This window comes from Trachemys scripta, chromosome 1 (assembly GCF_013100865.1).
Source record: "Trachemys scripta elegans isolate TJP31775 chromosome 1, CAS_Tse_1.0, whole genome shotgun sequence".
Classification (NCBI taxonomy): domain Eukaryota; kingdom Metazoa; phylum Chordata; order Testudines; family Emydidae; genus Trachemys; species Trachemys scripta.
The window spans coordinates 230852608-230978322 of NC_048298.1; the positions used below are offsets into that span (position 1 = coordinate 230852608).

General features: G+C 41.4%; 1 protein-coding gene across 1 annotated transcript; it reads right to left on the minus strand.

The window, feature by feature from the left end:
• Positions 1 to 27836: 27836 nt before the first annotated feature.
• LOC117879270 (AF4/FMR2 family member 3-like) lies at positions 27837 to 119103 on the minus strand. The gene is made up of 4 exons (XM_034774375.1): positions 118885 to 119103; positions 52249 to 52369; positions 44144 to 44947; positions 27837 to 27938 (listed from the first exon to the last, which is right to left on the minus strand). The coding sequence occupies exons 1-4, from the start codon at positions 118935 to 118937 to the stop codon at positions 27837 to 27839; spliced, it is 1080 nt and encodes a 359-aa protein (XP_034630266.1). The 5' UTR covers positions 118938 to 119103.
• Between the last annotated feature and the right edge of the window lie 6612 nt (positions 119104 to 125715).

The following is a 125715-nucleotide window of genomic DNA, read 5'->3' on the forward strand; positions in this document are numbered from 1 at the left end:
GGGACAATGCTACAGTGGAGGAGGCAACTGGAAAAGTACAGAAAATACTAAGGGGTAAGAGTGAGTGTAAATAATAGGGTATGAGGACTAACTGCTGATATTGGAGACATTTTGGAGTGCTATGGATCACCCTTCAAATCTCTGTTCATTCACCTCATGTTGACCTCCTGATGCCCTGAACACTTCTTTTGCATATTGCCAAAATGCACTATTTGCACCATCCCCACCACCCCACCTCTGACCTGCTCTTCAGTCTTCTTATATTCTAATTACACTGAGAAGTTTCATTCTAGTTTGCATACAAGAAGAGGACATAATGTGGAATTCTTTGGAAAAAAAATAAAAACAAATGGCACAGAAAAGAAGTTCTTGCTCTTGATTCCACTCCTAACCAGGGAGAGAAGATGCTTGTGAGAGAAAACCCCACCCTCTCTTCTTCCATGGAGAGGAGTTCTAACACCTCTTATGTGGCACTAATAAAATAATTATAGGCAGCAGAAGAGGTAGAGAAGAAGAAGAGCAGCTTTATGTAAATCTGTTTCTTTGCTGCATGCATACCCAGGGGAATACAACAGAACAACATCAAGGCTTGAGAACCTGTTCCATTCTTCATGGGATAACAGTTTGAGGAAAAGAGCCACTTGACAAAATTACATTGCGTTATGTTGCAGGACCAATAAAGAATCTGGCAAACTATTTGTGCAGATCTGATGGTGGTGCAATTATATTATGACATCAAGATATACCTTTGGACTGCAATATCATGATGCATTGAGCTTGTCCTACAAGACAAACTGTTAAAGAGAGCAGGGAGCAGTCAGCTGAGATGATGAAGCAATTACATTAACATCTGTAGACTCAGATTACATTAACATTAGGAAACCAGACAATCGCTACGCTCTTGAACGAACTCACACAGGAAAATGATAAAAGACAAAAACACCATATCACCTGTGGGCGAACATTTTTTACAAAACTATCATTCTATATCTGACCTCTCAGGCTCCATTCTCAAAGGAATTCTGCATAACACCTTCAAAAGGCAAGCCTAGGAGCTTAAATTCATAACTTTGCTGGACTTCAAAAATCACAGACTGAATAGACACACCAGATTTATGGCTCATTACAAAAACCTATAACCCACTAACACCTCCTCCAGCTGCCTTGTTTTTCTCTCCCTTCCTTTCCTGCCTATGACTGGAGGAATGTTAATGGGCAACTTCACCTTGAAATATATGTTAAGTACTTATGCTAAACAAACAATCTGTTCTATCTTGTATTTAGCTGTGACACTGAGTACATTTCCCAGACCTGAAGAAGAGCTCTTTGTAGATCGAAAGCTTGTCTTTCTCACCAACAGAAGACAAGTCTAATAAAAGAAACCACCTCACCCATCTTGTCTCATTAACATTAGAACATCAGCTACGCTCAGCTGATGCGGCAACTCATGGTGTCAGACGCCATCAGGTGGTCGAGGGCCATCTATATAGAACACATCACTGGACATTGGTAATACCAGAAGGGATGAGCTGAAGTGATGCTGAGAGGTACAGTGGGGAAAGTAACTGAAATACTTTCCTGATGGATCGTATTTTCTAAATAGACAACCTACCCTAAATTCTCAATTACTGAGGGACAATTTTCACTTATTGATACATGTGCTTTCTACAACCAACTCTCTGTATAACATCCAAATACTTGGATGCTAATATCTAAACTGTATTGTTAAATTTATTCATCTAAATTTGGGTTATTGCTGGTTTTGCACTATATGTATTTTATGATTTTTAAAACAAACTTTGTATTTGTGGATAATTTAAGCACTATACCCAGATGTACAGACACTCTTCTCTTAACCTGTATATTATATAATTTTTTCAACATTAGCTTTAATAACATTTTTAAATCATGTATCCACTCACCAGCCCTGAATCCACCAACACTGTTCATTCATTCAAAGAAAAATGTTTCGAAGTGTCAGCACCATGACTGGCAGAAGAGGCTAGTGGGTAATGTTTTTGCATGCCCTCTGTTGGCCTCAGTGCTAAATATAAAAAACTATATATTTGCATTAGAATGACAAGAAAGTAGAAAGAACATCCTTTTATTTGAAATGTTCTTCTGGAATTCTTCTATGGCATTCCTACACATGCTAGCCATGCCGCAGTTTGAGTAACTATGTAAGCAATAAATGTCTTTTACACAAGTAAAGTAATTACCCAACTGATTATGTACAAAGATTAATTACTTCTTTTTGATATAATATTGTTAAGCATGCTTCTTGAGTTTTGTTTCTTTTAAGGGAGGAGACTTCCTGATTTTGCTATGAGTACCATGAAAAGGTGCAGCTCTTCCCTTCCCCTGCAGGTAGAGTTGTGAAATGATGCTCACACATCAATCAAGGCTGCTGTGGCAAATCACATTGATCACAATCCACTCTCTCTCTCTCATCTTTCACTTCAAAAAGAAATTTTGGTTGTGAAGATAAACACCATAGTATTTGAAGCTATTGTCTTTTTGATTCTTCAAAGACTGAAATGTCACTCCTAACAGTAGTGTAAACATTGTCTGGTATATAGCCTATAACCATTTAAATGGCAGCAATGTGCTGTGCTTTATTTTTTTGGGAATGTAGCTCAACGCTGCAATGTGTTGAGCACTCTGGCCTTAACCTAGTGAAGAATTTAGGCATATGTTTTACTTTAAGCATGTGAAATCCTATTAAAGTTAATGGGACTTAAGCATGTGCTTAAAGTTAAGCTTATGGTTTAAGTGTTTTGCTGAATTAGGGTAAAAGTACTGATCATGTTGCAGGACTGAATTCCCTATGTACTGGCAAAGTGGAACAGCATGGTCTGCAACAGTGCAGCTTCAACACAATACCCAGCCAGTGTGCCTCAGTGCCTACTTAGAATGACGATATCTACAGATGAGAGAAATTCAGGTTTCTTGCCTGCTGCAGTCCTTGGCTACCACCCGTAAAAATTATGATAAATGGTATGTTTGTTGGTGTCAGCAAATAAAAAGTGTTGGACTTCAGGGGTGTAGCTTGTGAGATTTTATTTGTTTTCTATACAACTTGATCCAGTAACAATGAAAGCAGTTCAGTTTATGGGGGGTGGGGAAGGGAATGTGTACAATATTTTGTCATGACTCCAAGCAGGTTTTTATACTGTCTTTATTCTACTAGAACTAGTGGGGGAAGGGGGTGAACTGGTGGGAGAGGCAATTCCCACAGAAAATGTGGACTGTCTAGAATACCAAATTTGATAATTTTTGGTCAAAAACGTGTGTGTGTGGGGGGGGAAGGCAGGGAGTTTTGGGGGGTTTGGCTTGCTGATAAAGAAGAAAAAAATTCTAAGAAAAATGATACTTTCCATACAAAAAATTGTTTTAGAAGAAAAACCTTTTTTGATATAAAATTAGGTTAATAGACAATTTTCGACCAGACCTAGTTGCTACCGTTGGTGGTACTAATCCTAACTTCCCTCTCAATCCAGAATAATCTCTTTTGAAATTAAAATAATTTTAAAAAGTAAGTTTTAAAATAACAAGAGGACGTTATAAATATAAATTACATTAAAAAAATCTACTTTAAGTTGGACATTAAGGTTGCAAAGTCAAGCACTCAAAGTAAGGTTGCTAGGGAGGGGAAGTCAGCCTGAGGTGGACACTCAGCATGGAAAATTTCAGCCAGAATGGTGTAAGACTGGCAACAGTTCAAGCACCTGAAAACAAAGTCTTATAAATGGAGTGTCAGACAAGCATCCTTATGAGCACTGTTACCTGTTACCGGAGTGGTCGCCCCGATTCGCCGTACCCAAGAGACGGCTGTCTGTGACTCTGAGTTCTACTGGTTCTTCTCTTACTTCTGTAATTGCTCCTTCAGCATGTCCTTTGGAGGATCCTCCTCATCTGTCCTCCAACTTTCTGCAGGGATTCTACAAGGCTCTGTCCCAGGAGTGGCTGACCTATGGCTCCGGAGCCACATGCGGCTCTTCAGAAGTTAGTATGCGGCTCCTTGTATAGGCACCAACTCCGGGGCTAGAGCGACAGGCACTAACTTTCCAATGTGCTGGGGGGTGCTCACTGCTCATCCCCTGGCTCTGCCACAGGCCCTGCCCGCACTCAACCCCTTCCCGCCCCCTCGCCTGAGCCTGCCGTGCCCTTGCTCCTCCCCTCTTCCCCCTCCCCCCCAGAGCCTCCTGCATGCCACAAAACAGCTGATCGGGAGGTGTGGGGCTGCCAGTGGGTGGGAGGCGCTGGGAGCAGGAGTGGGGGAGCTGATGGGGGTGATGCTGATGTATTACTGTGGCTCTTTGGCAATGCACATTGGTAAATTCTGGCTCCTTCTCAGGCTCAGGTTGGCCACCCCTGCTCTATCCTTTGTCCCCTTCTCATCTCCCTCTACACTTTGTCTTTGGGTAATCTCATCTGCAAAACACAAATTCACCCATCACCTCTATGCTGACACTCACGGAAGTACCTCTCTAGTCCTTCTGTCCAAACTAAAATGTCAGCCTGTCTCTCTGACATCTCCTCATGAATGTCTAGCCATCAGCTGAAGCTCAACAGGGCTAAAACACAGCTCTTAATCCTCCTCCTCTAACCTTTCCCTGCTACCTTCTGTCTTGATCACTGTGGACAACACCACCATCCTGCCTGTCACTCAGGCCCATAACCTGGGTGTCACATTTTACTCAGAGCTCCTTCTAGGTCCTCACATACAGGCTGTATCTAAATATTACTGATTCTTTCTTCATAACATCTCCAACATAAAAGCCTTTTTTATCCACTGAAACAGCTAAAACTCCCCCATCCCAACGATCATCATCTTGAGTCTCAATTACTGCAACATCCTTTTCTCTTCTTCCTTTGGCAAATGCATTCTTGCCCCACTGATATCCATTCAGAATGCTACTACAAAAATCATTTTCCTATCCTGTCACTTTGAGCATGTGTGACAGAATATGCCCGTATTCACACTTTACATACTACTGTAATAATTTTTGTACAGAATATGCCTGGTGAGGTACCATTTGAAAACTCATAATTTGTGGCTCATTATTGTCCTGGTAAAATATGTGTGGCAACATTGTATGTAAAGTTATAAGATTCCACTGTTTGGTGTTATTAACACGTGTTCCAAACTGAGGTCTGTCTTAAACAAAGGAATGGATGCTCTGCTTAATTTTCATTTAAGCAGTAAATAGAGTCATCAAGCAGAAATGGAAACAAAGGAAAATCAAACAGGTGAGAAAAAAGAAGCAGGGAACATCCTTCCACATAGACTTTTTGTCTCCTGGTACCCCGCTGAAAATGTTTTTTAAGAGGGAGACAAACTACAGAAAGGAGGGACAAACATTTCAAAGGACCCCTCTCTTGCTCTGCCCATTGATTCACTGCACCTGAAGGGATAAAGGAAGCTTCGCTGGACTCTGGGAGAAGGGGTTCTAACCTAAAAAGTTTGGTCAGTAAGACTGCTGAAAGCATGTGGTGAGAATGCTTTGCTTTGAATTTAAGATAGTTTGTTAAGTTTGGTACCAGTTGTGTTTTCTCTTTATTTTTCTTGTAACCATTTCTGACTTTATGCCTCATTACTTGTACTCACTTAAAATCTCTTTGTAGTTAACAAACTTGTTTTATCTAATCCAGTGTTTTTAAATTCAAGTGTCTGTGACATACCAGACCAATAAGCTGCTGTGGCATCCTCGCACTGTAACCTTGGGTGCCTTATGATTAAGGCTACATTTTAGTCACGTGTATTTTTGGTAGAAGTCATGGACAGTAAACAAAAATTCACAGCCTCTGACCAGTCCATGACTTGTACTATATAACCCTGAATAAATCTGGGGGAGGGAGGCGGCTTGGGGGTGCTGGGATGGGGGCAGCCCAGGGGACCCCAGAGGTGTTCAGGGTGGCCTGGGGGGGAGCAGCCCGAGACCCCTCTCCTGCTAGGGAGGGAATGGCAGCGCGTGGCCTGGGACCCCCGCTGGTGCTGGGGGTGTTGGTGGGGCTGGTAGGCTCCCTACCTGGCTCCGTGCGCTGCCTCTGCCCCAAACGCCGGATTCACAGCTCCCATTGGCTAGGAACCGAGGCCAGTGGGAGCTGCAGGAGTGGTGCCTGCAGGTGGAGGCAGCATGTGAAGCCATCTGCTAGAAGCTGAGGGATGGGGATGTCGCCGATTCCGGGGAGCCCCCCGAGGTAAGCGCCACCCAGAGCCCTCACCCTCTCTCGCGCCCCAACCCCCTGCCCTGTGCCCCCTCCCACAAACACCCAAACTCCTGCTGCTGCTGGGGGAGGGAGGTGCGGTGGCCCGACTGCCCCAGCTACTCAGGTGGCCCCCGGGCCAGCCGCACTGACCACTGCAGAAGTCCCGGAGGTCCCAGAAAGTCTGTAACTTCCATGACCTCTGTGACAAACTCATAGCCTTACTTATGATGCCTTGTTGAAGGAGCTCACACCCGGGCCACTCACAAACAGCCTTTTAGCATGCAAGCCATACCCTGAGTATCTGTGTGCACTGCAGCCTCCCAGTCACGCTTGGGTTATACTCTGGCTCTCACCAGCCTTGGTTATACTGCAGGTTGGTCCCCAACACACTCCCAATCTTACATTTTCCTCAAGAAATGTAAGTCCTGTACTGTCAAGTCCTCTCCTGGACAATACAAGTTATATAAAATCTGTTATTTCTTTAATAGAAATAATATGCACACAATTGCCACCCCAAATGGAGTTTCCTCAAAAGTCTCCTTTGCAATGATGCTACAGAACTTGATATCAGATAGGCTGCTAGTATGCTGATACCACAGTTTATCATGCTGACCAATATTGTCTGATTGTTTACTTGTACTCCCACATCTGTCGGTATCTATCTCTTGTCTTATACTGAGAATGTAAGTTCTTTGGAACAGGGACTGTCTTTTTACTCTGTATTTGTACAGTGCCTAGCACAATGGGGTCCTGATCCATGAATAAGGCCCCTAGGCACTAATACAATAAATAAATAAATAAATACACTGCCATTGTGATGGGTTCCCCCCAGGGTGCCGCCTGGAACTGGGGTTCCACTGAGCCTTCTGACTCACCAGCCTGACTCACACTGTGCTGCTGTGACAAACTGTAGACTGCTCCCAGTCCTACACTTTCACCAGCATTGCACAGGTAGGGACACACCCAGCTGCAGTTGCATGCAGGCTGACCAGCCATTGCATGAAGCAACAATAGAGAGGCTACAGCCAAGATAACTCCCAGCTCCCTAGGCAGGCACCTACCACCAGAGTATAAATCCAAAATTATACAGTCTTGCACTGCAGAGGGATCTGTACAATGTAAGTTAATAAATAGTTTGCCCCTCCCTCAATGTGGAGAGGAATATGCAACAAGCATGTGTTAAACCAAGCTGAGATATTCCCCAGACACATCAGTCAAAGGCACACTGGTTTAGATAAAGCAAAAAAAAAAAAAAAACGTTTATTAACTACAAAAGATAGAGTTTAATTGATTACAAGTGATAGCAAACAGATCAAAGCAGATTACCTAGCAAATAAACAAAACTGCAAACTAAGTCGAAAATACTAGATAGATTGCTAATTCATTTCCAATCTCTCACCCTGGCTGATGATATAAGCAGTTCACCACGTTTCGATACATAGGCTAGAAATCCTTTTAGCCTGGGACCAGCATTCCCCCCAGTTCAGTCTTTGTTTCTCAAATGTTTTCAGGAGTGTCATGTGTGGGGAGTGAGGCCCCTCGATGATGTCATACCCCACCTTATACAGCTTTACCATATGGCAGGAATCCTTTGTTCCAAAAACAAAACAGTTCCCAGCCCAGTTTGTGGAAAAATACAGGTACCCAAAATGGAGATCAGTGTCATGTGGTCTGGTCACATGCTCTTGCATGCCCTGCTGAGTCATAGCAGCCATTACTTACAGGCTGTCTGGAGCGTTCTCAGGAAAGCTCACCAGGTGGGAGAGAAGCTTCTCCTAAGGCCTATTGTTTCCCCTAATGGCCCATTACCTTGAATAGGCACTTCCCAAACAGCTGTCTAGACTAGAAGCATTTTGCCTAGTGGGTGTCACCCAGGTGTAACCACATTTGAAATAGATACATAGTCAATATTCATAACTTCAGATCCAAAAAAGATACATGCATACAAATAGGATAATAATATTCAGCAAATCATAACTTTTCCAATGACACCTCACATGACCAATCTTGTACAAAAAGCACCATAATTATATCATAATCATACAGCTATGAAAAATATGGGGTATAGTGTCACAGCCATATCATGCTTTGACAAAGACAATGTAAATATATAAACTTAGTCCTATAACAAGACTACTCTCGTGAATAAAGTTATGCGCCTACTTAAGTGTTTACAGAATCTGGTGGTTAAATTAAAAATCAAACCAAAATCAACTTTACCTATGGATAACATCTACTCATTGGTGGATATTCAAATATATCCAGAACAATATAGCAATTTGTAATTTTTTAATTTAGTTTGGTTTCCATTTTAAGACTTATATAAAGTTTTGAGTAAAGAACTCTTGCCATTAAAATCCTGGATTCAATTCTGGAATGACAGTGAATGTGTTATAGTGATTAATTCAATGAGCAAGTCTCAGATTAAGTGAAAGTTCTTTCCTTCCTGAATGTCCAGTTAACATATGCTCTTCGCTCTTTTATTACACCCATTCACCAACAACCAAATGGATAGTATCTCACTACTTTTAGTTATGCGTAAAACTGGATTTAAGTACAGACAATAAAATAGCCTGTTATATTGCAAATTTTGAAAAATATAATGCTTTATGATTATTAGGAACAATAATATTTTTTCTTCTTAGCGAGCAATACAATTGCTCTGTCAACCATAGGACAGTGTTTGCAAAGCAGTACTCTACCAAAGTTTGAAGTTTTACAGGATCAAATGGGTCATGTTAGGTTAGAGTACCCTTCATATAAAGCAAGACTTGGAAACCACTGGCTGCCAAGATTTGCTGAAGATAAAGACTGCACATTATCATTTTCAGGGGAAATCTCTCTCAGGATCTAGGAAGTTCTTGTTGTGTCTGATGTGTTTTCTACATCACATGCAGAGGAGATGAGTCAACCTTTGAAAAAGAGAGCAGTCTGCACAGTGTACAAGGAGGGAAGCAATGGTGCATTTTGATAGCCCTGTCAAAACCAGAATTTCCCTGCTAATACAAATCCTATCTGGCAGCCCTGGCATATATGCCCTCCCCTCACATCCTGTCACAACAAACAGAGGATGCATCTCAAAGATTAACGTGCCAGGCTATATGCATTATTGTAATTAACGTTATGGGAAAACCCAACAATCAGAAAGTCTCTGCCATCTCAGTAACTGTTTTTATGCTTTTCATAAATAATTGTGACACAAATATCATTTTCAGCTGTGTAAAACCATCTCAAGGCTGTGAGGGAATTCCACAGAGAGCTAGTGAGATGTTTTAAAAATGCAAATAGAACAGGCTAAAGCAATAAAGGAGAAGGGAGAAGGTTTTTTTAAGGGGGGTAACTGAAACTTACCTTTTTTCCTGTCTAAACCTAATAAATTTATAAAAATTAATTTATTTGAATAATTTCTCTCTTTGAATGCTCTCTTTTAAAATAGCTATGGATCTTTCTTAGTAGCAATGAGCTATACTGATTGTTATCCTCTCTATACTTATTTAATATAACTGCAATGAAATATATTTTAAAAATATTTTCCATGAAAACATGCACACACCCTGCAGTGTTAAAAAGCTCCTGCAAATGACAGTCTTGCCAAATTTAAAACCTGCTTAACCCAAGTCTTTGTATTCAAAATGCACACAATTAAAGAGGTAGTTCATCTTTAATAGACTTCCAAAATTAAATAGAAAATTATATCATCAATGACAATTTAGATGACATTTCTGCTTCAGTAAAACTAGAGCTGAGACTACTGCATGTTAAATTGTTCCAGTGTAGAAAAAGTAATGTCAAGAATCAAGAAAAATATACCTTCATCACATTCATTTAATGGATAAAACATGAAGTGAGCAGCAGTGGAGATAAGCACCCTGGAGGCTGTTTGGTTTGTCACAACATACACACAGTAATCCCTGACAGTCCTCAGTTAGGAGGGTTTTTTTCTCTTCTTTTTGCTAATGCAAAGCAAAGCTACAGTGATAGCTGCTTAGTAATACAGCAGATTTTAACAGTTTAAACATGAAGGCAATAATTCACAGAACACAACCTGAAAGACACAACAGACGTGCAAAGTAAATTTGAGATACAGCATACCCAGAAACAGAATTCTTTCACCTTAACTTCCAATATAAATGTGAACTCTGATGATCAAATTCTGCACCCAAGCAGCCCTCATTGACTTGTGGGAATGGGTCACATGGGTATAACTGAGAGGAGAATTTGACCCAGAGCTTCATATTTGGGTTTGCTAAGGGCCCTGTTATACCCCTTGATCTTTATGCAAAACTCCCATGATGCTTCGTCTTTGGAGCTAGGAGAGAGATAACAATCTAAGCTACTATGAAAGTTGCTGGTGGGGGGACTCAGCATTTTCTCTACTTGATTAGAGAATAATCTTCATGTTTTGACTGTAAGCTCTTTGGGGGCCAGTGATCTTGTCTTGTAGCTTATCTATACACATTTATTACTTCTATTTTATTTATTTATTTCTGGTAGTTCCTGCAATATGCTAGGTGCTTCCCAAATGAAAAAAAAGATACAGTCCTTGTTCTGAGGTGCTCAGAGCCTAAGGATATACAGACAGCAGGTAGGGGGTAAGGGATATAGAACATAAATAAGCTGTTTTTATAAATAGGCTATATAAACTATTGCCATTACCAGCCAGTTAGTTTCCCAATGCCAATCATGCTATATAAACAACAAAAAACAGATGAATGCAATGTGCTTGTGTAGCTGTTTCAGCCTGAAAAAATGAATCTTTACCATTCATTAATTGGCTCTTCTTCGTTCAGGAAATATTCCTGATGCCTGCCTTAGCATGGACCTTTTCAGCAGGACATACTTCAATCAGTAAAGGTGAAACAGTGTTTCTATATGATGATAATGTTTGAAAACACTTTCATCAAGGAAAAGAGAGTGGTGGCCTTGGATTTTCACATGGGGAAGTACTAGGAGAAAAGACTTTTCCCAACCATGTTTTATAAAAACCAAGCAATTTTAAAGCTGTATCAGATAGATCAAAGTACACACAAATATTTTGTCATATATAGTTAACAAAAAACATAGTGTTGTTTCTTCAAAAGAGATAACTGGAATGAAACCCCCCCAGAAATTTGAATGAGCAAATTGGCACAACCAGTTCAGCCAGCGTATCTAGCAGCCATTTCCTGAAAGTTTTTGTTTGTGGGACTCTTCCAAAATTTCTAGCATGTAATAATAATCCTTAGCTATTTCCCAGCACTTTTCATCAGTAGATCTGAAAGTGCTTTACAAAGGAGATAAGAATTACTATCCCTATTTTACAAAGGAGGAAACTGAGGCACAGAGAGGGGAAAGGACTTGCCCAAGGTCACCCAGTAGGTCTATTGCAGTGCTGGCAACTTTGGTGGGATTTTCAAAAGCCCTCAGCATTGATGTAATTCTGCTCCCATTAAAGTGAGTGTTAGTTTTATCATAGGTTTCAATGTCAGCATGTTTAGGCCAATGTTGAACCCTTTTAAAAATCCTATCCTTTATTTATACTATTTATTTATTTATATTAATTTTCTATTACAGTTTTACATCTACCAATATAAGTTATACAACATATGCTTTCCCCCCCTTTCCCAGCAGTCAAGGGTAAAATGTTTGCTTCTTTCTTCATTACGTAAGCATTGGTATGTTATTTACTGTTTTTCCACCATTTGTGGGGGAGAAAGGTGGAGAAACTAAGTTGTAGCCTCAATACAGCAAGCACGGAACATTTTGGAAAAACCAAACAAGAAAAGAAATAGATCATGTCAAGGATGCGGATCAGCCTTTGGCCTTCCTGTAATATGTGACATTTCTGGAAAATGTTATCTGGGATAATACACAGCGGAACATTCATTCAAATTATCTCCTTTGACCTTGGACATCTAATACAAACATAAATGTGTTTCAGATAATGTTAGTTCAGTTAGGAGGATAATGTTACATGTAAATTCATATTAGATAATAACTATGGAGCCAGTCTTGTGTTTGGCAGCTGGAACAAGGCATCTTGAATCAACAGTGCACATTTATAGGTGTAACTATGGGGCTAATTGCTAATTGAATACTGGCTATGTTTTTGAGCAGTGCATCTTGCCCACAACCAGATATGCACTGCAGATAGGAAGTGTCTTCATTGATTTTTGCTGCCCTATTCATGAGTAAAGATCCATGAACCTTCAAGATATCCTGACAATAGAGTTAAGACATTCTTATTTAAAAGGCTAATCAAGCCAAAACAGATGTGGTAAACAGAATAAGCATTACAGTGTAAGATATCTGTATATGAATATAATATGCGCAGTACATCTGTATCTACAATCACTATACTTGCCAATATTTGTTCATAAGTAGTTGTGCAGGCCATTTTTGGCCTTCATACTATTATCAGACCATAGCCTTGTAAATATATTGTGAGAAAACAGCAGCAGCTACACAATCTGACCAGCAACTCACCTAAAGAAAGGCTTTACAGTGTGCAGCCTCAAGTTTCTCTTGACATACCTTATATACCTTTCAAACACTCTGGATTCTTTTGACCTTTAGAGGTTGTATATTGATAGCTCACTAAAGTTTAAGCTGCTCCTTCAGCCTTCTCTAGTAGTGCTTATTTCTGACAGAACTTCAATCATTCCTTGTCATCAGCCATACCAATGAGACTTGAACGTACGGTATCCCTTTCCTGCCATCATTTTATAAAATACTTCTACATCAGTGTAAACGATTCATGGTTGCGGTTACTATGTTCATTTAAGGAAATGTGTATCAGGGTGTTGATCAGTCTTTTCCTCTTTTTTTTTTGGTAATATAGAACATTTTTTTGGAAGACATTATCTGGATAATACACTCAGGAACAAAACATATACATTCTCTCAAGTTCTTTTAATTTTAACAAAAGTTTGATCTGGTATTTTGTAGAGGAGGGATTTTAAAAAAAATTAAAAACAGCATTTTGTTCCATAAAACAGCTTTGACAAGATTCTCATGCCTTTATTTTAAACCGGATTCTTCTTTTGCTTTCTATTTATGAATTCTTTTACAGAAAATTACTACTTCACATGTGGATCTTCAGTGGCATTTATGACTTCCACATATATTATTTAATGAGGTTGCTTGGTTCCTTCTAATTTTTAAATCACTGTGACATGGACCTTGTTTTGTGATCTGCTGAATGGGAGAGGATGTGTGCTGAGGATTTTTCCCCTTCTAGAAGTAGTACATTAATGAGACATTTTCTTAATAAAAGCCTTGCATCAAATCTGTAATCAGAGCACTAGAGATACCCAAACCAGCACAAACATTCATTAATTCCAGAAGCTGCCATTCCTGATCTGAATTTAAACATTACTCCTCAAGGAATTTAACCTCAGCAATGATTTGGGGTAAAAAGGCTGTTTACCTATTACAGTAATAGATGCATTAGTCAAACTTGTATTGTCATACAGAAGTTATGTTTCATATCTAAATACCTAGTCTTACTTTTAAAAAAAAGTCAGTGGCACACTGGAATAAGGAAGCAGTTTTGAACATGACTTCAAAATTGCTACCTGATTAGTCTTCACTTTACCCAATCCTAGACTGCAGAATTAATTGGTGCTTGACTTAAAATTAGAATGATTTCAATCTATTGTATAACACCTTTGAGCTCATCATTAAGCGTTCCCAAACAAGAGAAGTGTGCTGTTCAACAATTTTTACACATCAGTGCAGTACAACTACAGGATCTCCCTGAGAACTCTCTAGGAAGAGAAACCTAAAAACATTCATTAAAATAAAGCCAATACATGGACCTACAGTCATCACATCACCTGTTAGAAAACAAAATCCATCTGTACACAGACCTCCACAGAGAGGGAGAGATTCAAGCCACGTCTCGTTAATCCAAATTTTTTATTTCTATATTCCATTAACAGATCAGATTAACGTCTGATATATTTCATATCAAACTAAAATCATGCCCAGAAGAAACAGTTCAGAAATGTATACTTGCCTTTTTTTTATATCTAAATGCCAGTGCCTGCAATAGACGACTTGTACAAGAAAAGAAAGATGTTTCACTGGTATTAGAGAGAGACTATTAATGGGCTGAGTTGAGACATTTATACAAATAATCCTGTACTTTAGAAACTTTATTTATTTATTTATATAATAAAGGTCACTCTGGGTACAATGAGAAAGTCACTTTTACAGTAACAATGGAATCCAACGAATTTGCCCATTACGTCATAAATGAGAGAAAATTGTTAACATTTCTTCACTCAGTATTATAGTGGGCACTTTCTAGTCCCAACACAGTTAATTTTGCAAAATAGTTTTCATTATAACCTCCTGTTTTTGCAAGCTCATAACTTTCCAAAATATTTACCTTTTGGGCTGAAATGTTTCATGTTTGTTCTCCACCTGAATTTGTTTGAATATTTCAGCTAAATCCCTTCAGACATATTTTAAGTTACCACGGGGGTGGGGAGGAATACACTTTTCCCATTGTAATAAACATATGTTTGAACAAGGATACAGCAAAAACAGTTTAACTTTTGACTCGACAGTGCAGTTAGTATAACCACAGGATCCACATATGGTGGATATAGTTCTCATTGAGGACTAGTGCTTTTGGTTTGAAAAAACAAAGATATGACCATTTTAAAATTGCATACTGAGTAGTCATAGTAGAAGATTTCCTTATGTGTACATACATGTACTATCCCTGTGTGCTGGTAGTAAGGGTGGAGCCAGTTAAGTACACAGATAGGAATGTGCAAATTTGCTGATTAAAAGAACTTCGAAGATCTACAGGCAAAGCTGAACAAATTAAATAGCTGCAGAGCAAGGAATTGCGTTCTGCAAAGCAAACAGAGAATGTGATCGCTTCTCTATGGTGACTAAGATTCATTGGAACTATGTGATTTGTGCACTGGGCATTATAGTTCAGACCTGTCAGTGGTACAGGGAATCCTTTATTTTTCCTTACAGAATAAAATATCTATGAAAATTACCTGCCCACTTCCCAAATTTTGTATATGCTTTTGAAAATAATGAGTCTCATTTACACAAAGGTTCCTTCACGCTGTAATGGCAGTGTAAAAGGGCCTTAAAGTGAATGTAATTACATTCATATTTCTGATACATTATTTGGGAATTTTTCTGTTGGTTTCATCCACCTCACTATGTCTGCTGCCCCTACTATAAACCTGTTAAGTGCACTGATGGTGGATAGAAGCTTGTGTAAGCAAGACACTAGGACTTGATTTACTGAGTTTATTCCTAATGAAGACACCAGTCCCAAGGACACTGGTGACTGTACAGGTTATATTTTGATTTTGTCTTGACAGTTTTATTTGAAGTTTTCTTGTTAAAAACTGAAATAATAGTGTTTTTTAAAGAACGTTAAACAGTGTGGGACTTAAGTAGCTTAACATAGGCAGGCTGAAGTGTGATCAAATGTGTGGAGTTCGGCATTGTAGCTTGTGGCCCTCTTCTCTTTAATATAGAGGCCCAGCCCGTGGTGACTACAGGTCCCAAGAAGTGATATTCCATCTTGAACTGAGAGGAAGACTGCTCCGAAAAAAATGTGGAATAGTATACTGAGACTTGTTTCTAGAGATCTTATCTCCATATTAAAGAAAATGGCAATTACCATCCACTCCATTTAATGTAAATTAGGTGCAGTCCTGAGCCTCCTGGCAAGTTAACAATATGGTTCCCTGGGGCAAAGTTGGAACCCTTTGTATTAGCATGTTCAGTAAAATAAACAACTAAATTCCGTGCTTACTGCAATGCTATGTCTGCAAACACTCAAGAAATAAACTGCTTTCAAACTTTGTTGTTAATTATTCATTATTTACCATCACATTTTCTTTAGGAAAAATGGATTAATTAAATAAAGGAATATTTTATCAAATATATGCAATAGTAAATTCAAACACACAGACTCTTATGAGTCAGAAAGAACAGAGATGAGAAATAGTCAAGGAAGAGCTTAACATAGTGACAATAATACAAAATTTAATTCTATAAGATATCCTAGATTTCTGATGGGAATACTAGACAAATGAAAAACACTTTTCAATTTAAATTAAATTAAATTTCCAATTAAGTCACAGAGAGCTGTACTCCAGCAGGAAAACCTACTAAAATCACATATTTCTTGGTCATGAATTAAACATTTAGAGTAGCTCAATGTACGATGACCCAACATGTGGAGAACAATACATATCCTCTGCCTTTTTTTTAAATCAACACTGCATATAATAAAGCACTGTCTTATACTGCCAGTACTGATACTCCTTATATCCACTACCTAAAGCAGGGGTGGAATTTAGCTGGTTACGTAGTTGTGAAAAGTGACTTATTCACAAAATGATCTTAGTAATTATAACAATGCTTTCTGTATTGCACATAGTCTATGCCTGTTAAGTCTTTCACAAAACAAATTTTATATTCTAGTTACCTGTGTCCTGGAGTTTTTTGAGTTTATAAGTACTGAACATATTTTAAATAACATACAGAATGAAATACAGATAGAGTAAGGTACAATCTAGGCTAAAGTATCCATTAGCAATGAGCCAGAACAGAACAAAAACCCTGATTATGACTAGTCTAAATTTTGAGAAAGTTCACTGAAGTCAATGGGAGTTTTGCCATTGACTTCAATGGGGCCAGGATTTCACCTCATGTCTTGATGTGAATATTAGAGACCTTTATTTCTATAATTAATTGAACCAAAATACCATATTCAAACAGCTCTGAATTTTGGGATTGTCTATGATTTGGACTTTATAGCCCAGGTACATCTTTCTGACCCATTGGTTTCTGAACCAAGGCTGTGGAAGTCATGTAGCTCTGAAGAGACAAGATGGGTAGGATAATATCTTTTATCGGACCAACTTCTGAGAGACAAGCTTTCAAACTTACACAGAACTCTTCTTCTTGAGTACATTTCCCAGACCCGAAGAAAAGTTTTGAATAAGCTCAAAAGCTTGTCTGTCTCACCAACAGAAGCTGGTCCAATAAAAGATATTACCTCACCCACCTTGTCTCACTAATATCCTGTGACCAACATGGCTCCATAACACTGCATGTAGCTCTGAAGCCAGATATCCCATTCAGGAGAAGTTATGCAACCTAAGCCTGAAAATCCCCTCAAAAATCTCTCAAAAAGCTCTGGAGAGTAGCGCTTACAAGTCAATGAAAGCTAATAAGATGACAGGAAGATGTGTAGTCACAGGAGTAAGTAACATATACCCCAGTGATAAGGTAAATCCTGCATGCATGCACCCCATCATATGGGGACCTAGATCTTTTTTCTGCAGAGGGAAGAAGTTGTTGTTTTTATAAACAAAAAACTTGGTGTCCATTAGATAAAGTGTTTGTTATCCCAGATTATTGAGGCATGGTCAGCCGGGGATAATGTCCCATACCTTCATCACTAGCAGTGAGGGATTGCTATGGAGCTTCTGCCTTGACTGGCAGAGATAGGAGGCTATCTATCCCCCTCAGAATCAGGACTCTGAGGGGGACAGACAGTCTATTGTGAGTGCTGTTTTTGGAGAGGAGAAGAATACTCCCTTTTCCTCCTTCTTGATTGACAGGCATGAAGCTATCAGCTGAAAAGAAGTTATGTCTTTCATCTGCATGGTGTCTTTAAATGTCTTCCCTGACTAAAAGGGAAAAACACATCCTCCCCATTCTCACACTAGGCTACCTGGGGACCTGAAGTAAAATCTAAAGTGAGAAGGTCTCTACATGTGTATCCACTTGTAGGCTCAGCCCTCTATTTGTTTCTACATGGCCTATGTTACATAGGAGGTCAGGCAACATGATCACAATGGACCCTTCTGCCTTTGAATCTATATGTGAGAATAAATGCATTCCCCAACATAAAAATAAAACCCTTTTCAGATGATGCAAATAAGGCATCAAAAGCTGGAATAAGCAGAGACAATATTTTGGTGAAGTTTACTTTTTTGTATTTTGTCTTTTTAAAATGTAATAATTTTAGAGTATTATTACAGTGTGATTTTACAGGGTAATTGGTATCATATGCACTTCCTCTATTAGAGTAATCTTTGTAACAAATACTGAAGTTGTAAGCCACCATTCAACATAACCCATTTTCACTTTATTATGTCAGCAAATTCAGTGACTTGATGCAATGGTGTAACATTTCTGTATATTTATCACTGTAATCTTGATATTAACCTAGGATGAAACCATGTTAAAACTTACAGAATCTGTCAATGATTTTTCCAAACAGAAAATTATGTGAACAATATTTCACAACCAGAAGTATGTGTTCAAATGTATAGCAATTATTTACACAATACAACATGCTTGGCACTCTACAATACATAGATATAATGCTCGAGACACTTCCTGCCTCAGAGATCTTACAGTCTAGAAAATAGACACAGAAAGAAAAGAAACACTAGTCGATACAAAGCAAGTTACATTAAAAATCTATAGTTCTCTAAATTAATTCTGCACATAGATGTATACATATTTGTTAGATGATTTCTTAAATGAATCTCTTTTGCTTCCCTCATCTCTTTTTCTCATTCATGTTTACACTTTATACAAATCCAATAAAGTTTCTACATTTCAAAAATTTCAGCATTAACTCCTAGGCTTCCTGACATTATTATGAATGAGAAGTTACTTACCTGTACAGTAACTGGAGCTCTTTGAGATGTGTTATATATATTCACATTCCACCAAAGATATGCATGCACCTGCGCACTTGAGTTCGGAGTTCTTTGGCCAGAAGTGTCCGTATGGTACACCTGCACTCTGCGAGTCCTCATGCTCCGCATCAAAGGCATAAAAGAGGGGAGAGCACCAACCACCACTTAGTTTCCTTGCAATCACAGAATCCAGAAGCAAAGGACTCTGAGGTAGAGAGGGTGGAGGGGGATCATGGAATGTGCATAATGACAACACATCTCAAAGAACTCAATTACTGTACAGGTAATTTACTTTTCATTCTCCTTTGAGTGATTTTCCATGTGCACATTGCACTACAGGTGATCCCAAGTAGTAGACCAATGTAGTGTAGGTGCAAGCTTGAAATCTTAGGAGAAGATTGTAGCAGACTTGCCAAGTGTAGCATCTGATCTACAGACTTCAGTAATTGCATAATGCTCACTACACATACGAAGAGACACTCAGGTGACCGCCTAACATATATCTAAGATAGACACACTTTTCAACAAAGCTGATGAAGCTGCCTGTGCTCTGGTCCAATGAGCCTCAAGAGTGGTAGGTGGTTCTATTCTGGCTATTTCACAGCAAGTTCTCATGCAGTCAGAAATCCACTGTGAGAGTCTCTGAGTTGAGATGGCTTTGCCTTTCATCCTTTCCTCAATAACCAAAAAAAAGTTTTGGTGAAGACCTGAATGGTTTTGTTCTTTGAAGAAAGAATGACATGGAACATATGATATCTAAGATGCAGAGAGCGGCTTCTGTGTTGGAAGCATGGGGTTTAAGGAAGAATATGGGTAGGTGAATTTGCTGATTCAGGTGGAATTCCATGACCGCCATCAGCAAAAACTTCAGATGAGTTTTTAAGAAACTTGTCAGGGTAGAAGACTGTATAAAAATGTGTGTAAGGAGGGTCAGAATTCAGCTCTTGAATCTCTCCTACTCTTCTTGCTGAGATCATGCTGCTAAGAATGATGTTTTCATTGACAAGTGAAAAAAGGAACACATCATTATTGGTTTGAATGGAGGGCACATAACAACAGGTCTGATGCTGGCTTGATAGAGAGTTACTCATGAGGTAAATCTGCAGTCTGGTCTGTCTGTCTTTACAAAGTCCAGGAGCTAAATGACTTAAAGATAGCATATTTTGCCAGAATGTGCAACTCCCTTATGCAATACAGGTACTTGAGGTGTCCATTGTTTGTCGGCATGGCTACCTCATGCAAGGGACAGTATTTCAATCAAGGAGGATATCCCAATACCAGAAATCAAATTCTAGAAATTTAAGTTTCTGAAGAATACCAAAGGGGAACGATGACTACGGAGAACTTTCAACTACTGCACCAAGTCTTCATAGGTGAGTAAGAGATAAAGGGCCAAAACCTGCCAGTGAAATAGATGGGAGCTTGTGTGCAGCTTGAAGGGGAAGTGTGAAGTAGAGTAACATTGCAGTTTGTCACAAACTAAATGTGTGTGTAGACAAACCTTTTTATACTGTGGTGATAGGCAGTATTAAAAAATGTAAAGCAAGTAGGTAGGTATTTTTATGACTTCTGAATTGTTGAGAAGATTTGGTCTTAAGTGGGTTATTTTCTTTTTAGAAGAGAAATGGGTGGACTGCCTGGGGACTTTGGTGACCAGCAGTGTTGTAACTACACTGGCACAAACCACCAGTGTAGACTGGCAAGAAGCTACAATTTTCATTGCTGCAATTACTCACAATGTTCAGAACCCAAAAGGTGCATAGATGACATCTACTTAAGACCAGAACTGACTGAATTCTGAAACAAGGCACATTATACTGTGAAATAAACTACACCTCTACCCCGATATAACGTGACCCGATATAACACGAATTCGGATAGAACGGGGGGGGGGGGCTGCGCGCTCCGGCAGATCAAAGCAAGTTCAATATAACGCAGTTTCACCTATAACGCGGTAAGATTTTTTGACTCCCAAGGACAGCGTTATATCGTAGAGGTATATTTGTGAAATAAATCATTGGCCTGTCTGTGTGGGGACCACAAGTGGTTTGTAAATTGGGGACTTGGTACAAAAGTTTTACTAATTAAAACGTCTTCTTTTAACTCAGTTTTCATTTCCCAAGTCAATTTGCAGTCTATATTTCATTAAAGTGCAAAAGACACGTGATACTTTTACTGTGTTGATTTGCCACTGCTCTGCATCATAAGTAAATTATTTATGAAAATGAGAGATCCATCATTTCCAAACAAAAACTCACTTTCTTATACCACCTTTTGATAACCTTTCACACTTTCTCTCTCTCATATTCACCAGAATACTGAGTAAATACATTAAACTAACTGGAGTGTGATTAGGGCTTAGGAACTTCAGAGTTTTGGTAGCCTTGTATATGGAAACAAAATAACTGGAGAAGAAAAAGGTATAAAACTTACAAACTGTTTATCAAAATAATATGTTAATACCATATGTCCCAGATCTAGAGTGTCCAACTTTTTTCTTTGTCAGTAAGACATAGTTAATGTACATGAACTGCTGCCTAAGATGCTTGCCAGAGCACTTACTAGCTCACTCGTTTGGTAGTTTTATAGGCCTCTTGTGCTGGAGCAGAGGTACAACAGCTTGCATTGCAGGAAGGGAAAAGATAAAACTACCCTGCTGTGCAGATTTAGTCAATTTGCACTGGGCTCTCACACAGAAAACAAATTGCAACCTCTCACAAAGAGTTCTCTCTTTGCACAGGCATCCCTAACAAATGCAGATAAAAACAAGTAAATCAGGCAACTTCACATCAGGAGGAAAAAATAGCTACTACTCCAACAGCTGCTATCATAATTAAGAACAGATTTCATCACTAAACTCTTGCTGGTTATGTCTGCAGCAAAACAAATACACAGATGTGGCACATTTACATACTGAAAAATGTGTACCATGCCACTGAAACAAATTTGCATTTTCTGCTCTTAAATATTCACTTTTTAATATGAAACAATGGGGATAGTTTACATGCTAATCCTCAGCTTATGCTCATCAAAATCATTCAGTCAGTGTATGAAATATAATACAACATAAGACCACATTTCAATCCTGCACCAAAATTTACTATCCTATTCTATAAAATGCAATTTTCCGGTCACTTTCTGAACTGTAGTGCAGCTCTACTGTATGTAAATTACATTTTTAAAGAAATGTGACAAAGACTCCTTTTAATCATAAAATTCACTAAATTTATTGCTGCTTCATTTATCCACACATTTTAAAAGGTCAGATGGCATGATCTATTTAAAGGGAAATCATGTGACCTTTTTAAAGCTAAGAGGTATATCATTAAACACAGGGAAGTAAAATGAGTTTACTAATAAAAAATATAAAACCCTACAACTGGTGCATGTGCATAATATGTTCCACCCAAAATTCTGAGAGTGTTTCTGATAACATAAAGGGATGGGGGAATTTTACTCAATACCCTAGCTTCCCTTTTGCTTACTCTAAAGACTTTAACCCCAAAAGTCTAACCCCATATTTCATAGCTAAATGGGCTATTTGTTTTTTTACATAAAATCCCACAATAATATTCTAAGAGTTTGTTTCCTCTCTGGAAATCTGTGCCAATTATAGAAATAGGTTGCAAATGTAAAACACATAAGCTGACCAAATATACTGGGGGACAATTAAGTAGTTCTGTTGGTAATTTCAAGAAAGGGTTTGTTCTAAAGCAGTGTTTCTCAAACTGGGGTTGTCGCTTGTGTAGGGAAAGCCCCTGGCGGGCTGGGCCAGGCCAGTTTGTTTACCTGCCTCGTCCGCAGGTCCGGCCGATCGCGGCTCCCACTGGCCGCGGTTCACTGCTCCAGGCCAATGGGAGTTGCTGGAAGCGGCGTGGGCCGAGGGACTTGCCGGCCCGGCGCGCCAGGGGCTCTCTCTACACAAGCAGCGACCCCAGTGAAACACTGGTGTATGTTAAACCAGTCAGTATGCTATTTGATTTTTTCCTAGTGAATATGTTCATTTAATACATGTTCATGTCCAGAATTAAAGAATTTATTTTAGATGGTGGACAGAGCTCAACAATTACAGTAGAGTGAACTTTTTAAACATTATAAGTAAGGCTAAGATTTTGTCACGGATATGCTGAGTAAAAGTCAGGGACAGGTCAGGGGCAATAAAGAAAAATTCACGGAAGCTGTGACCTGTCCGTGACTTTTACTAGAAGTATCTGTAACAAAATGGGAATCTGCAGGTCCCCATACTGCCCACAGCGGAGCAGCTGCGTGGCAGCCAGGAGTTCTGGAGGCCCCCCACCGCGGGTTGGCTATCGGAGCTCCAGAGTTCCCCGCCACCCACGGCTTGGAGCACCCCTGCCGCCCGCAGCTCCAGGGGCCCCCACCATCCGCCACGAGCTCAGTCCAGGAGTTGCTAGGTGTCTTGGAGCTCTGGGGCCGCCAAAGGCAAGGGGGGTACCCTGGAGTTCCCTGATTCTGCGGGTGGCAGGGGACCCTGCAGCTCCCAACCTCCACAGGCTGAAGTCACAGAGATCACTGGAAGTCACGGATTCCGTGACTTCCGCTATCTCCGTGACTAAATCATAGCCTTAATTATAATATATATGCGCCTTATTTTCAAAGAGGATCCAAGCTGCCCTCCATTATGTGAACAGAGTTGCACAGGCAAAATCATCTGCTTGTGCACTTTTCAAGCACTAATAATTCTGCATACAGTTGATAAAATCTAACACCTGCATATGCAAGTGACGGAGTTTCACTGTGTAAGTTCTGTTACCAGCATGCACAGGCATTAGTGCTTAGCAGGTGTGTGCACAGCCAACTACATGCATAACTTTGCATGCTTGCAAAAGGCAGCTATTGCTTGAAAATCAGTCTCATATTGCATAATTTAGTGGGCATCGTTGCCATGCAAGTAATTAATGTATCATTAGTGCTATTCTGTAGTAAAGTATAATTATGTGCAAGTGGTAAATGTCAAGTTTCTAATGGGAAGCAACGTGCAAAGAATTGCACTGTGTGTACATCCAGTTATCAATTAATCCTAAATTAAATGCAGAAGCAAAGTGATAAAACTAGAGAAGCAGGGTGATACCAATGGCATATCTGGCCCACAGTGCAGGATGAGCTGGGAAGGAGGTAGTTAATATGGAATGGAGTACTCTGCATGTGCCCCTGGCTAATGTGTGCTGCTGAATGGGGGCAGCCAGAGGCATCCGCACCCCCCACCCAACACATCAATCCCCAACTGAGTTCATGGTCTAACATCCCATATGGTAGCCGATCTTCAGCGTGAGAGGAGCTATGCTGATTTCTACCCACGGAGGATCTGACCCATGGATTATTTGAATGCAGGATATTATTCATTACATTAATCTATTTGTTAGTTGTTTCATTTCTGGCAGAATTGCTAGTTGCAGAGCTGTCAGGGAGTGGGGGGTTCGTTCATGTAAATTCACCTCCCCATGAACTATTCCAGCACTCCACATGGTGGGAAGCGTTCAGAGGAGTTGTTTTCAATTTTTGCAGCAGGCTGCCTCTTCCCCTTTCCACAGCCTTCCAGGACAGGCACCACCCAGGAGACCACACATGATTTTACCATACTGATCCCTTGGTTAACATCTGTACAACAACAACAGATTAATGAATCTCTTATATTCCACAGCCAGAAGGCTTGAAAGAGTTTATTACAAGTCAAGTCCTTCACTGAAGGAGAAACAGCTGAGTTACAGACCCACAGCCTGATTCTCATTTACCTCAAGACCACGCCTGCTTTAAGGCACTTTACACTGCCAGTGTGAGGTAAAGGGAAGTCAGCATACGAATTCAGGCCCCACATCCACACAGCAACTTTTTAAACATACCTCTAATGGGCTACGGGCCTGGCTGACTAAAAGTACATAGAACACAGTTAATAACTGGTTATTAACTAGTAACTTAAACAGGTGCCTTCCCACTAGTCTGCCACACTGCTCTAGTCTTGTAACCAGCTACAAATAGGTTCTTCTGGTATGTGCAAAAGCAGCTCTTACCCATACTGCTATAACCATAAGAACAAGTCCCTCCCCCTTCACTCAGTGCTATTAGACATAAAACAGTGCACTTTGCCATGGGATGAGAGGGTGTCACTCTTATGTGCCTGGTTTCCAAGGACCCTATCTCCCAGCTGTAAGCTATCACAGAAGGCTTCTCTGGCTACATCAGCAGGAAGCCTTGGAGCAGATTAAAATGCCTGTAACTTGTGTTGCTGGACAAGGCACTCAAACAGACGAGCCACTGAAACTCAACTTGTGGACAGCAGGGAATTTGAACTGGATGAAGTGGTATTAGAAGAGAAGGAAAGCAGGAATGAGGAAATGATCTGGCAACAAGATAATTCAGTCATCATACAAAGTCTTTATGGTATACATCAGTGGTTCTCAACCTGTGGGCTGCATATGGCCCAATTAGCACACAGCTGAGGCCCAAGCTGTGTGCTAAAGGCCGCAGGGCCCACGTGGCAGGGTCTGGGCTGCCCCCCAGGGTCCTGGCTGCCCTGCCGCCTGGTGCAGCATGGTTCAGGGTCCTGGCTGCCCTGCCGCCCGGTGCAGCATGGTTCAGGGTCCTGGCTGCCCAGGGCCATCCTGCCTTGTCACGCAACAGGGTCCATGGCCACCAGGGCTGCCCTGCCTTGTCGTGCAGCAGGGTCTGCTCCTGGCCCCCTCTGTGGAGGGGTCTCTGGGAGGGGGCTGGGGTGCTGGACATCGTGGTGGGGACGAGGGGACTGCTATGGTTCTCAACCTGCAGCCCAGGTAATACATTGTGATAAATAGGTTGAGAATCACTGGTATAGCTAGATGGTAGAGGTGGCTGAGGGAACAGTCCTGTGGCTACAAGTGCATGCATGCCGCTTTTGTCATTATATTGGTGTAAATGTTCTCCTGAGGGGGTAGAAACTCTCTTCCCAGTGTTTTCACATTGCAGTGTGCCAGCCTGGAAAACATTTTCCACACCCCTGGAATCTGCTCATTCAATAAATAGTAATAAAGTGACTAATTATTGCTATTAAAGGTTGAAATATAGTAACACCCTTACTACTCCTCAGCTTACGTCTCTAGAAAATTTTGACTCAAGAGCTTGAAGGGGTGGTGAAAGCAATGTCTGGTAAAGGCAGAGCTAAGTGGAACATCCTTAAATATTGCAAGTTTATTGGCCTAGCTTCCCCACAATGGCAAGCATAATTTCCATATTTCAAAATTTAAAAAACAGAACAAAAAACAAGAAAATATTTCACAGTCAATCCTCACATCCATTTATTTAGGTGGGTGGATTGGGTGTCACAAGCATTTCACAGCCCTTCCCCCACTTATGTTTGGACCTGGGAAATCTAGCCAATGCACGAGTTCACCATAGCTTGTATCTCTCTCTGATCTCAATTAGGTATTGCAGAAATCTTTTCTGACAGCTACCAGTCTAGCTTATGCATCAGAGTCACAGGCAGTGCATATTTCTCTGCTGAACCTGCATACAACACTCATCATCTCTTAAGCATGTCTCACACAATCATTTATCATTACCCTGGATGCTCTGACAGCATAGCAGTCTCGATTCTTGGTGGTTTACTGGTAGATTAGGTCACAGACATCCAGAGGAACATTTAGTAATGACACTGTGTACATTGGATGACCTTGGAATCCAGAGTTGATAGCCTATAAAAAGCCAAAGGATTTGTCTTCCCTTTCCTGGGCCTAACACTGTTACTTTATTTGAAATCAAATGGGTCTGAGAAAAAAATTAAATGATTTATCATCATCCTGAAGCCGCAAGTGAAATAATGCCTGCTGCGCAGAGTTTATTAGCTGACTTTAGTGACAGGCACCAGAATGAACAGCACTCTAAAGACAAAAATCTTAAAATAAAGTTTATATTACAGAAAACCAAGATTGCACATCTGTCCAGGGGAACATTTCATACAGAAAGTGGCCCGATATATCCATGCTATGGAATTAACATTCTCATAGTGAATAACTCACAATCTCTCTTTGACTTTGCCACAGAAAGGCATATGAAAGAGCTGTCTAATGATGGTAGCATGCCTAGCATGTTCCAACCAGTGGCTAGCTCAAGGAAAAGGCCTGCAAAAGGTTCAGAGCTCATGGCAAATCTGAGACATAAAATAACTCTTGATTTATGCAGTCCTTCATGGATGGAGAAGATTATTGTTGACATCATCATCATCTGAGCATGGCTTCATCAGCCATGGCAACAAAGGATGGGCTCATTCTCCAGGAATCACATTTGGCACAGAAACACTGTTAATGTCCCTGCGGTGTTGGGGAAATAGTATCTCCACTGTCCCTTCCTATACAAGCTCAAATTCTTTAATACTCTGGCATCATGAACCTTGCATGACCTATGCTGGCATCCACAAAGCATCCTCATAGAATCACTACAGCCTGGATGACCACAGAGTAGTACGCAGTTACTGCAGAACTCTGTTTCACCTGATTTGGGAAGCAAGGAGCTGGAAAGTGAGCTCCATTAACAGGCCCATCACAGTTTGGGAATCCCTAGCAATGCTGAAAGCCTTCCATTATCTCAGGATCATTGGTAACCCTGCTCAGACTGGTCAGTAGCACTTGCTTTATTGCAAAGCACATGTCCATTAGAATGTCTCCCACTTTATTCTTCCACAGGCCAAAGGAACTCTGCCAGGAAGCAGTTGCTCATGTTCTTGGCCTGTTTCCTACAGCACAGGAGCTCCCGTATAGGCAACTTTTTGCTGTAAGGTGGTCATCAGCTCCACACACGCACAGTCAAAAGTGGGCTTGGTTACTTAGAGGTGTTTCAACTACTCAATATCAACCCAGACAGCCATAGTGTTGTCACACCAGTGGGAAGAGCTTGAGAGTGAGGCCAAGATGTCTGTCCTTTGCGTAGTTTGGTTCAGCAGTGCAGCTAATCACAAACCTCTTCCTCGGACTTGTTTTCAGATACCACCTCAGAGTGCTCTCTGAGTGTTGTCACCATTTTTGCTTTGCTCTTCTCAGCTTCCATAATCTGAAACATAAATTTCACAGAACTGCAAGCAGCAGCATGTAACAGGAAGTAAGGAGAGTAAACTTACCATATCTGTCTGCATGAATTTTCAGGACTAGTCTACAGTTTCCTCAATCCTTTAATTTTAAACCTACATTTCAATTATGTGTCTCAAAAACATACATGAATCAACATATTCTAATTTCTAATCTAAGCATATCATGGTTTAAATCAACATTTTTGTGTGCCTACTACTTGTTACTTAATCTGTGAAATACAGTTCAGAAAAAAAATCCAGGCTATAAAACCTGTTGGTGTAAAGATAAGCACTTTATTTAATATCCAATTAAATGTGGTCACTGGAGAAATCACAGCTTATGAAACTTTATCAGGAAAAGATTAATCTATTTCAGGCTTAACCCAAAGTGTCATAAAAGAACTCATGAATTTAGATAGGAATCCACTTATTATCCAAAGACATTTTCATATTGAGTAAGAACAGCCTAAATTGCTGACTATATTTATACTTACTTCAATCCAATTTCTATACGCCTTTGCTGTCATTGATTTTTAGGACAATTATCAAACAAAAATGATGAACAAACTAAAGGAACGTTATGGAGTCTTTTTCAATTCCACAGTAATCATTAGAAAATGCACAGTCTGCTCATTGATAATGGTTTAACAGCTTGGAGGGTGACTTCAACAAATTTAAAAGAAAGTTCACACCTGGAAGGCAGAAGGAATTTTTTTTAATAGCTTTACAATTTACCACTTTAAAGGTAATTGTATTGTGCTTTGCGTTTCAAACTACACAGGGTACTTTAAAGTTACCCTCTATATTACATGCTTAATGCCCATAACCATAACTTTAAAATAGGGAGAGAAATAGCTGGATTTATTTATTTTTTTAATTAAGTGGACCTTCTCATACATCTATGGACAAACCCTTTTACATTCTTTAACTGAATTTCCCAAAGAGCATAAGGAGGTGGATGTTAGTCCAACAGTGTTTGATTTCTCTACCTGATTTATTTAAATAAATATTTTATTTTAAAATTATTGAATAATTGTTTTATCTTATATCTTTCTAAATTAAATAGCAAGTATTCAAAAGGACGCATTTTCACAGATAGTACAAGTGAGTTACAAACAAAATAGTTTGGTCTGGAAGGCCAGTTGGTTTATGTGATGGGACCCAGAGGCTTTGAATCTAGATCACCAGGTCAAATTCAGCCACAGCATATAATGGCTGAAAATCACTGCCATCTGATGATGTTTAGTGGCCTATTTGAAACGAGTTTGGTTGTCCAGTCTCCACACAGTGCAAAAATAACCAACTGTATACACAAGTATAATTAATACAAATTACTAAAAAATTACCTGAACTGCATTTTCTCCTTTGCGTTTTGACTTCTTAATACTTTGCTTTGTAAAATATGTTGCTCTTTTGCAAAATTTGATATGGTTATGTAGTCAAAATTTGGCAAAACTATGCGATATTGTGATCTCTTATGTGGCTATTATCATATCTGGAAATTAATTACAAACACACTGTTGAGAACTAACGTGTTAGACATTCACACAAGATGACACTCAAGTCAGTTTGCTAGACTGGCGCATGGTTTGAAAGCATAAGTTCATGTGAACAAACGAAAAACAAAAACAATTAAAAACAAACAAAAAAATCCACTGCTACAAACAAAAAAATCCACTGCTCCATAAATCCAGCTGTACTTTGAATGACAAACTAGTAAAGTAGAAGTGGGAAATCTGATCAAATTTCTGAACCCACCAACCAGGACTATCCTGTGCATCTAATTTTTTTTAGGGGCAAATCCACAGTCAAGAGCCCAGCATGGGTAGCTGGACCAGTCATTGAACAGATGCGAGGGAGAGGGATCCTCCTACTCCAGGCCATGGAGCCATTCTACAGAAATAACCACAGTTCAACAAGTTCGTGGTAACCTTTGCAGTTCCTTGTGCACCTCTGCCCACTGCAGGTGGGAGGATTTGTGTAGCAGTGGATTCAATGATCCTTCCCATGCTCCAGGGAGTCATGCCGGGAATTTGCATGGAGTGGAGCTCTGTACTGGGCAAGGTTTGGCACCTCTGTGCAACCCCTGCATCTAGCCCTGTCCCACGTGGAGTGGAACTACAGGAGTTTCATTGCCATACAGGTCTCTGGGGTTACACAGGAGGCAGCTGGATTTGCTACTTAGTGAATCTTTAAAGATGTGTAGCAATAGTTTTAGTTGCACTTCCTAAGAGTCAGCTCTTCATCTCATGATCTTTACAGAACAGTCATTAGCATATCTGAGAAATCCCCTTTCAGTATATTTTACAGTCTCTTTTCTATGTATTGAGGTAGTTTTATAAGTTATGTGCAGAGATATGCCATAATTCCTAATGTATAAGTATCATGAAATCACAAATGTGGATTTATTTACTCCAGAAAACTTTAATTAAGACATACACAAGGTAATCAAGCATCTAGGATTGGTCAGAACATTCCTTTGATGCTCTAAAGACATAACTTTAAAGTAATCAGGTTAATAAAATATAGCATTTCAAATGGATTTCTGAATTCAACTGCCATTTTCAGCAATTGATCTTGATACTGTTTTACTATTTCAAATATTGAGTTTCTATCCGTAACAACCAGAATTATTACATCTTTGTTTCTGGAACAAAAAATATCAAAATAAAAAAGTTTTAAAAAATGCAGTAAGCATATTGTCTTCCCTCAAGCAATATCGTCTTGATCAAAAGAAGTTATAAAAATAACATCCATTCATGTTGGGCCCTGATCTTGCTCTCAATTAAGTCAATGGCAAAACTCCTATTAATTTAAACAGGAGCACGATCAGTGAATAACTCACATGGAAGAGGTAAACCAGGAGTGACATAACCACATGGGAACGGTCTCTGTCTCACTGACCTAAAGAGCTACTTTTATCAAGAAATATGGTTATAAGACAGACATGAATTCAAAGTGTAACATTAATTCTTTGCTTGTGCTTTTCTATAACTTTCACTTTCAAGATAAAGGCTAGGGAAGAATTTTATGTTATAATCTATTATTATATAAATCTCTGTAACGTAGAAGTTGGAGCATGAAACTGGGAGTTAACTCTGCTTGGTTTATTCCTCATTATGACACTTATGTATGACCTTGGCAAAATTAATGCCCCGATAGTGCCTAAGTTTACTTCTCGGTAAGTGGGATTAATATCACCCATTTTAGAGTTATTCAGCATTAATTAATTCTTACACAGTACTTTGAGAGCCTTGGCTAAATGGTGTTAATAATAATAATACAACTGGTATATTTTATTTTGGTTTGTACAGATATCTGGATATTATCATAGCTGGTCAAATAGCTATAATATCTAACCAGAAAAGAATTGTGTATATTTCAGATAGAAAGAAAATGTGACCAAGTACACTGCACACTCTCTTGCATACCTATGGAAGCATTAACAACATTAATGCAATCTGCCCAACAACTAAGGGACATAAAACAAGAAAGATAATTGTGCGCACAGCACTAATTTTCAAGGTCTCATGTGATAATATACAATATGTTTTAGAGAAAATCCAAACATATTTGGCATGTAACCATATAAACCTGTTTTACACCTGATTTGCTTTCAAGGAGCTTGCATCTACTTCCTATCCCCATTTTCATTCATATCATAATACAATTTATTTTGGATGACTAAATGAGAATATTGATTACACTCCCAATGCATCACAGCTGATATCACACCTTCCTTTTATTCCCTGGCAAGAGGATGATTGTCATAGTCCGACTTTTTTAATAATTGTGAGGCTATATGGATTCAGTCTATGCCAATTGCTTCTTGATTTATACAACAGCATTAAGTTATATGAAACATATACGGTATTTGCTATACAAAAAGGCAAAGAAATAGATGATTGGCACATTCTCCTTGGAATAGGATGTAAACACTGCTATTGTGTTCCAAGTCTGTAGTCTGAAAGGTAAGGAATGCTGTAAGGATTTCACTTAAAGGTAAAAATATGGCTCCTTTGCGTTTGACCCCCTTAAACCTCTTTAATGTCAACCAAAACAGTCTCTTTTTCATACACTTCTCTAGGAGCCATAGCATACTGTCCTGTGGAAAAACTCACGAAAGAGGACACATTTCTTAGAAAAAACTGCAGCTTTGAAGCTCTAGAGTTCCTCAGGTGGGATGGTAGCTGGGGGACTGGGTTATCCTGTGGCAGAGGCTAATGAGAAACAGAGGGGAGTAAAAACCTGGGGAGGCTGAGAGTAGCCTTCTGGATTCATTCTTGTGTGGAAGGGGAAAAGTGTGCTGAGAAATGTATTTCTGAAGATATCTCCAACACACAGGAGGGTCAAGGGTGGCAGGGAACTCTACAGACCAGCTCCAGAGTACCTGGAGCATCTTGCACACAGAAATCTGACTACAGCTGTGTGAATAACCAATTTTTCGGTTTGCTGTTGAATAAAATTTATATACCCATATATATTTTTTTCTGGGTTGACCCAAAAAAAAAATATTTCTGCAAACTGGAAAAGGTTTTTTTTACGCTTTTAAATAGAAAACGGAAGTAAATTCAAAATGAGAAGTCATTTTGAATTTAAAAAATCAAAATATTTCATTTTGAGAAATGAAATGTTTTGATTTTTTCTGAAGTTTTAGTTTTTTTGATATTTTAATGAAACATTAGGTGATTTTGTTAAAAAACAAATCACAAAATGTTTTAGTCAACTCAAATCTGCATTTTTTTTTACAATAAAATTTCACCCAGCTCTAATGCTTACACCACCAGCAGTAATTTAGATGGATTTCTCATGCATAATTCCATGCTGTTCTCACCATATTATCCCACATACATTTTCTTCCCCAGACAGCTCCCAGGCCCCTGTATTCTTTGCAAATTTTGCACTCCCTGCACTACAGGTTAGCCTGGTGGATTAATACTGTTGTCTATCTTGGGCCTGGTCTACACTAGGAAATTAGGTTGGTATAACTATGCCCCTTAGGGGTGTGAAAAATTCATACCCCTGAGCAACACAGCTAAACAGATATAACCCCAGTGTAGACAGTGCTAGGTTGATGGGAGAATTGGTATGGCCCCTAGAGAATTCCCCCATTAACCTAGCTTCCGCGTCTCTAAGAGGTAGATTACCTACACTGACAGGAGCACCCCTCTCATCTGTGTAGGTAGCGTCTTCCCTGAAGTGCTGCAGCTCTACTGCTGCAGTGTTTTAAGTGTAGATAATTCCATAATATTTATTTATATGGCCCCAATTACCATAGTATGAGCGCCTCATAATACCCCAGTTAGTAGGGAAGTAATATTATTCCCATTTTACAGATGGGGAATTGAGGCACAGAGAGTCTAACTGACTTGCCCAAGGCAATACAGGAAGTCTTGTCAGAGCAGTTAATTGAACCCAGGTCTCCCATTTCCAGGCTAGCTCCCAAACTAGGGAACCATCCTTCTGCCCTGCTGTGACAGCTTACAGTATGTTGGTTTTTTTTCCACCCTCTCTTTCTCCCTCCCCTCTCTCAAATTACTACCAGTTCCAGGTCCTTTTTTTCAGTGGTATGATTTGATTCTAGACTGGCACTTCTACAAGGTGAGAAATAAACTGGCAGATGTATTTCCTTGAGTCAGTCTGTCCTCTAGGATGTAATTCAACCTTCAAGAGACAAGAATATGAGTGCCAACCCGTAGTTATTCTATTTATTTTAGCCAAATCTACTTTTTTTTAATTATGGGTTTTAGTCAAGCACAGTTGCTCAATCAGAAAAACCCTTTCTCTATCTGTTCTCATGAGGTACAGTTCTATTTGCACGAAGCTGCACCAACTGAGTATCTGAATACGGTTGAGTATCTAACATGTTGGAATATATAAGTACAAAAATCAATTTTTTTTCTGGATAGATGGTATTGTAGCTATTTGAACTGTAATAATAATCATCTCCTGTATGCACAAGAAAAAAATTCAACTACAACTTAAAAAAAATTACAATACAGAGATGCGGTTTTAAAGTCTGTCACTTCTTGAACATGTGGTGGGTTACATGTGGGTGTAAACAAGATATAATCTTTTCACTGCACCAACCTCCATTACAACCATTTGCAGAAAATACAGAAGGATATGAATAGCAATTTTCACCAACAGATTGGTTCAGATAGAAAATGCTGGACCTCAACAATCTGGAATCTGTGGTTCTTCTCCACTTCCCTCATAGTTTCTACATTCATTTTCCCTCATAATGAAACCTTGCTTAAATATTTAATATCTGCTGTAAGAAATGAGAGTAACTGTAATAACTTGATCAGCAGGAATGGTGTCATATATTTCTCTCACTGAAAGAGCAATGTAGTGTAGCAGCCGATAACATTGCCTCTTTGTTACTGGGAGTGGGTTGAGAGGAGACGGTAGTATGCTATTCTAGACAATAACTTGAGCCTATAGCATCCTGCATTCTGTTTTTAACGCATGAAATAATATGGTACCATATTTCAGTACATTAAATTGTTACATATATCAAATACAATTAAGAAATTTGGAATTGTATGAATACATAATGTACATACTTCTTTACAGATGTGTTTTTCTTCAGACAGGCTGGTGCCTGCTTTAATTTGGAAGCTATCCATTTTCATAGAAAGTTAACCAAGAGTGACAGGAAATCAGATGCCTACATTATTTATCTTTTCTGAACTTTTTTTCAATAACCCCCCACCACCACACACACATTAATTGCTTTTCTGGAAAGCTATTTTGTAGCACCATAAGGATAGATCTTCTGTATTTTGAAACACTAAGGAAATGAAACTGTAAGATGTGCAAGGTGAATATGGTGTGCAAATATTGGGGATGTTTTGTTTTCATTAACAGTAATTGAATGTGTAACCAACAGTAAATGGTCTTTGACTCTGCTGGATGCATTAACCATGATTATTGGAGATCTGACCTTTTTAACTCCATTTATCAAATGGCACACATTGGTCATTTCTTTGGTTGAAATTATCAGTGCTCTGTCCAGCCCTTCACATTTTCCTTTGGTTCTCCAGCTCCTCAATCATATCTGATCCTAAGTGTCTCATAGATTCAGGGATAGCAACTTCATGTCACTCTAATTAAAGACTGGGAAAAGAAACTATAGACCAAGACAGGGAAACCTTTTTCATGGATAATTAAAAAAAATCCTAGGCCATCCTTAGGGCTTGCTCCTGCACAAACTGATGTGCATATGAGTACAAGGCAAAGTATAAGAGTGGACTGGGATTATCATTATAATTACTGGGACAGAGGAACCCAGTCCTGCATGAATACGAACACTGCTGTATCTGTCAAGTTACTTTGGCCTAGTGTCAGGAGTAAGGCCTTACAAGACAGCAAGTATCTAAGCACTTCATTGACAAGATTAAGTTTGCACCTAAACTTGTCTCCTAAAATCTGGCATGCTCCACACACATCCATCCAACCTCTTTTAAAATCCATGTTCTTAGGAGTCATAGAGCAGATACAATGGGAGCTTGAGAACCCTGCTCATTGGAGAGAACTATGCCATGTACTAAATCTTATGTGAGTCCACAAGTAGCCTTCACTTACATTGCACTAAAGAGCAGCAACTTATGGTTCCTGCTGTGTGCCCTACAGAATCACAAGATCCAGAACTTTGTGTTAAATTTTAAAGCATCCCGATGCAGTTCCAGTAATTCAAACAGTAAATGTTAACAGAGCAAATAAAAAGATATTTGAATATACAAGTAGCCTGTGAGACATATTTCATTACGAAGGTTTATTAGATTATATTTGGCAGTCAGGATTTGATTTACATCCGCCCATTATCATATGAAGCACTACAGATTGATTTAAAAAATCTACCAAATTTCTGTTTAATTAAAAAGCATTTTCAGTTCTAGAAATCTTAATTCTTTTATCAACGTTATCTTAATATGCAGAACTAAAAAAGCACTGCAATCGTGTATAACTGAACTCTATTAATGTACATGGTATTACTCTAGAGATGATTCAGAAAGCAAAAACATCCAGTTCATTTAGGGAGAAAAGGTGGAATGCACTTTTTCCTAATAAAATACAGAATTCTGACATTCATTAAGCTCTCTTCCTCATCCTAAAAGTGGCAACCTTTCCAACTGATACCTGTAGGAAAGATCAATTTTACTGACAAGTGGAGTTGAGTAAAAGAGACCCTTGTTACAATGCTCCAAATATACATCTTTTATTAAATACAAAAAACGAACTTAGGAAAAACTGGCAAGAAGATGCATAAGTTAAGGAAGTCCCTTGACAATCATAACTTATATATCCAGTTATCTGAGATTTTCCTACAATGACTATCATACTAGTCAAGATTAATGAGGAATAACAAGTAACTCACCATAGCAACCAATGTAGATTAAACACCATATGGAAAGGGATACATACAAAACATTGTGAATCAAAGCAATATAGTTCTTGATTTTTCAAAGATGTTAAATATGTTTATGTAGCATTTTTCCCCACCAAAAAATGGTTATTTGATACAAAAGGGAAATGAAACTGTTCTGCTGGGGATGGAAATAGAAAAAAGTAGAGAGCACTAAGATATATATCAAATAAAAGCTTATAAGACAAGGCCTCATTCCTGCAAACACTGTCAGATGCGTAACTTTATGCATTAGTCCCACTGAGTTCAATGAGCCTGCACTCAGGTGTAAAGTTACTATATGCATCAGTATTTGCAGGATTCTAGAAGAGGAATTCATGAAAGCCACCTTAGCTTACTTAATCAAACAACGATTACCCATACAACAGTCTTAGCACATTTGGTTCACCCTATGTTTGTTTGAGACTTTGAACACTACTCACCCATTCCTTCTTTGGAACCTGTACTATTGCATTCTCCTAAGTAAAAACACAAAGCTCTATACACCCCCCACACATGCACTAAAAGGACTTAAATAAACCTATGACTGTTTCAGATCACTGAGCAATGTTTTGTGTATGTGTTGTCGATTAATTCTTATTGAGAGAAAATAACTTTTACTTGTGAAAAGTCGTGTTTAATGTTACTCAGTCAAATTGCACTCTTGACCTGTTCCTGATGCATGTAGCTTGCTAAACTCCTTCCCATTAATATCTGGGAAAGAAAAGATTTGCAATAGCTCCTACAACTCATAAGGTTGCCAACCCTTCAGGATTGTCCTGGAGTCTCCAGGAGTTAAAGTTTAATCTTTAATTAAAGATTATGTCATGTGATGAAACCTCCAGGAATACGTCCAACTAAAATTGGCAAGCCTAACTACTCATAGTACGGTACTCAAGTTCTCTGATTGTAGAATGGCTTCCCAAACACTGCAGTACTTCAGTAAAACTGACAACTGTTTACAAGACTCTCACCACACTTAATTCCATTATATAACAGAACCAAACTTCCAACCTCTTTTGGCAAATCTTAAGTCATCTCAAAAGAATTACTGACTTATCATTAGTGTGTCCACATTAGTTGGATCCAAAAATCACCTTCAACTGCTCATCTGTTTTTTGTTCCTGCCTGTATGAGACATAATTCAACACATCAGGTTTTGGAGGAGAAAAACTTTGGTTCATTTACCAACCCTACCAGCTGTATAGTGGCACTGAAGAAGAGAGTGCTGTTCTACGGTTTCCCTGAAGTTAGCACTGACAGAGAATCAGAGCTCTTGAACGAAACTGCAGACCTTTGCCTCTCTTTGTGATGATGCAGAGTATCTTCCATTTTCTTGACTGATACGCAGTCTTTATGGTGAGAGCACAAGTATTGATTCTGACAATTTTTCCCCGTCTGCTATGTACTGGAGTTTCTACTTGTAAGAACTTGCCAGACTAGAAGCTGGGACCATGGGGGTTCTGGACCACTGACACCTCCACATCACCACAGGAGGCTTGGGCTAGGCTCGTGCGGGAGGACGCTGTGAGGCTAGGCTCAACAGGAAGTACCACGAAGCAGCACCTGAGTGGCAGCTTTTCACAGCCCACTGATTGGCTGGTGCCAGCACTTAAACCAGGAAGCCATGACAGGGAGTTGTCTGAGCAATAAAACAGACTGCCTGCCTGTCTCTGCTTGAGACCCTGCGTGTAAGAGACCCCAGACTACAGCCTCCAACTCTGCCTGTCTTCTGACACCTGACTCTTGGTTTTCCCTCTGGCCTATCTCAGACTCTGACTTCTAGTACCCAACCGGCCTGATACCCACTTTGACCACTAGGCCTGACCATCCATGTCCCAGTCATGACATTACTGTTAAATGAGATGTAGCCACGTTTAGTTTTTCACACATGAATGTCTACTGTAGCAGTTCTCAAACTTCACTGCACCGCGACTCCCTTCTGACAACAAAAATTACTACACGACCCCACGAGGGGAGACCAAAGCCTGAGCTCCACCACCCTGGGTGAAGGGGTCCAAAGTCAAAGCCCGAGCCCCACTGCCCTGGGCAGGGGAGGAGGACAAAGCCAAAGCCCAAGGTTTTCAGCCCTGGGCAGGGGGCCTGTAACCTGATACCTGCCGCCCAGGGCTGAAGCCGAAGCCTGAGCCCTGCTACACAGGGATGAAGCCCTTGGGCTTTGGTCCCAGGCAGTAGGGCTCGGGCTTCGCCCCGGGCTTCGGCCCCGGGGCCACAGCAAGTCTAACACCAGCCCTGGCAACCCCATTAAAACGGGGTTGCGACCCATTTTGGGGTCCCAACTCACAGTTTGAAAACTGCTGGTCTACTGTTTAATTTTTGGTTGTTGCTGGTTGCTGGTTGTTCCAACATCCTTGAATAAAACTGACTAAGAAAATATTGCCTCTAATGACATCCATAACTAACATGCACCCATTGCAGAATGGTGGCTAGTGCCTGCTGCCAGACACTGCTGAGAATGCAACTGGGAGATAATGGATGCTTCAGTTCACTGGCAATTCTGAAACAAATCAGAAAAAATATTGGGTTGAACTAGACATTTAATTTGACATGAAACTAAACATTGTGTTTCAATTTTGAGCATGTGTTAATGTTATTAAAAATAAAATTGAAGAAAATTTCAAAAAACAAAAAGTAATTTTGAATCAAAAAATCATAAGAACAGCCATCCTGGGTCAGTATCATGTCTTCTGACAGTGGCCAGTGCCAGGTGCTTCAGAGGGAATGAACAGAACAGATAATCATCAAGTAATCCAACCAAAATGTTTTGTTTCAAAAATGTCAAAGGAAACATTTCAATTTTTTCAGAAATTTGTTTTTGGATACAAATTTAACAAAACTGACAAATTCGTAAAATATTTTGGGGTCGATGAATTTGCATTTTTGCTGAAAAAAATTTCCAGGAAAAAAATTTCACCCAGCTCTAAATGCAGCAAGTAATTACTTTGATATGGCCAATCACAGTGAGTTTCTTACCCAAGCAAACTCCCACTGATTTCAATAGGAGTTTGCCTGAGTACGAATTGAGGAAGAATGGAATAAGGAACTCCACGTGTAGTGCAATATACATAACTTTTGCAGAAATGGTGTAAGCACCTTATGAAGTGGAATAAAAATGTGTTCCAAATATGCTCTTATCTAAATTTCACATAAATATGTTCACATATTTGACAAAAAACTGCTTTACACCATTAGACTAGTAGTCACTTCTCATTTTCAAATTCCTGGATTTTCTTGTTTCACTCTACTAAGCAAAGCAGAATTATCAAAGGACAATGCATATTTTAAACTCATGTGTTTTCAGCATAATAATAAAAACTAACATATAGACTACAATATTGTATTTAAAAATGCAATTCTAATACAAAGGCTTACTTGCCATCTCAGTTTTTATATTTCTGTTTCTAGCATAAAACATTTTTAGAAATAAGAGGCACTTGCTTTCTTGCCTTTTTTCCTCTATAATATGATATCACATTTCTCTGTACTTCTGCTTAGTACATTTGGTTTTTATCTACAGTAATGTAATTCACAAATAATTTACAGTAAAATTCAAAATGTGAAACAGAAGTACTTGAGATGAGAGACTATCATTTATGCAGAGCAATATCATAATTTTTGAAAGGACCAAGAGGTCGGGTATGGCTTCTGATTAACACTGGTGAACCGGATTCCTAAAGACTAATATCCTGAATGGAAAACTGATACCTTTATGCATGCAGTCTACCCAAGGTATTCTCATTAAAACAATTTTTTTAAATGTTATAATCTTCACTTTGTGTCAAGATATTGAAGGCTTTCCATATCTGATTAAAAATATTAAATGAGGTATTGGACTACATTAAAAATCAACCTTTTTCACATATTGAAAAGTAATGGTCTATAATTTTTATTCATGTGCTTTTATTTCCAGTTAATGATAATTGTACCACAGCCAACTTTGTGGCCTGTTCAACTGAAAACCTCCAGGGATGTACCAAAGAAGAGATTGTACAACAGAAGAGACACACTTCATATAATACCGCTTCCTATTTTGTATTTTTTTAATTTGATCCTAACTTTGACTGTTTTATCATCTGTTTATTTTTCCAGCTGATGGGTCCTATAAACTGGTAAATGTGCAAGCAAGAGCACAGTTGTTAGATTTACCCATTGACTTGGGACACAGCAGTATTGCCAAACTCAAGCATTCAAAAACCATGACTCAGACCTCAAAAATTGAGGAGATTGCTTACAGATCATGAGTGTGACGGGTTCGATCACAGAAACCCCCTTGGGAACTGCCAACTGATGTGCCAAGACTACTTCTGCCCCTGCTTTCCCTGCCAACCTGGGAATCCAGCACCCTGTCTTGTTGAGCCAGATATGCCAGTGTGCTCCAACACAGACCCAGGGTCTGAAACACGTGCCCCAAAGCTGCAGACTTAATTGAAAGCAACTTACAGAAGTGTTCCTGTCTTTAACACTCAGATGCCCAACTCCCAATGGGATTCAAACCCCAAATAAATCCATTTTACCCATTTTATACAGGGTATAAGCTTATACAGGGTAAACTCATAAATTGTTCGCCCTCTATAATACTGATAGAGAAATATGCACAGCTGTTTGCCCCCTCCCCCCCAGGTATTAATACATACTCTGGGTTTATTAATAAGGAAAAAAAGTGATTGTATAAATACAGAAAGTAGGATTTAAGTGGTTCCAAGTAGTGACAGACAGAACAAAGTGAATTACCAGGTAAAATAAAATAAAACACGCAAATCTAAGTCTAATACAGTAATAAAACTGAATACAGATAAAATCTCACCCTCAGAGATGTTTCAATAAGTTTCTTTCACAGACTGGACGCCTTCATAGCTTCCTGCCCTGTTTCTTAACACATTCCTCTTCCCAATTTCCCTCAGAGCCTCATTTCTGGCCCCTGCCAGGCCCTTACATGGTGACTAAGGGATTACCATCTCCTGAGAAAAGCCTGACTTCAGCCCCATTGGAGAGAATTGGAGCGTCATTTTCCTCTGCAAAGGGTAAAGGGACATGATGGCTATCATGCCGAGGGCACTTCTGACTTCAGTCCTATTGACAGTAATGGGAGATGGTGGCCATTTTGGGTAGAGGGCAAAACTTTGCAATATTGAAAGCAGAAATAAAAAATTCACTGAGACTCCTAAAAAACCCCAAATATCTTGAGACGTTTGATAAAATTGCAAGAGCTTGAAATATTGAAACAGAAAAAGAGAAGGGATTACAATTTAGAACGGATAAGTGCTATGCATGGAGGATGAATGAGGCAAGATACTACAGACCAGGGCCCAAGGACTCAGAGCTATTTTTTGGTTGAATAGCCTATCGGCTTTGGTTAATACGTGTCCCTGCAGTGACACCCAGGTGCAGAGAATTTCTCTGCACTGTTTGTGATAGAAAATGCTAGCATAAGATAAAGCAAAACGCATGTGAATAATATTTAAACCCACAGACCCATAGCTTTGGGTCACATGAAATGGCCATACCATCTTTTCAATATTTTGAGTCCATCTCAAAACTCTAACGCAGATCTCTGTGATATCCCACTAGACATTTCCCTCCAACTCAATATATCAGATTTTTTCAATTTTTTAAGAGTGTTTTGGCCATTTTTCAGACCACCAGTGCCTCTAACCAGCTAATTTGATTTCAACTAAAACTTCATGTGACATGGTATCAAATTACTAAATTTCAAGTATATTACATCTTGTCCCGCTCACCCACTAATTTGTAATTCTATAAATTGGACAGTTAATTACCAGAATCATCCCAGTAAGTTTCCATAATGCTTGCTGGATCACAGACTGCATAATTTAGTATTTGTTCTTTGAACAGAATGAGGAAAGGATGGACAATATATAATTAGCTGTAGCTTCACTGGATACTAGGCAGGTCAAAATTAGAATACAGGTGAAAAATCCTGAAGCCAAAACTGCAATTTGAAACAAGCAAGTGACTCTTTACTGGCACCTCTGCAAATCAGTCTTAAGGAGAAAATTTGAAAGAGCAAGACAGGGCATATGCTTCTGTTATTCCTCGAACACCCCCTCATTTGGGTATCCAAGCATGTGTTTGCACGAGAAAAATCAGGGAATGACATGACTAAATGGGCAGCAGCACATGCCATTACCTGAATTTCTATGCATAAACACGAGAGTTTGTGAGTGCAAAGATATTTTGTGTGGTCAACCGATTCCAGGGGCTCTTGAAAATTTGATTCGAGTCTAAATTGATCACTTTTCAAGGCCAACAAATCACTTCACTTTTGCTTTGAATTGGTGGATAATTCACTTAGAAAAAATAATCATGTGGTTTGGAGTGCCTGAGTGGACTGACTGAGACAATGCAATTGCTTTCATAGAGATTTGGTTTCCTAAAAATTAAAGTGGCATACAGCAGGCAACCCAATTTTTGAAGAATAGGCCTTTCAGAATCCCAGTGAGAAGGCAGCAAACCAAGGGAGACCCTAAAAGCATTCATTTTTCAACATGAGAGACAGAAACATTAAAACAGCTAAATAAACACCCTACCTTTAAATAAGAGTAACAAGGTCACTATCTCTGCTCTGATGTAGTCCCAGCCCTTCAGGCCAAACAGAAAAAATACACCAGATCAATAAGTGGTGTAAATTGGCATAGCTCCATTGTGTTTCAATTTACACCAGCTGAGCATGTGAAACTAGCAAAAGAGGCCTCTGACTTTACCCTGGCAAACTTAAACACAACAACCCACATATGGTCTGCCTTTTTTTTTTTAAACACACACACACACAAAAATCAAGAAAATCACAGAATGTGGTATTGATCAAGCACAGTGTTCTGATGGGGACAATGATGAAATTTGAAATTTCCCCAAAACAAAGGATAAGTCACATAGAGCAGATAACAGAAATGCTGCCTGTAAGCTTGTTTGTTTGTTGCAAATGGTCAAGTTTGTATGTTAACTGGTTTTTTATAAGACGATGACTCTTGTGGAATTATATCATGTGTATTTTTGTCTTAATCTCTTTATAAATCATTTTGAAACTTAGACAATTTCTATGAAAGTTAAAGATATGAATAGCCAATACCATTATTAATCTCTCATCTGTGTTATAATAATAACATTGATTATATAAGTTATTTACATGGTGTAGCTGTTTTGACATTGTAGAGGCCCGTGGAACTATTCCTGACAATTTGGTATAGTTCAATGAATGCCGAAGGGAGATATCCATTAAAATATGGCAAAATCTAGAAGTAATATGCAGGATTCATAGACTCATAGACTCATAGACTTTAAGGTCAGAAGGGACCATTATGATCATCTGGTCTGACCCCCTGCATGCTGCAGGCCATAAAACCGTCCCTACCCCTTCCCTTGTTACTTCTTGAACAAGTAAATTAAATTTTATGTCATTATGGTTTCCTCCAGAACCAGAGAAATTTAGATAGAAATTTAGATTTCTCTGGCTTAGCTAGCCAGAGAAATTTCTAGTGATTAATATGCCATAATTTATGTTAACTGAACATTTGCACCTGTAAAATGTGTTTCAGTTCTGAAGACAACTAAGCCTTTATCTCAGATACCTTTTTGATGTAACTATTGGGTTACTATTTGCAGTGTATGACATTCCAATTAAAAACAAACAAAAGGCTTTAAACAAAACAAATATATAAACATGTTTAAAAAGAGGTGCACTTTGCCAAATAAACTGGTATTTAAACTTTGCAATGTCATGAAATATTTAAAAATGCTTACCTCTTCTTGCTGGGGAATGTTAAATTTTGCCATCTTGGTCTTGGCCATAGTTGGGTCAGGCTTATTAGAAGGTACTCCCCTATATGATGTACAGTGCATTTTAGCTTCTGCCGATAACTTTAGCTTTGGAGAATCATCAGGAGCCTGATCCTGACCATCCATTGGTCTTACATAAGCCGTTGGTTTCTGTTGAACTATATTGGGCTTTGAAGCAAGTGAAGGAGGGAAGTTCTGAACACAGTGCCCAGTGCTGTGTTTTGCTGGCCTTTCTTGAGCCTGAGATCCTGCTTCTACACTGCAATTTAATTTGGACTGCTGTTGTGCTTTGCTGACACTGTCTCCAAGCACGGATCTTAAAGTACCTTGTTTTGCAGCACTGACAGATGACGATGTGGGACTCAATGCAAAGTGTTTAAGCTTTTCCAGACTGGTTTTTTGGTTAGCCATTTTGAAGTCACTGTTGTGTGACTCAAGCAATCTGTGCCCATGCTTGCTGGCCCTCTGCTGTCCATCAGAAGCATTGTGCCCAGCTTTCTGCCAACCCATTGTGGGGCTCTTGCTTTGCTGACCAGATAGAGCGGCTGGTATGGATGATGAAGTGCTGCAGATGGAAGGCTGAGGCTGTGGTCTTGAATCTGCAATAAAATGTTCATCAGTTTGGTTCACAGGTGCCTGTGGAATCCCCGGTTTTGGAACTCCAACAAGATGACTCTGGTTGGATCGATCCGTCAATAAGTCCTTCATTTCATCATAGTTGCCTAATGTATTCTGGATACGATTTGAGAGCTCATCTCCCTTGTTAGTCTGCAAAACAAAAAAAAATCAAACAAACATTCTGTAACAATTAAAGTAAAAGAAAATAATTCCATTCATGCTTCACTCCTTATTGAAGCAGCACTGCCTTATACAGTAACATAGTTGAGGAATGAGATCGAAAATCCTTATTGTCTCTAAAGACACTTGTCAACATCTTAAATCTACCCTGAACTGGAAAAGCTGTAAAGGGCCTCAGAGTATATAAAAAAGAAATCTATCATTGGTATCACACTGTAGTTAAAATATATTACCTGGAAACTAGAAAATTTATTATTGCAGCTATGCAGAATGATTTGGATTAAATCTGGCCATAATAAAGAAATTTCCTTTGTTGGGAGCCAAGTATTGAATTGAGGCCTACAAGGTGCTTAGGCAGCAGCCTTAGCTACTGCACCACAGCAATGCACTGATGTGCTGCCTCTGACCAACAGCCTACAGGCCCACAGCACCCAGGCCCTTGATTGGATGGACAGGCAGCACTTTCATTCAGTAACTGGACTATATAAAGGCCTGAACAGGAAGAGGAAGCTGTCTGAGCCCCAGACTAGTACCTGCTGGTTGCTCCCCAGATTGCCTTGCCTTGCTGCTTCACCTTACCCTACCTTGTTGCCTCATCCGACCTCACCTCCCCAACCCACTAATCTGGCCCCTTGGATTGAGTCTTCCGGCTACGGACCCCTGCAAGAACTCTGACCATGGTCCCAGACGGCCTCTGACATGGAGTGACCTGCTGGCTGCCTGACCATTTGCACATACATTACTGCTCTGGACTGTCCCCTGGCCCACCTGGCACTAAAATCCTTGCAGTCCACAGCAAGCTTCCCTTTCAAGACATGGGTCAAGGTTCAGCCGTGAATGAAAATACTACATTCCTGATTTCCTCCAATATGCATTCTTTACAGAAATATACACATAGAAGAAAAGGGAGGCAATACAATAGCTTAAGAAAGTACTGAATTCACCAGTCAGTTTACCGCATATTCTGAGCTGACCCTAATATCAACAAGGTTTATTAAGGAAAGAAAGTGAGCTAATGGGACATGGGAAAAATATTACTGACTCATGATTCTACTTCTCTGAAAAATATCATTTCTGACCGAATTATCAGTCTGGGTCTTAGCTCTTTTGCAAAAAACAAGAAGAATTTCCCAAGTTCTTAACATTTTTTGGCAGTGGTAGCAAGATGGAATACAAGCAAGTTGCCTTTTCCATCCTCCCAAGGGAGGAATGTGCTGTCATCTGAGCCTAGCCACTGTCTTGGAGCAGGAGGCAAAAGCTCCCCAAAGAAATAAGACAATCAATAAAAATAATTGAAAATTATGGTCTCGAGAAGTTAATTGTAAACAAAGGTATAAACATTAACATCACCGCCTCATAGATTCTTCCAAACTCTGCACAGAAGCAGGTGGGTGAGTGAGAATCCTGTCAGGTACCTTCACAGAATCGGGATTAGAGGTCAGTAATTTTCTGCTTTTCCTTCACCAGTGGTGAAATCCTGATCCCACTGAAGTCAATGGCAAAACACCCATTGACTTCACTAGGACCAGGATTTAACCTCAGAATTCTTGCTCCTGGAGACAGAAGCAGCTCAAGGGAAGAACATAAAAAGAATGTAAAAAAGAAAAAGAATGTAAATAAATCTGCAACAGGCAACAGTAATCAGGCCAATACCAACCATGGAGAGGAAGGTGGGGTTTTTTTGGCTTACTTTTTATAAACTTAAAATATAATTGGCTTAAATTAGTCACATACTGAAAAAAAACAAACATATTAGGGGAAAGGAGAATTGGTACTCCCCTAACTCAGAAACAGTATCTGCATCACTGAAACAGGATTTCCTCCTAGAAGCTGAATCCACGTAATAATGCCTTAGGGACGTATGGAATGAGGGCCATGTAGCTGCCTTGTCTATGTTTGCAAGGGAACCTTCCCCACGGCAAGCAGTACAGACAGTAATAAAGTTGAACATGCCTTGCATTGGCTTTCTAGTTTCAGAGCAGCCAGGTGATAGATATGCAAAATGCAATCAAACTACAATATTTGAAATGGATCACTTAGTCACAGTATTGCCCAGTGGAGTAAAATAAAAAAAAGTTGGGAGGATTTTTTAAAAGATTTAATCCACTCCAGTTAGAATGCCAAGAACTTTTTGAGCCTAGGGAGAAGAGCATCGTGAGCACACGTGCGTGGAAAGAACACTGGCAAGTTGTGAGGCTGATGACGGTGGAAATTTGTCACCACCTCCAAGAGCAGTCTCAGCTGAGTCTGAGGCATCAAACTGTAAAACTTGGAATAAGATGCAATAGACATGAGAGCCTGAAGCTCGCTCTCTCTACAAGCAGCAGTTACTATGACACTGAATTTGAGCACACAGATATTTGGTGCCTTTAAAGGGAGTTTTCATTAGCTTTGTCAGGACCACACTAATGTCCCATAATAAAGAGAGCTATTAACGAGGTTTCAAAAATGGAAAGCCCCTCATAAATCTGAAGATACGGGTCTACAAAGATAATACCTTGACTAGTTCTCAACAGGCCAGATGTTTCTTAACTGAGTTGGGATTTAAATTAGATTCAGTCAGTAAGAAGCTAGTCAAGCATAGGTAGTAAAGGGGTCATCATGGTCCTGCTTGTATCATGCCACAAGCCTCTTCTACCTGGAATTGTAAGTCCACCTGCTACATGGTTTTTGAGAAGCTAGGAAGACTGGAGCTACCAGTTCAGAGAGAGCATAACTATAGATCTCTTAACTATAGAGCTCAGAAACAGCCTCAATTCTCTGTTTTCTCTTATCAACTTTATAGCTAGCATTGCCATCATGACTCCTCTGTTGCTTCCAACTTAAATTGGACAACTTAGCCGCATTTGAGAAACAGATCTCTATCCTGTCAGGAGCCAATCTTCTCAAGGAGGGAGTTCCTGGGTTGGGAAAGAGGGGAGTGCCATCTGGCCAGATTCTCAGCCTCATGAAATCAGGTATCTGCAACAGAGTTGACAGCTATGCTTGTGTGGGCCAGTATGGGGTTTGTAAGATCACTCGCTTGACTAAACTTAGCCAAGATCTTAGCTAGCAGAGGTACTAGCAGAAAGGCACAGAGGAGGCTCCTTCTTCACTCAATCTCTTCTTTTCCAGCAGATCCCTCACTAGCATAGTCTTTTAGCATAGAGGTCTTGGTCAGACGACTACTGAAGAGATCCACCTCTGGCACTCCCCACTGGAGGGAACAGCTGATCCACCATTCCTCGATTCAAAGACCATTTGTGAGGATCTGTCACAGACTGATCCAGTCTGCCTATGATTATGTTCTACTTCTCTGCCAAATGTATGGTATCAAGGAATGTTTAGAGAGACAGGGCCACTTTCACATCAACAGGTTTTACCAACTCAGGCGGTGTTACAGGATCCCACTCCAGAGCAAGCCCCATGTGCACAGAAGCTATTCACCAGCTGTTGTTTCCTTGTGCTGGGTGTGGGGTTGATGGAGCTCCCCGTTGGTCACCTTCTCCTGTTGTTAGCCTCTGTTTGGGTCTTTTGTGCCTTAAAAGTTCAAACTCCCTTCTGGGGTATCCAAGTCCAGCTGTAACTGGACAAGCCCCAAGATGGCTTCTCCAGCAGCAACGTCTTTCTAAATCAAACAGAATTCCACTCCTTTTTTTGTTTTGTTTTTTTGGAAGAGTAGCAGGTCCCATGACTTCTCCCTGGGCTTAGGAGAACTCCAAAACTAAACACTACCAAAATGTCTTTCACTCATCTAAGCGCTTGAGCCTCTTGCCCCTCTTGGGTTCCTCTTCAAATCCCAGTTCCTCTTACAGAACATAGCCCCAGGACTGCCTCCCTGGAGACTGGCCCCTTGTTCCAGGTCCTATCACAGGAGTTAGCTCCACTCTGGTGACTCAGCTCTCCACAGCCAGCCCCTAAGTGCTGGGTTTCCTCTCTTTTTTAAGTCCTAGATCAGGTATGGTAGGGCCTGGCTAATTAATCAGGCTTGGCCAGCCCCTGGCCTCCTGGCCCTTAAAGAGGCAGGTCACCCCATTACATGGTGCTTCCCTACTTATTGATGTAAAATGTGGTGGCCTGATTCTCCTCAAACTAGGGCCACCTTTTGGAATACCAGGCCTTAAAGCCTGAGGAACTGTCCATATCCCTATGTATGAAATTTTTATGCAGTCTTTGTTCCTCCAAGCATTGGGCCCCTCTGTATAGACTCCCCGTCACAAGCCAGGCACATTTGTGCTCACTGCAATTTGGATGTCCGTAGCTAATTGAAGGTTGTCTCTAGATGCCACCAGGCCAGAGGTATTCTCTCATCTGAATGTAATGTGAGAGTCCCTGTGCTCTCGGGGGCCACTGAAGAGATCTCATATGCAAACATGCTAGGGGAACTACAAGTACAGCTGCAGCCATCAGATCCAACATCCTTAGTATGGTCTAAGCTGTCATCTGCTGGCTCTTGCTTATCCTCTCTGCCAAAGTGGTAAGGTCTTGGATCCACTCCTGAGGCAGGAAAGGTTCAAGCTAAGCTGTATCTGGCTGGGTTCTTGGGTATTCTAATTGTGTGCTAGGGACAAGTTGGAATGTTGGTTATTTTAACAGGAATTCTAGTGGTAGAGTCTGATTTTATGACATCCTCAAAAGGGTTGCTGTCCTTGAGTAGCCAGTTATTAGGTAGGGGAACACATGCACTCCCAATCTGGGTAAATAGGCCAAATATTTTGTGAAAACATATCCCACATATAATGATCGAAGAGCCTTCTGATACCTGAGAAGTATCTCTATGTTCAGACAACTGCAAGATCCAGAGGATATAGCCAATCACATTCTTCTTAAAGATTCTTTAGCAAAATTACTGATTTTGTTGATGAGGCAGTCTCTTCTGTCCAGAAAGTATCTGGAATAAAACCCCTCCTCCCTCTTTCTTGGCCAGAAGAGATTGGACTTCCTGCAGCATCTCATTATCAGAGGGTGCCTGAGAGCATTCTTGAGAGGTATAATGGGGTAAGGAACAGTCTGTAGGGCAGTAATACTCAGACTGAGGCTTGGGAGCTGCAAGTGAGTCCTCGGGGTATCTCCTGCAGCTCTTTGCAGCACATGATATTAAAACACTGGGTGATTTAATTATTAACCAATCTAAGTTATTAACCACTCAGATTGCTTTTAGTATGTTATTAACCAGTTGTAGAATACTTGGTCAGTCATTTTGCTGTGAGAATATTTTTAAAAATAGTAAATGAAACACTCCAGGCTAACCTCATAAGGGACTTATGGTAGGCTCTCTGCAGTGCCTAGAGGAGGACTTGAAGATGTTTCCCATGTTTTCTAAGTGCTTCAGGTAACATTTGCAGCAAATCTAACACCTGTGCAACTGGTAGGCCACTCCAAAGCAGACAGAGCAGCGGACATGTTTCAGCCATTGCCAGTGTTAAAGGTAAAAGATACTCTATGGTGCTTTGAAGCATCCAAAGAAAAAAACTGGAGCAGCAATTGGAGAGGTACAGCCCCTGCAGAGAACTCTTTTACTGACCATGCTCAAAAAAGAACTACCAGTCCTCAAAGTTTAGGCAGTGCTTAAGCTCAAAGGGTAACACCTGACCATTGGTGGTGGGACTGGCTTGTGTTCCATCCCTTAGGGACCAAAACTTTAAATGACATTTGGGAATTCTGTCTGCCCCTTTTGGAAGCTGGAACCACAGGAATGAAAATCCTAGCAGATGGTATTTTCAGACAAATTATGTTTGTGTCATTCATAGCAAATAAAAAATAAACTATATATACTGTCATGCTAAACAACAGGCACCTAGGTTGCACTCATGATACAAACATATTTAGTGTGTAGCTAAATATGAGTGGGCAACAAAACTGGCAGATGAAATTCAATGTTGGCAAGTATAAAGTAATGCACATTGGAAAACATAATCCCAATTAGACATACAAAATTATAAGGTCCAGAAATCTTGGATTCATCATGGATAGTTCTCTGAAAACATCTTCTCAATGTGCAGCAGTTATCAAAAAAGCTAACGCAATGTTAGGAACCATTAGGAAAGGGATAGGTGAGACATAAAATATAATGTCACTATATAAATCCATGATACCCCCACACAGAGATTGAGTATTGTGTGCAGTTCTGGTTGCCATATCTCAAAAAAGATATATTAGAATTGGAAGGGCAACAAAAATGTGTAGGGGTATGGAACAGCTTCCAGATGAGGAGCAATTAAAAAGACTGGCACCCTTCAGGTTAGAGAGGAGACAACTAAGGAGGGATATGATGGTGGTCTATGAAATCATGGATGGTGTGGAGAAAGTGAATAAGGAAGTGTTCTTTTTCCCTTCACATAACATAAGAACCAGAGATTACTTAAAAATATTAATAAACAGAAGACTTAAAGAAACTTAAGGAAGTGCTTTTTCACACAACGCACAGTAATCCCACAGGTTTCAGAGTAACAGCCGTGTTAGTCTGTATCCGCAAAAAGAAGAACAGGAGTACTTGTGGCACCTTAGAGACTAACAAATTTATTAGAGCATAAGCTTTTGTGGACTACAGCCCACTTCTTCGGATGTATATGCATCCGAAGAAGTGGGCTGTAGTCCACAAAAGCTTATGCTCTAATAAATTTGTTAGTCTCTAAGGTGCCACAAGTACTCCAGTAATCCCACAGCAGGGGATGTTAAAGGCTACACGTTTTACTGGGGTTGAAACAAGAACTAGATAAGTACATGGAGGATAGGTCCATCAATGGCTATTAACCAAGATGGTCAGGGATGCAACCTCATGCTCTAAGTGTCCCTAAGCCTCTGACTGCCAGATACTGGATGACAGGGTATGGATCATGTGATAATTGCCCTGTTCTGTTCATTCCCTCTGAAGCATCTGGCACTGGCCACTGTTGAGGACAGAATACTGGGCTAGATGAACGATTTGTCTGACCCAGTATGGCCATTCTGATGTTCTTATGTTAGCTTGACCACATTCTAACACAGTTATTTTTCCTAAATACTTTAGAAGTAGAGCACCATCACCCTTACTCTTAGATTCAGTGCAACCTCTTAGATTCAATGCAATATCACCAATGTATTAGATTATTTCATTTTTAGTTACTACTGAATTTTGTAAGAAACCAATATAAAAGTATCTGATTCTCAATGACCCATAAATGTTTATATGCAAGTTTTGTGAGGCCAACACTTGTTGGAGACTACTGAAGCCTGAGCAACATCTTGTACAACCTACATTTTATTGTCCAAAAATAAAGAAAGAAAGAACAGTACAGTTGGGAAACATCTACCTTGTACGGTTCACTGAAGAGGGAGTAACTGGTATTAAATGAACCATCTTCCTGCTGTGCCTCCTGATTTCTCCTCTCCCATTCTTTCCTCCGCAGAACATTTCTGTCTGGTTCATAGACACTGTGTCAAAGGAAAGAAAGAATTTTTAAAAAATTAAAAGGCAACACATAAACCAATGTTAATCTATTAGCGTGGTTCACAGACAGATGGCAAAGATAACAAGAACATGAATCAGATTAATGCCAGTCTAATCAGTCAGTGGAAGCTCAGGTCTCTGGGTATCCCAGTGCTTTCTCACACAGAAAACGGATAGTTAAATTCTTAAGGAAGACAAAAAAAAAAAAAAACCACACATGGGACAAACTCTAGCCTGTACTGAGCTTCTCTGCCTGAAATGCAACGCAGAAAAGATCGACGCAACGTTGATAGAGCCCTGAAAGTTCTCGTAAGACACATGGTAATTACAGCTAAGAGTAAATAGAAATTATGAACATATTTCCACTTATGACATATCCTCAGTGTGTTATAAGAGAATGCTCCTTTTTACATAGCTGTGTTTCTGTAGTGATTCTTTCATTAACTAGCTCCCCAAAGAGCAGTTAAAACTACATACTGTAATGGTTTTCCCAGTTATGCTCCTTCTTCTTATCTCTGCTAATCAGTCAAGTTATGAAACTACTGCTGAATCAATTCCTCCTTCAAACTGATTTGACTCCATCACAACTTCAGAGCATGAATAAATGAATATTTGAATGATGGGGTTGGGGGAGTGGGGCGCTGGGGATTAAATGGTATCACTGCATGAAACAATTGTGTCCTTTTTGGAAATAAACTAAAGGCCCCAATATTGAAAGACAAACATAAAAAAAAATTCTAAAATGTTATTTTAATATAATAGGTCCAACACATGAAGAACACTGTGTCCATATCACCTCCACACAACATATATAGATTTGCAAACTTCAGTCTCTTAAGTTTCATCCTCATCACAAAACAAACCTAAATGCTTAAACAGGTTTACAAGTGTTTACAATGATTACATTAAAAGGATAACTTAATATTTTGCTTTTTCCAGATAATGCTTTCCTCTTTTTTTGTGATGTAGTTTTGTAAAGTGGAAAATACATTAGTGTCAAGTAAGTGTATTGGCCATAAATAAAATAAAGCTCGTCTTTCTCACTAGCTGCCCAGTTAAGCAAAATGGACTTTAAATCATCTACCCAAGTGACTTAACATGCATCAGGGAAGACTGTTAAAATGCCCAAAGCTGTTAATTTTAAGATATGAATGTACTGAAAACACCCAAGATACGTAGACACTGTTAGTATTTTAAAATAATTTCGTAGTAGTGACCAAAGGACACTAAAATCCACTGCCCATTTGTTGACCTGTGTGAGATGAACATCTGAGCCTAATTCTTAATGGACAGGTGTTCACCACTATCTCAGCTGACACCTCTGATTGCAGTCTCAACTCAGAGGCCAAACACAGAGCAGGCAGACATAAGAGTGCTCTGATCCAAAGGAAGTTTCTCTTCAAAGCAAAATTAAGATACGGCAATGCAGAGAAAGCTGGAAAAGCTGCTGCTTAAGATATACTTTCTCTTTTGCTTAAAGAATATTTTTTTTATTCAATGCTGTCAATTTTTCACTTTGCATGTGCAATAAATGTACTTAACATAATACATCTTCTGAAAGAACTGGACTTGACCCATTTGTACCAATGGGATAATCATAGACTGGTCCCTTAGATTATATGGAGACATTGGTGAAAGCCTTACTATTTCAATGGAACCTGCCTTGTGCACGTGAGAGTCCATTTAGCAACCATTATGGGAGAAAGTAGAGAACACAGACCACACACAATAGAGAGAGACAAAGCAGATGTCATTTTAAAGGCAACAGTTGCTATATCATATCATCTGAGATAACCCAGTGTGGTAAATAGATAAGTGACTTCTAACAGGAGGAAGGGGTGGAGTGGGGGCAGGATCGGGGGTGGAAAGAGGCAAGGTAGGAGCTTGGGGGAAAGGGGTGGAGTGGGGGCTGGGCCTGGGGCTGAGTGGGGATTGAGCACCCCCAGGGAAAGTTGGAAGCTGGCGCCATGTGGTACATGATCACATACTATATTTCCCAGCTTGCTTTGGAGATGAATCAAGGTTGTGTACTGAAGACAGATATTTCGCTGTAGGATCTCTACCTCATTTGTTGCAGAAGTTTAAAGGTGTGCGCCTATTCTTGGTACTGGGATAGGTGGGTCTAGGTTCGCCCAGAACTGAAGGTCCACCTCCTCAACCAAGTTGCGGGGAGGGAGCCACTGAGCCCTGGCCACTAATGAATTCTTGGGATAACAAATGAAAAAAACAGTGACAGGAGCGAGGTTCGAAGGTTAAAAAACAGGGCAACAGAAGGGGACACCGACCTGAGAACCTCCGACAGCACCTACCGCACTAAAAGTGTGTCTAAGGAGGCACTGGACACCACCCAGAAGAACTCACCTCAGAGGCGTGATTTAATGAGGAATTGAAAATAAGTCCCACAGTCGCAGAGAACCCCCTTGTCCACCTTCCTCCTTTTGGTATGACGGGCGGCCATCTTGGCTAGTGTCAGGAGGACGTTGACAAGGAGGTCTCATGACTTTGTGGGGCACAGATGGGGTGTGTGTAAATGAGGTGGTGCAGGGAAACAAGGTTCTGGAGGAGCTGGAAGAGGGGCTGCAGCCTGGCACACTCTACGAAGATGTTCACCAGGGTCTCCCTTTTGCTGCAGAAGGGACAAGTTTCAGGGGAGTCTGGGAACCATGCCAGATACATGCCTGTACTCATGGCTCACTGGAGGATTCACCAGCAAATACCCCTGGCAGGTAGTAGGACCAAGGTTGAATACAGGCTAACCCAATTGGGCTCCCTGATCTCCACCGATGGCACCAAGTCCTGTCACTTGGAGTCAGGGCGGGACACAAGGGCAAAGAAGTGGATGGTATGTGGCATGAGAGTGTACAGATGTTCTCAGGATGCCGTTCAGAGATGGATAAGCTGGATGCCATTCAGCCGAGTGAGGAAGTGTGTTGGGGGCAGCAAGGGAGGTTCGTGGAGCAAGCGCCCAATGACAAGCTCTGCAGGATCAGGGGTGGGCGAGGAGTGCCCTTCTGCAGGAGCCTCTCAAGAAAAGCAAGAGAAGCAGGGGTCCAAGGCTTTCCTCACCTCCTGGTGCACACGATGGGGGATGCACAGAGAGGACAACCCCACTCACTGGCCAAGTGCCACAGGGTCCACTCAGTCCTTTTGACTGTAGTCCAGGCGATCTCTATTTCTGGTGGCACCACCCAGGAATGGTCCAGCACACAAAGAGGGCCTCTATCCTCTGCATACAAAGGTGCGGGTTGCATATCAGGGTTTCTGCTAGGAGAACTTCCCCCTGGGTAACCGCTGCAGACCTAGTTGCTGAGAGTAGCTTCCTGGTCCTGAGGAGGTACTGACAGAAGACCAGCAGCTCAGAGAGGTTTCAGGGGAGACATCTTGAATAGAGATAAAAGAGTTGCCAGTTGTATCGGAGCTGTTGGAGGCAGTGGAGGAAGGTATGCACCAGCACACTCCAAGCCAGACTATGAGCATCATAAAGGAGTCTCCGTAGAGCCTGAAGGTGGAAAGCATAGATCTGGCTGCGGCTACAGATGAGGCTGTCCCAGTGGGAGGCTCAGTGACTTAATGCACTCCTGTTCAGAAAAGCTCCGGCATAACCTTCTGGAGACTGGCCAGGGTCCCTGGGGGCAGGCTCAGGGGGTTGAACTGGTGCCAGATAATGGACAAAACTATCTGGTTGATCACCAGTACCATCCCCGGATGGAAAAGACACCGGAGCGGTCCTGTCCACTTCTGCAACCAGTCAGACACCCTGGCCTCCAGACTGACCCAGTTCTTCAGCAGGGAGCAATTGCTGAGACAGAAAGATACCCATCAATATAGAGCAGCGAGCCTACGCCTCACTGGTTGGCACAGAGCACTGGTGAAAGGGAGCACAACTGCCATCCATTCCTGAACATCAGGCCTGAACTGTTGGCCCAGCTGACCCGAGTGGAGGAGGCTGCCAAACAGATGGCTTGGCAAGCTTCCACCCATACTAGGTCTCCCAGGTCCTGGGCCACAAGGAGCACATCACTGGTATATGTAGATGGGACCACCACAAGTCCAGCTCTTGAAGTACCAGCTCCATCACTCTCTTACGGAGGAAGGGCTCAATAGTGAGGGCATACAGCTGTCTGGAGGGTGGGCAGCCATGATGAACCTCTCGATCGAAGGTGGTAGGTTTGGTCAAGGCCCAGTTGAGCTTCACCAGACACTCTGCAGAAGCATATAGCTCCTGGAGAAACCCCACAAAGCAGGGACCAAAGCTGAATGCCCACAGAGTGCCCATGAGATACCTTTGATCCACACTGTCAAATGCTTTCTCCTGGAAGAGGGACAGGAGACCATCCCTACATGTGAAATGGAGAAGGTCCCAGACCAGACAGAAATTGTCCACCCTGGGATGGCATAAGTCAGGTCAGGGTAGATCACATCTGCCAGCACAGACTTCAGCCACCGAGAGACGCTATGACTTTATAGTGCATGTTGAGGAGTGACACTGGTGCCAATTCTTCAGGTCATACAGGTCTCCCTTTTGGGTAGCAGGGCGAACACAGCTTGCATGCACAACAGGGGATGCACTCTGCTCTCTAAGGACTTGGCCCAGGTGGTAGCAAGGTCCAGGCCAAGGATGTCCCAGAACGCACAGCAGAACTCCACGGTCAGTATCATACTGCAGACACACCAGGGGACCAAATTAAGAATGCACAGGCAACCTTCATTCTGGCATCTCCTAATTTTTGAGAGCTTGACTTCACAACCTGGAATGTAGTTTGTTGCATGTAATATAAAGTAGATTCTCTGAGATCCCTGATAAGGGTTGCTAAGTTAACTTGGAGTAGTAGGGATCTCCTTACATTTACACCTTGAGGTACCTTTCTTCCCATTTAGAAACTCTGGCCTTGAAAATCTTTGTATGTGGCATCTAGTCTGTAGACAGATGTTCAGGCAGACATCTCCTTTTGAGGCTGCTATACGTCTGGTCCCTAACCAGTTTCTAGAAATTAAATGAGCACATGAGTCTTCACTGTGGCACCCACAGATTAAAAAAAATCACCCATATAACATTCACTGCTAAAGCTGAGGATCTTTTTTCCCTCCCCTTATTTGATGCACACAAAAAAATCAATAAAAACATATGGTTTCTAGGTCTTTGAATGCCCATCAACACATCCTGAATTAGATATTCACCTAGCAACGGAATTCATAACTTGCAACAATGTAGAATGACTATGCAAATGACAAAGCAGAATCATGATGACTAATATGCCATTTATAAACAGTACCTTAGAAACAGCTGCAAGTTGAAAGTTATGTTCCTTTGTTAATGGCAGATGGCAAAATCCCTAGTATTTGTAAGACTGCTCCTTATTTTCAAGAACATTACAAGAATCATATTTCCATGAACGTTTGTCACCAAATGTATTTATTTATTTTGTTTCAAAGAGAATAGGCCAACTGCTATAATTTTATTTATTGCAAATACTTTAGTTAATGGAAAATGAGTCTAAGAGTTTCCTTTTAAAAAAACAAACAAACGTTCATCATCATCATCATGTTCCCATTACGCCTCTGTCGTTTAGGGCAGCGACAAAGCTCCTCGCTTTGTAATTTTTTTTTAAAAAAGTACATATACCTATCTAGGCATTTATACTATGTTCATCTCCCTGATATCTGAGCCATATGGCACAGGTTCTTAAACATTTCAAGACTTTTCCCATATGCATCTCAAAAATATATTGATACAGCTTTTTGAGTATCGGCTAAAATGCCTAGGCAGTTAGCAAAACTAGACAACCAAACAGCAGACTATCCTCAAAAATTTTAAATCAGTTTATTCTACATTATACACTTAAGTCGAACTCTAAAAGGATGGGTTTAAGTGGTTTTCATAGACAGTACGTGGTTATTTTTAAAATGCTGTATGCATTCTGAATTCATGTGTAAAAGATATTAATTGGCACATGAGTTGCAGTCCAAATGCAGTACTTACATCTATATATGAATGAATGAAAGTTGTATTTATATAATGCTTATATTATCCTATGCAGTGTTATTGTAGCCCTGTCAGTCCCAAGATATTAGAGAGACAAGGTGGGTGGGGTATCTTTTACTGCATCAACTTTGAAAACTTTTCTCTCCCTCTCACCAACAGAAATTGGTCCAATAAAAAATATTACCTCACCCACTTTGTCTCTATATTATCCTAGGTATTTCAATCTGCTTTATAAACACATATAGATTTATTTCAGCTCTGCCAAAGCACATACTAAGAGAGGAAAATTTAATTATGTAATACCATTTCATGTTCAATGGATTGTTAGCACACCATCATTACTATGGCTATAGTGGCTTTACATGGCTTTCTTCCCTTCTCAGTTCCCCCACCCACACTTTACCACTCCCCACCCCCCAATATACATGTTTCCTGTGTAACGGTCTAAACTATGGAGTTCCCAGGTACTTTGCAGCTCAGACATCCAGAGAATGCCAAACTTCTTCTTCTAAGAAGGAAAACAGGATCAAAACTAAGAAGGACCATCTCCTGGAATTACATGGAAACTTTTCAGAATAAAGGCTAGCAATCTGTTCTGGACAACCCAGTCTTTAAGGAAAATCAGGAATTTAGACTTGCATTAGAGGGTGGTTAGTTCACTGATTCTTCTAGGTAGTACTATGACTATGAAAAATTAACTTGATAATTAAAAATAAAAAGATTTACAAAAACATCTATGGACGTTGGACAATGTACAGTGGACATTATACGATGCATAGATCGACTGAAACTTCTCTTCAGGATTGTACAATTGAAGCATGTGCCCTAACTGGAAAGAATTAAGGATAGATGCCTTGATTCTCAGGAATTGAAAGAAAACCTTTTGCAACACCAAGCTTTCCTAAAAAAAACCCCTTCAGAATACTGACAGGAGCACTGGCTGTCTTTTGCTTGTCTTGACATCAGAAGGAACAATTTTTCCCCAAGTTCTATCATTAGAAATAGATACAGACAACGCATGAGAAGGCCTAAATCATCCAAATAGTAACAGGGTCTCAGGCAATGGAGAAGACATCCACCTGAAAAGCCTGAGGTTTTAAGCATTGCAGATTCACTACCTCAGGAGTTTCTTGTTGTCTTCTGGGATGAACCATTCCAGAACCAGACTACCCAGTAGGTTGAACAACTCCAATTGAAAGGACTATTCTCTAATTCCAACTTGAGAAGCATCTGAGAACATCTATCAACACATTTCCCTTCCTCATCAGATCACAAATTCTTAGATGATCAAGTGGTATTCACTCCAAAGGAACAGGACCCTTTCTACAAACTAAAGCATCCCTCCTTTCCGAGATACTTCATGCTAATACCAAATATTGTTTGTCATCACCAGCACTACTTCACCTCTTAGAGGCCATAAAATTGCCAGAGAGCACCAATGGCAGCTCCAAAATAGACATCAGTCTTTTGCTACCAGACCTCCATCCTTACACCATCTGATATTTTGGAGTAAGAATAAGATACACATGGAAGTAGAAAGTGCAAATCTCTCTTGCAACCTGGTTCGGGCCTTTGTATCAGTCCATCCTTAAGGGACAGTCTCCTGCTGTAAAGGAACTTTGGAAAAGGAGACACAAAACATTTCCTATCTCAGCCTGATCTACCTGCAAGGTGAGAGAACACACTCAAGTGAATGTAGAATGACTTGGCTATAGTTGGCAGCATTTAGTCAAAATGTGGAAGCTTAACTCTGAGTTGCCAGAGTTTCAATCTTTGTTTATTGATTCTAGAGATTTAGGTTAGTATTTCTTAGATTTCAAGATATTTTAATTTAAAAAACTACATATGTTCTAAAACAGTGCTTAGCAGATCTAATATTGTAACCTTATTTGTATTTTATCCCAGTGTTTTATCTGGAAAGTTTATTTATTTATCAAGAACCAAGAGTCTTGAACAGTAGTCTACAGGACCCCTATGAGCAAGGCAGTTCCAACCTGGAGGGAGGGGTAGTTCAGTGGATGGTGCATTGCCTGCTCAACCCAGGGTTGTGAATTCAATCCTTGAGGGGTCCACTTAGGGATCTGGGGCAAAATCAGTACTTGGTCCTGCTAGTGAAGGCAGGGGGCTGGACTCGATGACCTTTCAAGGTCCCTTCCAGTTCTAGGAGATAGGATATCTCCATTAATTTATTATTTATAACCTGCCATCCAGTGACCTGCTGCCACCTGCCAGAACAGCAGCTGAGCTCTGATAGAGGACTCCAGTCCTGGAATCTGATTGGTGGAACACTAGCGGATCCTGTTTGGTTCCCAGCTTCTATTTAACCCAAACACAGGAACAGGAAGTTGTCCATGCAGGTTACGACTGCACACCCCACAATACCTGCTCCTACTCATCTCCTAGTAACCTCACCCTGCCTGACACCTGACTCTTGGTTTTGCCCTCTATCCTGTCTTGGACTCTTGACCTCCTGGTATCTGACCCAGTCTGATTCCTGCTCTCACCACTAGGTCAGACCATCCATGCCCATTCATGACACTATTATTTGGCTACATTATCTATTCAGGTTTCTTCTCCTAATCGTTCACAGTCATACACCATATTATACATATAAAACTTTTACAACCTCAAATCCAAATAGAACAACAAAAGCATAATCCATGTTTACATTAATATGGAACAGTTTCTTAGGGTGGCAAATACATAGCTAATTTTACATCTCAAACTGGAGCATATAAAGTCCATAGGGACTCCTATTGTACCTTTATTGAACATCATCTGACACCCTTTTTGAGGTCAGATCCTCCTTTCCACCAGTTGTTCAAAGTCCTCAGTGCAAACTTCCTCTCCTGTGTCAGAGCCCTCTTCTCCTTCTCACGTCAGAATTTACAATCTCCACAGGGAAGCACCATAGACTGCAATGTCTACTTTCAAGATCATGGAAATTAAAATGTCTGTGGGTTTCCATGTTAAGTTCCTAAACACTGCATGGCAGCATAAAGAACCTATAATGCTCACAGGAAAAAATCCTACAAAAACAAAACTTAAATACCTAAAGGTTTATGAATTCCAAACAGTAAAGCTAGACCTATATACAAGTGATGATAAATATGTAAAAAGTATTATTTGAAGGTTTAGCCCACTTTTGAATTATGAGCAAAGTTAGAACTATTTTAAAAATGTGAAAAACAAATAATATTTCAAAGATTAATAACTTAAAAATGGCTTATTCAACTACCCTCAAAGTTTCTCCAAAAATTCTCAACAGACCTATGACTTAATATACAAAATTTCAGGCTGAAAAAAGGTTTTTTTCTTAAAGTTTTATGGTCTAATTCTCCACTGCATTACACCAGTTTTATGTCAGAGTAACTTAATTGAGTAGCTCCCAGGTAAAACTGGTATAATGCAGTGGAGAATCAATCTAGCCCTGATATAGGATGGTGGTTGTAAAAACTGAGGTTAAAATGGAAACTGTTTTACAACTTTAACAATGGTGTCATTACCATAGTATTTTAAACCACAGAAAGACTAGCCATCCAGAAACAATGTACAGGAAGCAGCACAAGATATTTTTAGAAAACATTTTAATACTGACAATTTAATTATTACAGCACTGTGTATTTCGCTTGTTAAATTCCTATGTAGCATAACAGTGCTACCATTTCATGTTTGTTTTGCTTTCCATTTCATTGATGACATCCATATTCTTTGCTGGCCAATTTACTGGTATCAGTTCCATTTTTACTTAAATAAAAATAATAATTTCAAAACCCTGTTACTAATAGAAGCTCTTAGAAATGACAGTTCTACATTTCCGAGAGTTACATGTGTTCCCTAATAAAATTTAAACCATTGGTTCAATTAGAACAAAGAGTCAGCCTTTAATGAACTAGTGACATGATCAATAAAATACTATACTGGGCTGCAAGTGACTTTTTTAGACTTTTCATCTGGTTGAAACAGCAGAAGTTAATTTGAAGATTTTTACAGTATATTTTCCATTTACAAATAGAAATGCCGTGGGGTAAAGCAATTATTCTGATTTACTGTTTTCTCTTTGATTGAATATAAAGATGTAACAGGGTCTCAAAAAAGCAGTAACTTAGCAAGCTGTGCTCCTATCCACAGACAGATAAAGCACCTACCTTGCTATTTCAAAGAGTTTACCTCCAGGCAGCAGCACAGAGCAAACATCAAATCAATGACATGTGTCTAAGACGAGATTGATGTTTACTCTCACAGCTTTTCATCTTACATCCAATAAATTACTTTTTCTTTACAAAAATGTCTGGTTAAATTTCATTTTTCACTTTGCAGTATCAGTTTTAAAACTTTAGCTCCAAGCAATTGTAAAGACAGGATTCATTGATGCTTCATCTTTTATAGCCTGTTTATGATTTGTATTAACCATGAAACACTACCATACAAACATGAATATGAACAGTCTTGTAGTACTAGCCATTCATTCAGTGGCAGGTGCCAGCTTGCAGGTGCTTTAATTACCTTCCTGAAAATTCGAGGGCTGAAACTAGTAGCCATGTTTTCAGAGCTACCTAAATTGCATCCACGAAATTAATGCAATTAGTGCATGCAAAACCTACATCTGAGTGTACAATATAGGCTTCTGAGCATGCAAACTGCCAAGTATCATTTGTGTGCAATTACTATTTTATGTGTGCGGCCATTTTGTGAGTTTTGTGCATGCAAATGTTTTATGCTCAGTTGATTTGGTCAATTTTGAAAATCTGGATTTAGAAATAGGTTGAATTAGTCCAACAAACCTGAGAACATAAGAGCATTCAGAGGCTCTAGCAAAGTTGGACATTTACCTATGTAAAAGCACTATTTATGGCTCTGCCACTGGAAGAACAACAACTTTTTCTTAGCCAACAATGTCCCACTAATGAATCCTGCCATTAATTTTAGCATCATTTTTATTTCAGAAAGAATAACTTCATCACATTCTAAAATGTGCCATTCCATATACATAAAATTCATACACAAACATTCTTCATTTGTGACAAACAAACCTACCATTTATGTACTATCATAACACTGATCATTTTTAACTTTCTTCTAATATGATCCTTAAGGTGTTGGTGCTCTGATGTTTAAACTCTCCAAAAAGACCTAAAATTGAAAGAGCCCCCAGTAGTAACTTGAGCCAAAATAGACTATTGCCCTGATACATTGAAGGTTTATTCTTATGGGCAGCAAATTCACCACCTTCATAACCTTACACCAGCAGTGAATTTGCCCCTTTGATTATCAGCAAGGAAAAAACAAACGTCATATATGAAAAAAAAAGTTTTAAACAGGTGCCTTAGTTATGGAGAATCTGACACTGTAGCTAATGTGTAGGAAACAATCTTCCATTTGTCACCTACTCCCACCCTCATTTTTTTTTTCATTAAGCCAAACCCCAGTAAATCAAACCTGAGTAGCACAAACTAGGGAATGTATTTGATTTGAACCTTTATATTTTATTTTGTTTAAAATTATTTTTCCTTGTAGTTTAAAAAACATCATTAGAAATCAAAAGGGAAGCACTTTCCAAGTTAACTCAACATTTATTATTACTTATTATTATTTGTACTCTTGTAGCACTTAAGACCCCCAGACATGTACCAAGACCTCCCAGTGTAGGTACTGTACAAACATGGAACAAAGAGACAGTCTCTGACCCAAAGAGCTTACAGTCTAAATATAAGACAAGAAACAACAGATGGAGACAGACAGACAGGGGAGTACAAGGAAACAATGAGATAATATAGTAAGCATGAAAGGCAGTTGTCTCAGCTTTTGTAAGGCTCACAGCAAAGGAGTTATAAGGAGGATTTTTAGGGAGGATAAGGAGTTAATTTTGCAGATGTTCACAGGGAGTGTCTCCCAGGTATAAGGGGCAGCATGGGAAAAGCATGAAGGTGCTTTGTTTGAAAACTTAGGAAGTGGGCATTGGAGGCTAATGGCATTACTGGTTAACTGCACGTAGGCGTCAACCTTTTGATACTGAATGAGAACTTGTAAATTCCGCTGGCTGTTACACAAGCCCTTATCTATCTCGGCTCCTGCCTATATCGTATCTAGTCTCTTATTATACCGGTCCCTGCCAAAGAAGTCACACTAAACACTCCATTTGTCTAATTTTCCCACAACGAATTTTCCTAGGCACCTTTATGCATGGAACACCATTTCAATTCTAATCTGACAAGCTATGATGATCTCTGCCTTCAATTGTTTCTTTAAAAAACAAAAAAAACCACAAAGGCCATAAGTAGAGTCAATTATAATTACTTTTTTATAAAAAAAATCCAACCTTGTAATAGAACTATCTAGGAGGTGAACAAGCATAAACTGAATAATTGCATAATCTTGGTGCCTGCCCCAAACAGTTTACAATCTAAGGCCATGATCCTGCAATAGACTCTGTGCAGGCTGACGTGTCCCTGGTTTCTAGAGTTGGTCTAAACATTTTTTTACTGTTGTGAAAAATATTGAATTGTTGAAGTTATTTCCATTTTGCAGGGTCTGAAACAGGTGGGGGCTTGTTTTCGTTTTTTACTTTTTCAACATTTTTCATGGAAATAATAGAAATCATTTTAATTATTATTAATTATGTTTATTATCATAGTGCCAATCCTGGATCAGGACCTCATTGTGACAGGCATTGTTCAAACACAGAACAAAAAGTGAAAACGTACAGTAAGACCATTAGAGATATACCATAACAGCAAAACACTCCAAGCATGAACGAAACCATACCAACAAAAATGTGCTTATTCCCCACACCCCTCACCCCAAAAATGGAATAAGCTATACCAGAAAAAGTGTGAAGTTGTGATTAAAACTGCATCTACACTAGGGGCTCCTGCTGGCACTGTGGTGTCAGTCAGAGATCACATGTAGCACCTCCCCTTACCAACTTAGCTATGCTGGCAAAAGTTTAAAGCATAGACTTGGCCTAAGCATTTCTAATACCTTGTCTAAAAAAATCCCTACAGTCTTTTCTCACACTGTCATGTGAACTCTTTGATGGTTAGACACAGGAGCGGATTTATCATTAAACAAACCGTGCGGTGGCACGGGGCCCCCAACAACAGGGGGCCCCCAAAATGCAGGACAAAGATCTGACAACCTGGCCCTGAGTCCCTGGCAGTGCAGCAGGGCTCAGGCAGGCAGGCTGCCTGCATGCTGTGGCCTGAGGCCCCATGCCACTCTGGGAAGCAGCCAGCTGTGGGCACATCTCTGTGTACCCCTGGTGGGAGGGGAGGCGGCTCCGCGCACTGCCGCTGCCCCGGGCAGCACACGGAGACCCGCTGTCCCCTGCCCCCAAGGGGCGCGCAGAGATGTGCCAGCAACAGGGCTAAGGCAGCTTCCTGCCCGCGCTGCTTCGCTCCCGGAGGGGTGGGTGTGCTGGTCACTTTGGGAACCGCGCTGCCCGAGGTAAGTGCCGCCCCTCTCCTCCTACATCAGCCCAGAGCCCACACCCAGCACCCAAACTTCCTCCCAGCGCCAGCCCCCCGCATCCCCTCCTGCACCCCAATCCCCTGCCCCAATCAAGGTACCTCACTTTATTTTCATTTACTTCCCATTACTTATAATATAGGAGGAGGATGAAGAAAAAAAGAATGAAAAATGGGGGGGAGATAAGAGAGAATGTTCCTTTTCTTGGATGGGTCCGGGGGGGGGGGGGGCGAAAATGAAGCTGCGCACAGGGCCCCACTAACTTTAAATCCGCCGTTAGTTAGACAACAGGATGACAATGATAAAACCATCGCTTTCTGTCTCCACTGCAACTTCCATGTTGCTTCCACCAGGAGAACTGCAGCTTAGTGGATTATGCACCTGATTTTCCCTAGTGTAGGCAATGTCTAATATTTTTTAATCCCTTTTCATCTTAGGTCTTAATGTAGATGTGCAAGCTCTTCAGTTCATGCTCTATGAATTTTATGCATATGTAAAGTGACATGTATCACTTATGGTGCTATCAAAATAAATAATAGTAATTAAAATAGGGTAATGAGCAGGGCCGGCTCTGGCTTTTTTGCCGCCCCAGGCAAAAAAGCCTCCTGCCGCCGCCACCCGGTGGGGAGCGCAGCAGGGGAGAGCGCTGAGCCCGGCTGCGGCCCCGCTCTCCCCGGCCGGCCGGAGCGCCGGGAGGAGGGTGGCGAGCCCGGCCACGGCCCCGTTCTCCCCGGCCGGCCGGAGCACCGGGAGGAGGGTGGCGAGCCCGGCCGGGGCACCGCTCTCCCTGGCGGGCCAGAGCGCCGGGGGAGGGCAGCGAGCCCACCGCGGCTCCACTCTCCCCGGCGGCCGGAGAGAGGGCGGCGAGTCCGGCCGCGGCCCCAGTCTCCCCGGGTAAGCGCTGCCCCCCTCCAGGTGCTGCCCCAAGCACATGCTTGGAGGGCTGGTGCCTGGAGCCAGGCCTGCTGGTAATGAGCTCTCAGAGTAGGTCTACACTGGACTAGAAGAAGGCAGCCTGCTCCATAGCCAGGCATGGGTGTTTAATTGCTGTGTAGATGTACCCTATGTCTAAAAGAAGAGCAGCTGGATTCTACACTTGGGGATCAATTCTGCAAGGTGATAAGCATTCTGGCCTTGATCCAGCAATGCACTTAAGCATATGCTTAATTGTAAGTATATGCTTAAGTGCTTTGCTGTCTCAGGATCAGAGCACTCAGTACATTGCAGGATTAAGCCTTAGATGAAACTTGTAAGTGGTCTTTGAGTGTCGGGCCATATTGAGCACATTCCAATAGTTCAGCCTCCAGCTGACAGACCAGTTGGGGGTAATTTTAATTTGTTTGTTAGCCCTAACAATGCCCCTACCTAGTTAACTCTATACAAAATGTGAGTGAAAAATGTGCAACGGGTATTTAGCTTTAATGTGTACAAATCTGTAAAAACTCTTGGCTATCACTGTGACTTAATTCTGAAATAAAATTCATGAAGATATCAAAATACAGTACTACCTGCCTCCTGCATGAAACATGGGATGCATAATTGCAGCTATATGTAATATTTTACTTTCAAGGAAAGATAAAGTACAGTATTCTATTACAAATGTCAGCTGCTAGTAACCATCAATTCTATGACTCATGAAAATGTCTATACATGTTTTATTAACAAAGCAACATTTCCAATTTACTGTTACTATAATGGATAATGACTGAAGGTTCATCAAGGTTAATCAAGAAAATGATGTACATTTTGTATTGTATTATGTTTTACTTGGCTTAAAAAGGATCATGTGTGACAGCCTTTCTGAGTGCGTTAAATCATGATTTACAATGTTATGGAAACTACACAATTGCTGGAATGTGAAACAAATAATGAACATTCACAGTGTAAGTCATCACATTTGATATATATATGTGCAAAAAACACTTCTTCCTTGGGCATTCAGTGGACATTCATTGAGTTTGTTTTTGAATTTGCAGAATAGATGTACGTTTTGCAGTTCTTTGCTTGTGGTTTATTTTTCATTTTTATTTCACAGATAATTATATTATTTTATAAAGAGAAGTTTTATTATAGAGCAACCATCAAGGCTCACAGTTGAGTTTTGCATGTATATATCATAGACATATGCACACACCCGCAAAACAAACATGGATGAAAAGAAATGCAAACAAAAAATAAATCAAAACCAAGGTATTTCAAAACCTATGCCAGTTCCACATATACAAAAAACAAACTCAGTGAATGTCTAAGGAAGAAGTCCAATAAGGTTTTCTCTCATACAAACACAAGACACTGTGGTTTATTATACAAAGAAACACTCTCTCCCTGCCCCCAGTCATAGTTCCTATGTACTAGGAGTCCGCAAGGATTATACATTTATATAAGTAATAATAATGAGATACCATTTTAAACCTGGTATAAGTGAAATATGACTCAGACCAACAGCATATAGGAAAGTAAAAATCACATCTTGTACCTACGTATACAGATACTTTGATCAAAATAATAATGGCTCCACTCAAAAAAGTCTGGCCTCAAGGAAACAAGAAAGCTGTGGTTTAGTTTGTATTTTTTTACTCCAAAAGTGAAAGTTCTTTATATACAGTATACTATGTTCCTTTAAGAAGTAAATGTTACCAGCTAAACAGATTGTGTTGCACTATACAACTCACCAGTTTCTATAAAATCAACTGCACACATTTTAACTGCAGCTAATTAAATGCAATGCTATTCCAAATTGTGGCCTTCAAACACAGCAAATGCCAGGAGAAGCTGGAGTTTATGCTTGCCCAATTAACAAGTTAACCACATATCACTTATTCTTAGAATCTAAATGAGAAGAGTGCAAAACACACAAAAATAATATAAATTCCAGTTTCCTGTTCATTAAATCCTGCTCGGCCTCTGCAACTCTGTCATATTTTGACACGTAGCCCCAAAGGGTACAAAATCAAAATTAGAAACAGAAGTTAGGCAAAACTGGCATACTCAGCACTAAACAACAATTTATGTCCACACAGGAATAAAAAATGCACGTCTTCTTTAAATGAGGAATATGTTGACACTTTTGCACGATGGGACAAGTATAATTAATTTCTGCTTCTTACATAGACTTTTTCATCATGTTATTCACTATTCATTGAGCCTAGGAGGTGAGCATTTGTATCAACATTCATGCTGCCCATCTTTGAAATTGTTTGCAGGAGCACCCATGTATACATACAAGCACTTAATTACTTAAGTGAGATGCAATGGGAAATGTCGTATTTTACTTTTCATTATATCCAATAAAGATTTCAAATTAACACATTTTTCTTTTTAATGGCTTGTGTCGGTCTTATGACTCTGCTTTTATTTAAAAAGGATGTCAGGATATGGCCTGCTTACAAACCCAACAATAAAGGAAATTTTTCAGAAAGAAAAACAGAGCACTAAACCAACTAATGGTAACATAACTAAGGGGGAAATGGTCATTTAAAACCCTTTAAATATGGTATTACTACGTCTAGTTTAAGGAATGCTTCAATTTTGGACAGATTATAATTTCTTTAACTGCCTCAGCATTTGACAAAATGACATTAAAATGAGAGGCAGCCATCCAGCAGCTGAACCATGTGATAGATGCAGAAGCCACTCCAAAGACACCAATATAACTGCATGGGGAGCCTGCCAAAGAGCCAGATGCTGCTTATAAAAGAATATCAGCTTGGCTTCAAAGTCCTGTGCTTCCAATCCAAAATGGGTAAGCAAGTGGTCTAATGAAGTATGATACATGGTACCCCATATCCCAAACAGCTGCTTTATTCTCAGGACTTCTTTCAACAAATTTTAAAATACCTAGTATTTTTGAGGGGGGGAAATAGCTTCCAAGAAAATAAAAGGGCAATGGGGGAAGCTCTTCATACTTTATTTTTAAAGCATATTTTCACAAATATACACTTATATCAGAGTAAGTTGCCCAGGATTTTGCTTACGCATTTGTAAGGAGAGTGAAACTTTATTATTTCCTAATCAAAAAGCAAGTATAGTCTAGTGGACCAAACATAGGGCTGGGAACAAGGTATTCCAGAGTTCTAGCTTTGACACTAACATGTTGTGTTATCCTTGGGCAAATTACTTACCCTTTCATAGAATATCAGGGTTGGAAGGGACCTCAGGAGATCATCTAGTCCAACCTGCTGCTCAAAGCAGGACCAATCCCCAGACAGATTTTTGCCCCAGATCCCTAAATGGCCCTCTCAAGTATTGAACTCACAAGCCTGGGTTTAGTAGGCCAATGCTCAAACCATTGAGCTAACCCTCCCCCAACTATTTAACTCCTACCAAAAAAAAATCCCACTGGTCCGAAAGGAGGCAACTGCGAACCATGTGCTCCTCCTTTACATGCCTCTGAGAAGTCAGTCGCAGGCGGCAGCAAACCCGCATCTCCTGGTATCAGGAAGCACAGCCGAGGGTGTGGCCCAGTCACTCTACATGAGCCCTGGAGGAGCTGGGCACAGACTTAGTGTGTGCGCTGCTGGGATCTCAAACTGTTTGCACATACCCCACCTTGATGCAACGGGAGGAGGGACAGCTAAAGAGCCACCAGATCTGGTTGCTGGCAGGGAGGAAGGGATCCTCTCCCCTTCCCTCTGTGGCTGCCTCACGCCTTCCTTCCTTGCTCATGCATCCAGCCACCCCAAGCTCGCTCCCTGCCGCCTGGCTCCATCCCCTCATCTCTGCGGGTGCTCCGGACGTGGGCGCATCCAATCCGACTTCGCCCAGCTCCTCGATGGCCTCTTTCTGTGTCTTGTTTGTATGGTGGAATAATACTAACCATCTTTCTACAGCACTGGGGAGTTGTGAAATTAATCTGTACATTGCTTTGAAGGTGTTAAGTTCTATATAAATTCTAAGTATGGTAAAAGAGCAGGGTAATAAATACCTAAAAGGTTGGTATTTGAATCTTATTTCCCATTCCCATTTTATTACTCTAGACCAGAGGTGGGCAAACTATGGTCCATGGGACCATCCTGCCTGGTCCTTGAGCTCCCAGCCGGGGAGGCTAGCCCCCGGTCCCTCCCCCGCTATCCCCCTCCCCCACAGCCACGCCACCGCATGGGCAGCACTCTGGGGGGTGGGGTTGCACGCTCCTGCTGAGCAGCGCAGCGGCATGTCTGGCTCTGGACAGGCAGCACAGCTGCCAGACATGCTGCTCTGAGCGGCATGGTAAGGGGGCCGGGGCCGGGGGGGTGGATAAAGGGGCGAGGAGTCCCGGGAGGCAGACAGGAAGCAGGGGGCTGTTGGATGGGGCGGAGGTTCTGGGGGGCGGTCGGGGGAGGGGGTGGGTGGGTAGGGGGGTCCGGGGGGGCCTGTCAGAGGGCGGGTGTGTAGATAGGGGTCAGGGCAGTCAGAGGACTGGGAGCAGGGAGGTTGGATAGGGGGTGAGGTCCCAGGGGCGTTAGGGGTGGGGGGTCCCGGGAGAGGGGGCCAGGGGACCAGGAGCAGGGGGGCTGGATGCAAGTGAAGAAGTGAGGTTCTTACCCACGAAAGCTTATGCCGCCAATTACTTCTGTTAGTCTTAAAGATGCCACAGGACCCTCTGTTGCTTATAACTTCTGTAGGTTATCTTGGCTGCTTGTCATGCTGTGTATTGACACATATGTGCTGCTGGGGCTGCTGAATGGTGGGTGAGGAGTTTTATGAATGAGTGTAAACATTTATAAGAACTATAATCATCTGGTTTGGGATGTGATTACACCTGCTTTGCTTGTTTCAGATTCTGCAATCTCAAGGTTTGAACTTAAAAGTGATGACTATCAAGACACTGGACTAGTTACTAAATGCACACCAATTTTTTACAAGAACATAACTTATGAAACCAGCTGGAAGATGTGTTAACATTTAAAACACAAGATTGTGCTGGTGTAAGGAATTTGTGCCTCATTTACATTTATTTCACTTACAGTTAAAGCAGCTGTAAATTGTTTTCATGCTTGGGAGACAGGGAATTGGAGAGGGAGCCAGAAAAGGGCGAAAGGTGATGACTGTGCACTCCACAGATATGTCTGAACTGCGGAGTTAGCCCAGGCAAGCCTAGCCCAAGTGGAGTCTCTCCACAGCAAAGCCCTACCCATGCCAAACCTGTGTGGTGGCACCCACCGTGGTTTGTACTAGCCTGTGCTAGGCTAGATTTCTAGCGGGCTATCCCATGGGTCTTAGTAGTACATTAAACTGAGCCACTCACTGTATTATGAGATAATTTGTCTGTCCCTCCTGCACTCTAATGGGTCTTACTGATATCGCACCACTGCTTTATCCGCTTCTGGCCAACTGGCAGCATGGAAGGAGGATTTCTTGGATAGCATCTTTGTTCAAAATGCTGGGGAAGTGCAGCAGAAATGGAACAGGCAAACATGGGGTTGAAATGCAGTGCAGAAGAAAGGACAAGTTGGACAAGAAAAGTACAGCCTAGGTGGAACAGCATTAGAGAACTTACAGCACCTTACAGGCTGACATGAAACCAAGCGCAAGCCTATACCCTCAGCCATGCGTAATAGCAGTGGGCTTAAAGGACCCTGAAGCCTGGGTGGAGGTTTTTTTAGGTGGCTGGAAGGAGACTTAGGGGCAATACTCAAACTGTAGCCCAGGTAAACTCTGCAGTGATGACCTACCACATGAGTGCTGCCTGCTAGCAGAATCTTGATGTAGCACTGAAAAACCAGAGAAGGCTGTTCTCTAACCCCCCTCCTCCACTCTGGATGGGTTTGCAATGGAAATAACCTGACAAGGGTAGGGGTAAATCTATAGACTGGAAGGGGATAAAAACGTTGTTCCAAAATCAACGCAGTTCAGGGGGCCAGCACATTGTTAGTGAATTGGCTTTTGGTTTGGGTCCAAGTGCAACAAGGCAGAATCCATCTGGTGATGCCTGGGATACCCCAATGCAAAAGTAAACAGAAGTTATTAGCCAAAGAGCATTTTGTTAATGATACATACTTTTAAATAGTAAATTGCAACTACAAAGATCCTTCCTGAAAACATCCCTAGATAACCATGCTAAGATGCCTTCTAAGCAGCAGAGGAAATGGCAGAGTTACTAATTTTTAGAGTGGATGAGGCAAAAGAATCCTGTAAAGCTATTTCAGTCTATTTTTAGTCTATCTGGAGAAAAAATAATTTTAACTAAGAAATTCTGTGCGTTTGGGATTGTTTCTAGGTAAGTTTTAAATAATGAGTATTTTATTCTGATCTGAATGAAAAGAAGATTTATTAACTGGGTGACAAACATGTGTAGAGGGTCTAAGGTTGTATAGGAGACTCTAAGGAGCACTTTGTGGATCTTGGTGTGGGAATAAAATGGATATCTAATATGATATTAGCAAGGTATAATGAAGGGGGGAAAGTTGTAGTGGAATTTCAGAAGAGAAATGATGTAATTAGTTATTTTGAATGCATCCTCTTTGGGCCAAAAGGATTTGATTCATTGGGTAGATATGACAATCAAGGTGTAGATAAAATTATTTCAAACTTTTTTTCCAAAATTAATTTGTTCAAATAACATTTTATGTTTTATATTTTTAAATTTATAAAATGCATCTCATCACATCTCATGGCACATATGCAAAATTTAAACAAAAAGCATGCAACTTTTGTCCCTTTCACCAGAGTCAGCAGTACAAAGGACATTCCATAAAAAACAGCAATCTTTTCTCCCCTAATGCATCCACTCTCTCAAATTTTTGAGAAAATGTATAAGCTCAGATGATCAACAGAAATTGTCTGACCAATGGGGAAAGCACTTTCTAGAACTACTTGCCTTCCACTTGGAATATACAGACACCATCCCCATGATATTTATGTATAGCCTATTACCTAGGATTACCATATTTCAGCAAGCAAAAAAGAGGATGGGAGGACCCCCGCCCTAGCCCTGCCCCCATCCTGCCCTAGCCCCGCCCCTGCCCCTTCCACTCCCTCCCATTTCCCGCCCCCCTCAGAACCCCCAACCCTCCCCCCGCTCCTTGTCCCCTGACTGCCCCCTCCTGGGACTCCTGCCCCTAACTGCCCCACAGGACTCCACCCCCTACCTAAGCCTCCCTGCCTCTTGTCCCCTGATTGCCCCCTCCTGAGACCCTCCCCCCATCCTAACTGGCCCCCTAGGACTCTACCCCCTACCTGTACCCTAATTGCCCCAACCCTTATCCACACCCCCACCCCCAGACAGACCCCTGGGACTCCCACACCCCATCCAACCACTCCCCACCCCCAACAGCCCCCCCCCCAGACCTCCTGACCCATCTAAACCCCTCTGCTCCCTGTCCCCTGACTGCCCCCTCCTGGGACCCCTGCTCTTAACTGCCCTCCAGAACCCCACTCCCTACCTAAGCCTCCCTGTTCCTTGTCCCCTAACTTCCCCCTCCTAAGACCCCCCAACCCTAACTGCCCCCCAGGACCTTACCCCCTACCTGTACCCTGACTGCCCAAAACCTTATCCACACACCCCCCAGAAAGCCCCCCCAAACTCCCGACCCCCCATCTCTTGACTGCCCCCTCCAGAACCTCCCTGCCCCTTCTCCGACCCCCTGGCCCCTTTACCTTGCCACTCATCCCAGCATGCTGGGCAGCAGAGGAGGAGGAGCGGGGGAGGAGCTCCAGACTGCCGGAGGTGATCTGCGCATGCAGGGAGGGAGGGAGTGATCTCTGCTGCAGGGGAAGCGGAGGAGGGGCTCTCTCTGGCTGTCGGAGCCCCATGTAAGTGGCACCATCCGGCCGGCTGCCCTGTTAGCCACGCGCGCTCTGCATGGGAGGGGAAGTCCGGACATTTACAAATTCCCCCGGATGCTATTTTTAGCTCAAAAAGCCGGACATGTCCGGGGGAATCCGGACGAATGGTAACCCTACTATTACCTTGTGCACCCCACTTTAACCTCAGCTGCCACAATGGCTCATGCAGAGAGGCACTCTCTCAGGTAGCCAGGCTTAAAGCCATACAGAACTTTAGAAATGAAGATCAACATATTGAATGGTACCTGAAAGCAATCAAGAAAACAGTTCAATTCTTGGAGAACCAGTGTAATACAATATGTTCCCTGAATCTTATATGGCCTAAGGGGTAGGCAGCTGTTTTCTGTATCAGCTGGGGTTTCTGAATGATCTGAAATCACCCCATACAAAACATATTTCAGCAATTCAGTCCTGAAATCACAAAAAAGTCTCCATACCCTCAAGATCCTATTTTCATCCACCTATCATCATCTCTGTCTTTTTTATCATGATCCTCACCTAAGTCCCATCTTAGCCAATCACTGAGAAAGTACAGATGCAGCACCACCATCACAAGATGATGACAATGAGACACACTGATGACCCTGCAGCTGAAACCACTCACTATCTCACCTAGCAATCTCACCAACAGCTTGACCAGGAAGAGACACAAAATGGAGCCTTGCAGATCGCCACACAAGAAGAGCATCTGCCCCAAACCAACTTCTGGGACTCCATCAGAAAGAATGAACAGTACTGTCTACCTCAGCTAAGGACCTCAAGCAAATTGACAAAGCTTTATGGTCGTGGCGTCCGGTACTAAAGACTCTGGTAGATCTAAAAGAATCAGCATGTATCTCTGGCCATTGACCATAGCTAGAGGCAGACATATAACCCATGATATAGCCAGGTTGTTTCTTTGCCATATCCAGATCTCAATATGGACTGAAAGGGATCAAGGACATCTGAGAACTTTAAATGACACTTCATTTTCCTCATCACAACCTTCTCAATAATCTTCCCCAAAAAGGGAAGTTTAGAAAAAGGGTGATAATGGATAAAGTTACCAGTAATAAGTGATGGGCTTCTTGAGTGTGGGCCCTAACTACCACTACCGGAGGAAAGCCCTACTCTTCCCTACGGGGTTATTATCCATCTCAACTATCAGTGAAACAAACTCTTCCCTCACTTGTTTTTCTATAAACCTCAAGGGTACAAGCACCTTCCGTATCTTCTGAACCTCAGTGAGCAGAACTGGATGAAACTCCACATAAACTCTGTGATGCAATCCTTCAGCCTATAATACCCTTTCCATCACCTGCAGTCTAAACTCTACCTTGTATGTTTTAGTTTTTGCAGGTCATTTGTACACACCATAGAGACATGTATGAACACTTAATTGGTAGATAACTCAGAGAAGACTCCATGCCAATGGTCAAGGGCACTTTATAATCAAACTCCTATCAAGTCTCCAAAAGTGTAGGCCACCAGCTGCAACTTATTTTTCTTTAGAAAATTCTGAAACCTAATTGGTCCATCAATCTTGATGGTATGCCAATGAAATAGATCCTCTGCTCCAAAGATGCATAACCAAAAGGTATATTTCCTGCTCTTTCAATAACCAAACTCTATGGAAAAATCAAGAGCCAGATCCTCATCTATGTAAACCTGCATATCTCCATTCCAGTAAATTAAACTATGCCAATTTATACCAGATGAGGATCTGGCCTCAAGATCCTAAGTGTTCCCAGCTGTATGTGCAGAGCCAAATGCTGTCTGAAATGATACCATGCAGTTCTGAGTCAACCCAAGAGAACTATCATTAGTGTGGACTTTGAAATCACCCAGTACAATAGAACGGGGTGATTTAAGCACCATGTGGGGCAAGAAGACAACCACATCGGAGGGGGGGGAGCTCTGAAGTGTAAGTACATTGTAGACCAGTGGTTCTCAAACTTTTGTACTGATGACCCCTTTCACATAGCAAGCCTCTGAGTGAGACACCCCCCCTAATAAATTAAAAACACTTTTAAACATATTTAAGACCATTATAAATGCTGGAGGCAAAGCGGGGTTTGGGGTGGAAGCTGACACCTGGTGACACCGCCCCCCCCATGTAATAACCTCGCAACCCCCCAGGGTCCCAAGCTCCAGTCTGAGAACCCCTGTACTATGCACTACACTATAGACTATATACTATTTTATTACCAGCTTTACTCCAGCTCAAAAATTGAACATGAATTGAACAGTTTGTGAATCCAGTTTTGGATCATGGCCATTAATTTAACAAGTAACAATTACTTTATCGAGTTGCAGAACCTCTTTAATATCTACAACCAAGAGAGCTTTTCCGTTGCTGTCTTCTGATATGACTGCATACATCCAAGATATTGGGGGGAGGGAAAGAATGCAGTAAGACTGTTTTACTGATTTTAATTTTTATTCGCTATTTCAACTTGATACACCAAAATACAAACTTTAAAAAACAAACAAAATAACATTGCTAAAATGAAATTAAGACCAAAAAACTGGACCCCACTCCGAGTTTTTTGTTTTGTTTTTTAAAATCATAATAATTTAAAAAAATCTGTAGTCAAAAGTCTGAAAGTATGTTGATGGTACACTAACTATCTGGCCCTTTATTTTGGATTCTGATGTGACATCCTCTGTAATGTGAAAAGAATTATATCCTTTGTTGCAAATTAAAATCTGGACACTTTTTCTTGTTGGGATATTTTTGTTGCTCTTACCCCTGGCTTTCTATCTTCTATTTGCTGCCATTATAAAAAGAAAGCACTTTTGGCAATATTTATTTGTCGAGGCAAACATCAATGCAAAGCACTTAGTAGTGCAGTATATTCTTTGAGGAGGCACTCAGGGGAATCAAAATATTTTATTGCATATTTCATACTTAAACCATTCTCAATATTTTATTTCTAACAATACACAAGTAGGAACAGCTACTATGATGATACTGTTAAGTCTTCAAACAATTCCTGCAAATTGCTTACAAAAGGAATGCCTTTACATAAATGTCTATCTTTCTCCACCTCTCCCCCACCCTTCTTTTTTTGTCAGTGCCTGCACATGGCATATTCCTGAAAAAAGAAAGAGCACATTTGCCTCATTTACAATATAACAAAGGTAAAGAAAAAGCAAGAAAAAAAAATATCATAGGCTATAAATAAAATCATCTAGTATTTGTACTACACTAATTTGTCAGGGGTTGAACAATGTATATTTAATTTATACCTGTTATTACAGCCTCCATTATTAAGTTTATACTAGAACAGCTACTTTGGGCAACTGAAATTTGCTTAAAAAGGCAGAAATAATTATTAATTAGAAGGGCATGCTTACTTTAATTATATTTATTTCCTAGTCTAGTTTTATATGCAGCATGCTATGGAAGTGTATGATTCAATTAACCAGACCAATTTATCTTAGGCAATTCCTCAAATGAGAATTGCTTTAAAAAGACAGCAGATTCTACCAATGCTACTTTGCTTCATAAATTCCTTAGGTGACATTAAATAAAAACATATGCTGACTGGACCTCAGTGCTTTTCCCCATTTTTGCTTGTAAATTTGTAGCAATTGCAAATTACCAGAATTACATTTTACTTAAATTACAAGCAGACTGATTTAGTCAAAGATTTTAAACCAATGACATACTGAAGCTGCATCTGTAACTTTCACTCTATGCATCCGAAGAAGTGAGGTTTTTACTCACGAAAGCTTATGCCCAAATAAATCTGTTAGTCTTTAAGGTGCCACCAGACTCCTTGTTATCTTTAGCATTCATAAACTCAAAAGCAATACAGTATAATCATTCGGCTCATTCATCTGCATTATGTTAAACCAGTATGGATTTTTATTTAGTGCTATCCATTGCTAGTTTTATACAGTATTACACACCAGTTTCAAAATTTAAAAATATCAAGTCCCACTTAAATTACATATAAACCGTTAATTTCTTTATCCTGTATAAATATGTATTTTAGTAATGCAGAATACTTTTCCAGTGAAAGTTGCATTATTTATCAATACCCACAGATTACAAAGAATTAGAGCCATAAAAAATGCATTCCCTGTAGAATGACTTTCCTGTAGCCAATTAATATATTTTACACCTTAAAGTGAGAATTAAAATTTAAACAGATCATGTTTTTAGTTAATATTTACTGTTTCTAATCTGTATAAATGGTATTGACAGGTATTATTGTGTAGTGCTGCTTTCAGCTAACATTATTCATTACTAATAACAAAATACAGTGCTTAATCTTAAAAAAGATTGTATCTTTTAATTTTACCAAGCTATTGAGAATCCCCATGAATTCTGCATTGTACGTCTATCTGCCTCAGTCACCATGCAATCACCAATTTAATACTTAGTGTTTACATCACTATGCTGTTACTGCATATACATAACAGTTTGATGGCATTCACTAATTTAAACAGAGCAGTCAATGCTGACAGACTTTGCACAACGGCTGCATGGTTGTAGTTTACTAACATGGATTAACAGCAGGACCAGTGCTCCTCAAGGAAAGATTTACAGGCAGCGCTGTGCAAAAACAGAGCTCTGCAAATCTGCAATGTTATACTTCATGATTAAAATATGTGAAGTTGGATTATTTTCTGGTCATTAGTAAACCACATTTTAGACTACCTGATTCATATTTTTGAATCTCTGCCAGAAAGAAAATTCAATTTGAGAAAGTGAAAGGACGTGAAAGGACATTTGTGGTTAAATTTCACCTTAAGAAAATTAAAAGTTGACAAGAAAGAATCCTGAAAATCTAAACTTTGAATAAGGATTCAATCACAGTTTGTGTGGCTATCAGTTCCACAGAACCATCTTTCGATCATTAACCAAAACAGAGAAAATAGAACAGTGTATAAATATAAAGTCGGATCTAATTCAGATGTGGTTGTTAATAAAAAGTCAAGATTTTTAAACAGTGAATACACAGTGGTATCTGAGCTTTAGCAATTGTTTCTTATGCTAGGAATAGAAAAATACTTCTGTAACTGAGATTCCACTCAGGGCCGGCTCTAGGGTTTTTGCCGCCGCAAGCAGCGCAAAAAAAAAAAAATCCGCGATCGCGATCTGCGACGGCAATTCGGCGGGAGGTCCTTCGCTCCGAGCGGGAGTGAGTGACCGTCCGCTGAATTGCCGCCCAATAGCTGGACATGCCGCCCCTCTCTGGAGAGGCCGCCCCAAGCACCTGCTTGGCAAGCTGGTGCCTGGAGCCGGCCCTGATTCCACTGGCTGGTGACTGATAGCAAATATTGACTTTTTAATGGAAACCACCATATGACCTTCTCATTACCAACACTTCATCTCATATTTACAATACCTAAAAAAAATAAGTACACTAGCAAGATCCAGTTGCTAACTAACCTCAATAATGAAGTGTAAAGTAATACTTCAAGTATGAGTTATAATTCATTAAGAGGAATGAGAACTGGAAATGGACATAGTGAGCCACAGTTTCTGAACAGTGTCTTTATAATAAAAAAAGTCAATAATTAAAATGGAGAAATCAATGTCTTGGGATGTATTACATTCCACACACAAGTAACTTCTTGCCTTTCCCCAAGAGTCTTAGTTTTGAATGCAACTTTTTTTTCTAAAACTTGAATAAAAGTAATTGCAACTCTTCTTAAAGGAAGAAAGCCGTGGGATGGGATCAGTTATCAAAGATGTTATATTCCACCAAAGTAACTATTGCTGTTATTTAATAATGAACCACTGTAATTAGATTGCTATCTTTCCAACACTGTGCAATAGATAAAGCTGATTAGTTACATTATTTGGTTCACCTAAGTCTTCTTCTTGGTAGTCCATCGAATCCGATGATGACAAATCTGTGCAGATCATCAGTTACTGGTCTTACGGTGTGCCCTCTGGTGACTGTACAAGCCAATTCTAGAGGTGCACATTTTGCTGCAGGGAAAGGTTTAAAATATTCCCTGGTGCAAGGGAAGTTTGCAGTCAGTGGATTGTGCGCTGCTGATGCTCTGTGACGTCGTTCGCGTGCCTCTTGTAGATGCCGGCAGTGGTCTTCCTCAAAGGCAATGCAGGTATTTCTGACTGTTGCAAGCCACTGTGTTCTGTCGCTGGCAGCATCCTCAAGGTCCCTAGGTTTGTTACTGCTGTACTGCAGATTGGCTTTAATGGTGTCCTTGTAATTTTTCCGTGGACAACCTATATGCCGGATGCCCTGGGAGAACTCACCATACAGAAGCTGGAAGGGGATTCTGTTGGCATCCATGCAGCTGACATGACCGGTCCAACATAGCTGTGACTTCATGCTCATCATTTCGATGCTTGTCATCTGGGCTCTCTCGAGGACCTTGAGATTGGGCACTTTATCTTGCCAGCGGATCTTCATGATGTTGCGGAAGCAGCGCTTGTGAAATGCTTCGAGCTGCTTGATGTGACGCCTATATAGTGTCCATGTTTCACACCCGTACAAAAGAGATGAAAGAACAACAGCTCTGTACACAAGCAGTTTTGATGACATCCGGATGTTGTGGTGATTTAAAACTTTGACACGTAGACAGCCAAGTGCCTGGCTTGCTTTGGATATTCGTGCATTGATCTCATTATCCAGTGATCCATCACTGGATATGACACTACCCAGATATTTAAAGTTCTCCACTACTTTCAGCTGAGTGCCATCAATGGAGATACTAGGGACAGAAGCATTTGATCCAGGTGCAGGTTGATGGAGAACTTCTGTCTTTCCGAGGCTGATAGTTAGTCCAAAAAGTTGCGAGGCCTCAGCAAACGTGTTGACAATGTGCTGAAGATCATTTTCAGTGTGAGCCATGAGGGCACAGTCGTCAGCAAAAAGTGCCTCAAGAAGGAGTTTCTGCACTGTCTTAGTCTTTGCATTCAGGCGACAGAGGTCAAAAAGTGAACCATGGACAACATCAAAGCCAATTTTTGAACTGCCACTCCCGCTTCCACTTCCGCTACTGGGAGCTTCTGTGATTGGAGAAATGGGCTGAGCAGGGGCGGTGCAGCCAAGTTACAAGGACACCATCAAAGCCAATCTGCAGTACAGCAGTATTTCAAGTATATACCTCGGTCCGGATCTTTCAGTGCATGGTTAAGGACACATGCAAAGAACAGGTTAAATAGGACAGGAGCGAGAACACATCCTTTTTTCATGCCATTGGTGATGTTAAAGGGGGCTGATGTAGCTCCATCAGACAATACTTCGCCTGTCATGCTGTCATGAAAAAGGCGTATAATCTGGACAAATTTTCTTGGGCAGCCAAGTCGTGTTAGAATGGTCCAAAGGGCTTCCCTGTTGATGGTATCAAACGCCTTTGTCAGATCTATGAAGACAGGATACAGGTGCATGTTCTGTTCAATGCACTTCTCTTGTATTTGTCTGAGAGCAAACACCATGTCGACTGTGCTCCGGCCAGGTCGAAAACCACACTGACTTTCAGGTAGATTTGCCTTGGAAATATTGGCTATTAGGCAGTTCAAGATGATGCAGGCGATGATCTTCCCTCCAACAGAGAGGAGGGATATGCCTCTATAGTTTCCACATTCTGCTTTGCTGCCTTTGTTCTTGAAAAGAGAGACAATAGTAGCATTGCGAAGGTCCTGTGGTATGTTTTCATCCTCCCAGATGTTGATGATCACGCTGTGGAACGCTGCTAGTGCTGCTGGACCTGCTGCTTTATATATCTCTGCTGGTATCCCATCTTTTCCAGGAGCTTTCCCTGAACTCATCTGGCTAACAGCTTTCTTAATCTCATCTATAGTGGGCGGAAAGTCTAGAGCTGTCAGAGTAGGTTGTTGTGGAATTTCATTAAGGACATTATTATTCATGGTTGATGGTCTATTGAGAAGGTTGCTAAAGTGTTCTCGCCATCTTTCGTTGATGCCTTCTTTATCTTTAATCAGCATTGTGTTGTCTAATGAGAGCAATGGGGTGGTCCTTGGTTTAGAAGGTCCATAGACAGTCTTAATAGCACTAAAGAACATCTTTAAGTTGTGGGTCTCCGCATAGTGCTCAATTTCTTTGGCTTTGCTCTCCCACCAGTTGTCTTGTATCTGACGGAGGTCTTTCTGTGTTTTGCTCTGAAGGTACTTGAAATGCTCCCGTTTAGAGACTGAGGAGGGGTCATTCTGCCATTCGATAAAGGCTTTTCTCTTTACTTCCAGTGCTGAGCATATTTCTTCTTGGTGCTCATCAAACCAATCCTGATGTGTTCTTTTCTTTGGTCCAAGAGATGTTATTGCTGTGTCAGTCACTATCTGCTTGAACTGGTCCCACTTTTCGGTTACAGTACCGATCAGTTGTCCGTGGGATGTCAGTTTGTCATCAAGACTCTTCTGGAATTTGTTGAAACATTAAGCATCCTTCAATTTGGCTATATTGAAAGCAGGTCACACATGCTTAGGGCATTTGTGCTGAGAAGGAACGATGTAGAATTGAAAGAGACGTCCTGACTAATCTGTGATCTGTCCAGCACTCTGCGCCTCGCATTACTCTGGTAATCAGTACGTCACCTAAGTAATGTACCAATAAATGTAATAATTACTTATCATAGCTCTGAGACCTCAAGAATTGGGATCTACAGCTTTTAAAATGAAAGATTTTTTTTTTTAAATCTCAGTTGATATAAGAAATATATTGGTATTTTGATTTTTTTAAATATACTCTTTTTGCGGCAAGTGTAATTAATGACCACATGTTGGCTCTTTCTCAGCATGGATCCCAAAGGGGATTATTTTATGTGGAAGGGGCTAAATATGTTGAACTTCTAGCCACACATTCACTCTGGGCTACTTATCTTGTACCAATATAGCCTACAGTTCTTGCACAGCCGCTGTAATCTGTAAAACCACGCAGTTTCCTCAGTGTTTGCAATGCCATTTTTCTAGATAGCCAGACAGGGAGTGCTATGACCCAATCCAACAAAGCACTTACACATGCTTAACTTTAAACAAGTCTCCTGCTTAAAGTTAAGCATGTGTTTGTGCTTTGTTGGACCAAGGCCTAAATGCATACCTTCCTTGCTTTTCCCTGGTCCTTAGAAAAGAGTGTGGCGTTACTGCCCTGTCCAGAACAACGAATGGCAGTCCCGAAATCATTCCAAAATTTGAGTCTCCCACCTGGAAATCCATCACACCGCCAGGTAATATACTGCATTGCCCAAGCCATTCTTTTTTAATTACTCCTCACGCACAGTAGTAATATTTTAAACCAGTTTCCACGACATGCAGCTGTAGAATTTGGGGGGGGAAAGGCACTCGTGGTTCATTTAGGATTCAATTATACCAGACTATTCCATCAAGTTATCCTTTTGATTATTTGAAGCTATCTATACTTTCTATAATAGCTTGGGGGTGGAGAGGTGCTCGATACTAGTGCATTGTGTTATTTTATGGAAAACATGAGTTAGCAGTGACCTTCGCATTAAAGTACTTCTCCCTGGGTTAGAGAGGGTTGTACAAATATCAGAGAAACAAAGCCCTTCAGTCTCCAACCTGAGTGTTAACTTGTATCATACATGGCGCACCTCCCACTTGACAGTTCAGCTGTAGGTGTGCACTACTGTAAGGATCTAAGGGTGCAAGTCTAGAACACAGGGCTGGGCGGGGAGGAGGGGTTGGATCGCTGACACTCCCTCATTGCCAGCAAGGGAGATGGCTGAAGCAGCATCTTGCTAAACCTGGATGGTCAGGCACCAGAGGAAGTCCTATCAGAGCACCCCAGGCCTGCAGCCACCTGATTGATTCACACTAGCTATTTAAGCCAGGAAGTAAGCCAGGTGGGGTCTCTGAGCATCTGTGAAGACTTCCTGATGCTGCTACTGCTGCCGTCACATTGGATCTTTCTCTTGCCTGCCTCCTGCAATCCTTATCCAACCCTGTTCCTGATTCCTGACCTGCTTCTTATTCCTTATTCCTACCTTGCTCCTGCTCCATGCCTGGTCTTAGCCTCTCTCCAATTCCTGCCCTTTCACCTGGCTCCTGACCATAGGCTCCAACTTCTGACTAACTCAGGCTCAACCCTTGGCTTTCACATTTGGTATCTAACACTGGCTCTGATCCTCAGCTTCAATTCCTGGTCCTGACTCTGGCTCTACCCCTGGTTCTGGTATTTGGCAGTTGAGTCCAGCCCTGACTCCAGCTTCTGTTCCCCAACCTGGATGCCTGCTCTGACCACTAGGTCTGACAGCCTACAACCTGGTTCCTAACTACTGATTATAGGTATTTAATGCATATAAACTATATGCACTATGAATTATACTATATATCGTGCATGTATGTTAGCATAGCCCATACCCTCACTAATTTTCCAAAGAGATCCCTTCCCTGCCACACACATACACAAAAGGCTGCCCACTCTGCATGACCAAGAAGAGATTGGGAATTTAGGGCCATGGAGGGGATCAGGGAGATATTTTTAATAGTGGGGCTGGGGTGGCCAGGAGATTCCAGTATCTTTGCATCAAGCCATCAGCAACACACTACTGCTAACTCAGTTTCTCAAGCATGTTCAGAGGAAAGTTCCCTCCTCTCCCTTCCCTTTCCCACCTCACCATAAGATGGCAGGGGCACTGGCATCAGGGGAACCCTTCAAATGGGGACCTTTACCCCCCCCACACACACACAAGCCTCTTCTTCCAAAATTATCACATATCCCTTCTAAAGCCCTGTTTCCCCCAAAGCCTTCCTCCAAGCTCTCTTCACTCTGCCTGCCACCCACATCCTCGCCTCCCACTTTCCCCCAGAGTTCAGCCTCCTCCCAATACCTGCTTCTTTCCAGACTGTGTCTCAAGCTTCCCATTGTCTCTGTGACCAGGATTGCTGATGAGTTGGAGGCAGTCTGAGCAATGTCAGAAAATGGAAGCAGGTGATGGGTCTAAGCAGCTCCATCAACTAATCTAAGTGAAGCTCAATAAAGTAATCTCCTTTGTTCAAGATAATTTAATGTGTTTAATTTTTAAAAGTTCGGAGTGTCCTAAGCCTGAGGTGTTATCTATGTGTGCACGCGTGTGGCAGAGAGAGAGAGAAGCCAAAAAATGTTTCCACTGCAAAGTAGTAAATATTTTGCCAAAACAAAATTACACAGAAAATTCAATTGTCTTCTGAAGAGTTAGTGTGTCAGATTTGGAGTGCAAATCTCAACACATCCTTAGCTATGCAGATGCTACTGACACCATAATACACATGCTCCCACAATCCAATGGAATATTGTACTTTTGACTCTTGATTCATTCAGAAAAAAGACACGAAGACCACAATAAAATAGGCATGTGTCCACATTAGATACATATGAAAGCACTTTTTTTTACCATAAAATCTCAACTAACAAAACAGATTAGACAAGCACCACATTCTCAAATAATCAATAATGCAGTAATTCCTCAGAATCAAAGGTAAACCAAGCAAAAATGACAACCAGAAGGACAAGACATCTCACAAAAACTTATCAGAGAACCAGTTTTGGATCTAAAGGCAAGGCTGCCAATTGCCTGAGGAGTCTGCCAAGAAGCCAGATGCCATTGCTAGAAGGATATTATCCAGATTTCTGCATTTGTGTCTCTTGAGTACCTTAGAAAAAAGATAAAGAATGCATGCTGGCATGAACTCTACTGAATCCTAGCAACAAATTGCTGAAATTCTACCCGTGCCCCAAATATTTATTTAAATGTTAAATTAAAACCATTGCAAAAATTAAAAGCCAAGATGTGTAAATAAAAGGTAAAATACTTAAAACAATGAACTGGGAGTAGGATTGCAGTGTGGTAGTACTGCAGAGCTCGATGGGGATATGAGTCTGGATCATGAGGTCAGTCCCAAGCTCCCGAGTTCAGCTGAACCTGGGAAAAAAATCACTCAGTTTCTGGGGGCTTGTGTTGCATCTATAGTAACACTTCCCTCTAGTCAAAGCATGGGGCAAGATTGACAAACTGCTACCAGCACTCTTTGACTAGAGAGAAAGTGATCATGATGTTCGGCCTTTCAGGGTGGGTAAAGGAGGAAAATGGAGGAAGCCTAGAGTAGTGTTTCCCAACCGGTGAGCCGCGACACGCTGGTATGCCATCAGGCCCAAACAGGTGCGCCGCAGAATTTTTTGGAAAAGTACATGTGAGAACAAGGGAGGGAAGCAGCCTTCTGATTGGCTGTCTGTCTCACTATCCCAGCCTCCTCCAGGGGTGGAGCAACCAATCAGAGCTCAATCTCCCTCTCTTCCCCCCCTTCCTGTCTGAGCAAGGGGTCTGCTCCTCTGCCTCTCCCCTTCCCTCCTGCAGCGAGGGGCAGCGGTGGGAAAGAATCCCTGACGCTTGAGGTGTGCCACAGCAGAGAAAAGGTTGGGAACCACTGACCTAGAGGACAAACCATAAACAATACATGCAAATATAATGTTTTAATCACTTTAACATACATAGACCCCAATCCTGCAAAGAATTATGCAGAAAGATTATCTTTTAACATGTGAATACTCCAATTGAAGTCAATGGATTAGGGTTAAGGTTAAACCCGTGCTTAAGTGTCTTCAGGGTTCAGGTCCTATACTGTACAAGCAAAGCACATTTTTTGCAAACAGAGCCGTTTGTCTATTTTGCCATTGCTTGGCATTGGTCAAAGACATTCATATAAACTTCTATTGACTAGCACAGGTCATAATACACAACTATATATTATTGGAGTAAAGGAAAGGCAGTTATTCTGAATTCTTCCATAAAACACAACATGAGAATAAACATTTTAAAGTAAACTATGAATTGTAGAATACCAAAAAAAAAAAAAAACCACCAGTTTTAATACTAGCCTAGTAAACTTTATTATGCATGACAGTGAATGAAGATTAAGGCCTAATTCTGCAAACACTCAGTGCACAAATTCCCACTGAAGTTAGTGGGAGTTCTGAGCACAGAGGACTTGCAGGATTGGGGCCAAGGTTGTAAAGTGTTGATGTGTCACATCATTAAGCACATCTGCTCTGTTCTCACTGTTTTAGTTCCTATGGATTCATTGTGATTAGACTTTCATTTTTTAAATACCAGGCTGCCCAAAAAAGGGATGAGATAATGAATAATCCCCAAGAGAAGGAAAACCCCTTTTTAATCTGGTTTAAGTTATGTTTATAATGTGCACACACCACTTTGGATTTACCATAAAGCTCCTCAATTAGTTCATAGACAAGTTAACCTTCTACCTCCCGGTAAATATAATTCATGCACATTTTATACAACACAGCATTCTGCTAGCTATTATCCATCATTTACAAGTGTTATTTGTCTATAAAAATGACACTAAAAAGTTGAAAAATGATTCTGCTCTGCCTGCTTCTGGATGTGTTTTAACAAATGGTAACAATGCAAAATGCTCTAAGTCATGTAAGAAGCAATTAGTCAAAAAAGCCATAAATATATTTTTAAAAAGGATATAAATGATTGCTTGCCAGATAGTAAAAGCTCTAAAGGCTGCTACACAATAAAGGACTGATCCTATGGACACTTACACACTTGACTAATTTTACTCATATGGGTAATCCTGTTAAAATCAATGGCAGTACTCACATGAGTAAAGTTACTCACATGGGTGTTTTCCCTTAAACAGGAGTTAACATAAAACAGTACACTTGATTATTTATTGTTAATAAAGTTAATCAAATACAGTGCTTCTTACTCATGCATGCATTAAATAGAAACTTGAACATGACATGCATATTTATGTAACAGAGATTGAAAGATCATTATCTGTAAGGAACAAAATCCAGCAAAGAAAAGGATGCATAAAATGTGTCTGTTATCTTATTACAACATAAACTGTTTTGCTTAAAACACAAATATTTTAATTAATTCAATTAACCTAAATAATATTTTCCACAACTGACAACTATAACTAATGCATGAATTTCATTATTTCACGTGAAGATACAGAACGAGATCCTTAGCTGGTGCATATCAGTGTAGTTCCATTTAATTAAACAGAGCTACAATGATTTACACCAGCTGAAAATCTAGCTGATTCCATAGCTCTTAAAATAAGCCAACTAGGTGTCTTTTTTTACACTTCTCACTGAAACACAGTGAATGCAAACTACCAGAAACCTAGAAGAATAGAAAATAAAATTCCATATTATATATTACTTGATTTACAAATAACCCCAATACATCCTGCTTCCATTTTTCAATTAAGACAGCTATACAATGGATTAGAGCAGTGTTTCTCAAACTGAGGTCGCCGCTTGTGTAGGGAAAGCCCCTGGCGTGCCAGGCCGGTTTGTTTATCTGCCCCGTCCACAGGTCTGGCCGATCGCAGCTCCCAGGCCAATGGGAGTGCAAAGCAAGACTTCCTTGTGCTTCCTCTCATCTACGGCTTGATCTGCACTATTGAAACAGATGGGAGCTTTTCCACAAAATACTTACATATTAATTTGACCAGAGAGAAAGACTCTACTTTATTGGCTAGGGCACATGAGAGACCCAGGTTCCAGTCCCTCCACCCATGAGAATACCTTATGGCCTGGTGGTCAGGTCACTTACCTGGATGAGGTAGGTTCAAGTCTCTGTTCCAAATTAGGCAGAGTGAGGATCTGGGTCTCCCACATCTCAGGTGATTGCCCTATCCCCTGGGCTATTTGGTATAATAGACACCATCATTATTGTCTTTTGTGTGTGTTATGACTCCTCTGAGAACCTTACCCCAGATCAGGCCTGGCAAGTGAGATAGGTGGGGAACACCTATTTTGAGGGCTTAGATGTGAGCTTGGTTCTGAACAGCTTGGCAATATCAGGACTTAGGTGGCTTTGCACATGCCCACCATCAGGAATTTAGGAGCCTTGGAGCCTTCAAAAGCAGAAGCTTAGGTGCCTAGGAACTGAGGAATCTTTTGGGAAAGAACATAAGAACTGCCATACAGGGTCAGACCAATGGCTCATATAGTATTCTGTCTTCTGACAGTGGCCAATGCCAGATGCTTCAGAGGGAATGAACAGAACAGGGCAACTATCGAGTGATCCATCCCCTGTCATCCCGTCCAAAGCTGGTTGGTGGCAGTCAGAGGCTTAGGTACACCCAGAGCATGGGCTGGCATTCCTGACCATCTTGGCTAATAGCCATTTAATGGACTTGTTCTCCATGAATTTATCTAATTCTTTTTTTAACCCAGTTATATTTCTCATCTTCACAACATCCCCTGGCAACAAGTTTCATGTGTTGACGGTGAAAAGAAGTACTTCCCTAAATTTGTTTAAAATCACCTGTCTATTAATTTTTGTTTCCTGACCCTTGGTTCTTGTATTATGTGAAAGGGTAAATAACAATTCCCTGTTCACATTCTCCATACCATTCAAAATTTTATAGACCTCTGTCATATCATCTCCTTAATGGTCTGTTTTCTAAGATGAACAGCCCTTTTTAATCTCTCCTCATATGGAAGCTGTTTCACATGCCTAATAATTTTGTTGCCCTTCTCTGTACCTTTTCCAATTCTAATATATCTTTTTTGAGAGGCACAAAGTATTCAAGGTGTGGGGATACCATGGATTTATAGAGTAGCATTATGATATTTTCTATCTTATTATATATCCCTTTCCTAATAGTTCCTAACATTCTGTTAGCTCTTTTGACTGCCACTGCACATTTTGCAGATGTTTACAGAGAACTATTCATGAGGGCTCCAAGATTTCTTTCTTGAGTGGTAATAGCTAATTTAGAATCCATCATTTTGTATGTATAGTTGGGATTATTTTTTCCACTATACATTACTCTGCACTTATCAACACTGAATTTCATCTGCTATTTTGTTTCCAAGTCACCCAGTTTAGTGAAACCTCTGTGTAACTCTTCACAGTCAGCTTTGGCCCTTAACTATTTTGAGTAATTTTGTATCATCTGCAAATTTTGCCACCTCAACTGTTTACCCTCTTTCCCAGATCATTCAAGAATATGCTGAACAGCACAAGTCCCCAGTATAGATCATTGAGGGATCCTACTGTTTACCTCTTTCCAATATAAAAACTGACCATTTATTCCTACCCTTTGTTTCCTATTTTTTAACCAGTTACTGATCCATGAGAGGACCTTCCCTCTTATCCCATGACTGCTTACTTTGCTTAAGAGCCTTTGGTGTGGGACCTTGTCGAAGACTTTCTGAAAGTCCAAGTACACTATGGGTATGTCTACACTGCAACCTAAACCTGAGCTTAAGTCTGGGCTCAAGCCTAGCCCCCCTTGCCTCTATACTGCAATTGCACTGAGCCAGGACTCGGATCCAGGGACCCAGGATCCTGCAGGGCTGTAAGGTCTGAGATTGAGTTAAGCTAGGACTGGGGGTCCAAGCACTATTGCTTTGCAATGTAGACACACCCCTATCTTGCAGGGTCCTAGAGCCCAGGCCGCAGCCCGAGCCAGAACACCTACACCACCATTAAACAGTTCCTTAGAACCCCACGAGCCTAAATCAGCTGGCGTGGGCCAGCCACACTGTCGACCTAGCTGGGTTTTGGGTGGATGATATTTGGCCAGGTAATCAGTGTGACATGATGGTCCTTGAGCACAGGCCACGCAACAGCTTAGTTAAGAAAGCCAGCAACATTCCCCCCTTAAGGGAGATGCTGACTGTCTCCAAAGGCTCTGAGCCCAGTTCTTCTTTACTGCCCTTCACCAATCAAGAAAGATATGGGTCCAGAAGGCAGATTGTGTAACAAAAAGGCTCCCAACACCTGGAGTACCTGAGCCAGCATAACTAGTGTACTCAGCTGGAGAAAACTAGGGACAGATTCTCCCCCCTGCCTAAGTTCCGCTCAGTAGCAGTGGAGAACTGCAAGGGGCTGGTTGTGGTTCCCTGATCCTCAGCTACTCAGCCCTGGCACAGATTAGAGGTGCAGCTCTAACTCATTGGAGAATCTGGTCTAGTGTTGCTTTATTCTGTTATGCTCCCTCCAGTTCCATCCCCCAACATGTACTGTCTTTCCCTTACTCTCATATCAGGGGTTACATGGCAGCAGAGCTGTCTTCTCCAGCTTTATACTGGTGGAGCGCTCACTTGTGCAGGAGAAATTCTTCAGTGGCAATCCTGCTTGCTTTAGGTGCAAAACGGCCTTGGCAAACTGAAAAATATGTCCCTTAGCATTTGTCCTCTCCAGATCTCATCCTGCTTGTGGAGTAGGGTACTATTTACCATGAATAAGGTGGTAAAATCAGGTCCTTATGCTGCTCTGGAACATTTGGCTTTGTACTGTATAACTAAAAAAAGCTATCTGCCTGACCTACTTATACCTGCCTTGTTTACTCCAACCAAATAAAACCAATATAATTTCCATGAACAGAAACTGTTTGACAACAGTGTTTGAATTATGGGCAGCAAGAACCATTCTTTTCCTTTTTAACTTCTAACCTATGATGTATAACTTGGAAATCATTTGAGAATAAGAGGTTAGTGTCTTATTGACTTGGCTCTAAATTGCATTTCATTGTATTAAAGAGGATCTATCATTTTCCTATGAATCTAGATATACTATTATGTATGAAATATTTGACTAGCACATAGCTGTAAGGCTAGATTTTGAAAAACAGTCATCTATGAAGCTAAGATGGTATTTAGTGAAAACATTCTAGAGGATTATTATTTAAAATGGTCTTATTCACAATTTGATTTTATGTAGTTTTGCTGATCATTTCCTTTGTACTTTGGGATTGTAAATTGATTCGACACACTGTTTCATCTGCTCTGGAGGTAGGAGAGGAACTGAGCTAATAGCTTACAAGAGTGTTGTACCAATTCAAGATTGAGGCTAAAATGACATGATAGAGAGAAAGGTTACCTCTTTCCTAAGGTTGTCACTCCTGGTCATATTTTAATTAGAATTTACTGGACTGAAAGAGGCTAAAGAGGTAATTCTGCACCGGAACAGAGAAATTTCTAACATAAAATGGATTGGGTCAATATTCCTATTGTCTATAGGGAGTTGTCAGCTTTCATAATATTAACCCTGTAATTAACAGAATATGCAGCGATATATTTTAAAATAATGTATATTTCAGATGCCTCTTAGTGTATTACTAGCACCTCATTTTTCTCAGGTCTCTTAGTATCACTGCAATCCCTCTTTCCCCCTCGTCTTTCTATATAAAAAAGATCTTTCAGAGTTTTCTAAATAGTGCTCATTCCCAAGGGTGACTTAATGGACACAGTATGGATAAATCCACATGACAATCCACTTTACATTATGGCACAGCTGGCATTCTCTGCTCATGTTCAGCTCAGGAATAAACTTATACAGAAACTGCATCAGTGTAGAGTGTGGGTCAGTGCATACTGCTTCATCATGTCCTGGAAATGACCTCTTTTCCTCTTACAGATGATGGTGATGCACGAACGTATACAATTTATTTATTTATTTATTTTAGTGCAGTCAAGGCCCTAGGAGTCATTTGCAGGGTATTTTGGGTGAATGTGCGCACTGACATTATCCAGTAGTAGTACCCGGTAGTTAAAACCTCAAGTTTTTTCGTCTTCATTTGTTTAACAGAAGTACTCATATACTCTCCGTACTATCAATTGTCAGTACTCTGTATTCTTTTTTAAAGTATAAATCATTTAAGTAGAAAAATAGAAAAAATAAGTAGAAAAATATTTACAGAACTAGACTGGATTAAAAATACCCGCTACTTGTGGGAAACCAAACCCACGGGGTAGATGGGGAATAAAATACAGGTTGTGTATCTGATAAGCAGCCTAAAACTAACATCTGCAGGAAAAAATCTTTTGAAATGAATAAGGCACTTTGGAACAGGCAGACAGGTTAGATGGTTAGCTGTGCAAGGTAGTGGCTGTGTATACCTTTGTCTTTGTACAGGACCTAGCACAAGAGACTGACTGGGACCTCTGATATGGATATTAAACAATAACAAATAAAAAGAGAAAAGAACAATGGAAAATGGATCTTTTATGGCAATTCTTAGGTGCCTAAAGCAATTTCAACACTTCTACAAAGGCTAAGTCATTTACTGCATTTTCTCCATTGCCCTTTTCCTGTCACTTTATACCCCCAAACCTGTACTGGTGAGCCATATACATTTTAATTGGAATATATTGGATTCATAAATTAACCCATCTACTTGATATACTACTAATTACACTTCATTGCGATTCAGTAGGCAAATGCCTGGTCTACTTGTAGGACACCGAGTATGCACCTGCTTAGGAGTACCTGAAGTGTTTCAAACTGGTTTGTCTCTCTTTAAATACGAAAACGTAAAATATAAAAAAGTACTATTTTCTATGTCTACTTATCATAGTAGACACAATTGCGTCTTACAGGCTTAACAATTTTCACTGCCAGAAGTAAAATAGTAGCATTTTAGTTGTACTTTAAGTGATAATATTTCTATTGAATGTCTACAAAGGACAATATTTTTGCATTTGGAGGGTATAAGAAGTAAAAACATTTTTCTCTCTTACACTGGCCATGCTATTCTGTAAACTCACTTGCAGTAGCAACTGAACAATAAAACATTCCAGTCACACAAGGTCATTTTCTAATAATTTAAAACTGCCTGTTACAACCAATAACCTGGTTGCTGAAAATCAGTGCAGCAGTTATAAAGTCTTGGAATATAACTTTTCATGTAAGGCAATGGTTTTCGCACAGCCAGGGACATGCAAGTGACCTGGGGCATAAAATTGCTGCTAAAAAAAATGATATATTTCCACAAAATGCTCAGATATCTACTTATAACAATTACAACAATGATGGTTTCACATCTGTTAGGCAGACAGTTTTAATCTGTAAAAGGTTAAGTATTTGACAGTTACTTGTTCTTACATACAGATTAGCTGCTTGAGGTTTAACCTTTAGATGTACTTAAGCAACCTCTCTTTTTAAAATTTATTGTGTAAAACCACCCAAATAGAAATGGTCTAATCACTTGTAATTAAGAATACAGAAAACTGGGAGACTTCTTTCCTTCCTTTCTCATAAAAATCACTCACATAACCTTCCTTTCCTTTCGTGTGAAAATATTTATAAGCACATTATTTTAATTTCCAGAGACACAGGTTTGTAATTAAGGATTATAAAAGGAGGATTCTATGACTAAATGTGTAGAATTAATTACCTAGACTTAATAAGGATTTTTCTGGAAGAACACAATGATTCTTTCACATTGAATTCTGTGAAGTATATTGAAACCGGGTGGGTGGGAATATGAATTTTCTTGTGGCCTTTACATTTGCCTCAGAATGGAGAAAGAGGTATTTATATAGTAGTAGAAAGATATCCAGATTTCTGTAGTTTTATAGTAGTCTTTTCCTAAGTGTCATAAAACATGATGTTTTAAACTTTTTGCATGGAACTGAATTTAATTAAAAAGTATCCTGTGGAAGTCAGGATTTTTTTTCCTGGATGACATTTACTTAGCTATCAAGAACATGTACCTGATTCAAATTAAAAGGCTTATTTTATTGTATTTTTGATTAGTGGCAAAAGAATAAATAGAACTGCAAGAGTCAAACATGCATACATGGGGATTGGACACTTGTTTGTGGTTGCTGTGTATATCTGCTGTCTGATTCACAGAAGTGCCGCTGGGATGTCCTTTTCGTTCCCCAGCAGGAATGTGAAAGCATGCAAACTTCCATTTCAGGCATTTTATAACTGTGTCTTATAATCCATTACTTTCTCCCTCCCCAAAAATTGACTCTCTGGATTTTTGGTCCGCACATCCAAATTAGGCCTACAAGATAGCCAAGTCAAAAATGAAGCAACAGGTTCAGGGACGAGGGAGGTTGCAGCTCAACAGCTTGATCTTGCACCATTCAAGTCAGTGAGAGTTTTTTTATTAACAGGAATGGGAGCAGGATCATGTCCCGAATAAGCAAGTTGCAGGAATTCACAAAAAACATAACTTAAAACAGTTCTGAAAAAGTCAGACTCCCGTGTGCACAAAGTTTCTCCTGGGTAACTTTTTCTTTTGCACCCAGGCATAGGGGTCTCCATGTGTGGGTTGTTGTTTATTTTTTATTTTTTTTAGCAAATATTTTTTGTGGGTAATGCAAGCAATGGGATCAATTCATCCCTGGGCCTCAGAGTTTTCAACCTTGCCCCCCACCCACTTCCAATGTGCCAGGTACGTCCCAGGCGAGAAGCAGCAGAACTGCCACTGCCTTTTGACAGGGAAAGGCAACTTTAAGTTTCAGCTGGTGCTACATAGTTCATCTCCCAAGTACTGTGTCCCCTCCCCATCTATAATCTGTTATGCTACCTTCTTCACACTTTTCCTCTTTATTCTGTACTTACTGTGTTATGTCTGACTACACAGGGAAGGCAGACATTTCCAGGGTCTTATATCGAAGGGTCAAGTTTATCATAAAGAGGAAAACAATTAGTGTGGGTGAGGCAGATGTGCACAGGGGAAACCTGCATGAACGGGTGCATGTTTTGTGGGATGGCCTTTGGCAGGTTGGGAGCACCCAGGAATAGATGTCTCAGAGTGTTCCTGTAGCAGAAGTGTGTTTCTATGGGAGACTACAAAGAGGCTGAGCATGCGGTAGGGTGGTGGTTGTGTAGATTTCATTAGTTGCACAAGGGGGTAGGTGTCTCTCAGTGGGGAGAACACTCCCAAATTGAATGTCTTGACTAGGTGCTATTTATACGAGATTCTAGTATGTCCACTTCTGAACAGTTTTTAAAGAAGATGGACAGAGGTAGTTTTTAGTCTTTGATTGGTATTAACCATTGTGTTCTTATGCCCTACTTAGCTCGTATCATCATGAGTCGTTATAAATGAAGAAATAGATGAGACCTGCCAGTGCCATAATATTATAGACCATTACAAACACATTAAAGAATAATAGCTATCTAGTAGCTGTAAGTCTACTATATGCCAATTAGTCTATTTAAACTGAGCAATAAAAAGGAGTTAATAAAATACACCTTAGAACTTGAACATAAGATTAGAGGTGACATTTTTTGCTCTCCTTCAGATTGTTGAACAATGCAGTAGGTTTGAAAAGAAGGTCAGATTATTTTATTCAAAGCCTGAGGAAGTTTTCATGGCTGAAGCATACTCCCTCTCCTTATTTTCTTAATGGTGATCTATATTTGGTTACATATTTAGCAGACCTCAGTCAAGCCCAGCAACAGTTTTGTTTGCATATTATAATTAGCAGTTTGAAAATTGGATAACTAATGTGGTGTGGTCCTTAAAAACATATTATAGTTCCTAAATGTACAGAGAGAAACTGCAGGGGAGGTGAGGAAAGCCAATGATATGAAGATTTTGATAAAAGCTTTTTTCAAATTATTTAATCACCTTGGTGTTTTCTTCTGTCTCTGTTATTGCCAGTGCTATAAATCTGACTTCTAATCCAGTGTTTCTCAAACTGGGGTCGCCGCTTGTGTAGGGAAAGCCCCTGGTGGGCCAGGCCAGTTTGTTAAATTTCTCTTTGTACTGCTTTTACTTTTTTCCCCACTTCTTTATTCTGAATAGAGGGATGCATTGACAAGGAATAACAGCCCCTTTCCTTGATGTACAGTATTTTGTGCACCTAAGAATTTTTTTTAAACACAAAAAAAATTGACTTGAGTAGGACTCTGGATCCTATACACCATACTGAAATTATTTACTCTTCCTTATGCATTCACTATTGATATTCTGATATCTTCCCTACTTTCCCACTGCTCTGAAAACCTAACTAAAAACTTTAGGTAACACATCCCTAACTTAGCTGTGGCTAGAAATAGTCACACATGTATACTGAACTGAAGTACTTACGAGTCTGACAGCTGCTTCATTGTATTTAAATTAGATTTCCTTTTCTATATACAGCTAGCATTTCACTGACCTAGAAACAGGTTGCCCTCCATCCCGCTAAGGTTCACTGCCCACTTTATAGTGTCTCTTGCATGGAAGGACTTCGGATAAAATTTTCAAAAACATCTAAGTGACAAAGAGTAAGTCTTCACTGTGGCATTGTCTCAACTTACCTACACTTGAGTTACTCCTCTAATGTTATCCTAACTCAAGAGAAAGTGAACACACTGCAAAATAACACTTGAGTTGCTGTGTCCACACTGGCGCTGCACTCACTTGATATTGGCGCTAACACTTCTGGGGCACATCCCATGGTTCTCAGCACTGCAGTAAACTGAGCTGCTCTATTAATTCTTTACCAGTATATTTTGGGAGTACTTATGTGTCCTTTCTGGGCACATGAGGGAAATTGTGGGAAGGCATTAGAGGACTAGCAGCACTCAAGAACAGTTATATTAGCAACTGACAAGTTGTGCTCACTTGAGCTGTAACCTATACCCCCTCTCGCACCAGCCAAATTTAATTAAAAGCTCTACCACACTTGATCACGGGTGTATGTACACTCCTGAGTGCCCAAGTCATTTCTGAAAATCAGACTTCAGACTCAGAAAATCACTCATGTGATCGCCACTGGGGTCTGAGCACCAGGGCCGCCCAGAGGGGGAGCAAGTGGGGCAATTTGCCCTGGGCTCCGCAGGGGCCCCCACGAGAATGTCAGAGGCTCCCCCCCACTCGCCTCCCCCATCCCCCGGCGCCTCCGCGCACCGCATCCAGGAGCTGCCCTGGACAGCACTGCAGCAGCATGGCTCAGGCGGGGCCTGAAGTCCTCCCGCTTGGAGTCGCGTGGTAAGGGGGCAGAGCTGCGAGCTTCGGCGGGCCAAGGGGCAGGAGCTCCTGGACATGGCTCGCTGAGGCTCTGGGAGAGGGGGGAGGCGGCATGGTAAGCCCCTCCGAGCCGGGCACCTCCCGACCCCCAGCTCCGAGCCCAGCCCCTCTGAGCCAGGAACCCCCTGACCTCATTCCCCCCCCCAGCCCTGACCCCCAGCCCCTCGGAGCCAGGCACCCCCCCAACCCCATCACCCCTCCAGCCCTGACCCCCAGCTCCGAGCCCAGCCCCTCTGAGCTGGGCATCCCTCCGACCCCATCCTCTCACAGCCCTGACCCCTAGCTCCGAGCCCAGCCCCTCTGAGCCAGACACCTCCCAACCCCATCCCCCCACAGCCCTGACCCCCAGCTTCGAGCCCAGCCCCTCTGAGCTGGGCACCCCCCGACCCAGAGCCCAGCTCCCCACCCAGCCCTGGGCAACAGTAGCACCACCCCCAGGCAGCGACAGCCTATTGGCAGCAACCATCACCATCACCCAGAGACAGCCCATTATGTAATTGCAAATGTAAACATACCATTAAAGCATTTAATGTTTTTAAATAATGTATTTTGTGTATTTTCAAATTATTAAAAATTAATTTTTGAATGTATTTCACTGGGTATTTTTTACATTTCCAAATATATGTATTGCAACTTTTTTTTATGGAAGGGGCCCCCGAAATTGCTTTGCCCCAGGCCCCCTGAATCCTCTGGGCGGCCCTGCTGAGCACTTAGTTAACCTAGCTCGGATGTGAGCAGCCATGCTACTAAGCTATACCCGAGTGTGTCCACTCAACTGCAGCCTACACTGCTGCTGTACTCACCCGTGTGTGTCACTAGGACTATTGGGGGAATATTCTTTGATTCTTAGCACTACAGTAACCTAAGACACTCTATTGTTCTGTCTCAATGAACTGTGGGAGAACTTCTTGGCACATGGGGATTTGTGGGAAGGCACTACAGGACTCCCAGCACTCGAGTGGTTTAGCTGTCATCTTCACTGCAAAGAGGGTGGGTTACTAGAACTTGAGCTTTAGCATACAACCCAGGATGGGTCAGCTAGCTCAAGTGTAAAGAACCACCTCACTCAGGTGACAGGGTTGTGTGTGTGGATGGAGCTGGGTTAGAGGCAACACCCAAATAAGAGCTCAAGTTAACCTGCTTAACCCCATGTTTCTTAATGGGATTATATGAAGGGGTTACCTGTGATAGCAGGGGACTGGATTCGACTCTGGAAGTCCTTTCCAGCCTGATGTTCTTAACTCTGCAGTGAAGACAAGCATAGACATTTTTGAAAATGTTATCCTTCACCTCACCTTGAGACAGTATTTCTTGGTCAACTATCTACTCTCCAACTCTCAGTATTTTGTGCATGAAACAGGTGCTTCACTGCTTCAGTTCACAAAGAGAAGGTTTGCCTAACAGCACTCATGACTACCATCTAGCCTGACTTCACTTTCTTCTCTCCAACTATCCTGAGAGGAACTTGCTATACTTGGAAAATTCACTTCTAAATTAAGGAACTGGGATATTTTGATAAGGATAATCTTAGAGTACAACGGCTCACTACTTGCTATTTCATTTACTTATATTGTAAGCTCTTTGGGACAGGGGACATCTCTTTGTTATATGCATGTACAGCACTTACCACAATGGGGTACTGACCCTTGATTGAGGCTGCTAGGCGCTACTGCAACACAAATAATACTAATAATTTCTCAATTATTTTTCTTTAACCTTTTAATAGAAAAATGGAAGTGAACTTCACTGGGAAAGGACTCCTGGAATTTTTGGTGAGGAATGATCCTGTAAGTTGTTAGATAAGTCCTTCCATGCAAGTAACACCACATAGTGGAAAGTGGTTTCTTTTTGTTGTTTTTGTTATTGTTGTGAAAGAGGTGTTCTTTGAAAGTCCAGAAATACTACTCTAAAATTCCTTCATAATAAAAATTGAAATACTGTCTTGTCTGTTCACATAAGTTATTTCATAGTGTGTTATCTGTATTACAATAGCACCTAGAGACCCCAACCAAGATCAGGACTCCATTTTGCTAGACAGGCACTGTTCAAACACATAGTAGAAGCCTGCCCCCAAAGAGCTTACAAACAGACATGACAGACAACGAATGGGAGGGAAAACGGACAATAAGGTGAAATAAGTTGTTCAAGGTCACAGAGGAGATCAGTGGCTAAGCTAGGAACAGAACTCAACTATCCTCATTATCAAGCCAGTGCCCTGTCCCCTAGACCACACTGCCTCAAAGCTTCTGCCTTCTGTTCCTAAACAGAATTACAGACAGGGCCACAGCCACGCGTACAAACTGACATCAGTACAGCTATAGCTATACACACCAGTTGAGGATGTGGCCCACCGTTTAATAGGTTGATTAAATGACATACATCAATAAGTAAGAGAAAATAATATCATACTTGTTTCATTCGCTTCCTTTTCTAAATGGCTTCTGATTATTACAGTTTACTTTGCTTTCTCCATTCTCTCATCTTCCAAGGAATTTCTCATTTCCAAAGCCCCGTTCCTCCCTTATCAGTACCATCCTTGTCGCATTACACTTTCTTCTGCAAGAAAAAAGCTGGCAGATACTCACAGCAGTACAGCTGCCACTCTTTCCTCCAAATATACAGTACTATGCATCTAGAGATCCAAGCATTACACACGTTGGGTGAAATTCTGGCTCCACTGAAGCCAACAGGAATTTTGTCATTGACTTCAGTGGGGCCACTATTTCACCCCTTGAGTTTCATCCTAAGGGCTGTTTTATGCCAGTACAATTTAATATCATTTAGCCCTCAGATTTCATTGTAACTTTTCATCCAGCTATTTCTGTCTCCTGCCTTTCTTCAACACACAATCATTTTTTATTCTAATTTTTTTTTGCCCACTGGTCACATTGCTCTGCATATTAGTATGTTGCAGAACTCACTTTTCTAGTTACTTTGACAAACTACACATCTTGCAGCCATTACACATCTTGTTCCACTTATGTCTCCAGATGAAAAATATTCTAAAATCTGACAGCTACAGATGACTTCCAAGTGAGGGGTTCATAGATTATAAATTCTAAACCAGAAGGGACCACTGTAATCATCTAGTCGGACCTCCTGTGTAACACAGGCCATAGAACTTCCCCAAAATAAATCCTAGAGCATCTCTTTTAGAAAAACATCCAAGCTTTACTTAAAAATTGTCAGTGATGGAGAATCCAACACAACCCTTGGTAAATTGTTCCAATGGCTAATTACTCTCACTGTTAAAAATGTATGCCTTATTTCAAGTTTGAATTTGTTTAGCTTCATCTTCCAGCCATTGGATCGTGTTATACCTTTCTCTGCTAGATTAAAGAGCCCATTATTAAATATTTGGTCCCCATGTAGATACTTGTGTACTGTAATCAGGTCACCCCTTAACTTTGTCTTTGTTGAGCTAAATAGATTGAGCTCCTTGAGTCCATCACTATAAAGCATGTTTTCTAATCCTTTAATTATTCTTGTAGCTCTTCTCTGAACCCTCTCCAATTTATCAACATCCTGCTTGAATTGTGGACACCAGAACCAGACACAGTATTCCAGCAGCAACAGAACCAGTGCCAAATACAAAGGTAAAATAACCTCTCTACTCCTACTTGAGATTCCCCTGTTTATGCATCTCAGGATAGCATTAGCTCTTTTGGCCACAATGTCTCATTCAGAGCTTATGGCCAGCTGATTATCCATCAGCCTGGCCCCCTCCCCCAAATCTTTTTCAGAGTCACTGCTTCCCAGGATAGAGTTCCCCCATCCTGTCAGTATGGTCTACATTCTTTGTTCCCACATGTATACATTTACATTTAGCCGTATTAAAAACACACGGTTTGCTTGCACCCAGTTTACCAAGTGATCTAGATTGCTCTATCGGTGACCTGACTACTTCATTATTTACCACTCCCCCAACTTTTGAGTTATCTGAAAACTTTATCAGTGATGATTTTATGTTTTCTTCCAGGTCATTGATAAAGATGTTAAATAGCATAGGGCCAAGAACAGATGCTTGTGGGACCCGACTGGCAACACATCTGCTCAGTGAAGATTCCCCATTTACAGTTATATTGACACCTATCAGTTAGCCAGTTTTTAATCCATTTAATGTGTGCCATGTTAATTTTATATTGTTTCAATTTTTTAATCAAAATGTCATGCAGTACCAAGTCAAACATCTTAGTGCAATCTAAGTATATTACATCAATACCTTTATCAACTGAACTTGTAACCTCATCTAAAAAGGATATCAAGTTAGTTTAATGGGATCTATTTTCCATAAACACATGTTGATTTGCATTTAATTACATTACTCTCCTTTGCTTCTTTATCATATCAGTCACTCCACTATCTTGCTGGGTATTGACGTCAGGCCTATAATTACCTCGGTCATCCCATCTACCCTTTTTAACAATTGGTACATTAGCTTTCTTCAAGTCTTCTGGAACTTCCCCAGTGCTCCAAGACTTTTTGAAAATCAACATTAATGATCCAGTAAGCTCCTCAACCAGCTCTTAAAACTCTTCAATACAAGTTATCTGGACCTGCTGTCAGGACTGAGGGCCTGCAGTGGCACCTGCCCAGTTGCCAGGCAGCCAATGAGTGGAGTTGGGCCACAGAAGAATCACCTGATAGGCTAAGGCAGTAAAATGGCTTGCTCTCAAGCCCAGCAGCTGCAGAGGATTGATAGCTGCTCAATGCACAGTCCCATGGATTCTCTGCCTCCCTGCGCCCAGCATCACTCCAGCCTAGAACCTGCCCTGCTCCTGGCCTTGCCCCAGACTTGGAACCAGCCCTGCCTTCCTTGACTCCAATTAATACAGTTCTGAGCCGGGCTATGGCATTTGGACTCTGACTACGGTTCTGCCTCTCTGCCCTGGTTCCGATTCTGTCTTGATCCTGGTCTCTAGCATTTGGACTCCCATTCTGGTTCTGACCCTTGCTCTGACCACCAGGTTAGACTGCCTATGACTCTGCTCTCCTGACACCTATTGATTTAAAAATGTCTAACCTTAGTAGCTTCTGTTTAACATCCTCCAGAGATACTAGTGGAATGGAAAGAGTGTTATCACCATATGATGTGATATCATCTGTTTTTTCCCCAAATACAGAACAGATATGTATTGAACACTTCTGTGTTTTCTTCACTATTATTGATAATTCTACCATTTTCATCTAGTAATGGACCAATACCATTGTCACAATTCTTTTTGTTCCTAATATATTTTTAAAACTCATTCTCCTTAATTGTGCTCGCCATGCATTTCTCCTTGGTTAAGGTCAGATTCAGAGTTGTAAGGGCCCCAGTGATGTTATTTTTGGGGTCACCTTTCCCTCAGTCTCTCCCCCCCCCAATCTCCCTCCCCTTTAAATTTCTGCCTCTCCCATCATTTTACCCTATCCCCAGTCCCCCTAACTCTACTTTCTCTCTCTCCATGATCAGAAGGATAAGGAGGCAGACCTTCTCTTCCCATCGCTCCCCCACACAAGGGGATCTAAAAGAAGGTGAAGGCCTGGCAACTGTGGCTGAGGACAACATAGAGCAGATGCTACTTAAAACAAGGCACAGCTACGAAAATGTTAATCAGTACACTCTGACAATGCAGACCCCCCACTGACTCCTGCTAAATTCAGGACGATCTTACAAATTTGGGGTCCTCTCAAAAATGCCCTCAAGCTCTCAGACTGTCCATGCCCAACAGGGTACCCTAAAATATTTCATCTGCTTAATGGCTACAGGAGAGATTGATCACCATAGTCTTGGTACCTATCCAAAAAAAGTAAAAAAAAAAAAAAAAATTCCTTGATCCTCTTCAAGCAGCAAAAGTCTAACCATTGGTTACATTAAGGTGATTATTATTAATCTGAATACTGCATAGGGAGGAAAGAACAGAAGTACAATATAATGAGATCTATTAAGATTACAAAATAATTAAGTGACGCTGTTGTATCATGAATCATGATTTTATTGTTTAGCAGTCAACTTTTGATGTAACTCAGATTACAATGAATTGGCTAATTCATGGAGTCTTTATTCAGGCAAAACTCACATTGACTTCAAAGACAATTTTTGCTTGAGTAAGGACTAAAGGCTGTACTGCAGTGATGGGCAACCTGCAGCCAGTCAGGTTAATCCGCTGGTGGGCCGCGAGACAGTTTGTTCACATTGACCGTTCGCAGGCACGGCTGCCCACAGCTTCCAGTGGCCACGGTTCGCTGTTCCTGGCAATTGGGAGCTGCGGGAAGTGCATGGGCCGCAGGGACGTGCTGGCCACCGCTTCCCGCAGCTCCCATTGGCCAGGAATGGCAAACCACAGCCACTAGGAGCTGCAGGCAGCCGTGCCAGCAGACGATCAATGTAAACAAACTGTCTTGCGGCCTGCCAGCGGATTACCCTGATGGACCGCGTGCGGCCCACGGGTTGCCCACCACTGCAGTACAGGATTTGGCCCACTATTTGGAAATGCCCTCCGTAAGCATAAAAGGTTTCTTTGTAATGTACAGGAGAACCTCAGAGTTACAAACCCCTTGGGGATGGAGGTTGTTCGTAACTCTGAAATGTTTGTAACTCTGAACAAAATGTTATGGTTGTTCTTACAAAAGTTTACAACTGGACATTGACTTAATACAGCTTTGAAACTTTACTATACAGAAGAAAAATGCTGCTTTTAACTATCTTAATTTAAATAAAAAGGACAGAAACAGTTTCCTTACTTTGTCAAATCTTTTTTTTAAAACATGTCCTTAATTTTTTTAGTAGTTTACATTTAACACAATACTGTACTGTACATTATTTGCCCTTTTTTTTTTTGGTCTCTGCTGCCTGATTGTGTACTTGTGGTTCCAAATGAGATGTGTGGTTGACCGGTCAGTTCATAACTCTGGTGTTTGTAACTCTGAGGTTCTACTGTATTACTTTCTATAAAAGTATTTACTTATTTTTTAAAGTAAAATTAAAACATTATTTGCTTTAATATAAAAGACTTAATTTCTTCCCCAAAATGGTCTGTAAAAAGTTCATATATGAAACTTAACACTTGCTTAATAGGATTTCTACATATACCTCAATGGACCATTATGATAATATTTCCCTCTGCTCGATATTTTTTCTATTTGCTTTATCAAACTTTTCTGAGTAGAGCATATTATATATTGATTTATAAATAGAGATGATTTATCATAGCAAATCTTTTTTTTTTTTAGAAACTACAATGCCAGAAGATAGGAAAAATATGCAATAATAGCTAAACCATGTTACATTTTAACAGATGTAAACAATATTCAATGAGCCAACTGAATAAATACTCTTGTGTTACTGTTTCCCTAGCTCTATAGTTCTATTAAAAATGATTAGTTATTATGCTGCTTCAAACAGGTGCTTTTAAATCATTCTTAAGACATTGGTTCAAAACTTGGATAATGTATTTATGCATTTTCTTCCCATAGAGATTCCATGGTACAGTTTGATTCATTTAAGGTTTTTACTTTATTTCACGCTATGCTTTCTTTCACATATAGTGCCATTCCCCCACCAGTCCAACCTACTCTGTCATTCCTATATATATTTTTACCCTGGTATTACTATGTCCCATTGATTATCATCATTCTACCAAGTTTCTGTGATGCCTATTATATTAATATCCTCGTCTAATACCAAGCACTCAAGTTCACCCATCTTACTATTTAGATTTATAGTATTTGAATACAAGCACTTATAAAATTTGTCACTTTTTAGAGGTCTACCATTACATAATGTAAGTGAATAGGACTCTTTTTCATTTGACCTTATTTTCAGTTCCTACATGTACTTTATCAATCTCCATCCTCTCTGCTTTACTAGGATATAGAGAAACCCTATTCATAGATCCTCACCTAATGGATATTTTTGTCGGGAAATATGTGCTCCTCCAAATGTGTCGGCTTTCCCCTAGCTCTTAGTTTAAAAACTCTCCTACAACCTTTTTAATTTTACATGCCAGCTATTTGGTTCAGTTTTGGTTTACATCCTTCCTGTATAGGCTCCTCCTTTCTCAAAAGGTTCCCCTGTTCCTAATAAACCCAACACAGCCATACATTGAGACCCTGTAGCTCTGCCTATTTAACTGGCCCTGTTTGTGGAACTGGAAGCATTTCAAAGAATGCTACCATGGAGGTCCTGGACTTCAATCTCTTACCTAGCAGCCTAACCTTTCCCTATGTCGTTGGGAACTACATGTACACAACCACCAGCTTCTCCTCAGCACTGCACATAAGCCTGTCTAGATTCATAGATTCATAGACTCTAGGACTGGAAGAGACCTCGAGAGGTCATTGAGTCCAGTCCCCTGCCCGCATGGCAGGACCAAATACTGTCTAGACCATCCCTGATAGACATTTATCTAACCTACTCTTAAATATCTCCAGAGATGGAGATTCCACAACCTCCCTAGGCAATTTATTCCAATGTTTAACCACCCTGACAGTTAGGAACTTTTTCCTAGTGTCCAACCTAAACCTCCCTTGCTGCAGTTTAAGCCCATTGCTTCTTGTTCTATCCTTAGAGGCTAAGATGAACAAGTTTTCTCCCACCTCCTTATGACACCCTTTTAGATACCTGAAACCTGCTATCATGTCCCCTCTCAGTCTTCTCTTTTCCAAACTAAACAAACCCAATTCTTTCAGTCTTCCTTCATAGGTCATGTTCTCTAGACCTTTAATCATTCTTGTTGCTCTTCTCTGGACCCTCTCCAATTTCTCCACATCTTTCTTGAAATGCAGTGCCCAGAACTGGACACAATACTCCAGCTGAGGCCTAACCAGCGCAGAGTAGAGCGGAAGAATGACTTCTCGTGTCTTACTCACAACACACCTGTTAATGCATCCCAGAATCATGTTTGCTTTTTTTGCAACAGCATCACACTGTTGACTCATATTTAGCTTGTGGTCCACACAAGCTAAATATGTCTCACATGATCTGCAACCTTTTCACCCACCAGGTAATTTACAGTTCTTCCAGTTCTTCATGCGGTTCTTCCAGTCATCACAAATGTCTATGGATAGAAATTCCATGCTTGAATAATAAGAATTTAGCAGTAGGAATATACTACCAACCACCTGAGCAGGATGGTGATGGTGATTGTGAGATTCTCTGGGAGACTAGAGAAGTTTTAGAATAGAAAACTCAGTAATAATGGGGGATTTCAATTATCCCCATATTGACTGGGTCACCTCAGAATGGGATGCAAAGATAAAGAAACCATTAATGACTGCTTCATAGAGCACTTAGTCCTGGAACCCACAAGGGGAGAGGCAATTCTTGATTCAATCCTAAGTGGAGCACAGGGTCTGGTCCAAGAAGTGAATATAGCTGAGCAGCTCGGTAACAGCAACCATAATATCATTAAATTAAACATCAGGGCAGGGGGGAAGAATACCAAAGCAGCCCATCACAGTAGCATTTAACTTCAGAAAGAGGAACTACACAAAAATGAGGAAGCTAGTTGAATGGAAATTAAAAGGTTTAGTTAAAAAAGTGAATTTTGCCTGCAAGCTGCAAGGAAACTTTTTAAAACCATCAAAATAGAGGCTCAAATTAAATGTATACCCCAAAATTAAAAAAAAAAAAGAGTAGTAAGAGGACAAAAAAGTGCCACCATTGCTAAACAACAATGTAAAAGAAGTGGTCAGAGGCAAAAAGGCATCCTTTAAAAATGTGAAGTCAAACCCTATTGAGGAAAACAGAGAGAAGCATAAACTGTGGCAAGTCTAGTGTAAAAATATAATTTGGCAAGCCAAAAAAGAATTTGAAGAGCCACTATCAAAAGACTCATACTAACAGTAAAAAAATGTTATGTACATCAAAAGCAGGAAACCTGCCAAACAATCAATGGGGCCACTGAACGATCAAGGTGCTAAAGGAGCTTGAGGAGAAGCTAAATGAATTCTTTGCATTGGCCTTCATTGCAGAGGATGTGAGAGATTTTCCCACATTTTAGTTATTCTTTCTAACTGGAAAATCTGAGGAACTGTCCCAGATTGAGTTGTCAGTAGAGGTGGTTTGGGAACAAATTGATAAATTAAACAGTAATAAGTCACCAGGACCAGATGGTATTCACCCAAGAGTTCTGAAGGAACTCAAATGTGAAATTGCAGAACTATCAACTGTGTCGAGTAACCTATAATTTAAATAAGCTTCTGTACTGGATGACTGGAGGATAGCTAATGTGACACCATTTTTTTAAAAAGGCTCCAGAGGCAATCCTGGCCATTACAAGCTAGTAAACCTAACTTCAGTACTAGGCAAATTGGTTGAAACTGTAATGAAGAACGGAATTATCAGACTAGGCGATTTGTGAATTTGTGATTTTATGAAGGCGATTTGTTCAGGGAAGAGTCAGCATGGCTTTTGTAAAGGGAAACCATGCCTCACCAATCTATTAGAATTCTTTGAGGGAGGTCATGTAGACAAGGGTGATCCAGTGGATATATTTCAGAGTAGCAGCCATGTTAACCTGTATCCGCAAAAGGAACAGGAATACTTGTGGCACTTTAGAGACTAACAAATTTATTTGAGCATAAGCTTTCGTGGGCTACAGCCCACTTCATCGGATGCAACAGTGGATATAGTGCACTTAGATTTTCAGGAAGCCTCTGACAAGATCCCTCGCCAAAGGCTCTTAAGCAAAATAAGCAGTCCTGGGATAAGAGGGAAGGTCCTCTCATGGATCAGTAACTGGATAAAAGACAGGAATCAAAGGGTAGGAATAAATGGTCAGTTTTCAGAACAGAGAGAGGTAAATAGTGGTGTCCCCCAGGGATCTGTACTGTGACCAGTGCTGTTCAACACATTCACAATTGATCTGGAAAAAGGGATAAACAGTGAAATGGCAAAATTTGCAGACGATTCAAAATTACTCAGGATAATTAAGTCCAAAGCAGACTGCGAGGAGTTATAAAGGGATCTCACAAGACTGGGTGAATAGGAATGAGTTAACTGTGATTAATCGACAGCCCTAATAAAAAGGACCGATTAGGAAAGGGATAGATAAGAAGACAGTACAAATCATAATGCCATTATATAAATCCATAGTACGCCCACACTTCAAATACTGCATGCAATTATGGTTGCCCGATCTCAAAAGATATATTAGAATTGGAAAGGTACAGAGAAGGACAACAGAAATCATTAGGGGTATGGAACAGCCTTCATAAGACGAGAGATTAAAAAGACTGGGACTTTTCAGCTTGAAAAAGACATGACTAAGGGAGAATATTAGAGGTCTATAAAATCATGACTGGTGTGGAGAAAGGAAATAAGGAAGTGTTATTTACTCCTTCACATAACACAAGAACCTGGGGTCACCCAATGAAATTAATAGGCAGCAGGTTTAAAACAAATAAAAGGTAGTACTTCATCACACAATGTACAGTCAACCTGGAACTCGTTGCCAGGGGATGTTGTGAAGACCAAAACTATAAATGGGTTCAAAAAGAATAGGTCCATCAATGGCTATTAGCAAAGATGGTCAGGGATGCAACCCCAGGATCTAGGTGTCCCTAGCTTCTGACTGCCGCAAGGATCACACAATAATTGCCCTGTTCTATTTACTCCCTCTGTAGCACCTGGCACTGGCAACTGTCAGAAGAGAGGATACTGGGCTAGATGGGCCATTGGTCTGACCCAGTATGGTCATTCTTATGTTCTCATAGGACTTCACATTTTTATCAGTGCAGGATTTTTTAGGCCTTGTACAAACTACATTTCTTTTCTGATCATAAAGCATGTGCTCCCATCTGGATCATATTTTGATACTGTGAATCTTAATCTTTTGCAGAGATACTCAGCAATGGAGTGGGCACTATTTGTTAGAAATTGAAATAAGTTATGAAACAGCTGCAATAGCTCACATTACTTATTTCCCTTTTCAGTGATAAAGAGCTTAAATGCTTGCATAGCACACAAAAATAAAGAGAGACTAAAAAGAAGAATGACTGAGAAAGCAAGTAATGTAGAAATGTCTATGATCAGTATTTCAAGAAAGTAAATAATTAATATCTACATGGAAGTCTATTAGATTGCTCTTACTATGAGTCACTATGAGTACTCAAGTAATTCCTTAAATCTCACGAGCAAATATTATAGAATATAGCATAGTTTTTATTTTAAAAACATTATCATTGTATCGGACTGAAAATACTGTGAAACTAGAAACAGCTTCTCAGTCATTTAGTCAAGACAACTGAGCAATGGGAGTTAGAAAAAGCTTCCAAAGCATCAGAAGATCTACAGTGAAGGCCATTAAAGAACAGCTAATCTGTTCCAGTTCTAATTCTCTTCTAATGGGTTTCCTTAAATGTACTTTACATAAGTTGTAATTAGTTTAAAATATTGTTACTTATATCCTTGTAAGAACTAGGATGTGTGATTCCATTTTCATCTATCTGGTTTATACTTTTACTTTAGTCCAATATCACATAGATTTTTAAATCATGTTAAGTATTGCTTATTGTTACTTAGTTGGATTCTTCAATATGATTTGAATTAACCAAGGAATGCTTTCATGTTTCTACTTTGAACATAGCAGCACCAGCACCAATTTGTTTGAAGACAACAAAGGGGTAGATAAGCTTGAAAAGTTAGAGTTCTTATCTAAGACGTCTCCACTTATGTTTTATTTTGACTGATTTATTAGTTTTAGAAAACGTGCTTATCAAAATCTCTGAGCACATGGGTAATAATTTTTTAATACAAAATTGACAGTTAACTAAATTCACTCAATATTAAAAGACTTGAAATTCTCACCTCAATTAAAACAAACCTTGAACCTGTCCCAACCTCACTCTCACAGACAGAAGCCCATGTAAACAGATGTGCCTTGCAGTATGCCCAGAAGTGCAACAAACTTGTTTCATCAAACTATGAAAGGTGAGTTCCAGAGCTGAATGCCTGCCATTGAAAATACACTGTCTGGAGTCCCAACCCATTTAAATCTGGGGCTGACTAGCCTGAATGCCTTGGATGACTTCAGCTGATGGAACAAAAACACAAGACAAGATGCAATCTCTAAAGCTTTAAAAAGGTCAAAACTAACATGCTGAATTGTATCAAAAAATGAATAGAAAACCAGTGCAGACTACAGAGCCTGGATGCCATATGCTCCCTGCCTATACACTACGAGGTACATGTTTGTAGTGTTGTTATAGCAGTGTTGGTCCTAAGATACGAGACAGACAACCATAGGTGAAGAAATATCTTCTATTGGATGAACTTCTGTTGGTGAAAGAGAAACTTTTGAGCTCTACAGAGCTGTTCTTCAGGTTTGGAGCTCAAAATCTTGTCTCTTTCACCAACAGAAGTTTAGCCAATAAAAGTTATTACCTTACCCAATTTGTCTCTAAGTAAATGGGCAGACACATTTTGCGCTAGTTGAAATTCTTGAATGATCATCTGGCCTAGCCACAAACAGCACACATTGTAACATAGTAATCCAGTCTAGGAGGTGGTAAAGGCATGGTTAACTCAAGGTCCTCATCTTAAGAGGAAAGGGTTGCACTCTCCTTGCCAAACATCAATGAAAAGAGAACGCTTGGTTATTACTTGATCGTTTAAAAGCTGATGATCTAACAAGACCCTGCCTGGATTACACACTTCAGTAACAAATTATGGGAAATGACCGATCAAAGAGGCACATATTAACATTGCTGTCTCCTCCGTGTATTTTTCCTTGTCAACAAGCATCACTTATCTTCTCTGGATTGAGCTTCAACCAACTAGTTCTCATCCAGGTCCAGATCTCAGTTTCTCTGCTCTCTGCCTAGCTATCTCATCAAGACCTGATGGAAGAGGGACAGAGCTGAGTATCACCTGCATGTTGATGACACCACAGCCCATATTGCAGTACTCCCTCCTCCTTCTCCCCAACTTCAATACAGATTGTGGCACCTCAGATGAGCATGGGACAGAAAAGCAGTCAGGGTCTCGCCTCAAAGAAAACATATCCAGAGTTACATAAATCTAGAGGTTTGAGAGCTAGCAGGAAGGCCTGTAGAGTTTTATCATTATATATCAAACTGCTGGTCTTGGACCATCATCTTGTCTACAGTAGGGGAGCAGAGGGAAAACACACTGTCCCACTGTCTTCCCCAAATATCATTCTTCAGACTAAAACCCAATGTAGGGATGGAAAATATATTATTCCTTACAAATTTTAATTTCCTGAAACACGCAAATTAGAGATAATAAGCCAGATCCTCAGCTTGTGTAAATTATCATAATGCATTGAAGTCAATGGAACTATGCTGATTTAAACCAGCTGAGAAACTGACTCAATACATCTAGCAAATAAGTACTCGCATGGACATACTTTTAAGGCATTATTATTTAGTTGATACAGCATTTTGAACATGAAAAGCTCTACATTCTTATTTGTTTGTATTATATGTAGCAAATACAATTTGTCCAGTGCTGTAAAACAACAAATAAGGCAATTCCCAACCCATAGAGCTTACAGTATAAAAGACAGATAGAAGAAAGAATACACCGTGAAATCCATAGACAGGAATAATTTATGACTATCATTGTTGTTATTTAATAATAATTAAGGGAGATATCCTATCTCCTAGAACTGGAAGGGACCTTGAAAGGTCATTGAGTCCAGCCCCCTGCCTTCACTAGTAGGACCAAGTACTGATTTTACCCCAGATCCCAAAGTGGCCCCCTCACAGATTGAACTCACAACCCTGGGTTTAGCAGGCCAATGCTCAAACCACTGAGCTATCCCTCCCCCCATTGTCTACTCACACTTATAATCGTCACAGAAGGAGTAAATTTTTAGATGGGGTTTTAATGAGGAGAAGGTGGTGGCTTTGTTAATCAGGATTGGGAAGCGAGCAGAATGGAAAAAGGCATAAAGATGGAACCAAGAGAAAAATAAGAAGGGCATCAAGCATGGCATTGCTGGTAGAAAAAGGCAGGGGATGAAGGGAAGGGAATAAGAGACAGTCCAAGACACCCTGGAACATAGTTCTGTAGGACCTTGAAGATTAAGATCATCACAGCTTGTTGCTCCAAAACTGCAGCTAATACCGTGGTGCTGTCACCTATCTCGAACAGTACAGGATGTTGATAGGGACATTGCATTAAGCGTTTGTCTAGACTCTCCATATTCCTTGGTTTCCATTTGATCATATCGTCACCAGTCTTCAGAACCCCAACTCTTGTTCAATTTAGAATACACCACTATTTCCATTTGAGGTCAATGACTGGAGGAAGTTGTTCTGACAGAACCATGTTCTCCAGGATCATCAGCATTTCCCACCATCTTGTTACCTCAAAATATCACAGTGGAAGGTAACAGAGTAAGGGATTTTCAGAGGCAAAACTCTTTCTGAACTTTATCTTTTTGGGTGGGGAAATATGTCCATGCAGCAGATATCTTGGATCAAGCACCTGTTTTTGTCTCTCCTTTCTACTGATGGTGGTGCAGTGCCCATGACGCAGTACAGCAACACCATAGGAGTCAGTTTCAAAGCCCCTCTTATGACCCTACAGGCATGAATAAGTTAAGTATCAATTTGTGTGCATGGCTCGAGCGTGACCATACTGGGACACAGTACTCCACAAATGAGTAACACAAGGTGAGACTGGTTGCTCAGTGTGTTTTACGGTCAGCTCCCCATTTTGTATTGGACAATTTCTGGAGTATACAGTTTCTGGAGTTCACTTTCTTTTTCAGCTTCTTCCTGTATTCTTTGTATGTCAGTGTTCAGTCTAATGTGACCCCAAGGTATACCAGATGTTCACAGAGCTCTCAAGATTAAAATGAGAAGCTTAACACTTATATAAAATTATTATTCTTGTGAATGTATTAGTGTATCTGTAATGGTAAACTATGGTCCCTGTCCTAAAGAAGGAAAGATATCCATGGGTTAAGTGACCCCAAAGAAAAAAATCAATATTAACTGAAAATAAACATTTTAATACTTTGTGGTGTCTAGGGAATTATTTGTAAAATTAGCTTTCCAGAATCTTCTCCAGTGAACAGTCTGTACAAAATGAAAATGATCTCAGCTTGCACAAATATAAAACTTAGTGACTAAAAACTGGACTACCCTGGGATCAAAAAATTACAAAAGGTTCTTTTACAAGACTGCTGGATGTCTACCCACTTTTTGTTAAGAGCAGCTTCCAAACAAAACTCTCATTGACTTCAAATGGAGCAGGAACAGACCCAAAGATAGCAAATGAGCTAGTAATTCAATACATGGTCTGTATAAAACAGTGGGCCACCTTACACTGTGGCATTTGACATTGACCTCTACTTGGAAACAGTTACATGTGTATTTATTTACAATACTAGGCCACCGCTACAAAACTGATGATAATTCAAAATATCCAAAAGCATCAGATCAGCAACATATTCATTGATTATGCACTTTGCTACTTGTGCCTAAACCACCACCATTTTATTCAGGACTAACATGTCTTATACTTAAATATGCATACACTTTACTTTTTGTATGCTATAACATGGTGAGTAAATGCATTAATAAGCCTAATAATTTTATTTAATTGATTTAACCCTTACAAATGTTGTAAATATTTACCCAGATTCAGCAAGGTACTTAAGTATGTGCCTTACTTTAAGCACGAGTAGTTCCTTTACAAATTGCTTTCAGCAGGATTCCTCACATATTTAAAGTTGGGCACATGCTTAACTACCTAGCTGAATCTGGGCCTAAGTTTGACCAATACAACACAGAACAGCTGCATGATTTTTATTTTTATTTTTATTTTTATTTTTAAAACACAAAACCATGCCTGGCACTTCCATTTAACTCGTTTGGCCTGATTCTCTACTATCTTGCACCTTGTGTAATTTGTTTTAACTAGATCAAAATAGGTGTAAAACACTACCAAATCAGAATAAGACCATCTTGCACAGTGTAAAAGAACACATAAGTTGCTAGGCAGTGGAAAATTTGGCTCCAATTTGACATTTGTACAAATAAACTAGATATTACATACAAATGAACTGATACAGAAAAAAAATATATGAGGTGGTGTTGTGATACGAAGTTGTTATTGCTGTGAAGTTGGGATAACTGCATTACTCACGAGTAATGGAGGCAGGAATGAGTTATCTCCCCAAAAAGTGCCAACAAAAATGTTATACAACACACATGATCATGTTTTGTTTATGCCACAAATGTGTGTGGTTCTGTTGGATTTTCTATTTGAGTCTCACTCAGCTTTTGTCATTTGAAATATGTTACTGGGGTGGGGGAGGGAAGATGCCATTGGCGTGGATGCAGCTTGGTAGAAATTGCAATTCAATATAAAAATCAACTTATACAGCCTTCTGCAGTTTACAATATACTAATGAATATCCTCTCTTATGATGGTTTCTGGCCCAAGTATATGATACAAATATTATATCACATTTTGTATGCTACAGCATGGACAGCACAGTAAAAATGTAATGGGAATTAATTGGAGGGCAAATTCATCAAAACTGATGCATTCAATACAATATTTACACTGTCCTCAATGAGAACTGAGTATCATGCTACTGTTGATTTGGACATCCTTTTTAAACCATTTTGATTTTCCAACAACAAAAATTTAAAGAAGAAAACTTTAGAGAAGCATGTTAATATTTAGTGATTTCACTTTAAAGCAAAACAGCCATCGAGTACTGCAAAAAGCAGCTTTTCTGTCATTAGTTAAGTGCACAAATTGCCAATATGACTACATTCAGAAAAATGAGAGACAACATTTATTCTTGCTGCATGGAAAATTAAATCCTCTAAGTGTTTCCCTTTGCCATGAAAGTATTTTCATGGTACAAAATATTTTTTGCTCCTTTAGAAGGATGCTGTCAAGTCTTTTAGGTCTAAAATTAGATCTACAAGGTTTATTTTGGTTAGTGAGTATGTCCTACAAGGCAGGGTTCTTTGTAAATTTCAATAACGGGTCTGTTCACAAGAAAGAAGCTGGCAGCATAGAGGAAGGACAGCATGGCACGCACACATTGCCCACAATCATAAACAAGCCCAGGGCCCTGTGCCTGTTGTTGCTGGGTCACCCAGTGGTAAAGCTGTCATTTTACTAATATTCATGCTATAAGCTTACAGTATGTGACATCAGTGCTTCTGCTATGACTCTAACTTGATTATTCTGAGTTTTTATTCTGAAACGTTTGCTAAAATAGCTGCTTTGTGATCAACTTCCAGCAAACAACCTCAGATTCACCAAGCCATTCAGCAGAACACACCTACGCTTTCTTCCTGAAAAAATGCAAACAGAAAATGATAACACTTATGAAACTCTTGTTCTATGGAGAAGTTATGAATAATGTACGTGATTCACTTTTAGAGGGCTTGGTGTTTAATTTTTTTGTGCACCCAACCCTGCAAAGACTTCAGGGAAAGGTTTAGGTGAGCAAGGAATGCAGGATCAGGCTCACTATTACCCAACTGTCTGTAATGTTTCATTTGAAACATTTGTGGTGTACTGGGTAAATACATACGTAGACTATTTCAAAAAATACTTGTTACACAAATGTGTAGGTTTTTTAAAAAGTGTGTTATCTGGGATTCTAGAAATGTCCCTTGGATCAATATTATCAATTAAATCAGTCGAACATATCATACTATGTTCAGAGTGACTCAATAACACTCAAAGCATGCTAAAAAGGTTAGAAAAAGCAGTAATTGCTGGACATAGTACTAGCTGGGCTTCCAACATTATAGTCTCAACTTTTTCCATTTTTTAAATATTAAATATAGCAGCTAAGCTACAAATTGGACTAATAGCCACCACATTCCCATTAAAAAAATGAGATGGGGGGGGATGTTCCCAAACCAGACCAAAGTACTATTTCCAACCCCCCCCCCCCCCCACACACACACACACCTTATTAAATAGAAAGTTAGTGGAATTTAATTTTAAAAGCATGTTTGTGGGCTGAAATTTTAAAATCGGTCCAGAGATAAGTGTTAAGGTTTGGATATAAACTGAAAATTGGTATTTATTACTGAAATTCAGACACAACCTTAACTAGTATCACAGCCAGCAATGCTGTAATTAACAACTTTTATAGAATAGTAACAAATTGTTCTATTATATTTGATCTTTAAAATTCTCACAGCAATATAAAAGTTTTATTATATTGCATGTCATCAGTGTATGCATTTATAAGAGCCAGCATTATGCATTGCACGAATGGTGAGATCTTTTGTAAGAGGAAGCTCACTAATGGATTTGCTTGTCCAGCTTACTTTGTTAAGCCTGTCATGGAAAAGATAAGCTGAAGTTGCTGAATGCATCCTCTACTGATACCGATCACATAAAATGTTACAGAAATGCAACACTGTTAACTGATTTAAGGCAAAAATAATCTCAACTCCCAAATATACCATTTGAGCTAACAGGACATAAACTGCAGTTACTGTCCCTCTTCCAGCAAATGCTCACCTAAAATGATTAACATTACACAAGTTCCTGTAGTAATAAGAATACACTGGCGCTGAAATAATTATACCACTTGGATAGGTGGGGTGGGGGAGGTAGAACGGGCGGAGGAAGCACGGGGGGATTTCAGAGGCACCTGCCGCTGGAATTAATCTGCTCCAGATAAAGATTCCGTACAATACATGCACTTCGGGACATGGGGAGCTTGAGCATAAGTCCATTTCACCTATCGCCTTTTCGTGCACTAAAGGGTTAATCGATGGGGGTTACAAACAACAGTGACACACCGTGGAGCAGCACACACCAGTACCACAAAAGTACCACAACCTGCGATTGACAAGCAAAAAGCCCCAGCCTGCTCTGGATGGACTGGCACTTTCTCCTCCCCGCCGCTGCTGTTACCCAGTTTGCTTGGTTGGGGGCAAGGATGGCAAAAACCCCGGCGAGGGTGCCCAAGTGCTGCGTCTCCAGCAGCAGCGACCGAAATACCAGCCCCTGGGCTGGGGGGAGGCTATGCCCAGGGAGAGTCGACAATGGCATTTCTAGGAACGGGTTCCCTGCGCGCAGCCCGTTCAGCCTGACAGACACTGGACCTTCCTCCCCGCTCCAAAGCACCGGCCACCCACAAGGGATGGTTTGGGGGCGCAGAAGGGTGCGACGAGGAGTCCAAGGGCATGGGGGGGCGTGAGCGGGGTGCAATCGGACTGGGAAGAAGAGAGAGGCACAGGGGTGCAGACGAGGCAGGAGCGGGCAGGAAGGGAGGGACATAGGGGTGCAGTGGGAGGCAGAAGTGGGGAGCAGTGGGAGGAAGGGAGCGGGGTGCAGTGGGAGGAAGGGAGGCGCACAGGGGCACAGAGGAGGCAGGAGCGGGGTGCAGTGGGAGGACAAGGAGCATGGGGGAAGGGGGACGGCGGGCTGGGGGTCCATGAAGGGGACCGGGCAGCCTGGGGGGGGGCAGGGACACGCCACGAGCCGGGGAGCGGGGCTGGAGTCAGGGGTGCTTGCGGCGAGGGCGCAGGCGAGGTCCTTCCCCCCGGACCCCCAGCTGAAGCGCCACATTCCCCCGCCGGGACCCAGCCCGGCTCAGGTGCTGCGCGGTGCGGCGCGGCGGGAGGGGGCCCGGCCCGGCAGCACTCACCAGAGGGAGTCCAGGTCCCATTCCTGGAGCAGGGCGAAGTCGAAGCTGTCCATGGTGAAGACGAGGAGGAGAAGCGTCAGCGCGGCTGAGCTGCACCAGCGGGGCGCCCCCGGGGCATCGCCACCGCACCGAGCCCGCCCCTGCGCCTCCGGGGGTCGGGGCTGCCCAGGGCAACACGCAGGCAGCCAGCCGCGGGCCCCCCCTGCAGCCGCCGCCGCCAGCCAGCCGCCCACGGGCTGCTCCTCTGCTCGCTCCTCGCCGCCGCCGCCGCGCGCTCCCCTCCCCTCAGCGCCGCGTGTGTGTGTGTCACTCCCCGGGCTCGCCGCGCAGCCCCGCGCTGTGTCTGTGCCTGGCAGGTAGAGCTCGCTGCCGCCAGGGCCGGGGCTTGCAGCCTGCGCCGCCCCCCGCCCAGCCCCCCTTTGTTTTCTGGGCCCTGGATCCTTTCCCTGCTGCCTGTGGGGACGGGGAGGAGGCAAGGACGAGGGCAGAGGGGGATTGTGTGTGTTACTTTCCCTGCCCCCCTCCACATCATCTCCAGCTGCAACTTGCTTTTCCATACACTCCCTTCCCCCCGCCTCAGAGTTCAGGTCCCCTCTGCTCCCCTCCCCCAACGGCTGCCACACCTTTACAAACCAGCCTCTTCTGCCTCTCTTGGGCTGCAATAGCTCTGGGAAATGATGGGCAAAATCCCAGAGCCACCGATGCTGGCAAATGGCCAGGGGAAGTATCGGGAGTGGCAGAGACCGCAATAGGGCATCCAGTCCTGTCCCCTGCACTCACGGCAGGCAATAGTCTGTGCTAGGGCCTCCCCCTAGGGGGCCTGATTTTAGGAATTGTTGAGCACTCATACTCCAGCTGACACTAATGCCGATTGCAGGGTCTTAGCACCTATGAAAATTGATCTTTTTTATGTCCATCACCTGTAGATTTGAAGAAATATATAAAATAAAAAAGTACCACACAAATAAGTACCACCCTGATAAGATGTAGTATCCAAAATATTTCAAAATTTTCAACCAGTTTTGTTGTAAAAGGACATTGCTATTTCAACTTTGATCCTAAAGGTATCTGAGTTAAAGTCAAGGTTACCTCAGGGTACATCTACACTACAGGGGGGAGTCGATTTAAGATACGCAAATTCAGCTACGTGAATAGCGTAGCTGAATTCGACGTATCGCAGCCGACTTACCCCGTTGTGAGGACGGCGGCAAAATCGACTTCTGCGGCTTTCTGTCGGCGGCGCTTACTACCACCTCCGCTGGTGGAGTAAGAGCGCCGATTCGGGGATCGATTGTCGCGTCCCGATGGGACGTGATAAATCAATCCCCGCGAGGTCGATTTCTACCCACCGATTCAGGCGGGTAGTATAGACCTAGCCTAAGACTGACAGGCATTTGCCTTGGCTTAGGCCTTGTCTACCTTTGTGGGTTTCAGGCATTGGTGATCAACCACCACTAGCACCAACCCTTAATGTAGACAAGGCAATTCGATAGAAACCGCAATGTCACACTGAAACAGGTTATCCCTGCTTAAAACTGGAGTAAACTGCACCAGTGTAAGTCACTGCTTATAGATGCTGGGTGCTGATGGCTGAAAATCCCCAGCATAGACAAGTCCATAAAATCCACTGGAAACAGATTTTTTTTTAAACCAACATACTTTCCCCTGTAATGTTTGCTTCTCAAATAAACTAATAAACTTAGCCGTGGTTCCTTAAACTGCAGTTGTGAGAGCTGGCTGGTCACATGATGCTGGGTCTCCTGCCTTCTAGTTGCTAAATCACATTAAAAGAAGCTAACACCAAACACTTTCTGAATATTATTTTTCCATCTAAGCAATTGCTACAGTTTCCCCGGAGATGTTATATGACCACAGATGAAAAGGGTGGTGTGCAAGATCGTGAGTGTTATAAAAAGGCAGTCAGCTGTGAACCAGCTGAGCAGCGAACAGCTCGGAGTTCGCCTGGGGAGAGCCCACTGAGGTGTTCAACTTGCAGGCTCCTCTGGGTAGTTGCTGCAATAACTGAGGAAGCTCTTGGAAGGAAGGTGATATGGATGGTGAGTGATCAGCTGTTGTGACCTGCACAGGATGTGCCATGTTTGTCTTTCTCCCACAGGACAGAAGTGACTTTGTCTGTACAAAGGGCAAGCTGGTCTCCATATTAAAAGAGAAGGTTCAAGGTCTGGAGAAACAAGTATCAACCCTGCATTGCACAAGAGAAAATGAAGATTTCCTGGACAGATGTCAGGATATGCTTCTATGCAGTGATGAGCTGCCAAAATATTAACAACAGGTTCCCTCCTCCTGACCCCACGAGGAGGTCATGGCCCCCCAGACTCCTGCCCCATCCAAACCCCATGTTCCTTGAGGGCCCCCCCGGAACCCCTGCCCCATCCACCCCCCTTCCCTGTCCCCTGACTGCCCCCTGCCGCCTCATCCAACCCCTCCTCGCATTCCTGATGGCCCCCCAGAACCCCTGCCCCATCCAAAAACTCCTTCTCTCAGCCCCTGACTGCCCCATCCAACCCCTGCTCCTTCCTGACTGCCCCCCGGGACCCTTGCCCCCATTCAATCCCCCTGTTCCTTGCCCTCTGACTGCCCTGACCCCCATAAACCACCCCACAAGCCCCCGAACTCCCCTGCCCTCTTCCAACACCCCCTCCCTGCTCCCTTACCGCACTGCCTGGAGCCGCTCGGCTGGGTCCGGGTCCGCTCGTCCGGGTCCGGGACCGGCGCTACGGGACCCGAGCCAGGCCGGGCTGGAACCGCTCGGCTGGGACCAGGACTGGGACCGGTGCCGCGGGGCCCGAGCCAGGCCGGGCCGGAGCCGCTCGGCCGGAACCGGAGCTGCTTGGCCTGAGACGGGGCCAGAGCCGCTAGGCCGAGATCGGGACTGGCGCCATGGGGTCCAAGCCGGGCCGGGCCGGAGCTGCTCAGCCGGGACCGGCGCTGCGGGGCCCGAGCCGGGCCGGAGCCACTCGGCTGGGACCAGGACCGGCGCCGCAGGGGTCAGGCCAGGGCTAGGGGGCTGGGCCGGAGGGAGCTGCTCGGCTGGAGCCGGACTGGGCCGCGAGGTGCCTCCCTGGAGCCCTCCTCGTGCCCCCCCTCCCCCCCTTACCTGCCTGCTGTTTGTTTCAGGCTTCCCGTGAACATCTGATTCGCGGGAAGCAGGGGAGGGGGAGGAAAAGGGGGGCGGAACGTTCAGGGGAGGAGGGGGAGTGAGCTGGGGCCGGGGCCGGGGTGGACAGCTGCTGGAGCTTTTGTTAAATTTAACAAGCCCTTTTGGAACTGGTTGTCCTTGAACAAGGACAAGAACAAGCCGGCTCCAGCTCATCACCGCTTCTACGGGCACAATATTCTGAAGAATCAGAGCAGACTGCGCAGTGGGGACAGAAGGATGGTGAAGAAAACTGGCAGCATGTGACCTCCAGAAAAAGAAAGAGGAGCGTCCATGTACCAGCAATGCAGATACAGGTGAGCAACCGTTTTCATGTTCTCTCCACAGGTACTAATGCAGAGTGGACTAGATGATACATCTGAGGGAAGGGAGCAGGAGACTCCACCGATTGGAAGGCATGAGATGCACTGTCCTAGGGATGGGGGTTCCACGACCACCGCTCCCAAGAGAAGGAGGCAGGTGATGGTGGTCAGGGACTCCCTCCTCAGGGTGACTGAATCATCTATCTGCCATCCCAACCGGGAAAACTGAGAAGTGTGCTGCTTGCCGGGAGCTAGGATTCACGATGTGACAGAGAGACTACTGAGACTCATCAAACCCTCGGATCGCTACCCCTTCCTGCTCCTGCACGTGGGCACCAATAATACTGCCAAGAATGACCTTGAGCGGATCACAGCAGACTACATGGCTCTGGGAAGAAGGATAAAGGAGTTTGAGGCGCAAGTGGTGTTCTCGTCGATCCTCCCTGTGGAAGGAAAAGGCCCGGGTAGAGACCGTTGAATTGTGGAAGTCAACAAATGGCTATGCAGGTGGTGTCGGAGAGAAGGCTTTGGATTCTTTGACCCTGGGATGGTGTTCCAAGAAGGAGGAGTGCTAGGCAGAGACGGGCTCCACCTAACGAAGAGAGGGAAGAGCATCTTCGCAAGCAGGCTGGCTAACCTAGTGAGGAGGGCTTTAAACTAAGTTCACTGGGGGAAGGAGACCAAAGCCCTGAGGTAAGTGGGGAAGTGGCATACTGGGAGGAAGCACAAGCAGGAGAGTGCAAGAGAGGAGGACTCCTGCCTCATACTGAGAAAGTGCCTATACACAAACACAAGAAGCCTGGGAAACAAGCAGGGAGAACTGGAAGTCCTGGCACAGTCAAGGAATTATGTGATTGGAATAACAGAGACTTGGTGGGATAACTCACATGACTGGAGTACTGTTATGGATGGATATAAACTGTTTAGGAAGGACAGGCAGGGCAGAAAAGGTGGGGGAGTTGCATTGTATGTAAGAGAGCAGTATGACTGCTCAGAGCTCTGGTATGAAACTGCAGAAAAACCTGAGAGTCTCTGGATTAAGTTTAGAAGTGTGAGCAACAAGGGTGATGTCATGGTGGGAGTCTGCTATAGACCACCAGACCAGGGGGATGAGGCGGATGAAGCTTTCTTCTGGCAACTAACAGAAGTTACTAGATCACAGGCCTTGGTTCTCATGGGAGATTTCAATTACCCTGATATCTGCTGGGAGAGCAATACAGCGGTGCACAGACAATCCAGGGAGTTTTTGGAAAGTGTAGGGGACAATTTCCTGGTGCAAGTGCTGGAAAACCAAGTAGGGGCAGAGTTCTTCTTGACCTGCTGTTCACAAACAGGGAAGAATTAGTAGGGGAAGCAAAAGTGGGAGGGAACCTGGGAAGCAGTGACCATGAGATGGTCGAGTTCAGGATCCTGACGCAAAGAAGAAAGAAGAGCAGCAGAATACAGACCCTGGACTTCAGAAAAGCAGACTTTGACTCCCTCAGGGAACTGATGGGCAGGATCCCCTGGGAGAATAATATGAGGGGGAAAGGAGTTCAGGAGAGCTGGCTGTATTTTAAAGAATCCTTATTGAGGTTGCAGGAACAAATCATCTCGATGTGTAGAAAGAATAGTAAATATGGCAGGTGACCAGCTTGGCTTAACAGTGAAATCCTTGCTGATCTTAAACACAAAAAAGAAGCTTACAAGAAGTGGAAGATTGGACAAATGACCAGGGAGGAGTACAAAAATATTGCTCAGGCATGCAGGAGTGAAATCAGGAAGGCCAAATCACACTTGGAGTTGCAGCTAGCAAGAGATATTAAGAGTAACAAGAAGGGTTTCTTCAGGTATGTTAGCAACAAGAAGAAGGTCAAGGAAAGTGTGGGCCCCTTACTGAATGAGGGAGGCAACTTACTGACAGAGGATGTGGAAAAAGCTAATGAACTCAATGCTTTTTTTGCCTCTGTCGTCACGAACAAGGTCAGCTCCCAGACTGCTTCACTGGGCAGCACAGCATGGGGAGGAGGTGACCAGCCCTCTGTGGAGAAAGAAGTGGTTCGGGACAATTTAGAAAAGTTGGATGAGCACAAATCCATGGGGCCAGATTCGCTGCATCCGAGGATGCTAAAGGAGTTGGCAGAGCCAACTGGCCATTCTGATTGCAGAGCCATTGGCCATTATCTTTGAAAACTCATAGTGATCGGGGGAGGTCCCGCATGACTGGAAAAAGGTGAATATAGTGCCCATCTTTAAAAAAGGGAAGGAGGAGGATCCGGGGAACTACAGGCCAGTCAGCCTCACCTCAGTCCCTGGAAAAATCATGGAGCAGGTCCTCAAGGAATCAATTCTGATGCACTTAGAGGAGAGGAAAGTGATCAGGAACAGTCAGCATGGATTCACCAAGGGCAAGTCATACCTGACTAACCTAATTGCCTTCTATGTTGAGATAACTGGCTCTGTGGATGAGGAGAAAGCAGTGGACGTGTGATTCCTTGACTTTAGCAAAGCTTTCGATACCGTCTCCCACAGTATTCTTGCCAGCAAGTTAAAGAAGTATGGGCTGGATGAATGAACTATAAAGTGGATAGAAAGCTGGCTAGATCGTCGGGCTCAACGGGTAGTGATCAATGGCTCCATGTTGAGTTGGCAGCTGGCATCAAGCGGAGTGCCCCAAGGGTCGGTCCCAGGGCTGGTTTTGTTCAATATCTTCATTAATGATCTGGAGGATGGCGTGGACTGCATCCTCAGCAAGTTTGCAGATGACACTAAACTGGGAGGAGTGGTAGATATGCTGGAGGGTAGGGATAGGATACAGAGGGACCTAGACAAATGAGAGGATTGGGCCAAAAGAAATCTGATGAGGTTCAACAAGGACAAGTGCAGAGTCCTGCACTTAGGATGGAAGAATCCTATGCACTGCTACAGACTAGGGACCGAAGGGCTAGGCAGCAGTTCTGCAGAAAAGGATCTAGGGGTTACAGTGACGAGAAGCTGGATATGAGTCGACAGTGTGCCCTTTTTGCCAAGAAGCTAACGGCATTTTGGGCTGTATAAGTAAGGGCATTGCCAGCAGATCAAGGGACATGATCATTTCCCTCTATTGGAAATTGGTGAGGCCTCATCTGGAGTACTGTGTCCAGTTTTGGGACCCACATTACAAGAAGGATGTGGAAAAATTGGAAAGAGTCCAGCAGAGGGCAACAAAAATTATTAGGGGGCTGGAGCACATGACTTATGAGGAGAGGCTGAGGGAACTGGGATTGTTTAGTCTCCAGAAGAGAAGAATGAGGGGGGATTTGATAGCAGCCTTCAACTACCTGCATGGAGCTCGGCTGTTCTCAGTGGTGGCAGATGACAGAACAAGGAGCA

Excerpts from the sequence above, each read along its gene's own strand:
- LOC117879270 (XM_034774375.1), bottom strand. The coding sequence starts at position 118,937 with ATGGACAGCTTCGACTTCGCCCTGCTCCAGGAATGGGACCTGGACTCC. Across the intron at positions 44,948-52,248 it reads TCTTCAGTGAACCGTACAAG|ACTAACAAGGGAGATGAGCT; the intron begins GTAGATGTTTCC and ends TTTGTTTTGCAG. Across the intron at positions 27,939-44,143 it reads ACATTCCCCAGCAAGAAGAG|ATTATGGAAGCTGAGAAGAG; the intron begins GTAAGCATTTTT and ends TTTATGTTTCAG.